The sequence below is a fragment of the Amblyraja radiata genome, chromosome 9 (genome assembly GCF_010909765.2).
Source record: "Amblyraja radiata isolate CabotCenter1 chromosome 9, sAmbRad1.1.pri, whole genome shotgun sequence".
Taxonomy (NCBI): Eukaryota; Metazoa; Chordata; class Chondrichthyes; order Rajiformes; family Rajidae; genus Amblyraja; species Amblyraja radiata.
Window position 1 is genome coordinate 38,614,952 of NC_045964.1, and position 144,179 is coordinate 38,759,130.

Sequence of the window (144,179 nt, forward strand, 5' to 3'; positions counted from 1 at the left end):
TGTTATCACATCCGGTAACATAGAATATAGAACCCAGAACAGTCCATCGCAGGAACAGGCCCCTGTTCCCACAATGTCTTTGCCAAACATGATGTCAAGCCAATCTCTTATGTGCCTGCACTCAATCAATATTCATCCATTCCTTGCATATCCAAAGTATCTTAAATGCCACAATTGTCTCTAACTTCACCACCACCCCCGGCAGTGCGTTCCAGACACTCATCATTCTCTGTGTAAAAAACACTTGCCCCGCACATCTCCTTTAAACTTTGCTCTTCTCACTTTAAAACTAAGCCCTCTAGATTTGACATTTCTACCCTGGAATAAAGGTTATGACTGTCTATGCCTCTCATTATTTTACATAATCTATCAGGTCTCCCCACAACCTCTGGTATTCCAGAGAAAACAATCCAAGTCTGTCCAACCTCTGCCTGTAGCTATTACCCCAATTCCGGACAGCAAGCATCCACATCCTTCCAGTCATGGAGCAACTAGAACTGCAAACAGTACTCCAAATGTGGCCTTAAACAAAGTCCTATAAAGGACTTTTCATTTCTGTACATTCAATAAATATAAATGCAATACATTAGATTGATTCACAAAATTTCAGCAACCATCAATTTTGTGAATGGATTGAGAAATGCAACCAGTGAATGCAAAGAGTAGCAGTTGGGTATTATTGTTATATTATGGAGGAGCCAAATAAAAGTGTAATATTTTAAATTTAAACCATGTAATCATTCTCAAAATGCAGTAAGCTGGAGATGGAGTAAAAGGAAATGTTCAGGTATTTAAAAAAATCTGACAGAAGAAATCCAGGGAGAGCAATGTGTACGTTAGAATTTATTGTTCAGCTCAGAGTGACAGTCAGTGTTTATCTATTGAGGCCAGATGCGATTGTTGGTATCTATCATTTTGAGTTGGCCAAAAAACTCAGGAAGATTAATAACGTAGTTGAAGCAGAGTATGTCTCAAACATGAAGCATGAAGCAAAGGTGAGACTGGAGGGTGACGTCTGATTAACTGACATGATGAAAAGTGCTAGCCGTTCATAATGACTTTTATAATAATAATAATTTATATAAAGAAGAAACAAAATCTCAAACTGACAGGGAAGTGTGGTGTTGGGACATGGAAAAACTATCTTTTTACTTAAAGGGTCTACAGTAGTATGACCAATCCTTCCAGTTTCATTGGGGAACTTCTATGACAAATTGCCTTTGCAACATTGACTTTTCATCACTCTGTGAGAAGGGGATAAGTCTCAGGCCCACTCACAGCCTCATCTCTCTGCCTTCCAGGTTCATGCTGTTATACGATAATTTTCCCGAACAGTCTGTGACCCATAACGCTATAGATAGATAGATAGATAGATCCTTTATTGTCATTCAGACCTTTCGGTCTGAACGAAATTATGTTGCCTGCAGTCATACACAGAATCAATAATAACAAAACATACAATAAACACAAATTAAACATCCACCACAGTGAGTTCACCAAGCACATCCTCACTGTGATGGAGGCAAAGTCTTAATCTCCGTCTCTTCCATCCTTGTTCTCCCTCTGCACTGAGGCGATCGATCCAGGCCGAAGATGCCGCCCTCCAGTCCAGCGGACCTCCGTGGTGTTGTCGCCGCCGCTGAAAGCCGGAACGCCATCTCCGCTCCGAGATGGCCCGCCACAGCATCAGCTCCGGGCCGCCGCCCCAGCTCAGGGCCGCCGCCCCAGCTCCGGGCCGCCGCCCCAGCTCCGGGCCGCCGCCCCAGCTCCAGGCCGCCGCCCCAGCTCCAGGTCCCGCAGTCTCCGCTCCAGGCCGCAGCCCCAGCTCCAGGCCGCCGCCCCAGCTCCAGGTCCCGCAGTCTCCGCTCCAGGCCGCCGCCCCAGCTCCGGGTCCCGCAGTCTCCGCTCCGGGTCCCGCAGTCTCCGCTGCGGGTCCCGCAGTCTCCGCTGCGGGTCCCGCAGTCTCCGCTCCGGGCCGCTGCCCCAGCTCGGGGCCGCCGCCCCAGCTCCGGGTCCCGCAGTCGCTGCTCCAGGTGCCGCAGTCTCCGCTCCGGGCCGCCGCCCCAGCTCCAGGCCGCTGCCCCAGCTCCAGGCCGCTGCCCCAGCTCCGGGTCCCGCAGTCTCCGCTCCGGGCCGCCGCCCCAGCTCCAGGCCGCTGCCCCAGCTCCGGGTCCCGCAGTCTCAGCTCCGAGCCCCGCTGCATCAGCTCCAGGCCGCCGCCGAAAGCCAGAACGCCGCATCAGCAAGTCGGGCCACCGCTGCCTTAGCCCCGAAGACGGCCAACCACTCGTTGGTAGTCCTGGCTGGCTCTGCCTCCGGAGCCTCGGGGTCGGTCGCAGGTTGGAGGCCGCCAGCTCCGCCATTAGGCCTCAGCGCAGACGGAGGCAGAGAAGGGGGATACGACACGAAAAAGTCGCATTCCCCCAAAGGAAGAGACAGAGAACATGTTTCACCCCCTCTAACACAACCCAACAAACTAAAACTTAACCAGAACAAGACAAAAAAAACAACAGAAAAAAGTAAAGACAGACGGACTGCAGGCGAGCCGCAGCTGTTAACAGCGCCGCCACTTCCGGAGCACCATGTTTTAAAGCACTAGCGCTGTGGCCGGTAGCGCTATATTTAAACCCCATATGGCTGCAGCCGATAACACTATATTTAGAACCCATAGCGCTGCAGCCGACAGCTCTTTGTTTAAATTCCCATGCGTTGAGCCGATAGCGCTCTGTTTAAACATTTGCACACCAAACCGGCAGTGCTGTGTGTATTACCTTCATGCGTCATGTCTGTAGCGTTGTGTGTATTGATTTGCGCACCGTCTGTAGCGCTGTGTATTGTCCCCTCCGCTTTCAAAACTGCTGCTGTCACACCAATCTTAAAGAAACCTGGTCTTGATCCCTCCTCTCTCATTAACTACCGCCCAATCTCAAACCTCCCCTTTCTTTCAAAATCCCTGGAGCGTATCGTTGCGTCGCAACTTCATTCCCACCTCCTTGCCTATAACCTACTTGAACCCCTCCAATCTGGCTTTCGCCCCCTCCATAGCACAGAAACTGCTCTCCTCAAAGTCCTCAACGACCTCCTCACCTCTGCTGACGCTGGTTCCCTCAACATCCTCATCCTCCTCGACCTGAGCGCAGCCTTCGATACAGTGAACCATAACATCCTGCTCACCAGACTCAAAGACCTCGGCATTGAAGGCTCTGCACTCAGCTGGCTCCGTTCCTACCTTTCCAACAGATCCCACTTCATCTCTCTCCACAACCACACCTCTGCTACAGCCACAGTCACTCAAGGCATTCCCCAAGGCTCCGTACTCGGCCCCCTCCTCTTCATCATCTACATCCTCCCCCTTGGTCAGATACTCCGCCACTTCAACCTGGACTTCCACTGTTACGCTGATGACACCCAGATCTACCTCGGCAACAAATCCCCCCACAACCCCCCCCCCCTCCCATATCAACTCCTGTTTGTCAGCTATAAAAACCTGGATGCAACATAATTTCCGCAAACTCAACAGCGATAAGACAGAATTCCTCCTCATAGGCTCCAAAGCCACACTCAGCAAAATCAATAACCCCACTCTCACCATCGACGGCACCACTGTCTCCCCATCTCCCCAGGCCCGCAACCTTGGCGTGATCTTTGATTCCACCCTCTCCCTTGAGCCTCACATCCGCCATGTCATTAAAACCTCCTTCTTTCATCTCCGCAACATCACCAAACTCAGACCCTCTCTCACACCTCCCGCTGCTGAAAGACTCATCCATGCCTTCATCTCCTCCCGACTGGACTACTGCAACTCACTTCTCCTTGGCATCAGCTCCACCTACATCAACCGACTCCAACTGGTCCAGAACGCAGCCGCCCGACTCATCACCCACACCAAATCCTGGCATCACATCACTCCAGTCCCCAAACAACTTCACTGGCTTCCCATCTCCCACCGGATCAACTACAAAATCCTGATCCTCACCTACAAAGCCCTCCACCATCTAGCCCCCCCATATCTCACTGACCTCCTCTCCCCCTACCAACCCTCACGGTCCCTCAGATCCACATCAGCCGGTCTCCTCTCCATCCATGTCCAACCTCCGCAGTTTTGGGGACAGAGCCTTCTCCAGGGCAGCTCCCAGGCTCTGGAACTCCCTCCCCCAACTGATCCGCAATTCCGTGTCCCTCACCATCTTCCAGTCCCGCCTCAAGACCCATCTCTTCACCTCTACCTATCCTTAGCCCCACGTCCCCCTCCCTTTTCATCTGTGCATTAATTGCCTCATATTGTGTTTTGTATTGAATTCTGTCTTTACTTTGTGTACTAGTCATGTCTCTACTATTTATTTCATTCCCCTTGCATGTTTTTCCTCTACCTGCTAAATTTTTGTAAGGTGTCCTTGAGACTCTTGAAAGGCACCTATAAATAAAATGTATTATTATTATTATTATTGCTTTACACGCCAGTCTGTGGCTGATAGCGCTGCGGATGGAGGCATAGAGAGAGAGAGAGAGAGATGTGCTGCTGTAAAACGGACCCCGTACATACCAAGACAAGTATCCACATCCTCCCAGTCCCAAAGATGTGCGGGATTGGAGGTTAATCCGTCTGCAGTCCGTCTGTTTGTTTTCTTTCTTTTTGTTCCTTGTCATGTTTTAGTTAATTTTGTTTTATTAAGTTGTGTATGTGTGTGGGTGTGGTGGGAGAAACATGTTTTGGTCTCTTCCTTCAGGGGATGCGACTTTTTTTTCTGTCGTATTCCCCGTCCCCGTCTGCGCCGAGGCCTAATGGCGGAGCTGGCTGCCTCAGAGCTGTGGCGACGGCAGCAGCGGCAGCGGAGACCCGACTCGGCCCCGGTGCTGTAGCGGTGGCGGCAGCAGCAGCGGAGACCCAACTCGGCCCCGAAGCTGTAGCAGCGGCGGCAGCAGCAGCGGAGACCCGACTCGGCCCCGAAGCTGTGGCGGCGGAAGCAGCAACAGCGGAGACCCGACTCTGCCCCGAAGCTGTGGCGGTGGCAGCGGAGACCCGACCCGGCCCGGCCCTGGAGCGGCGGCAGCAGCGGCAGCGGAGACCCGACTCGGCCCCGGTGCTGTAGCGGTGGCGGCAGCAGCAGCGGAGACTCGACTCGGCCCCGAAGCTGTGCCAGCGGCAGCGGAGACCCGACTCGGCCCCGGAGCTGTAGCGGCGGCAGCAGCGGCAGCGGAGACCCGACTCGACCCCGGAGCTGTAGCGGCTAAGGCAGCAACAGTGGAGACCCGACTCGGCCCCGAAGCTGTGGCGGCGGCAGTGGCAGCGGCAGTGGAGACCCGACTCGGCCCCAAAGCTGTGCCAGCGGCAGCGGAGACCCGACTCGGCCCCGGAGCTGTAGCGGCGGCAGCAGCGGCAGCGGAGACCCGACTCGACCCCGGAGCTGTAGCGGCTAAGGCAGCAACAGTGGAGACCCGACTCGGCCCCGAAGCTGTGGCGGCGGCAGTGGCAGTGGCAGCGGAGACCCGACTCGGCCCTGAAGCTGTGGCGGCAGCAGCAGAGACCTGACTCGGCCCCGGAGCTGTGGCGGCGGCAGCGGAGACCCGACCCGGCCCTGGAGCTGTAGCGGCGGTAGCAGCGGCGGCGGCAGCGGAGACCCGACTCGGCCCCGAAGCTGTGGCGGCGGCAGTGGCAGCGGCAGTGGAGTCCCGACTCGGCCCCGGAGCTGTAGCGGCGGCAGCAGCGGCAGCGGAGACCCGACTCGGCCCCGAAGCTGTGGCGGCGGCAGCGGAGACCTGACTCGGCTCCGGAGCTGTGGCGGCGGCAGCGGAGACCCGACCCGGCCCTGGAGCTGTAGCGGCGGTAGCAGCGGCGGCGGCAGCGGAGACCCGACTCGGCCCCGGAGCTGTGGCGGCGGCAGCGGAGACCCGACCCGGCCCCGGGGCTGTAGCAGCGGCGGCGGCAGCGGAGACCCGACTTGGCCCTGGAGCTGTAGCGGTTGGCAGCAGCGGCAGCGGAGACCCGACTCGGCCCCGAAGCTGTGGCAGCGGCAGCGGCAGTGGAGACCCGACTCGGCCCCGAAGCTGTGGCAGCGGCAGCGGCAGTGGAGACCCGACTCGGCCCCGGAGCTGTGGCAGAGTTAGCGGAGACCCGACTTGGCCCCGAAGCTGTGGCGGAGGCAGCGGAGACCCGACTCGGACCCGAAGCTGTGGCGGAGGCAGCGGCAGCGGAGACCCGACTCGGCCTCAGAACTGTGGTGGCGGCGGCGGTCGCAGCAGCGGCGGCAGCGACAACGGAGACCCGACTCGGCCCCGGAACCGTGGAGGCGGCAGCGGAGACCCGACTCGGCCTCGGAGCTGTGGCGGCGGCAGCGACCACCCACGGAGTTTGAACCGTCACCTCGGCGCAGAGGGAGAACAAAGAGGGAAGAGACAGAGACTTTAAGATTTTGCCTTCCACCACAGTGAGGAGGTGTTTGGTGAACTCACTGTGGTGGATGTTAAATTTGTGTTGATTGTGTGTTTTTGTCATTTTTTAATTATATGTATGACTGCAGGGAAACGAAATTTCGTTCAGACCGAAAGGTCTGAATGACAATAAACGAATCTAATCTAATCGGATGCTGTAAATTGCCCCGAGTGTGTAAGAAGTGGATGTGAAAGTGGGATACCATAGAACTAGTGTGAATGGGTGGTTGGCATGGACTCTGTGGACTGAAGGGCCTGTTTCCATGCTGTATTTTCAATCAATTAATAAATCATAAATAAAACAGGAACAATTGTGTGTTTAAAAAAAATTAAAAAAAATACAACTCTTAAGCATTCTTGGACAAACATCTTATGAGGGCATGTTCCCTCTTAGAGAACAGTCTAAGCATCACTGATTGTTTTATGATGCTTTTGGACAGACATTTATCATATGAGTTGTATCCTCTGGTAATGCAGGATTTTGCTTTTTGATGTCATTATCTTAGAAATACCAGTGTCACCAATATTTGTGTTAGATAGTCACCCCAGAGGAAAGAAATATTTATTTTGCTCTTTCCTACGCTTGGAAATGTGCTGTGCCAGATCAGTGGCTGCTATCATTAAGTGTTCACTGTAATGAGGACTATCTACAAAGGCCATTGAGGAATTCATACATTGGACTTGGCTGCTCAGCTGATCCCCAATAACTGTTTGTTCTTTCATTACCGAGCCTTACAGCTGTAGTTCAACCATTTTCCCACTATTAACAGGAGGCGATAACATAGCACTAAAATCTAGCAGATCTCTCCATTCCTTGTCCCTTCCTACAGTGGCCATCTGCTGTTCTGCCAATTTAGTACAGAGGGAAGCTGGAAAGAATGCACAGAACATTTACGAGGATGTTGCCAGGCCTTGAGGGCCTGAGCTACAGGGAGAGGTTGGGCAGGCTAGGACTGTTCCGTGTAGCGCAGGAGGTTGAGGGGTGATCTTATAGCGATGTATAAAATAACGAGGGGAATAGATAGGGTGAAAGCACAGTCTTTTTCCAAGGGTAGAGGAACCAGGATCAAGAGGGCAGAGGTTTAAGGTGAGAGAGGAAAGGAACCTGAGGAACATTTTTTTTTACACAAAACGTGATGGGTAAATGGACCATCCATTCACAATAGTTCTGTGCTATCCCACTTTCACATCCACTCCCTACACAGTGGGGGGCAATTTTTCTACTGAGGCAAATTTACCTACAAACTGGGAAATATTTGGAATGTGTGAAAGATACATTTTCTAGATGCGTGAAAGATACATTTTCTAGATGCGCTGGAATGCATCCTCAGTGATGTGACCTGGGGTCATCGGGTGTTTTGGGTCTCACAACATCCGACACCCTCGTCCAGGCGACCCAGCCGGGGTAGAGCAAGACCCGACTTGCGTCCCAGCAGCAACCGCCCACGGATCAGCCATCTTAATCCTAAACCACTTAGTGGCTTTCTCTGCGGCTTCGCTTGCGGATTGAATGGCCCTCTTCTTTGCCAGCCCCGTAATGCCCAGCTGGTTGAGGACTTTGCAGAGTGAGCTTCCTGCAAAGCCTCCAAACACCACCTCTATGGGCTCATAGTATGTCTTCCAGCCGCTGTCCTGGCACATCTCCACCAGTTCCTAGTACTTTGCGCATTTCCTCTCATTAGCCTCTTCAATACGCTCTTCCCAGGGCACTGTCAGCTCCAGAATGATCAGCTGTTTTGTCACTTTGGAGGTGATGATCATGTCTGGCCAGAGTGATGTTGCTGTGATGTGCTGTGGAAATTTCAGCTGTTTGCCCAGATCGACATGCAGCTGCCAGTCAGTGGCTGTGTAGAGGAGGCCCGTCCTTGTTTTTGGTTGTGGTCGAGGCTTCTCTCCAGCCTTGACAAAAGTGATTGATTTCTTTGGGGTGTGATGGTGTTTGCTGTCACCGATGGCAGTGGCTATGCTCTCAGCAACCACCTTGAGCACCTGGTCATGGCGCCACCGATAGCGACCTTCCCCAAGGGACTTTGGGCAGCTGCTGAGGAGATGTTCTAATGATCCTCTTCCAGAGCAAAGAGAATGTGCAAACTCCACAAAGTCAGGATCGAACCTGGGTCTCTGACTATGTGAGGCAGCAGCTCTACCAGCTGCACCACTGTGTGCCGGGGTGGAAGATTGCAACCTTCACGTGGTCCGCCCTGTTTCGACTAATGCAATCAACTCGACGTGCACAAACGGAAGATCAAATAGAACAAGTTGTCCAACAACTTTAGGCTGTGCACGCCACACGAAAGAAGAAAACTGTGCTGCCATATAAACTATTTTTATGTGCAGATGCTTCATAGAACCCCCTTTACACTAAGGGTTCTCATAATTCTGGAGAACTCTTCTATTTCCACAATGGATGGGACTGAACACTGTCATCGCTTTCCACAAATCTGTGGGGCATCTTTGCAGAGCCTCCACAGCTTCTGATGTTGTGGAAGTAATTGCATTTTCAGGACTTTAGAGATTATTGCATGATCACTCATTGATTTGGGTCTGACAGCTTGTACATAACATCCTTCATCTCCAGAATTTAAAATTTTGGGTAGCTAGTGTGTTGTGAATCACCCTCTTCGACCATCTGTATCACCCCATGTGATTGTTATGACATGAGTTTCACACTGTTTAGTGAAAATTTTGTTACGGTGGGTCACATTTTGCTGTCTGACTCTGATATTGAAAATGTTATTATTGGATTATTCTTCAACAATCTCTTTTTTTCCTTTGGGCTTGTATGATGATATGAATAATGACATATATAACAGGTTTTCCTTCCACTTTCTTCTATTTATTCATGTGGTAGGTAAAGCCTTAAAATATTCTGTCTGAGGCCATTTGCATCTTTCAAAGAAAAAAAAAAACCGCGCTGGTGTTTGCACAATTTGCAGATTAAAATTAGCCCCAAAGTATGTTGCTGCTTATGTATGCATGCATTTTAAAACATGGTTCTGTACGTTCATCATCTGTGATGATCAGAATGGACCACAGGCTTATCTGGTAGGTGGAGCAGTGCTGATGAGGTGCATAAAATAGAATCGATTTAATAGCAAATTTGCCCAGTGATTTGATTTGATTTGGCTTCACTTTGAATAAAAATCCAAGTAAGAAGTTAACCCCAGAGGTGGTTCCACTTCATCTGGAGACAGATACAGAATGCAAAATTAATTTAAACCAGTACAGCTGACCAGCAGTAACTGACAGGTGTACTCCAACCTCCAACCTCCAAATGTAAGTGTAAATTAATAACTTGATGCCTGACTGATGGCTCCTATGTTCCATGCGGGCACATAAAATGAGTTGGAGGCAAAGAAGGTTAATGCTTCTGCGACCTTGATGTGCCGGAACAGCAAGACTGGATTTAAATCCCTCCCTTTTTGTTCGTTGAACCTTTATTTCCAAGTCACGTATTTGTTCATTTGATCCAGGAGTGGTACTTGTGGAATAATTCAGTCTCCTGAAAGTTTCTCTTAAATTGCCCATGCACAATTTTTTCTGCATCAGATTTAGTTGGATAATGTTGTCAGAAATATTTATTTCTGTCGGCGCTGATCTTTTTAACAATTATTTATGGAAAATATGCTTGTTTATTTTTAAACTCATTTCAAGGATGTAGTCGTTACTGGTAAGGACAGCATTTAATAGCTATGCAAACTGTTCTGGTGAAGATGGTGTTGATCCACCTTATTAAATCGCCAAAGCCCATGTGTTGCATTGGAATAGAAGTTTCAAGAATTAATTCAAGGAAAAATGAAGGAGTCTAGATGATATTTTTAAATAAGAACTAGACTAAGTGGGACCCGTTTGGTCCCATGTTCACACGGGAAATATTCCACCTCTCCACCAATTCCAATATTGGTTGCCAGTGGTGGGGGGGGGGGGGGGGGGGTTCTGGAGCGCTAGTATGGGTGTGTAGGCCGAAGGGACTGTTTTTCAGAGGGCTAGTATGTACATTGTGGGCCGAATGGATTATCGGGCTGGCAGCTCAGTCACTCAGGCCTGGTGGGCTGGCAGCTCAGTCACTCAGGCCTGGTGGTCTGGCAGCTAAGTCACTCAAGGCTGGTGGGCTGGCAGCTCAGTCACTCAGGACTGGTGAGCTGGCAGCTCAGTCACTCAGGCCTGGTGGGCTGGCAGCTCAGTCACTCAGGGCTGGTGGGCTGGCAGCTCAGTCACTCAGGGCTGGTGGGCTGGCAACTAAGTCACTCAGGGCTGGTGGGCTGGCAGCTCAGTCGCTCAGGCCTGGTGGGCTGGCAGCTCAGTCACTCGGGGCTGGTGGGCTGGCAGCTCAGTCACTCAGGGCTGCTGGGCTGGCAGATCAGTCACTCAGGGCTGGTGGGCTGGCAGTTCACTCACAGCTATTCCTTGAAATTCCATTTCAAGCAGTGCAGGCCATCAAATTCAATTTCATAGCATTTCTAGCAGAGTCTAGGCCAGCAAATTCAATTTCATAGCATTTCAAGTAGAGTGCAGGCCAGCAAATTCAATTTCATAGCATTTCAAGCAGAGTGTAGGCCAGCAAATTCAATTTCATAGCATTTCAAGCAGAGATGATATCTGACCCGCCTCGGTACTCCAGCACTTTGTGTCTATCTTTTAATTTTGAAATGAAATAATTAAGAGATAAATGTTGGCAACTATTTATCAAAATGGTGTCGAGATCTTTTATGCCAACTGGAGACAGCAGGTGAGACTTCAGTTTAATTTCTCACCCAAAAGACTATTTCTGCTGTAATACTTCTTGTCCGCTCGACTGGAACATCAGCCTAGACTTTTGTGCCGACGCTCTCTCTCTCGAGAGGGACTTGAATCCATGTCTGACTGGGACCATATTACTGCCCTCTGCACTATTATGGACACTGCTGATACAGTAACTTTTACTTTGTGAATATAATTGATATAATTAGTATACTGGCACTCAGAGGGTAGTGGGTGTATGGAACGAGCTGTCAGAGGAGGTAGTTGATGCACACATAATAACATCCAGGTAAATGGATACAAAACGTTAAGTGGGATATGGGCCAGATGTGGGCAAATGTGTCTAGCTTTGGGCAGCACAGTGGCACAATGGTAGCTGCTGCCTTACAGCACCAGAGATCTGTGTTTGATCTTGACTACGGGTGCTGTCTGTAAGGAGTTTGTACATTCTTCCTGTGACCGCGTGGGTTTTCTCTGAGTGCTTCGGTTTTCTCCCACATACAAAGACATAAGTTTGTAGGTTATTTGGCTTTGGTATAACTCTAAATTGTCCCTAGTGTGTAGGATGGTGCTAGTGTACAGGATGATCGCTGGTTGGTATGGACTCAGTAGGCTAAAGGACCTGATTCTGTGCTGAATCTCTAAAGTAAAGTAAAGTAAGCTTACATGGGTTATCTTGGTCAGCATGGATGAGTTGGGCCAAAGGGCCTGTTTCCATGCTGTATGACTCTATGACACTAACTAGATGATGTAGATCTTTATTGCTTAATGGATGGGGAACATTGGTTCAGAATTTGTCAAGTAGGTCCACTGCCCGCACTCACTGCTCAGATTCCCCATTGACCTGTAATCACATCTTTTCTGCAGTGTGGCAACTAGAACTGCACGCAGTACTCCAGCTGTGGCCTAACTGTAGTTAGCTTGCAGATCCTGCACCGGAGGACCAAACCTCCCATCAAAGTAATGAGAGCCATCTTACTTTGCATGCCTGAGAGGCCAAACATGACATAGCTGCTGATGGACAATGTCTCAGCTTCCAATGTACTTCAAGCAGCAACTTGAAGTACATTGGAAGCTGAGACATTCTCCATCAGCAACTATGTCATGTGCCAAATACCAAGTGCTTCATTGGTAGCTTAGAAGCTGTCCTCCAATATCAGATGGCTGGCATCACGGTTGTGCATTAAGACTTGCTGAATGCTATTGGAATTAAGCAATCTGTCATCTCATTAATTATCAACGTTGTTAAGGCAACATTGCTCCGCCCACCTCTGCCATTCCATCCATGGCCTTGCTGTTGATTATCAGCTAAGCATTCCATCTCTGATAATCATGTACGAGCTAACGACAGAAGCAGCAGCTTTCCATCCGACACAACACTCGGTCTGGTGTAACAAGTATAGTAGCATGAGGATATGAGGGTTTTGTTTAAAAAAAATTAGTTAGATTTCATTTATAAATTAGAAGTGTTTATTTTAGACAATAGACAATAGGTGCAGGAGTAGGCCATTCGGCCCTTTGAGCCAGCACCGCCATTCAATATGATCATGGCTGATCACCCCAATCAGTACCCCGTTCCTACCTTCTCCCCATATCCCCTGACTCCGCTATCTTTAAGAACCCTATCTAGCTCTCTCTTGAAAGTATCCAGAGAACCGGCCTCCACTGCCCTCTGAGGCAAATTCCACACTCACAACTCTCTGTGTGAAAATGTGTTTCCTCATCTCCGTTCTAAATGGCTTACTCCTTATTCTTAAACAGTGGCCCCATGGTTCTGGACTCCCCCAACATCGGGAACATGTTTCCTGCCTCTAGCGTGTCCAAACCCTTAATAATCTTATATGTTTCAATAAGATTCCCTCTCATCCTTCTAAACTCCGGAGTATACAAGCCCAGCCGCTCCTTTCTCTCAGCATATGACAGTCCCGCCATCCCGGGAATTAACCTTGTAAACCTACGCTGCATTCCCTCAATGGCAAAATGTCCTTCCTCAAATGAGGGGACCAAAACTGCACACAATATTCCAGGTGTGGTTTCACTATGGCCGTATACAGCTGCAGAAGGACCTCTTTGCTCCTATACTCAACTCCTCTTGTTATGAAGGCGAATATGCCATTCGCTTTCTTCACTGCCTCCTGTACCTGCATGCTTACTTTCATTGACTGATGAACAAGGACCCACAGATTTGAATTTGATTTGATTCCTTTATTGTCATTCAGACCTTTCGGTCTGAACGAAATTACGTTGCCTGCAGTCATACACAGTAACAATAAATAACAAAACATACAATAAACACAAATTAACATCCACCACAGTGAGTTCACCAAGCACCTCCTCACTGTGATGGAGGCAAAAGTCTTAGTCTCTGACTCTTCCCTCCTTGTTCTCCCTCTGCGCTGAGGCGGTCGATCCAGGCCGAAGATGCCGCTCTCCAGTCCAGCGGACCTCCGTGGTGATGTCGCCGCTGCCGAAAGCCGGAACGCCGTCTCCACTCCGAGTCGGCCCACCACAGCCTCAGCTCCGAGTCAGCCCGCCACAGCCTCAGCTCCGAGTCCCGCTGCATCAGCTCCGAGTCCCGCAGCCTCAGCTCCGAGCCCCGCTGCATCAGCTCCGAGTCCCGCTGCCCCAGCTCCGAGTCTCGCAGCCTCAGCTCCGAGTCCCGCTGCCCCAGCTCCGAGTCCCGCTGCAACAGCTCCGAGTCCCGCAGCCCCAGCTCCGAGTCCCGCAGCCCCAGCTCCGAGTCCCGCAGCCCCAGCTCCGGGCCGCTGCATCAGCTCTGAGTCCCGCTGCAACAGCTCTGAGTCCCACTGCAACAGCTCCGAGTCCCGCAGTCTCAGCTCCGGGCCGCTGCCGAAAGCTGGAACGCCGCATCAGCGAGTCGGGCCACCGCTGCCTCGGCCCCGAAGACGGCCAGCCTCGCGTTGGTAAGTCCTGGCTGGCTCTGCCTCCGGAGCCTCGAGGGCGGTCGCAGGTTGGAGACCGCCAGCTCCGCCATTAGGCCTCAGCGCAGGCGGAGGCAGAGAAGGGGGATACGACAAGAAAAAGTCGCATTCCCCCGAAGGGAGAGACAAAAACACATGTTTCACCCCCCCCCCCCCATAACACAACCTAATAAACTAAAACTTAGCCAAAACAAGACAAAAAAAACAACAACAAAAAGTAAAGACAGACAGACTGCAGGCGAACCGCAGCTGTTAACAGCACCGCCACTTCAGGAATGTATCCAGAGTACTTCCCCTTTTCCCAACTTGACACCATTTAGATAATAATCTGTCTTCCTGCTTTTGCTAACAAAGTGGATAACCTCACCTTTATCCACATTAAACTTCATCTGCCATGCATCTGCCCACTCATCCAACCTGTCCAAGTCACCCTGTATTCTCATAGCACCCTCCTCACAGTTCACACTGCCACCCAGCTTTGTGTCATCTGCAAATTTGTTAATGTTCCTTTGTTATGCTTTTCCTTTGCCTTGTGACTAATTGGAGGCTCTGATGGAAAGTTGCAAAAGAAGGGAAGATGTGGGATTGATTTAGACACAAGGAACTGCAGATGCTAGTTTAAACCTCATATTTTGCCTGGTAAACTTACAACCTAAAGATATGAACGTTAAATTATCCAGGTTTAGGAAACTAACCAACAACCCTTTCCCCTTTTCCAGTCCCCTTCTGCCTCTATCCCTTCCTCTGGTTTCATATATCACCTATGTTCACCGAATCTTTCTCTTTATCTCACAGCCTTCATCTCTGGCATTTGTCCAACCATCTCTATCAAACCCTCCTCGCCAGTATCCACCTATCACTTGCCAGGCTTTGTCCCATGCCCACCTCTCTTCCATCTTTCTCCACCCTGTTACAAGTGTCACCTATCCATGTTTCCCAGCGATGCTGCCTGACCGGCTGAGTTACTACGGCACTCTGTGTGGGATTGATTGTTGCTTACTTGGAATTGCATCGGAGTTCCTTCTATCATGCTAGGATGACGTTCTTCAGGGCCATTCTGATTCAGTTATTGCCATTAGGAGTTTTGGATTCAGGAAAGGAGGTGGGATTTCTAATTTCTCAATCTATGTTTAAGAGGAAGGAAGGAACTGCAGATGCTGGTTTACACCGAAGATAGACACAAAATGCTGTAGTTACTCAGCGGGTCAGGCAGCATCTTTGGAGATAAGGAATAGGTGACATTATGGGTCAAGACCCTTCATCAGACTGATTGAATAATCCACTCCTGCTTAAATGGTTTGTGTTCATAAACAGGATAAAAGAAACAGAATATAAGGATCAAATAATTTATCTTATTAAATATTTTCTGTGTTCTAAACTTTAAAACATAAGCACGTAAGATTTCTCAAACTTCCTTGAGTGTGTTTATTCCAACAACGAAAACATAATTGCCCTTATTGTATGAAATAAGACGTTGTGATTAACAGGATGGTACACAATATTCGGTTTCTACAATTTCATTTTAATCTCATAACTTTTGTTTTTGGAGGTCACGTTAGATTATAAAATGGAACCTTGACAGGGAGATAATTGGTTTTCCTTCAACACGGTGCACCAGAATGATGGATGTGAAGAATTTGATAGTCCATTTCTTAATATTTGTGGTTTCTTCATGTTAATGGTTCTTAATATTAAGCATTAATATTATTGCCTGACATCCACAACACAGTAGCAAAGAGTTTAATATTAGGGAATATGTGGTTGTGTTTTTCTTTAATAATTGTAGTCCTGCTAGCAGTCCAGACAATTTTCATTGGCAGGCCAACGCTGGTAGTCCACAAACTAAATAAATGAGCTTCACAATGAATAGGCAGTGTTCTAGTAATGGTTATGAAAGTACTTTCCCCCAAATCCACCCTAACTTCTGCCAGTCCCTGGTTTATATTTTGACATCTTGTCTAGTTTCACAAATGCCTTTAATCGTCAATTAACAGAGAAGACTTAAGCCTCGGAAGATAACGGCTGAGATACTGAATGTTGGCACTGTGGCTGATTTAAATGAATTCCAAACTTGATGAATGATGTTTGGATGGCCTACAGGGCTCTTGTTTATTAAGAGACAAATGAGCCTTCTGCGGCCCACAAATAATCATGCTGATTTTTGAGATATGACAGATGCCTTTGCTGGCAATGTTGACTGGTTAGTTGCTTGCATTAATGTGTGCAATTACACTGCAGCATAGTCTGATGGCACCTGCTTATTCTTCCATCAATCACTGGCAGCAGTATTTACAGAGTGAAAATGTCACAATAGTCCAGACTATGTGGGGAAATGCCATCAGTTCAGCAGACAAGCTGCTGGCACATTCCCCTTTGTAAGTACCAACAAATCTGGGATTCCTGGGCATATGTGAGTTGCGGGAAGTCCTGAATTTCTGGCAGTGGTTCGCCAGGGAATCTCTTGCCATTGCTGCCATCGTGGGAGGTTAGCCTCAGAATGTGGTTGGGAGCATTTCCTAAATATGTCTCGGAGGCATTTAATGCATTTGGCACCTTTGACAGCTGGTTAAGTATGAGAAAATGGCTCAGCTAGCTGTCAAAGATTTTGTCAGCATTTTTGTGGATAGGTACTTTTCCATTTAAGTGGAGAAGCCTCTGCCACTGCGCCTTACCACTTATGATGAACTTATTGTTGACTAACTTGCACATTGGAGAGGTGTAATCTTTTATTTTAGCTTAGTTTAGAGATACAGCATGGGAACAGGCCCTTCAGCCCACCGTGCCCGAGCCATGCATCGATCATCCATTCACATTACTTCTATGTTATCTAATTTTCTCATCCGCTTCCTAAACATTAGGGGCAATTTACAGAGGTCAATTAACCTACAAACTGGCACGTCTTTGGGATATGGGAGGGACAAGGAGTACCCGGAGGTAACCCACGAGGTCACAGGAAGAACGTGCAAACTCCACACATCCAGCAGAAGAGATTAGGATCGAATCCGGGTCTCAGGCACTTGAGGCAACGGTTCTACCAGCTGTGCCACTGTGCCACCCTTACTGTGGGTCAGACATTGGTAGATATTATTTTCTTAACATCTTCTGAAGTATGCCCAGACTACAGTGGTGTAATATATCAGTCTCATTCACTCATCACAATGGATATCTCAGCTGCATTTTTTTTCATTCATTCAACAAGATGAAAATAACAGCTTTTGCTGGCAAACATATACACAATCTTCATTAAGAATGCCTGATCCAAAATATTAATAGATAATTCATCCATGAAATTGTAAGAAAATTGAGCGCTTCTAATATGGTTAATCCAAAAGTCCACATAGTAGAGAAGCATGGCAGGAAAAGAGACTAATGGGCTTGTCCCACTGAGGCGATTTTTCAGGCGACTGCCGGCGACTGTCAAGTCGTAGCAGGCCGCTGAAAAACCAGCGACTGGAATGACAACCGTCAGTGGAGCACACACACACATCGCTTCCTTCACTAGCCAGTTATGCAGGCGGGGGACAGGGCAAGCGGGGGGAGCGCTGTCTGAGTTAAATTCACACGGTGCAAAGCCAATGTGATACAGACACACACCACGATGAACAGGAAGGTTGGCGCTGTAATTAAGATGGTGAAAGCACAGTGTACGGGAAGGGTCACTTAAGTCCTTTAAAAGAGGGGGGAGATGGGGTGGGGAGAAGGAGTGGAGATAACTTTTAAGAAGCCAGAGATACACGGCTGTATAGCTCGACGGACATTAACATTACCGGTCAGTTATCCTTGGTTCTGAAAACTACTGTTTATGGGTTTTTTTCTCCCCAATGAGCCAATGAAATTTACCGGTCAGCACTGGCGACAACCTACGACCTCCTGGCGGCCCACTACCACTGCACCTACTGCATGAGAATTCAGGCTTCTCTCCATGGCGTCAGAATTCTGGTCACCGCTAATTTTTCAACATGTTGATACCTGATCTATTGAACATGTTGAAAAATTAGTGGCGACCAGAATGAAGCCCCGACTAGTTCCGAGAATGAGGGAACTACCCACGACCATGAAGGCGACTCCCCGGCAACCACCTGCGAACATGTGGCGACCATGTGGGGACCACATAGACTCCTGTAGTCGCCTAAAAAATCGCCTAAGTGGGACAGGCCCATAACAGTGAATGCAACTTAAAGGTCATGCTTGGAGAAGCAATAAATAGATTGCAAGGCATGGTTAGCTGGAGTAAAGATAAACATAGGCTTTTGTAAACTAGTCTGAGGGCACTAAAACTGATCCTGAAATAAGTGAGTCAATTTATGATCCCTTTTTAAGAGGACAAATGGGATGGGGAATGATTTCCTAAACAACAAGAAGCAAAGTCCTAGCTGTGAGAAGGTTAGAGGCAACTCTGCTCTGTGTGAAAGCCAGATCAGGGTACAGGTCAAGCACACAATTCCCTCCAACAATCCATAACTTAGATAATTTGAGACTGGCTATATTAGGCTCACCATCGTGAATGAGCAAGTACAATATTTAAATGTTATATCTTGCTCTTCTGAGTTGGTTTGTACATTAGAAATAACAGCATATAGTGTTCTTAGCCATATAGGCATAGCTAATAATCTCAGGTAATAAAAACAGAAAATACTGGAACTGCTCAATAGATCAGGTATCATTTGCGGAAAGAAAAACAGAGTTAACATTCCTTCTTGAAATGTCACCCATCCATTCTGTTTTCAGATGCTGCCTGACCTGCTGAATTCATCCAACACTTTGTGACTTGGCAAACATTCAGTTGATGAATCTTTCATCAGAACTTGAAAAATATGGAAAATAAACATATCTTCAGTTACAGAGACTGGGGAGGGTCAGAGAAAACAAAGGGAATATCAGTTATAGGCTGGAGAGCAAGGAAATAACATAATGAAAGAAACAGACAAGATCCTGTGGGTTTTGACATGGTAAATAACAGAACAGCCTTGACGAAACAAAGTGGTCCACTCTTTCACCCTAGATGTATACATGTATTTTGGCAGGAAATGCTCATCAGATCAGGCAGGATCTGTTGAGAGAGAGGTTCAGGTTGATGACCTTTGTGATGAATGTTCTGAAACATTAACTCTCTGTCTCTCTCCATGAATTATATCTGACCTGAGCAATCTTAGATATAAGTAGAGAATACTAGAGATACTCTGCAGGTCACGTAGCATCTGTGAAAGGAGAAACAAGGAACTGCAGATGCTGGAATCTTGAGCAAAAAGCACAAAGTGCTGGAGTAACTTAGTGGGTCAGGTAATTTCTCTGGAGAACTTAGATGGGTAATGTTTTGAGATGGTGCCCTTCTTCAGCCTAATTGTAGAGGGGGGACGGGGAGGGGGGAGAAAGCTGGAAGAGAAGGGTTGGAACAGGATAAATCCTGGCTAGTGATAGATGTAAACAGGTAAAGGAGGAGGGGTTGATTAGCAGATGGGTGGACTAAAGCCGGAGATGAAAAGGAGACAAAAGGGAGACAAGGAGTGTGACATGTGAGGCCAGAGGAATGGATATAGGTGGAAGGGGGCAGAGGGAAGCAGAAAGGAAGGAAGGAGTGGGGTGGGGTGGGTAGGATAATGGGAGATAAGGATGTGGGGTACAGCAAAGAGAGGGGGGAGAAAAAAGAAGGCGATGGAAGTTTGTTGATTAGTAGTTACCTAAAATTGGAGAATTTAATGTTCATACCATTGGGTTGCAAGCTATCCAAATGTAATATGAGGTGCTGTTCCTCCAGTTTGTGTGTGGCAATTGATGTTTCAGGTTGAAGTCCATTCATCAGCATTGACTTTCCCTGGAGTTTGCCGCTAACTTTCCTCCTTATTCAATGGATCATCATTCACCGTTTCAGATATCTTCAAAACAATTCCATTGCGTGACACACAATTCTTCATTCCAAAAAGACCATTTCCTTTGTCATCCCTTGGTCTGCACCTTTTCCCCACCAAGCATTTCCTTCTCACACCATTTTCCCCATGGAACTCCAGTTTTCCAGAGTCCAAACTTCTCCCTCCCCTCTGCCACTCACATTTTTTCCACAAAAGCTTTACAGGTTGCTAGCCCTTTGGGTATGATCTACTTATAACAGAAGATTCATGCTTAGAAATTAGTGTTGGTGAGTGTCTTATTTCAAAATCTTTGCTTATTTCTTTATTCAAGGAAAAAATGGTTTATGTTTAAAAGAGAGTTCATAAGGAAAATTTCACCAAATTTGAAAGAAGGGGCATTTAATACCTAATTGTCCAGTTTGTAAATAATAAAAACAGTTGCAACACTTTTATATCCTGTTAGCCAGAATGGCATTGGTTAATTAAAAAAATATAGGAGCTCTCTTTAAACCTATCTCCAAGGAGGCTGCGGAGATAAAAGTTTTAGTATTTGTTAGACTGATGAACTATTATGTGTGGGAGATATAAAATTCACACACATCCACTGGGAACACATTGTAAAGGAATACATGGAGAATGAGAATTGAAAACCCAGAGTATGTCAATTTTTATCAATAGAACTTTAAATTGGTGCCAATATATAAGCAATTCTGTTCATCAAGGAGTCAATTTGTAAGTTTTATTTTTCCCCACCCATTTTTGGAGAAAGGGTATTGTGAACAGACTGGGCTTTATTATCAAAATAATATGAAGCTTTCAGCATCACAATTAATTGTGAACAAATTGGATGGCAACTTTTAGTGAACCTAGACGTGCATTGAATGTGGGGAAATTTATGCTCCAATACTGCAGGTGCAGGTTCAACTCATAATAAAAATGTCAAATCAATGCATTTATTTGTGATGGCATGTGCAGATATGACGTACCAGAAAAGTTAAAAATGATATTGATGTACAGTAGCCACGGGCATTGTGTGAACTCTTATATGCATACTGACACATTTTTAAATACAAAAAAGCACTGTGTCAAATCATTCCTACCTACACTTCATGCCGCCTTAGGAAAGCAGCTGACATAATTAAAGTCCTTTTCCACACAGGTCTTTCCCTCATCTTCCCTCTCCTAATGGGCAGAAGATACAAAAGCGTGAAACCACGTGAATATAGAATTGAATGGTTTAGAGCATTTTTTAAATCAGTTCTACATGATTGACAATGCAATATAGATGAGGTTTTCTTGATTGAAAGAAACAGCAGCCATACAGGTCCTTCAGCCCACTAAGTCCACTCCAACCATCGATCACCCGTTCACAATAGTTCTACATTATCCCATTTTTGCATTCACTCCCTACATGCCAGGGGCAATTTACAGAGATCGATTAACCTGCAAAGTTGTACGTCCTTGGGAAGTGGGAAACTGGTGAACCCAGAGGAAACCCATGGGGTCACAGGGAGAATGTGCAAACTCCACATAGACAGGACCTGAAGTCAGAATCAAACCTGGATTTCTGGTACTGTGAGGCAGCAGTTCTACCAGATGTGCCAAAGTACTAACCTCTGTGCCAAGGTGATATATAACAGCAACCATTTTCAGGTCACTTTGTCCAGCCACTTGGTGTGAAACAAGGTGGAGTATGCTCGAAACATTCATCATGTCATGTAGCAGCTCTGGAAAGAGATAGACCTGAAAGGTTATTTCTGTTTCTCTTACCATACCTGCTGCCTGAACTGTTAAATGTTCACCATCATTTCTTCAGCATCTGCATTGTTTTGATTTTCATTCCATGCATGCGGTGTGTCCCAGTGTGTTCAATGCATGTGAAATAGCTCCTGCAACAAGTGTTATATAAGTTAAACCAAGATGCCCAGGCATGGCTCGTGTTGGGACCAAAGTGATGTGCCTCAACTCTGGTGTTATGAGTTGTGAGCTGTCTGATGAGGTCAATATGGGAACCACTGGTTCTTACACAGATGGGGCTGGAGGTGATTGATGGATGGGTGGGTTGATGGTTGTGAGGTGGTGTGCTAGTTCCACTATTTACACAGGGCTTTGTGTGCGCTTCCCATGTGTGGACACTATGTTCCTAATACCACCAGGAACGCTCCTTCCCTACTTTGAACATTGCAGGACAGGGATTTCCAAGAGTCAGTCGGGTGCTGCATTTATTTGAGGAAGTTTTGGGCACATCTTTGAACCTTTCCTCTGTCTAGCTGAAAATCTCTTCCTGTGACAGAGCTCAGAACAAGGTATCTCTTTTGGGAATCAGTCACTAGGCAAATAAAAACTATGTTCAGACCAAATGATATACTGGGGATGTTGGCCTGAGTGAGGGTACTGACATCTGCAGAATTTGGCAGAAGCAATGTTTCTGGTATATTTTCAATGCTATGAAATGTCTGCTCGTACCATATACCCACCACCCTTTGTGTAAATATGTTACCCCTCAGGTTCATTTTAAATCGTTCTCCTCTCACCTTAAACCTATGTCCTCTGGTTCTCGATTCCCCTACTCTGGGCAAACACTTTGTGCATTTACCTGATCTATTCCTCTCATAATTTTGTACACCTTTGCAAGATCACCCCTTATCCTCCTGCGCTCCAAAGAATAAAGTCCCAGTCTGCTCAGCATTTTTCTTTGACTATTTTAACATGCCTTCCTGACTTTTGTACTCAAGGCCTTGACCAATGATGACAATATTATACACCGGCTTTACCACTCTATCCACTTGTGATAGCGCGTTGTTGTGCGTAAAATAGATTAATGATTCAAATCACACTTTGTTTAGAATATCGAACAAAAAAACAGTTCAGCATGGGAATTGAGCCTTCAGCCTACAATGTCCATGCCGAACATGATGCCAAATTAAACTAATCCCATATGACTGCACATGATTCATATCCCTCCATTCTCTGCATATCCATGTGCATATCCAAAAATCTCTTAAAGCCACAATCATATCGGCCTCCACCACCACCCCTAGCAGTGCGTTCCAGGCACCACCACTCTGTTTAAAAAAAAACATATCTATCTGTCTGTCTGTCTGTCTGTCTGTCTGTCTGTCTGTCTGTCTGTCTGTCTGTCTGTCTGTCTGTCTGTCTGTCTGTCTGTCTGCCTGCCTGTCTGTCTGTCTGTCTGTCTGTCTGTCTGTCTGTCTGTCTGTCTCTGTCTGTCTGTCTGTCTGTCTCTGTCTGTCTGTCTGTCTGTCTGTCTGTCTGTTTCTGTCTGTCTGTCTGTCTGTCTATCTATCTATCTTATTATATAAAAGTCTGTGCCTGTCGCCTGCGGTCCGTCCGGCTGCCTTTCTGCCTTTTGATTCGTTTCCATCGTGTGATGTCACAATGCCCAATGCTCGCAGATGTCCAATCACAATGCCCAATGCTCGCAGATGTCCAATCGGAATGGATCCATTTACATGGACGGCTGCCGGCTGCATTTCTTCCTTTGATTCACTGCAACTCCGAAACCAGATGCAATCAAATCCTCCCCCCCCCCCCCCCCCCAATATTTCAAAAATAAACTGGCTTCTCACCCATAGAAGCAGCACCAGCCCCAGCCCCTGGTGAACGATCCATTGTGTGATGTCACAATGCCCAATGCTCAAAGACATTGTTGCCATAGAGGGAGTACAGAGAAGGTTCACCAGACTGATTCCTGGGATGTCAGGACTTTCATATGAATAAAGACTGGATAGACTTGGCTTGTACTCGCTAAATTTTAGAAGATTGAGGGGGTATCTTATAGACTTACAAAATTCTTAAGGGTTTGGACAGACTAGATGTAGGAAGATTGTTCCAGATGTTGGGGAAGTCCAGAACAAGAGATCACAGTTTAAGGATAAGGGGTAAATCTTTTAGGACCGAGATGAGAAAAATATTTTTCACACAGAGAGTGGCGAATCTCTGGAATTCACTGGCACAGAAGGTAGTTGAGGCCAGTTCATTGGCTATATTTAAGAGGGAGTTAGATCTTGTGGCTAAAGGGATCAGGGGGTATGGAGAGAAGGCAGGTACAGGATACTGAGTTGGATGATCAGCCATGATTATATTGAATGCTGGTGCAGGTTCGTAGGGCCGAATGGCCTACTCCTGCACTTAATTTCTATGTTTCCCTCTCCTCACCCCTCTCCCTCTCCCACCCATCCTTCTCTCCCCCACCCCCCTTCCCTCACTACCCCACCCCCTTCCCTCTCTCCCCCCGCCCCCTTCCCCCATACTGTCCCTCTTCCACCACTCCCCCTACCACTCCCTCCCCACTCTTCCACTTCTCTCCCCTTACTCCACCCCTCTTCCTCCTCCACCCCTCTCTCTTCCCTTCCCCCTCTCTCCCCCACCCCTTCCCCTACCGCTCTGTTCCTCTTCCACCACTCCCCCGTCCCTCTTCCACCATTCCCGCTACCGCTCTACCCCTTCCTCCCTCCCCACTCCTCTCCCCCTCCTCATCCCTCCCCCACCCCCCTTCCCTCTCTCCCCCACCCCCCTTCCCTCTCTACCCCACCCGCTTCCCTCTCTCCCCCCGCCCCTTTCCCCTACCCCTCTGTCCCTCTTCCATCACTTCCCCTACCCCTCCTCCTCCCTCCCCACTCTTCCTCTTCTCTCGCCCCTTCCCCCTCCTCTATCCCCACTCCTTCCCCTCTCTCCCCCCATCCCTCTCCCCCTCCCCCTCCCTCCATCCTCCCCTCCCTCCCCATCCCCCCCTCCCCCACGTCTCTCTCCCGATCCCCCTCTCTCACCTCCTACCCCGCTCTCCTTTCCCTCCCAAATCTGTCCCGTTTCCTCCTCCTCCTCCTCTCCCCTCCCTCCCCTCTTCTCACCTCCCCTCCCCCTACCTGTGTGTTTGGGGGGTGGTTAATGTGAGTGTGATGCCGCAGCCCCCCCCTCCCGCAAACGCCGTTAGGGAAACAGACCCAAAGGGTCTGCACTTGGTCTAGTTAATATATAAAACTCTCGTCCCATCCGTCCGGCTGCCGTCCGGATGCCTTTCTGCTTTTTGATTTGTTCCCATCGTGTGATGTCACAATGCCCAATGCTCGCAGATGTCCAATCGCAATGCCCAATGCTCGCAGATGTCCAATCGGAATGGATCCATTTACATGTACGGCTTCCGACTGCATTTCTTCCTTTGATTCACTGCAACTCCGAAACCAGACGCAGAATCGCCGACATCTTTTCCATTTCGGTAGAGATTTCACTTTTCTTTCTAAGTATCCGCCCCTCATTACATTTCGTCGTGTTTAAGTACACGTTTTTAATCAAATCCTTCCCCCCCCCCCCCCAATATTTCAAAAATAAACTGGCTTCTCACCCATAGAAGCAGCACCAGCCCCAGCCCCTGGTGAACGTTCCAACGTGTGATGTCACAATGCCCGATGCTCACAGATGTCCAATCGAAATGGATTCATTTACATATGCCTTTGCAGGAGCACCAGCACCTGGTGAACATTCCATCGTGTGATGTCACAATGCCCAATGCTCAAAGACATCGTTGCCATAGTGGCAGTACAGAGAAGGTTCACCAGACTGATTCCTGGGATGTCAGGATTTTCATACGAAGAAAGACTGGATAGACTCGCCTTGTACTCGCTAGATTTTAGAAGATTGAGGGGGTATCTTATAGAAACGTCTAAAATTCTTAAGGGGTTGGACAGGCTAGATGCAGGAAGATTGTTCCGGATGTTGGGGAAGACCAGAACAAGGGGTCACAGTTTAAGGATAAGGGGGAAATCCTTTAGGACAGAGATGAGAAAAACATTTTTCACAGAGAGTGGTGAATCTCTGGAATTCTCTGCCACAGAAGCTATTTGAGGTCAGTTCATTGGCTATATTTAAGAGGGAGTTAGATGTGGCCCTTGTGGCTAAAGGGATCAGGGGGTAAGGAGAGAAGGCAGGTACAGGATACTGAGTTGGATGACCAGCCATGATCATATTGAATGGTGGTGCAGGTTAGAAGGGCCGAATGGCCTACTCCTGCACTTAATTTCTATCTTTCAATGTTTCCCTCTCTTCACCCCTCTCCCTCTCCCACCCATCCCTCTCTCCCCCACCCCCTTCCCCCTCTCTACCACCACCCCCTTACCCCTCTGTCCCTCTTTCACCACTCCCCCTACCCTCCCTCACCACTCTTCCACTTCTATCCCCTTACCCGACGCCTCTCCCTCCCCCACCCCTCTCTCTTCTGCTTCCTTCCCCTCTCTCCCCCACCCCTTCCCCTACACCTCTGTCCCTCTTCCACCACTCCCCCGTCCCTCTTCTACCACTCCCGCTACCCCTCTACCCCTCCCTCCCTCCCCACTCTTCCACTTCTCTCCCACTCTCTCCTCCCCGTCTACTCACCCCTCTCTCCCCCACCCCCCTTCCCTCTCTACCCCACCCCCTTCCCTCTCTCCCCCCACCCCCTTCCCCCTATCCCTCTGTCCCTCTTCCATCACACCCGCTACCCCTCTCCTCCTCCCTCCCCACTCTTCCACTTCTCTCCCCCTTCCCCTCCACTCTCCCTCCCCACTCTTTCCCCTCTCTCCCCCCACCCCTCTCCCCATCCCTCCCTCCTCCCCTCCCTCCCCATCCCCCCTCCCCCACATCTCTCTCCCCATCTCTCACCCCCTACCCTTCTCTCCTTTCCCTCCAAAATCTATCCCGTTACCTCCTCCTCCTCTCCCCTCTTCTCACCCCCTCCCCCGCAAACGCCGTTGGGGAAACAGACCCAACGGGTCTGCACTTGGTCTAGTTATATATTAAAACTGTGTGCCTGCCACCTGCCACCTGCCGTCCGTCCGTCCGGCTGCCTTTCTTCCTTTTGATTCGTTCCATCATGTGATGTCACAATGCCCAATGTTCACATATGTCCAATCGGAACGGATCCATTTACATATGCCTTTGCAGGAGCCCCAGCCCATGGTGACCGTTCCATTGTGTGATGTCACAATGCCCAATGCTCAAAGACATTCTTGCCATAGAGGGAGTACAGAGAAGGTTCACCAGACTGATTCCTGAGATGTCAGGACTTTCATATGAAGAAAGACTGGATAGACTCGGCTTGTACTCGCTAGATTTTAGAAGATTGAGGGGGGATCTTATAGAAACCGATGTTGGGGAAGTCCAGAACAAGGGGTCACAGTTTAAGGATAAGGGGGAAATCTTCTAGGACCGAGATGAGAAAAACATTTTACACACAGAGAGTGGTGAATCTCTGGAATTCACTGCCACAGAAGGTAGTTGAGGCCTGTTCATTGGCTATATTTAAGAGGGAGTTAGATGTGGCCCTTGTGGCTAAAGGGATCAGGGGGTGTGGAGAGAAGGCAGGTACAGGATACTGAGTTGGATGATCAGCCATAATCATATTGACTGGAGATGCAGGCTCGATGGGCCGAATGGCCTACTCCTGCACCTGATTTCTATGTTTCTAAGTTTCCCTCTTATCACCCCTCTCCCTCTCCCACCCATCCCTCTCTCCCCCACCGCCCTTCACTCTCTACCCTATTCCCTTCCCTCTCTCCCCCGCCCCCTTCCCCCTACCCCTCTGTCCCTCTTCCACCACTCCCCCTACCCCTCCCTCCCCACTCCCTCACTTACCTCCCTCACTTCACCCCTTTCCCTCCCCCACCCCTCTCTCTCCCTCTCCCTTCCCCCTCTCTCCCCTCTCCACCCCCACCCCTTCCCCCTACCCCTCTGACCCTCCCCACTCTTCCACCTCTCCCCAATCCCACTATCCCTCCCCACTCTTTTCCCCCTCTCCCCCCACCTCTCTCCCCCTCCCTCCACACTCTTCCCCCTCCCTCCACACTCTTACCCCTCCCTCCTCCTCTCCGTCCCCATCCCTCCCCCCCACATCTCTCTCCCCTCCCCATCCTTCTCTCCTCCCTCTCTTCCACTTCACTTCTCTCCCCCTTCCCCCTCCACTCTCCCTCCCCACTCTTTCCCCTCTCTCCACCCACCCCTCTCCCCTTCCCTCCCTCCTCCCCTCCCTCCCCACCCCCCCCTCACCCACATCTCTCTCCCCATCCCCCTCTCTCACCCCCTAACCCGCTCTCCTTTCCCTCCCAAATCTGTCCCATTTCCTCCTCCTCCTCTCCCCTCCCTCCCCTTCGAGCCCCAGCCCATGGTGAACGTTCCATTGTGTGATGTCACAATGCCCAATGCTCAAAGACATTATACAGGGGGCGCTGACCTGTGCGCGGCTGCCCAGCCAGCAGCTGTCTGTCTTTTCATCTTTTTTTTATTTTTAGTTAGTTAAAGTGTTTTTGTTTCTGGAGTTCTAGACTTTTTTGTGTGGGGGATGGGGGGGGGAGGGGGAAACTACCTTTCAGGGTCCCTACCTGGTCGGAGAGGCAGCTTTTCTCCGGGCTGCAGTTTCGACCCGTCCTCGCAGCCTACCAGCGGGCCTGGAGCGGAGTTTCCTGTCGGGCACTGCCCAGAACCTCGGCTTCGGCGGCGGCACAGCGCTGGAGCGCTATCGTGGAGCGGGCGATGCCTTGCCTGGGTCGCCGCGCTGGAGCTCCGGTGAGCTGAAGACCGCCGAGTAAAACATCACGGAGCTGCGGGTTTGAGGAGCGGCCGGCTGCGGGCGGCGGCGCCGAACTTTACACCGGGAGCCTGGGATCTCTCGATGAGATCACCAGTTGTGGAGCTCCAACCGGCGCGGCCTTGTTGGCTTCGGAAGCCGCGGCCTCCAGTACGGAAGCGGCCGTTCCAGGTGTCCCAAGCCGCTGCGAGGATTCTCCCGACGCCGGAGCAACATCACCCGGCGAGAACGGCCTGGAACATCGGGCCTCCGTAGAGGCAACTGTGGAGGCCTCAATGGGCCCGACTATGGGTGAACTGGGGTTGGGGACTGGACTTTGTGCCTTCCCTCATAATGGGAACCATTGTGGGGGGATGTTCTTTATGTTTAAACCTCTTATTAATGTTATGTCTGTATTCTTTCTTTATGTGCTGCACTGGCAAGAAGCATTTCACTACACCTAGATGTATGTGACTAATAAATAACCTTTAACCTTTAACCTTTAACATTCTTGCCATAGAGAGAGTACAGAGAAGGTTCACCAGACTGATTCCTGAGATGTCAGGACTTTCATATGAAGAAAGACTGGATAGACTCGGCTTGTACTCGCTAGATTTTAGAAGATTGAGGGGGGATCTTATAGAAACCGATGTTGGGGAAGTCCGGAACAAGGGGTCACAGTTTAAGGATAAGGGGGAAATCTTCTAGGACCGAGATGAGAAAAACATTTTACACACAGAGAGTGGTGAATCTCTGGAATTCACTGCCACAGAAGGTAGTTGAGGCCTGTTCATTGGCTATATTTAAGAGGGAGTTAGACGTGGCCATTGTGGCTAAAGGGATCAGGGTGTGTGGAGAGAAGGCAGGTACAGGATACTGAGTTGGATGATCAGCCATGATCATATTGACTGGAGGTGCAGGCTCGAAGGGCCGAATGGCCTACACCTGCACCTGATTTCTATGTTTCTAAGTTTCCCTCTTATCACCCCTCTCCCTCTCCCACCCATCCCTCTCTCCCCACCCCCCTTCACTCTCTACCCTATCCCCTTCCCTCTCTCCCCCGCCCCCTTCCCCCTACCCCTCTGTCCCTCTTCCACCACTCCCCCTACCCCTCCCTCCCCACTCTTCCACTTATCTCCCTCACCCCACCCCTTTCCCTCCCCCACCCCTCTCTCTCTCCCTCCCCTCTCTCTCCCCCTCCCTTCCCCCTCCCTCCCCTCTCCACCCCCACCCCTTCCCCCTACCCCTCTGACCCTCCCCACTCTTCCACCTCTCCCCCCTCCCACTATCCCTCCCCACTCTTTCCCCCTCTCCCCCCACCTCTCTCCCTCCCCCTCCCTCCACACTCTTCCCTCTCCCTCCACACTCTTACCCCTCCCTCCTCCTCTCCGTCCCCATCCCTCCCCCCCACATCTCTCTCCCCTCCCCATCCCTCTCTCCTCCCTCTCTTCCACTTCACCTCTCCCCCCTTCCCCCTCCACTCTCCCTCCCCACTCTTTCCCCTCTCTCCACCCACCCCTCTCCCCTTCCCTCCCTCCTCCCCTCCCTCCCCATCCCCCCCCTCACCCACATCTCTCTCCCCCATCCCCCTCTCTCACCCCCTACCCCGCTCTCCTTTCCCTCCCAAATCTGTCCCGTTTCCTCCTCCTCCTCCTCCTCTCCCCTCCCTCCCCTCTTCTCACCCCCCCCTCCCCCCACCTGTGTGTTTGGGGGGTGGTTAATGTGAGTGTGATGCCACAACCCCCCCCCCCCCCCCGCAAACGCCGTTGGGGAAACACACCCAACGGGTCTGCACTTGGTCTAGTATACTTTTAAAACTCTGTGTGTGTATGTGTATGTGTGTGTGTGTGTGTGTGTGTGTTTGTTTGTGGGTGTATGTCAGATTAGATTTTTTAGATTTTTGGCCTTTGATTCGTTGGTCCGCCAAAACCACATGCAAACACTCCGAGATTTTTTCCATTTCACTAGCGATTTCACTTTTACATTCGCATATCCACTCCTCATTAAATTTCGTCGTTTTCATGTACACATTTTTAATAAATTGCTAACCCCCCCCCCCTCCCACTCACTATTTTTTTGCCTCCATAATGGCTGCAGCCGGCCGGCTGTCCTCCAAAAACGCCGACATTTTTCAAATTACGCTAGCGATTTTTGCTGCTGCAAACCGGCTCTCTTCCACTCCCCTCCCCCCCGGCCCAGCTCTGTCACGCTGGCGGAAGACACAGATCGGCTGGTCCCCTGCTGCTTTTCGCCGTCCCCGCGGGCTTGCACTGTCCAAAAATCCCACGCGTCAACGGCCTGTCGGCCCGCAGGTGCATTGAGGGCGTACGCAGCGTCTCGACGGGCGTACGCAGCATCTTGACATCGTACGCAGCGTCTTGACGTCGTACGCAGCGTATTGACATCGTACACTGCGTCTTGATGGCGTACGCCTAGCACGTGGCGTTACGCGATGACGTCAGGCCGCCCCCCCCCCTTTGCAACCGCGCATTGCGGGAACAGACCCAACAGGTCTGCACTTGGTCTAGTCTTCTTTAAACTTTGCTCCTCTCAACTTAAAGCTATGCCCTCTTGTCTTCTAAGGGCCTGACCCACTTGGGCGACCTAATCCGCGAGTTCTGGCGAGTTTGCCCTCGACTCATACTCGCAGCATGGTCGACACAAGGTCGTAGGAGGTCTTCGTAACTCTCCTTCATGCTCGAGAGTGGTCTCCACGTACTCGAGGCCTCAGCTAGGTCGCGGCATTTTTTCAATATGTTAAAAAATGCCTGCGAGTGAAAAAAGGTCGCCATGAAAAAAATCAACACTTTTTTTACTGGTAGGTTTAGACGTAATAGGTCGTAGTAGGTTGTAGTAGGTCGTAGGTAATCGAGGGTAGTCGAAGGTAGTCAAATGTAGTCGTAGATTGTCTTCATCATAGTCGAAGCGAGGTCGAAGGAGATCAAAGGAGGTCGTCTTCACTCTGTTTCTATGTTCTATATCTAAACTAAAGCTAAACTATACCAAAATAATGTGCAGGAAGGAACTGCAGATGCTGGGGTCTCAACCTGAAATGTCACCTATTCCTTTTCTACAGAGATGCAGCCTGACCCGCTGAGTTTCTCCAGCATATTGTGTCTCCAGCATATCTTCTTATACTAAAATAACAATGTTTTGGGTAGAAGATAAAAGCAGGAACAAAATACCTGCAATAAATTTAGTTACATTAAATAGCACTGCCAGCTTCAGACATCAAACTACCATTTGAATTGTTATGCACTCTGGCTATCATGTAGCAGTTAGCATATTTGTTCGTGGATAATGAATCTGTCTTTATTTCCAACATGGGAGCCTCAAGGCCTGATAATGTGTGTGCTGTAAATTTGTGCTTTAGTTCAGCTGTGAAAAATTGCTGATATTTTAGAGCGATTGTGAACCATTAATACATTTAGAGTATGGATCTAATCATGTTCCCACTTAAAAGCTTTGATGAGGTATCAAAGATCTGGTAGTTCTTATTGTAACCATAATTCTAACAGCGTAAAATCAATATGGGAGTGCTATTCTATTTAGTTCAAAATTAGAATTCTCTTTTGCAGAGCAACTCTGAGTAGGCTGGTAGAAAAAGAAAATGAACTGTTAATCGGCCCTGGGTCACTTATAGCACTCTTTCCTCTGAGTCAACAGGTTCAAGGCTCAAACCACCCCAGAAAAACACACTAGGGTTAATCGGCTTCTGTATTTTGCCACCAGTACTACTAAACGCACTACCGAGGGTGTCCTGCATGACTTGAGGCTCTAACCTTCAGATATGCTGTTAGAACTTCAGGATGTTTTGGCCCAATTTGGATCAAAATATCCAGTGGGACTATTTCATTGAGGAGCAGGGGAATTATCCTCAGTGATCAGGATAATATTTCCCACAATGACTGCAGTGACCTAGAACTATTCCATTGTGATAGAAATGACATAAACGTCATCAGACTGAAGAAGGGTTTCGGCCCGAAACGTCGCCTATTTCCTTCGCTCCATAGATGCTGCTGCACCCGCTGAGTTTCTCCAGCATTTTTGTGTACCTTCGATCTTCCAGCATCTGCAGTTCCTTCTTGAACAGGTATGTAGGGTAATTGGCTTGATATAATTCTAAATTGTTCCTAGTGTGTGTAGGGTAGTGTTAATACACAGGAATCGCTGGTTGGTGCGGACACAGTGGGCCGAAGGGCCTGTTTTCACACTGTATCTCTAAACTAAACAAACTAAACTAAACTGGCTTGAGATACACTATGCTCCTGGCAGGAACACCCAAGACAGGCAGTTCATGGGGATGTAGGAAGTGGATCTGAAAGCGGAATAACATAAAACTAGAGTGACTGGGTGATCGATGGTCGGTGTGCACATTATGTGCCAAAGGTCTTGTTTCCAATTGTATCTTTCAATCAATTAATTTTTGAGAGTCCTTGTGAGGGATAAGATGATTAAACCACCACCATTGTGAGGGGCCGAGTGATTGTAGTCACCGACCTTGTGATGGGCCGAATAGCTGGAATCACCAACCTTGTGATTCGAACAAACAGTCAGACCTTCAGAGCTGTTGATAACATTGTACTATAACAAGATAAGGTAAGGAATGTAGCAGACAACGCAGAAGCTATTCTTTAGGTCAAAGGCAATTATGTAGGTTAGGGCAACAGATACTGCGCATGCTTAATCAGTTAAATGAATATTAACTTTACGCCCCTCATGACAAAGAACCTAATTTAAATGTACATACGATGTATGCTGTGGGAGGAGAGGGAATGATTGATGACGTACGGAGGGGAGGGTTGGAAGATTGTGAACCTCGGTACCCTGATTGGAAGGGGTCAGAAGGGGAGGCGTCCGATCAATAAAGACTGTATACTGAATTGTATAAAAATAGACGTTTTTCCTTTGCTCGGTGTGTCTCAACTTGGAGAGGCACCCGATTCTGCAGACTCGCAAATAAAGCATTTCTTGTTTCCACGATTTAGTCTCTGAGTAGTGATTGTGAGCACAAACAATATATCTCACATCCTGATTGATAGAAATATTCTTTGAACTTGATAATTTGTAAATATAATAGGCTGCTTCTGACATTGAGCTCATGCCCTTGTGGCTTTAACATGGAACATGGAACAGTGACAGCCTTGGAACAGGCCCTTCAGCCGACAATGTCTGTGACGAACATGTTGCCAAGATAAACTAATCTCATCTGCCTGCACATGATCCATATCCCTAGAATCCACGCATTTCCCTTCACTGCTGAGGCTTAGGCTACCTGTACCAAGAGCTTGCATATGCTTCTACAATTTTTACACGGTCCCCGTGAGCATCAACCACAAGATGCGTAGGTTAGCATTAACTACAAATCAATACTTATAACATTGGCCTTCTCTAAAAATAGCCAAAGAATACGGTGGCTTGTGCTGGCCGGTCATTTTAATAATTAATGTAGGATAAAGTGAACACTCACAATCTTTTTCCCAGGTAGAGGATTCTAAAACTAGAGGACACAGGCTGAAGGTGAGATGGGGGAGATTTAAGAAGGATATCAGGGCGATTCTTTCACTCAGTGTAGTCCGTACCTGGAATGAGCTGTAGCTATAGAGGCGGATATAATAGGAAGCTATAGAGGCGGATATAATTCTGACTTTTAAAATAAATTTAGGTGTATATATGGAAGTCAATATATATAGACTTTTATATATATGCAATTTGTATCTCCAATGGGTGTGTGTGTGTGTGTGTGTGTGTGTGTGTATATATATATATATATATATATATATTATATCATATAATATATATATATATAATATCTATATGTGCATGGATATATATTGTGATAAATATGTGTATATATGTATTATATATATGTGTATATATATGTTGTTGTATATTATGTGTATATATATATGTTGTATATATATATGTGTATATATATGTGTATATCTGATAATATATGTGTGTATATATATGTGTATATATGTGTGTATATATATATGTGTATATATATATGTGTGTGTATATATGTGTGTGTATATATGTGTGTGTATATATGTGTGTGTATATATGTGTGTGTATATATGTGTGTGTATATATGTGTGTGTATATATATATGTGTATATATATGTGTATATATATGTGTGCATATATATGTGTGTGTATATATATATATGTGTGTGCGTGTGTATATATATGTGTGTATATATATATATATATTTGAATATATATATATATATGTGTGTGTGTGTATATATATATATATATGTGTGTGTTTATATATATATATGTGTGTGTTTATATATATATATATACGTGTGTGTTTGTATATATCCAATTTCATACACACACACACACACACACACACACACACACACACACACACACACACACACACACACACACACACACACACACACACACACATTTATAGACGTTTATATATATCCAATTTTTTTCTAAAGTTACTGTTATATCTGTCCATTTGACAGCTCATTGAAAGCATACATACATCTATACTATTACTAAAACTCTCATCTTGTCCTCTTCCGGTTTGTGTATTTTTAGATTTGAGCAAAAACGGTGCCCTAGAGCACTAGGATTTTTTTTGCCACCTTACTCACCGTTCTCCTCTGCTCCAAGCGCATCAAGTTTTGTTCCGATCGGTGGAATATTACAAAAGTTTTGAAGGTTTAGAAAATCATGAGATCAGCAGATTGGTCTTCTCGCCTGTCAGTCACCATTAAAGTAACGCCCCTTCCAGCACCCGCTGTCAATCACCATGGCGAGGAGAATAAAAATCCCAGAGGCAGGGCTGAGTCCACAAGCCGTGCTGATTGAGTCCACAAGCCATGCTGATTGATTTGATTTGATTTGATTTGATTTAATTTATTATCATTGTCTTCAATTAAGGTACAACAAAATTCTCTTTCCCTTAGAGTCATATAAAAAATAAAATTTTAAAAAGCGCAAAAACACAGAACACAATAGTCCACAACACAAACATCCCCACAGTGGCACCAAAGTTCCCCACTGTGAGGGAAGTAACCAAAGTCCAGTCAACCTCCTTGCTGATGTTCCCCAATGTTCACCCGTGGTTGGGGCCTCCCGAGCACCCCGTAGTCGCCGCCACGGGTGGCCCGATGTTCAGGCACTCTCGCCGGGAACGATGGAACCCTGACGTTGAATGGGAGAACATCTTCAGTGGCCTGGACCTCTGAATCGGCCACCTTCCAACTTCCACCGGAGTCCGCGGCTCCCGATGTCCACAGGCCGCGCTGGGTGGAGATTCGCGCTGGTCACCCCCGGCAAAGGTTCCCAGGACTCCGCGATGTTAAAGTCAGTGCCGCCCGCGTTGGGAGCTCCACACCCACAGCTCCGCGATGTTGGAGCAGCAGCCCAACACATCCGGAGCTCCAACGGTGATCCCAGGTAAGGCCTCGCCCGTTCCGCGATGTATCGAGCGCAGCACTGCAGCTGCTGAAGCTCTGATCCGGTCCCGGCAGGAAAGGCCGTGCCAATCCAGTTGGGGGGGGGGGGGGCGAGGACATGACTCGGATAATAGCCGCATCCTCGCCAGGAAGTGACTGAAGGACGGTTCCCCACTTACCCTACCGGCTTTCCCTCCATAAAATATTGAAAAAACTAAAAAAACACACTCTAAACATAACAAAATTAAAAAAGACAATCAGACCGTGGGCGGAAGCAGCTAGCAACAGCGCCACCGGATGTCCGAGGATGTCTGCAAGCCGTGCTGAGTGAGCCCGCAAGAGTGGAGTCGGGGACGCCGCTGTGTGGGGTCGGGGATGCTGCTGTGTGGTGCCGTGTGGTGCCGCGGCTGGTGGCCACTGAGTGGAGTTCCTCCCCCCCACACACCCCCCTCCACACACCCACATCCCCCTTTACCCCTCCCCATTCCTCCCCTCTTCCTCCACCCCTTCACACCACCCCACCCCACCACAACACCCCTCCCCACCCCACACCACCAATCCCCCCCACACCACCCTCACCCCCCACACACCCCTCCCCCACACCACCAATCCCCCCCACACCACCCCCACCCCCCACACACCCCTCCCCCACACCGCCCTCCCCCCCCTCCCCCACACAGGCCCCCCTCCCCCACATACCCCCTCCCACACACACACCCCACCTCCCCCACTCACCCACCCCCCCTCCCCCACACCTCCCTCCCCCACACACCCCCTCCCCCACACCACCCCCTCTCCCCCACATGGAAAGCATGGACCAGGTGTGCCAAGGGGCCTGTTTTCATGCTATACTGCTTTATTACTCTATTACTCTATTACAGGCACTCAAGATCATTATGCTTCTCACTTAGCATTTGTGCTTATTTTGTATCTTGCCATTTCTGTGTGCTATTGGAATTTAGTTGCTACCATCTCACTCTCAGGGACATTTCTACCAAGGCTCTTCCATGCCTGATGCTCCTTGCAAATAATCCATTTGAAATCTTGTGGAATTTTAAAATTATGTTGAACACATTTCGATATCTGCCTAAAAGTCACTGACCTGAAACATAAGCTCTGCCTCAGCCTCCAAAGATTGTCTGTCCTGCTGCGTGCTTTTGTTTTTTTTTGGTTAAACAATTAGCTCTCAATCCTAATTGTTCCCGATGTTGGGGAAGTCCAAAACAAGGGTCACAGTTTAAGGATAAGGGGGAAATCTTTAAGGACCGAGATGAGAAAAACATTTTTCACACAGAGAGTGGTGAATCTCTGGAATTCTCTGCCACAGAAGGTAGTTGAGGCCAGTTCATTGGCTATATTTAAGAGGGAGTTAGATGTGGCCCTTGTGGCTAAAGGGATCAGGGGGTATGGAGAGAAGGCAGGTACAGGATACTGAGTGGGATGATCAGCCATGAGCATATTGAATGGCGGTGCAAGCTCGAAGGGCCGAATGGCCTACTCCTGCACCTATTTTCTATGTTTCTATGTTTCTAATCCTGCAGATCTTTAGCTCAATTAGGCCCGCCTTTGCAACATATCCATTGTTTTTTTTTAGCACATTGTTGACCTTGGGAGATATTCAGTATGCAATCTTTCCATTCAGTCAGATAAAAATATTTTTAAAATTTTGACAACAGATTTTGCATTGCTTCACCTCCTCCAGGGGTTTACATAGGAAAACGCACTGGAGTATTTTTGAGCATTTGTAGCATCAGTTATCAACATAAGGCAAATCTGATGCATTTTGACTGAAAATGTATGGATTTTTGATTGCTTCTGCCTAGGATTGAATTACTATGACAAAGAGGTATGCAATTCTTTCATCAAGGATGATATTGGAGAATTGAATACTTTAATCCACAATGTGAGCTGTTAGCTAGATTCAGATCTCTCCATAGTGTGGAAGAGAGATATTCATTACACTGTTGAAAGCTTTTTCTCTGCCTATGGGAATGACTGCTGCTTGGCTTCCCCTTCTTCTCTGCCCCAAATAATTTTAATAATAACTAGACCAAGTGGGACCTGTTGTGCCCTGTTCCCCCAATGCAATATTGCACCACTCACCCGTTCCCCCAATTCAACCTGTTTCCACCACTCACCCGTTCCCCCAACGCAACCCGTTCCCCACAACACAATATTCCACCACTCACCCATAGCCCCCAACTGAACAGGTGAGGCTCATATCTCCTCATCCCCAACATTCCCTCCCCCTCCTCTTCACCCTCCCTCTTCTCTTCCCTCTCCTCCACTCCCTCCATCACCTCTGCTTTCCCCTACCCTCAGTCACTCCCTACCCTCAGTCACTCCCTCCCTCCCTCCATAACCCCTCTCCCTTCCCTACCCACCTGATCCATTGGGCCCTGTTCCTCCAACGCAATTCCCCCAACAAAATGTGAATCAGAATATGTAAAAATCTTGTGAAAGTTGGCATTTTTATAGCTTTAATCGCGAATAATGTGTCATTGTGACGTCATCATTTGAAGCCGGTGGTTTTAATTTCAGTCTTTTGATGTTTTCAAACTTTAATCGGTAATAAGTCAAGAAATAAAGCATGAAATGTTCAGATAAGGTGATCCCGGCCTTGACGGAAAAAATGTCAACCAGAATATGTAAAAATGTTATCGTTACCGCAAAGATTTTTCGCTAAGATGTAAAGACAACCACATATACACACACATATACACATATACACACTAACAAGATCAGACTTTTAATAAGTACTAGACCAAGTGCAGACCCATTGGGACTGCTCCCCCAACACACCTGTTCCCAACCCATAACTCCCATGGGAGGCGTGGTCCTCCAACTCAAGCCGTTCCTAAACATAAGATTCCCTTTGCCTTCCTCAGCAGTGATCTTTAAATAAAACTAGACTAAGTGGGACCCGTTGCTTCCCAGTCAGACGAGAGGCCTGGTCCCGTCCCCCCCAATGCAACCCATTCCCCAACGCAATATTCCACCACTCACCTGTTCCACCAACGCAACCCATTTCTCCAAAGCAATGTTCCACCATTCTGGGGAGGGTGTGTGGGGGAGGGAAGGGTGTGGGGGAGGGGTGTGTAGAGGGGGGTGGGGGAGAGGGTGTGAGGGTGTGAGGGGGGTGTGGCGAAGGGGGGTGTGGGAGAGGGGGGTGGTTGAGTGGGGGTAAGGGTGGGGGAGGGGTGTGTGGGGAGGGGGATGTGGGGTGGGGGTTAGGGAGGGGGGTCTGTGGGGGAGGGCGGTGTGTGGGAGAGGGGGAACCTTCAAAACCTTCATAACTTTTGTACTATTTCACTGATCGGAACAAAACTTATTTGACTTACAGCAGAAGAGAATGGAGAGCAAAGTGACAAAAATTGTAGTGCTAAGGGGATTGTTTTAGCGCAAATTTAATTACAATGCAGGCAGGAAGTCATCAAGATGAGAGTTTTAGTATAGATTAACATAAACAAAAAGTATATTATGACTAATTAAATAATTTATACCCATATAGTAGATAGTAATAGTACGGGTGCACCTCAAGGCTGCGTGCTCAGCCCCCTGCTTTACTCACTCTATACTCATGACTGCGTAGCCGGACATAGTGCGAACTCCTTCATCAAGTTTGCTGATGACTCCACTGTTGTTGGACGAATCACAGATGGGGATGAGTCAGAGTATAGAAGTGAGATCGACCGACTGACCAAATGGTGCCAGCACAACAACCTGGCTCTCAACATCAGTATGACCAAGGAACTGATTGTGGACTTTGGTAGGGGAAGGATAAGGACCCACAATCCTGTTCACATCAATGGGATGATGGTGGAGAGGGTCAAAATCTTCAAATTCCTGGGCGTGCATATTTTCGAAGATCTTTCCTGGACCCAGCACACTGATGCAATTATAAAGAAAGGCACATCAGCGACTCAACATCCTGAGAAAATTACGGAGATTCGGCATGTCGAAGAGGATTCTGCTAAACTTCTACAGATGCACGGTAGAGAGCATTCTGACTGGTTGCATCTGGGCCTGGTTCGGCAACTTGAACGTCCAGGAGCGGAAAAGACTACAACAAGTTGTGACCACTGCCCAGTCCATTAACTGCTTTGACCTCCCCACAGTCGAAGGGATCTATCGTAGTCGCTGCCTCAATAAGGCTGCCAACATCATCAAAGACCCACACCATCCTGGCCACACATTCATTTCACCATTGCCATCAGGAAGAAGGTACAGGAGCCTGAAAACTGTAACGTCCAGGTTCTGTAACGTTCAGGTTCAGCTTCTTCCCTACAGCCACCAGGCTATTAAACATGACAACAAATAAGCTCTGAGCTCCGAACTGCAAAAGACTATATTATTATTGCACTATATTGGTATTGATTGAACTTTTTTTTCTCTTCCCCCATTATGTACTATGTTTACATATTCACATATTCTGTTGTGCTGCAGCAAGTAAGAATTTCATTGTCCCATCGGGACATATGACAATAAAACACATGACTCTTGACTCTTAATAACAGGAAAACATTTAGCCAATGTTTAGTATGTTTTTGTATAATTGTGTTGAGCAAAAAAAAAGGTTTTTTACTGCACGGTATAACTATTGGCTAATTCTGCTGTGAAGTCAGAGAACTGGTGAGCAGTTAACTGCCGCCATCTCTCCATGATATCATGCAATAAAGCCTCTTGAACCGTACCTCGAAGCCTCCGTTTTTCCTTTAATTTTCCTCTGTCAATTTCCTCGACAGCGGAACATTACTTGTACTGAATTCAACCTAATCTATGGTTACACAATTCAATTACTGAGTCATGGAGTCGCGGAGTTGTACAGCACAGAAACAGCCCCTTCAGCCCACCATGTCCATGCTGACCATCTCCACCAATCCGCATTTGATCTGATTGACATAGAAACATAGAAAATATGTGCAGGAGGAGGCCATTTGGCCATTTGAGCCTCTACCCCAGAACAATGGCGTACCCGGCGTGGGGGGACCGCCGTCAGGGAGGGGGAAGAACAATGGACAATGGGGAGGGAGGGGGGTGAAGGGGAGAACTATGGACAATAGGGACCCAGCGCGAGGTAACCCTAGTGGGGGAGGGGGGAGAACAAAAGAGGAGCCGGCGTACTTTATAACTTTGTCAGCACTTTGGGTGGCTGCTATTTGCATACCTTGGGTATGCAAGCAAAGAAATTCACTGTGCCTTGTCACATGTGACAATAATGTATTCCTTTCCATTCCATATGACTCAGATATTTAATAGAGGTTCATGGCATGTTTTTATGGTTGAAAACTCAACCTCCGATTGCAGTTAGACAAAAATGTAGGAGAAACTCAGCGGGTGATGCAGCATCTATGGAGTGAAGGAAATAGGCAACGTTTCGGGTCGAGACCCTTCTTCAGACTGCAGTAGTGATCTCATATTTTACCTTCCTTAGAAACATCCAACTCTACTCTTTACAAATTTACGTGTTCCATCTTTTGCAGGGACTTCTCTCAGAACCACACCTGAACCATTTTTATTCTCTACTCCAGGAAAATTCAAATTATCTTTCTGTTCTGTGCTCCTCTTAATTGTGTTGTGTGAGCAGAGGTCCTCAAATAGTTGGGTACAAGCCCTGCCTGTGGTTTATATTGCGAGCTTCATGGATTTGTCATAATGTACCACTATTTTCTGTGAAGTTCTAAAAGCTTTTTATCGCACTCTTTAATCAACCACTCACTGGTGGTGTTTCCGTACTCATCTGCTGCTCAGTTTGGCATCTTTAAATCTAATTTGGTGCCTTGGTACAGATGAGGTCTTGCATGGTTTATCCTTGTTTTGGTTTACTATTGTTACGTGCACTGAAATTTAGTGAAAAGTATTTGTTTGTGTGCTATCCAATCAGTTCAGATAACCTATCTATCTATACTATTACTAAAACTCTCATCTTGTCCTCTTCCGGTTTGCGTTGTTTTTAAATTTGCGCAAAAACTGTATAGTATATCGCCAGGATTTTTTTGCCACCTTACTCACCGTTCTCCTCTGCACCAAGTTTTTTTCAGATCGGTCAAATATTACAAAAGTTATGAAGGTTTAAAAATCATGAGATCAGCAGATTGGTCTTCTCGCCTGTCAGTTAGCATGAAGGTACCGCCCCTTCCGGCACCCGCTGTAAATCACCGGGGCTAGGAGAATAAAGCCGTGGAGGCCGGGCTAGTCCATGAGCCATGCTGAGTGAGTCCACAAGTGAGTGAGTGAGCCCACAAGCCATGTTGAGTGAGTGAGTGAGTGAGTTCACAAGCCGTGCTGAGTGAGTCCACAAGCCGTGCTGAGTGAGTCCACAAGCCGTGCTGAGTGAGTGAGTCCAGACGCTGTCCTGAATGAGTGAGTTATGAGGCGGCACGTAGTTGGGGAGCAGCCCGGAGCCTGGCCGACTGCGAGGCCGACTGCTGCAACCTCGAGATCCTGGGGAAGTGAGGGGTGAGTGTGGCCGTGCATTGGCTGGGTTGGGTGCTGACAGGGCCGGGCACTGGCGGTACCGGGCGCTGGCGGGGCACACCACCCCTGCTCACACACCCCTCCTGCCTACAACCCCCCACCAATTTCCCCTCGCACACCCCCCCCCCACGCAGCGGCAGGCCACGGCAGCATGTTTGATATTATTCATATGGAGGAGAAAGTATAATTGCTCTAAAACATACCTTAATTTTGCAATCTCACTAATGATAATCCCCCTTTCCCTCTCTCCCCTCCTCATTCCCCCTCCCTCCCACCACCTCTCTCTCCCTCCCCATCTCTCTCTCCCCTCCCCCTCTCTCTCTCCCCTCCCCTCCCTCTCTCTTCCCCCTCTGTCTCAACCCCCCCTTTCCCCCTCTCACATCCCCCCTCTCTCTCCCTCCCTCCCTCCCTCCCTCCTTCTTTCTCTCCCTCCCACGCAGCGAGGCTCCGACTCCGCACCGCAGACACCGCAGTCCCCCCCCCCCGGCCCGGAGAAACGGGCACTCCCGCAACGCAATATTCCACTACTTACCTAGGATCTTTGGTAGACACGAGGCATCGAGGTGATTGTGTGGAGTGCAAATGGAGATCTGAACCAGCTCGGGCACACTGCGCACCCGTGGAGAGACAGCGTCATTTTGTGTCGCTACTGCGTCACCGGCTTCCCCCAACTGCGCAGGCGCGGAGGGTCGCAATTATTTCCCCAAAACGGAACTGGAATTTCGGGTAATTTCCGTCAAAGTGGAAACGCTGATAGCGCTCCAAATTTTTTTTTCTCTGGGAAAAAAACACCTTGGCCAGAGGCCCCCTAGATTTTGAGGCCCTAGGCTTCAGCCTATGAAGCCTATAGGTAAATCCGGCCCTGCCGATGCCTCCCCTAGATCTTGAGGCCCTAAGCTTAAGCTTGTGAAGTTTATATGTAAATGCAGCCCTGAGTGGATGCTACTGCATGTTTTCTGATGTCTTATCAATGTCTGTTTCTAAATACTTCTTTCAAAATTCTCTTTTTGATTTAAGAGTGTTTGATATGTAATTATCCCAGATATTTCAGTATTTCACTTTATCTTAATTTCACAGGATGTACTATTTGAAGTTTTTTGTTTATTGATTTAGTGTTAATTTTCTCTGCTTCTCCGCTAACCATTGTAACAAGAAAATCGATCAACATTTAAATGCTCATTGTATTGCTTATTTCCAGGAAGGTACAGCAATCTGATGCAAGATTGCCACTGTATGATCTAGTTCTACCATTTGTGACTAACCACCATGGTATGTTGTTTCACAAAGAAAGCTCATCATGACTTCCTAATAAGATTGAGCAGATTTGGTATGTCAACAAATACTCAAACCACATATGTACAGAAGAGAGTACACTGACTGGTTGCATCATGGCCTGGTTTAGCAACGACTGAGAATCCAGAGAGTGGTGGACACTTCCTGGTCCATCTTACGTACTGAGCATTGAAGGGATCTGTAGGAAGCTCTTCCAGGAGCATTGGAACAGTTAATACCAGAAGAAACCATGATTTTTAAGTATATAATAACATTAACTTTTTAATCTGAAGAAGGTGATTTAATATAAAAATATTAGGCTGTAATAAAATCTTTGATGAACAAGTTCTCCCTGACCACTGAGCTGTTTTGCTGTGTGTCTCGGTCAACATTATATAGGCATTATATATAATTCATATATATTAATGAAGAAAATGAACCCTTGGAGGATACTTACTTAAAATAGATTTTAAATGTGACAGTTATAGTTATTATGGGGTCAGGCATTAAAATGAATTATTCTAACAGTGCTTATGCTCAGAATATTGATTATTTTTTATATTCCTAAATGTGAAAAGAGTGGATTTCTGGTTAAATCTCCGTAGTGTCACTGGGCTGGGAAACGTCAATGATTTTGTGCAAGGTCCTAACATTTCTCCATACGGCTGCCACAAATGTAGGGTTTCTGCATTAATCCACTGTCTCAATTCAGTCATAGTCATAAAGTGTGGAAACAGGCCCTTCAGCACTACTCACCTATGTCGACCAAGATCCCCCTTCTGGGCTAGTCCCATTTTCCCGCATTTGACCCATAGCCCGCTATACCTTTCCTATCCCTGTAGCTGTCCAAATGTCTTTTAAATGCTATGCCCACCTCAATTAATTCCTCTGTCAGGTAGGTCAGGCAGCATCTTTAGAAAAGGGATAGGTGACATTTTGGGGTCTGGACCCTTCCTCAGACTCTGAGATTCCCAACCCAAAAAGTACCCTATCCCTGTCCTCCAGAGATGCTGCCTGAACAGCTGAGCTATTCCAGGAATTTGTGTATTTTTTTGTAAACCAGCATCTGCAGTTTCTTGTTTCTACTTGCTCAGTATTGTTCCATATACTCACCACCCTTTAAGTGAAAAAGATGTCCCTCAGATTCCTATTAAATTTATTTTAGAAAAACAAAATAGAAACAGGCCCTTCAGCCCACTGAGTCCACATCAATCATTGATCATCCGTTCACACTGGATCTATGTTATCCTACTTTTGCATTCACTCCCTACTCGCTAGGGACATTTTACAAAGGCCAATTAATCTACAAAATTACATGTTTTGCGGATATAGGAGAAAACTGGAGCACCCAGAGGAAACCCACGTAGTCACAAAGAGAGTGTGCAAACTGTACAAGACAGCTTCTGAGTTCAGGATCAAACCTGGGTCTCTGGTGCTGTGAGGCAGCATGTCTACCAGCTACACTACTGTGTCACCCACAAACTTGCCCGTCTCATCTTAAACTTATGTCCTCTGCCATTTTGCCGATTACACTCTGATATTCTCAGATACACTCCTAATTATTCTAAATGAATTGAAATTCTTAAAATGTCTTTAATTGTTTAAAAGTTTTTAAATGTTTTAAATGTTTAAATAATATGATAATTTCGCAGATTTTTGGGATATTCAGAAATAATCAAAGTTCATGACATATTTGCCTTCAACTAGCAAGGAAGTCTGGATTAGCCAAGTTTCAAGCTATGTTTCAGATGTTTTGGGGCAGGGCTTGTTCTGCCCCTGTTCAATATGACGGCATTACTTTACGCAATATTCTGCAATCAGTTAGAGCAATTCCACTAAGATTGCAATGGCACTTGACAGCTTTTTACATGGGTGGATGTTGAAATTCCAAGTATGTGTAGGAAAGAAGGGTCTCGACCCAAAATGTCAACCATTCCTTCTCTCCAGAGATGCTGCCTGTCTCATTGAGTTACTCCAACATTTTGTGTCTAATTCCAAGTATGTACTTGCCATGTACGTCAGTACCAAGGGTTAATGTTAATGCTGGCTGTTGGCTCTGACTCGATACATTAATAATGGGTTTGCAAATATTGTGAACAATTTATAACTTATTCTGTCTAGATACAGCGGAACAGACCTGATAATTATTAATTCCTGCTGCGTTCCCAATTACTTTTGCTTTATTTCTGCAGATTAGGATCTAGTTTAATGATCTGGATAATGAAGAGGATTTCCAAAGTCTACAGAGTGATTTAGGCCATTTGGAAGAATGGGCTGAAAGATGGCAGATGGAGTTTAATGCTGATAAATGTGAGGTGCTACACCTTGGCAGGACAAATCAAAATAGGACGTACATGGTAAATGGTAGGGAATTGAAGAATACAGTTGAACAGAGGGATCTGGGAATAACCATGTAAGGGGGCGCTGTCCTGTGCGCGGCTGCCCTGCCAGCAGTTGTCTGTCTTTTCACCGTTTTATTTTTATTTTTAGTTAGTTAAAGTGTTTTGTTTGGAGGTCTTGACTTTTTTGTGTGGGGGGTGGGGGGGGGGAGGGGGAAACTGCCTTTCAGGGTCCCTACCTGGTCGGAGAGGCAGCTTTTCTCCAGGCTGCAGCTTCGACCCGTCCTCGCGGCCTACCAGCGGGCCTGGAGTGGCGTTTCCTGTCGGGGACCGCCCAGAACCTCGGCTTCGGTGGCAGCACAGCGCTGGAGCGCTATCGCGGAGCGGGCGATGCCTTGCCAGGGTCACCGCGCTGAGCTGGACCGGCGAAAAAACATCGCGGAGCTGCGGGTCTGAGGAGCGACCAGCTGCGGGCGGCGGCGCTGAACTGTACATCGGGAGCCTGGGATCTCGCGATGAGATTGCCAGTAGTGGAGCTCCAAACGGCGCGGCCTTGTCGGCTTCGGAAGCCGCCAGTACGGAAGCGGCCGTTCCAGGGTTCCCAAGCCGCTGAGAGGACTCTCCCGACGCCGGACCAACATCACCCGGTGAGAACGGCCTGGAACATCGGGCCTCTGTAGAGGCAACTGTGGAGGCCTCAATAGGCCGGACTATGGGTGGACATGGGGATGGGACTGGAATCTGTGCCTTCCCTCATAATGGGAACCATTGTGGGGGGATGTTTTTATGTTTAAATGTCTTTATTACTGTTATGTCTGTATTCTTTCTTTATGTGCTGCATGACAAGAAGCATTTCACTACACCTAGGTGTATGTGACAATAAAATAACCATTGAACCATTGAACCATTGCATAGTTCCTTGAAGGTGGAATCTCATATAGATAGGGTGGTAAAGAAAGCTTTTGGTATGCTAGCCTTTATAAATCAGAGCATTGAGTATAGAAGCTGGGATGTAATGTTAATATTGTTCAAGGCATTGGTGAGACCAAATCTGGAGTATGGTGTACAATTTTGGTCGCCCAATTATAGGAAGGATGTCAACAAAATAGAGAGAGTACAGAGGAGATTTACTAGAATGTTGCCTGGGTTTCAACAACTAAGTTACAGAGAAAGGTTGAATAAGTTAGGTCTTTATTCTCTGGAGCGCAGAAGGTTAACGGGGGACTTGATAGAGGTCTTTAAAATGATGAGAGGGATAGACAGAGTTGATGTGGACAAGCTTTTCCCTTTGAGAATAGGGAAGATTCAAACAAGAGGACATGACTTCAGAATTAAGGGACAGAAGTTTAGGGGTAACATGAGGGGGAACTTCTTTACTCAGAGAGTGGTAGCGGTGTGGAATGAGCTTCCAGTGGAAGTGGTGGAGGCAGGTTCGTTGGTATCATTTAAAAATAAATTGGATAGGCATATGGATGAGAAGGGAATGGAGGGTTATGGTATGAGTGCAGGCAGGTGGGACTAAGGGAAAAAAGTTGTTCGGCACGGACCTGTAGGGCCGAGATGGCCTATTTCCGTGCTGTAATTGTTATATGGTTATATGGTAGTTTAGAGATACAGCATGGAAACAGGCCCTTTGGCCCTCTGATCCAAGCAGGCTTTCGATCACCTATTCACACCAGTTCTATGTTATCTCACTTTCTCATCCATTCACTACATACTTGGGGCAATTTACAGAGGCCAATTAACCTACAAACCCACACGTTTTTAGCATGTGGGAGGAAACTGGAGCACCCGGAGGAAACCCACGCAATCACAGGAAGAACATGCGATCTCCAAACAGTGACAAAGTCACAAAAGACTACAAATGCTGGGATCAGTTAACAAAAAAAAGAGAGCTGCTGGAGGAACTCAGTGAGTCTGGCAGCATCAGTGGTGGAAAATGACATGTTTTAATCTAAAATCATGGAATTTCTCTCTACAGTCCAACCAGTAAAAGCTAGAAATAGATCTCACAGATCAAGTGAGATACTACTGGGATGGGCTGTCAGCCATGGATATAGTTGTACTGTGTATGTGTGTTGTATGGTGATTAGAAACATAGAAAATAGGTGCAGGACTTGGCCATTCGGCCCTTCAAGCCAGCACCACCATTCAATATGATCATGGCTGATCATCCTAAATCAGTACCCAGTTCCTGCTTTCTCCACATTTCTCTAGATTCCTTTAGCCTAAGAGCTGTATCTAACTCTCTCTTGAAAACATCCAGTGAATTGGCCTCCACTGCTTTCTGTGGCAGCAAATTCCATAGATACACAACTATCTGGGTGAAAATTTGCCAGGATAATTTCAAATTGCCAGATTCAAATTGCCAGGTTAATTTCAAGTTCTTAGATGCTTATTTCCTTGATTTCCTTTGTTACAGTTTATATAATTTTCTTTCAATTTTTCTCTGGATGTCATGGTTGCCTAGTGTTACCTGTTCGTTTTGGACGCTGGAAGAGATGAAGCTGTGGCCAATGGCAGGAGCAAGGTCCTCAGTGAATAACAGGTTTAGTGGTAGGAGAAAGTGTGTGCGGTGAGGGAGAGGGGCCAGGGGCTTATTTTCAACACCTAAGATGAACAGATCACGAGCATGTGTGATCCAATTCCAATTCACTTGAACGGAGCTAAGAACGGAATTAAATAAAAATAAATACAGGAGAAGATGCAGACCCTCAAGCTTGGTCTGTGATTTGAAATCTTTATCTTAATTCCATTTTTGTATCTGAATTATTGATAATTTTAGTGCACAGAAATCCATTAATCTCAGTCTTGAATCACTCATGATCAGAGCATATCCACATTCATGTTCAAGGCTAAAGTGCAAGTTACCAAAACCAGGAGATTCGATGGTTAAGCAGTGTGTTACCTACCCCAAGCAAAACACAAAGTGCTGGAGGAACTCTGTGGAGCATCTGTGGAGGGAATAGACAGACAGGGATGGTGGGCTCGCAGGTCCATGTGCCTGGGTTGATGTGCGGTGGAGTGGGCTGCTTGAGGCCCTGCAGCATCCTGCCATTTGATTGGATCGGGTACCCCTCCAAGAGGCCAAGCACATGGATCGGATATGGCCTGCAGTAGCACAGGGCAGCAGAGCAGCGGTGGAGGACACCAACAACATTGTGTGGCCTGGCCGACCCCTTTAACACTGACCCAGTTTTGCTGCCAGGCCAATAAGCCTTTATGGCCAAGTTAAGACTTTACATTTTTAACAACTTTGAACTTAAAGGTACAAAGTGGTGATTCTTGTGTACTGCCTCAGCGTTATCGACTATTCTAACACTCCTGTACTTTAGTATGATTGTGCCTACTACTAAAACTTTTACTGAACTGTATGCAAAGAAGGAAAATGTACCTCGGTACATGTGACAATATAGCACCAATGAACAATTGACATTTACGGTTGGGAGTCTTTTACAGTCTGACTGGATTAGGGGGAACATTCTCTCACTTCTCCCCTTCTGCGATTCCTGTTGCTCTCCTACTGTTTGACCATGTTCTGACCCAGTCTCGCTTCCATGGTCATCTATCTGTTCTCATCCAACGCCCTCCAATCGGTCTGAAGAACGGTCCTGACCAGAAACGTCATCTATCTATTCCCTTCACAGATGCTGCCTGACCTGCAGAGTTCCTTCTGCACTTTGTGTTTGGCTCAAGATTTCAGGATTTGCATTTCCACCTGCCACCTGCCCCCTGCCCCATATTGACCTCAACAACCAACAGCAGTATGTTTGGGAATTTGCAGCTGAGCTTGATGTTCCTCAGAGGTCATTATTTAGATATCAAGGAATGTACACATCATCAATAGGGCACTGGAAAACAAGCACAGCAGAGGAACGGGCCTTTGGCCCACAATGTCTGTACTGAATATGATGCCAAATGATCAGAACAGTTTATTTTTCCATGAATATTTGGCAAGTATTCACTCGCAGAAATAGAAGCATACAACTTGTGTATGAATGAATGATACTTTATTGTCACATGTGGCAGGACACAGTGATATTCTTTATTTTGAATTTCCAAAGTACCTAAACGGCTCTGACAAAGTTACAAAATATTTCCATTTTAACGCATTCCATTAGTGGCCCCCCCTTAGTTCTCGGCGGTTCCCCTGCACCGGGTCCTCCTTTGTATGTACCCACTTTCCTGCATGCCTTCTGAAATATATGACTCTTCCTTACAATGCTTTTTTTCATCCGCAAAAAGCTACCAGCATGCACGAATAATAAACATAGGTGTTTAGTGGCTGCCAAAAAGGAAATAATGATGTCTAACTTCAACATTGCTTCCACTAGTGAGGATGGATGTAGCTAGGCTAGGGTTTTCACTTATGCAAGCAAATTTCATTGTAGATAAAAATATCTTAAAGAGCCTTCATATATATATATATTGTATAACATTGTTCCAAATCTTATATCACTGGTAAACATACAGGAAGATGATAGAATTAATTATTCTATTCTATTCAAATATTCTATTCAAATGGAAAATACTGTTTATGAAGACAATTGCCCTTGAACAAATCAAGTTTATTGATCTTTTTATTTATCTCCCAATTATATATTTTCAAGTTATGCTAACTGAATATGTGTGGTGCAAAAGGAGCAATGTTCAGGGAATATTTTTAAAATATCTATCTATAATTACTGTTGTTTCTTTTCAGTCTCTTTGTTCGAGTGATTGCTTTATTACAATATTGCTGTTATGTCTGAAGAAGGGTTTCGACCCAAAACGTCACCCATTCCTTCTATCCATAGATGCTGCCTGGCCTGCTGAGTTACTCCAGCATTTTGTGTTTATCTTCGGTGTAAACCAGCATCTGCAGTTCCTTTCTACACATTGGTGTTATAGTGACTGGGTTGCTGGTGCTAGCACGTGCCAACGTGTCCTGTCACAGAGACCTAAGTGAATTACAGTATCACAGATTCTATTATTGACAGTCAAGCTTTGGTATGGATTGCTTTCGCAAAACAATTATTGTGCACATTTGATGAGTGTCCTGTGGCTTAGCTCTGCTGTTGTATAAGCAGCGGTGGTGTAGAAATCTCTAATGATATTCAAAAGGAATGTGAAACATTATTTTTATCAAAATGTTTCCACCAAGCAAATTTGTTAGTTTAGTTTAGTTTAGTTTAGAGATACAGCACGGAAGCAGGCTCTTCGGCCCACCGGGTCCGCGCCGACCAGCGTTCCCCGCATATTATCACTATAACACACACTAGAGACAATTTTTACATTTACCAAGCCAATTAACCTGCAAGCCTGTAGGTCTTTGGAGTGTGGGAGGAAACTGAAGATCTCTGAGAACACCCACGTGGTCACAGGGAGTACTTACAAACTCCGTACCGACAGCACACATAGTCGGGATCGAACCCGGGTCTCGGGCGTTGCTAGCACTGTAAGGCAGCAACTCTAAAGGGGTTGCCCTACTGTGGCGACCTAATACGCGAGTTAAGAAGAGTGTCTTTGACCTTCAAGCTCGAGGGCACTCGCCTGGAAAACCTCGAGCTGGATCGAACGTCCGCGTTGAAACCGCGAGCTGGATCGACCGACCGCACACACACACACAAACACATCGCAAAGACGGGGGCCAGGGAAAGCAGGGGAGCGCTGTCTGAAATTCACACCCGCAATGAAGAGGAAGGTAAAAGACGGCTGCACAGTGTACGGTAAGTCCTTTAGAGAGTGGAGGTGGGGGGAGAGAGAGAGGGGGAGAGGGAGAGGGGGAGAGAGAGGGGGAGGGAGAGAGAGGGGGAGAAGGGGAGGAGAAGGGGTTGGAGACACTTTTAAGAAGTATAATAAAGTTTAGTGGGCATTTAACCTACCGGTTGGTTTTCCTTGGTCCTGAAAACTCCAATGAGCCGATCAAAATGCCCGGTCAGCGAAGGAGATTGCCTTCGGCTGCCCTCGACTGCCTGTAACAAATAGCGACCCCACTCCACTGCACTATGAGTTAAATAGAACCACGCCGACCAAATTTTACTTGTGGAAAATCTTTCAACATGCTGAAATTTTTTCCGCGACCTAGCTGAGGCCACGGGTATGTGGGAACTTCCCAGGAGCATGAAGGAGAGTTCCAGTGACCTCATAGGACCTCCTAGGACCACCTAGGACCACGTGTCGACCATGCTGCGAGTTTGAGTCGAGGGCAAACTCTTCTAAACTCGCAGATTAGTTCGCCGCAGTGGGACAGCCTCTTAACCCTGAGCCACCATGCCGGCCACATGCAGTTCTATGCAGTGATTACAATTACCATAAAATAATATTCTGAGTACCCAAGAAATATTCTTTATAAAAAGCTTACTAGCATGTTAAGTTTTTTCTTGTTGTTTTTGCAGCATTACTGAAATCAAGGTTTTGATCTGTGTGTTGACTGTGAACAGGAATGTCTTCACTTAAAAAAGCGCAATCAACGCCCCAAATATAATGGCGATCTTTTCATGCTTTGTGTGGAGCTAACAAGCTACTTAATCAGTATAAATGTGGTAAAATTAATTAATCCTGCCATGGAATGTCCAGTGTTTATGCTAAATATTACAAATTGAGAAAAATCTTCATGTACCCAGGAGACATGAATTTCCAGGTATATACACACTCTCTGCAAAAAGAGCCATTTCTCTCAATGAACACTACGCTGTCTTTAATCCTGTATCCCCTATCGTTGCATTAAACATTGCTGTGCACTCTTCAGTAATGTTGTACTTCCTAAAGAGTCTGAAGAAGTAAAATGCTTTAGAATTATATTGTACATTTAAGGCATTCCCTGCAAATTTCAACTGTACTAATTTAGTGGAGATATTGGTTGCAATATTAAGTCCATTGAGATCATCGTTTGGAACATAAGGAAGGGACATATATATGTCTGAAAACCTCTTAAATGCCCCTATCGTATCTGCCACCACCGCCAACCCTGGCAGCGCATTCCAGGCAACCACTATCCTCTGTGTAAAAATACATACTCCATATATCTCCTTTAGACAATGCCCCTGTCATCTTAGAGCTATGCCCTCTCGTCTTTCACATTTCCACCCTGGGAAAAGGTTCTGACTGTCTCACCTATCTATGCTTCTCTTAACTTTATACACACAGAAACACAAATGTTTGCCTTTACATCCCAGTCTGAAGTCTGCAGAATGTGATTCTACATTAGTGAGTTCATTTCCATATAAAACATAATAGATGTGAGGGCAGCACGGTGGTGCGATGGTAGAGTTGCTGCCCTACAGCAGTACGTAGTTTGAACGTTCTCCCCGTATCTGCGTGGGTTTTCTCCGAGATCTTCGGTTTCCTCCCACACTCCTAGACGTATAGGCTCGTCAGACGTCTCGTATAGGCTCGTCAGTCCAGTCGACAGACGTCTGGACTGACATCTTCAACCTGTCACTTGCCCAAGCAGTTGTCCCCACGTGCCTTAAAACCACCTCCATCGTGCCAGTGCCAAAACACTCCACTGCGGCAAGCCTCAACGACTTCCGCCCAGTTGCACTTACCCCCATCATCACCAAGTGCTTCGAGAGGCTGGTCCTGGCACACCTCAAAAGCTGCCTACCACCCACACTGGATCCCTATCAGTTTGCCTACCGCAAGAACAGGAGTACGGAGGATGCCATCTCAACGGCACTTCACTCCGCCCTCTCCCACCTCGACAACAGAGACACTTACGTAAGAATGCTGTTCATCGATTACAGCTCAGCATTCAACACCATTATACCATCAAAACTGATTACCAAACTCGGTAACCTGGGCATCGACCCCTCCCTCTGCAACTGGATACTGGACGTTCTAACCAACAGACCCCAGTCTGTTAGGTTAGACAAGCACACCTCTTCAACCCTCACCCTGAACACCGGCGTTCCACAGGGCTGTGTGCTGAGCCCCCTCCTCTACTCCCTCTTCACCTATGACTGCACACCTGTACATGGTACTAACACCATCATCAAGTATGCAGATGATACAACGGTGATTGGCCTCATCAGCAACAACGATGAGTCGGCCTACAGGGAGGAGGTCCAGCACTTAGCAGCATGGTGCGCTGACAACAACCTGGCCCTTAACTCCAAGAAGACCAAGGAGCTCATTGTAGACTTCAGGAAGTCCAGGGGCGGCACGCTCACCCCTATCCACATTAACGGGACGGAGGTGGAACGTGTTTCTAGCTTCAGGTTCCTGGGAGTCAACATCTCCGATGACCTCTCTTGGACCCACAATACCTCAACTCTGATCAAGAAGGCTCACCAGCGCCTCTTCTTCCTGAGGAGACTGAAGAAGGTCCATCTGTCTCCTCAGATCCTGGTGAACTTCTACCGCTGCACCATCGAGAGCATCCTTACCAACTGCATCACAGTATGGTATGGCAACTGCTCTGTCTCCGACCGGAAGGCATTGCAGAGGGTGGTGAAAATTGCCCAACGCATCACCGGTTCCTCGCTCCCCTCCATTGAGTCTGTCCAAAGCAAGCGTTGTCTGCGGAGGGCGCTCAGCATCGCCAAGGACTGCTCTCACCCCAACCATGGACTGTTTACCCTCCTACCATCCGGGAGGCGCTACAGGTCTCTCCGTTGCCGAACCAGCAGGTCCAGGAACAGCTTCTTCCCGGCGGCTGTCACTCTACTCAACAACGTACCTCGGTGACTGCCAATCACCCCCCCCCACCCCCCGGACACTTATTATCACTTATTATTATTTATTCAAATCATTTGCTATGTCGCTCTTCCAGGGAGATGCTAAATGCATTTCGTTGTCTCTGTACTGTACACTGACAATGACAATTAAAATTGAATCTGAATCTGAATCTGAATCTGAATCTGAATCGTAGGTTAATTGACTTTGTATAAAAAAGGTAAATTGTCCCTGGTGTGTGCGTAGGATAGTGTTAATATGCAGGAATCGCTGGTTGGCGCGGACTTGGTGGGCTGTTCCGCGTTGTATCTCTAAACTAAACTAAACTAAATATCAAGTAGTATGGTCTGAAGCAAAGCTTCGGCAACCTAGGGTGCTCTGGAGGTTCAATTTGCAATGTGTTTCCAAACCTGTTGCTGCCTGTGTCTCCCTTCTGAACCTGGCACAAGCTCAGTGTCTTTCAGCAGGTGGTGAAAGATAAAGAGATGGCCTGCAAAAGTGTGGACAATAATATTTGATGCCAAAATCATGATGTTCAGTCTTAGCAGAGACAGTGGAACGGAAAGGACAAGTAGTGTGGGAAGTTTAAGTGTTAGGGAGTGTGCGGGAGTGAAAGCCCTGCGTAGTGTATAAAAGGAAGGCAGACACTATTGGGGTGGCCATTTTGGAGTGGCCATTTTTTGGAGTGGCTGTGCCAAAGGGGGAGGGGTGTGATTGAGGGAAAGTTCTTGAGCTCTAAAGGCAGCAGAGGAGTCTGAGCAGAGGGTGAAGGTAACATAAGGTTAGGACTTTTAACTTCAGCTTTTATCTTAATGCAGTCAGGCTGGCAGTTAGGCAGTAGTATGCTCCTCCACCAGATGTGTGAGATCAAGGAATTTAGAAAAATGTTCCTGGTGACCACACTGTGGGTAATGCATCCTGACAAGCCACATGAAAACATTGGAGCTGAAGTTATACGCACTCAGGGATGGCGAAACCATCATAGATTTAAGTTTTAACGAGGTGGTCACATCTAAGATGTAGGCTGGAAGTAGCTGCTTGATCACCAGGATGGATAAAAGGAGTAGGCAGAGATTGCAGGAATCTGCTGTAGTCATTCTCCTTGAAACCCATATAGCATTATGGATACTGTTAGGGGGGATGACCACACAGGAGAAAACAACACCAGCAGCCAGGTCTGTGATCTGTGTGGGAGGAAACTGTAGATCTTGGAGAAAACATGCGTACTCACAGGGAGAACGTACAACTCCGTACAAACAGCACCCATAGTCAGGATCAAACCCGGGACTCTGGCATTGTAAGTGCTAGCAACTCTACCGCTGCACCACTGTGCCACCTATGATTATGTCTCATGAAAATGATTGGGAAAATAACTGAGAAGGTTGATTAGGGCAGAGTAGTAGACATAGACCAAATGAACTTCAGCAAGGCCTTTGGTAAGTAAGCTGTTCTGGAAGGTTAGATCGCATGGGATCCAGAGAGAGCTACCTAAATTGGATACATAATTGGTTTAATGTTAGGAAGCAAAAGTGTGGTGTAAGGCTGATTTTTGGACTGGAGGCCCATGATTTGTGGTGTGCCTCAAGGCTTGGTGCTAGGCCCATTGTTTGTAATCTATATCAGATAAGAAGAGAAGATACGAGACATGATTCATAGGTGTGCAGATGGCACTAATATGGATTTTATCATAGACAGCAAAGTTGGCTATTAGGAATTACAGCAAGATCCTGATCATCTGGGTAAGTGGACGGAGGAATGGCAAAGAGGTTAATTTAGATAAATGTGAGGTATTACATTTTGGGAAATCTAACCAGGGTAGGATTTTCACAGTGAATGATAGGACCTTGGGGAATGTTGTAGAACACAGGGGTTTATTAATGTAAGTACATATTTTCCTGCAAGTGGCATAATTTGGTGGTGAAGGAAGCTTTTGGCATGCTGACCTTCATCATTCAGGGCATTGAGTGTAGAAGTTTGGATGTTATGTTGCAATTGTACAAGATGGTGGTGATGCTACACTTAGACATTGTGTTCTGTTTTGGTCACCCTACTATCGGAAAGATGCAATAACGTTGGAGCGGTGCAGAGATGATTTATGAGAATGTTGCTAGGACTCGTTGGCCTGAGCTATCGGGAGAGGTTGGGCAAGCTAAAACTTTAGTGTAGGACACAGAGAGGTGGATCAAATCATAAGGGAGATAGCATGAATTCACATAGTCTTTTTTCTCTCAAAAGGGAAATCAAGAACAAGAGGGCATAGATATAAGATGAGAGGGGGAAGATTTAATAGGGAACTGAGTGGCAATTTTTTCATAGAGAGGGTTATTGGTACATGGCATGTACTGCCAGAGGAAATAGTTGATGCAGGTATAATAGAATTTTTAAAAATACATTTGGATAGGTGCATGGAAAGGAAAGGTTATCAGCGGACTAATGGTACGGGCTGAGATGGGCAGTTTGGGTGGCATGGTTGAGTTTGGACATATTTTCTGTTTATCCTTTATTGGGTCAGAAAAGTATAGTCTAATCATGCGTCATAATCCCCACACATTATCCAGGACTACTAAATGTATCTTCCATTATCTTGTTTAAAATAGATGAGTTAATCCATGAGCTCATTATGTTAATTGTCAATATCTCTCATTGTAATTTCAAGGCTAATATTCGTTATGAATTGCAGTGTCATAAATACTTTTACTAAGAGTTTCCCTTTAGTTATTATAATTGTCACAGTATGTACTGCATCCGGCTTTATAAGTGATATGTAAGTTTAGATAACTGCTATTGAAAGAACATTGTATGTGCTCTAAATAGTAACTCAACCTATGATGTCAGCAGCATTTTCTAAAATAGGTCATTTTAGTACTTTGAGGACATATATATCACTAATCATGTACCTCATACTGTGTTTCTCATCTACGCAGCCAAAATGAATTTTCAATCCATTTCTCCTGGGTTATATCCAGCATTTAAGGGACATGAAATGAAGATTTAGAAGTGTGACAGAAGAGAATCATATGAAATGCTGATATGAGTGAATAGAAGAGCAGATTAGGCAATGGTCTGTTCAGCAATTATTGGTGGCTATCATGGTGTGTGGGACATAAACATTTTTCAGATCTCACTGCTTGACCATGATACAATATGGTAGGCACCAGTAGTTGGACAAGTGTTTTCCCACAAAGGCTTCTGCATGCTGCTCTGACAAAACAGGGTGTTCGTATGACAAATGTATTCAAATGGAGTTATATTTACCAATGATCGGTCTCACACCAACAGCTCTGTTGGGCATTGTTTACTGTATATGCCTGGTTCTGCCAATTGGCATAGGAATATGTAGCAAAGTAGTAGACTCAGGCTAAGTGATTAATTACTACTAATATTGATTGGGGAGAAAGATAAAACAACACATTGAAAGGACAAGGAGACAAACATAACACGATAAGGGAAGAATTAACAACAGAATTTGTGATGAGAGGGTAAACTGTTGGATGTGTTCTCAGTTACAACTATCTAACAAAAGCTCTGCCATGTTAACATGTACCTTAAACAGTTTTATTGATGTAACCCCATGTATTCTTACTGCTGCCGTTGAAAGCTAAGAAATATTGCAATATTACCAGTCACATTAACACCAAACAGTTGTACTCTAATTTCTAGCTGCTCTCTGAGAGTTCGAGAGAGGAATAAAAATATAGCACTGGACAAAACTGTACATATTGCAAATACTTAACCAATATGCTTACGGCTCCCATTACGATATGATGACCATCCAGATTTTCACATTCAAAATTATACTTGTGGATGGGAAAGAAGTGGGAAAGCTGGCATGAGAAAAGGACAAGAAAGGTTAATAGTACATTCCAGGAATTATACCTATTTTGAAGAAAAACTAAATGAAAGGCACATCAGCAACGTCAAATGAAATAATAATAATTGTGATACCAAAATTATGAGTTAAATATTGTGGGTTTAAACATTAGAATTTTCCAGATTTTTTAAAATGTTAAATGTTAAAAAAAATCCTTTGTTGATAATGAAACTTACCACCTCGGAGTTTACAAAATTGATATTCAATCCATGCATCTTTGAGCCTGGTGGGATGAAAAGAAATACAAGGCACGCACGATATATATAACAGTCTGAGGGAATGAAGAAATGCCTGAATGCACAGATATTTTTTTAAATATCTATAGGATATTAAAAGGGCTTGTGTAGACATTGGTAAGCTTCCAGCAGCTGTCGTTGATGTATAATTTAAAGCACACGGTTTAAAGGATACATGCATTCATGGTGCTGGAGGGGTACAGCTTTTGAGACTAGTGGTAAGCATTGATATATACATAGCCCCTTCATGATTTCTGCCAACATTCTGCTGGAATTCTTATCATCAAGCTCCTCAGGATGCATCTATTGTATAATAACATTGGGAAACTATGTGAACTTTATTCAGAATCAACTTACTAAACCTATTTGTTAATCAAAATCTAAGTGACATTTATGATGAGTGACCTAACTGTTTTGTACATTATTTGTAAATTATCCTTTCAGTGGATATTTAGGTTACCTCGGTGATATATCAATTGTTCAAGCTGAAGGTTGTGAGTGTAGAACACTTGTTATTTATTTGATTGTAATATTGATCATTTTTTGTATCAGGCACTGTTTTCATTGTCAAGTTGCATGTTAATGGGAATGTGCATGCATATTACATGATGTCAAGCCTCTTAAGTAACTCTAAGATAGACACAACTGACTTACAGTACATGCTTCAAAGTCAAGGCTATAAGTGCACTGAATGATCGCAACTTGCCCTTTAGTTTTTTATATAGAGAATTATATCTTCACCCCTCTTTCCCACTTTGATTGAATTGATTGATTGATTGATTGATTGAATACCTTTATTGTCATTCAGACCTTACGGTCTGAACGAAATTTCGTGCCTGCAGTCATACATACAATCATACAATAATAAACACAAATTAACACCACCACAGTGTATCCTCCAAGCACCTCCTCACTGTGGTGGAGGCAAAAATCTTAGGGTTACTGTCTCTTCCCTCCTCTTCTCCCTCTGCGCTGAGGCGATACCCCACCGGGCGATGGTACCAACAGTCCCGCGGCTCACCGAACCCCGCAAACGGGCCGGTTCAAACACCGCGGCCCGGGGGTGGTCGATTCACCCTGAAAATCCCTTCCTACCTATCATTGCAAGGAAGATATAGCTTTAAAAAAAATAAAACATTTTATATAATATTTTTATTAGAAGCAATCACATATTATGGTGAAAACATTTCATGTACATCAGTCGTACATTATTAATATTATCAATTGTGGATTGATTCTGCTTCTAGTTTTTTTTTTATAGATAGAGAGTAAGAAAGAAAGAGAAAAAAACCCCACAAATGTCAAGATAAAAAAAGAATGGAATGATTTGCTAATAATACATCATTGTAGATAGGTTCGTAAATTATAAAGTATAACTTTTCATCTATTCCTGAGTTCAAGCTTCAGTTAGGCTCCCGTGCTGAACAGATCTACCCCTTCAAATAGTCAATGAATGGAGACCATATTCTAACAAAAAGTTCTTGTTTGTCCATTAAGACAAGTCTGATTCTTTCCAGGTGTAGGGTCTCCGACATTTCCATAATCCACATTTTAATTGTGGGGGTTATAGGGCCTTTCCAAAATTTTAATATTAATTTTTTCCCAGTTATTATACTGTAGTCGAGAAAGTTTCTTTGGCTTGTTGTGAGTGTTAGACTTTGTTCTGATATTCCAAGTATTATTAGTTTTGAATCGGGATCCAATTTAGTATTGACAACTTCAGAAATTATTCTAAAAATTTCAATCCAGAAATTTTTGATTTTTATACAATTTACAAAAGTATGTGTTAAGTTAGCTTCTAGATGCTGACATTTTTCACAGATAGAGATATGTGGGAAGATTCTATTTAGTTTTGTTTTAGAGTAATGTAATCTGTGTAATACTTTAAATTGTATTAAAGCATGTCTGGCATTTAACAAGCATTGATGTATATATTGTAGACTTTCATCCCAAATATCTTTCGTTATAGGTTGGCCAGGAAGATATAACTTTTAGGATTAGATTTATTATTGTCATGTGTACCGAGGTATGGTGTAAAGCATTATTTTGCATGCTATCCAATCAGATCAGAAAATACTACACATAAATAACATAGAAATGAATGGAATTTTTATTGCTGAATGTAAATATATATAGCAGGACCTTGACCAATCTTCAGTTTGCCTACTCTTTAGCATTGCATGTGATGAGTCAATGGTAAATTATTTCACTAATTCAATGTGTAGGAAGGAACTGCAGATGCTGGCTTACACCAAAGATAGAAACAAAATGTTGGAGTAACTCAGCAGGCTAGACAGCACCTGATGCCACAATTTGTCTTTACTCTCAGTATTTCCTATGCAAAGTCGCACCCATGAGCTTCTGCATGTGGGGATTGCTCTGATTTGTGTCAGACATTTGTGGACATTATGCACCATAGTTCAATGTCACTCTTGAGAAATATCATTTTTAGTTCTCCTTAAATACTGCATTGTTGGTCTTGCTCATGTTTCCATGGTGGGCTAGAACTTGAAACCTTCTGTCATTGACATGAAAGAGTCACGAATGGCCACAGTCCATGCCTTTCTGTAGGCTGTTGTTTCTGTGCTTGGCCTGAATCTACTTGCTTTGGTCAAGGTCGCAGAGCAGCAAAGCCCAGAAACAGTTTAAAATGCTATTAAAATCAGGCAAATACTTAAAATGCAATAATGTACACACAACATCCCATTATAAGAAACTACTAAAGAAATGTGTGATAAAATACTGCAGTGGCACAGCTGCTAGATCTGTAGAAACAAAGAACTGCTGATGCTGGTTAATACACAAAAGGACCCATAATCAGTCTGAAGAAAGGTCTAGACCTGAAATGCTACCTAGACAATCAATCAATCAAGATGTATTCATCACATACACAATAACAATAAAGTGCAGTGAAATGAACTTGCAAACAGCTGTACAATAAAAAAGAACACACAATACACAATAAAAAGTTAACGCAAACATCCACCACAGCATTCTTCACTGTGGTGGAAGGCACAAAGTATGCACAAGTCAGTCCTCCTCCATTTCCCCCCGTGGTCGGGCCCATAATCTCCGCAGTCGCCGCTGGGGTCGGTCAGATGACAGGCCCTCTCGATGCTTCCCTACCGGAGACCATGGCTTCAGGATGACGTACGCCGCAGGTCCGCGATCGGAGCTCTTCTCCAGGGACTCCCGGCGAGGGATCCCGCTACGGATGGTAAGTCCACGCCGCGCCAGCGGCTAGAAGCCCGCAGTCCGCGACTTCATGGTGTTGTAGGCTGCGGGCCGGCGGGTCGGAGTACATGTATTCCATTGATGCTGCCTGACCCATTGAGTTACACCAACACTTCGTGTCCAGCTGGTAGAGCTGCTGCCTCACAGCACCAGAGACCTGGGCGTTTTCTGTGTATGGAGTTTGCATGTTCTCCCTGTGACGGGATGGGTTTCCTCCAGGTGCTCTGAGTTCATCCCACCTCCCAAAGCTGTGTGGGTATTGTGTAGGTTAATTGGCCTCTTTAAATTGTACCTAGACTGTAGGAAATGGATGTGAAAGTGGAAAAACATAGAACTAGCATGAAAAGGTTGACATGGATTCGATGGGCCAAAGGGACTGTTTCCATGCTGTATCTGTAAACTAAACTAAAATAAACCATGAACTAATACATCCCCTGCACTCTAAGGACTGCAGCCTGACTGTATCCGGAACATTACCCCTATCAAGCCACTTGTATGTACAGCTCCCTTTACTACTTGAATGATTTTGAACATAAGTTATCATGGCATCATTTGGAGGAGTCTGTTCCGAGGTGTACAGGGGATCAACCTTGTCAGCAGCCTTCTCACAATTCACTAAAAATTGCCCTGGACTTTTCTTATTTTTTAATACAAAATAAAATCGCACCCATGGCAATTTGACCGATGCATCCCCACCCCTTTCATTACACCATCTCTATCTTAATCTTGATCGTTGCTGCAAGTCTGTGAAAAGGTTCTTTTTCACTCGTGTCGTGATGAATTTTTCTCTCATCCTCTCATGGGAAGGTCATGCTGTCTGATATTTTGATTTTGCAAAGTTGCTTTGATAGGAAAAGTTCTAGGTTTATCAGCAGGTTGATGAAGGGGTTTAACTGCAGTAATGATTTGAGCATTAAAATGTCCAAAGACTTTTAACGATGAATCAAGATTTGGCAGAATCAAGGTTGTTAATTCACCATGGACAGCCAGAGACTACAAGGGTTCAGATAGGGCAACAGACACTTCATTTCCTTCAGCTCACATGCTGTTTTAAAACTTCATTTGCAGGTGCTTTGGGTCCTTCTGGAATGCTGGAATAGAAATTTTAGTTAATTGTTAATCCGTGCTGGTTTAGATTGAATTAAAAGTGTTTTTGCTACAGAATTGGTTTCAACCTTACTGAGCTCATCATCTCACTGAGCTTTTCCTCAATTCCTCCTTGACATTTCTTTGCCCCTTTTATCAATGGTCTGACAGACCCTCTGGTGGAGACGTCCTTGGAAGTTGTGAAAAGTAACGTTGAACCATCAAGCAGAGTTACCTGGAACTGAACTGCATGAGATGAAGACACAAGGAACTGCAGTTGCTGATTTAGGAAAAAGACACAGAGTGCTGGAGTAACTGAACGGGTCAGGCATCATGTCTGGAGAACATGGATAGGTGACGTTTCGGGTCAGGACCCTTCTTCAGATGGATAGGCAAAGTTTCAGGTCAATGAAATGTCACCTATCCATGTTCTGCCTGTCCTACTGAGTTACTCCAGCATTTTGTGTCTTTTATTGCACATTCCTACACCATTTCTGATCGCTTCATCTACTCTTACGGTATTCAGCTAGATGTTCTATTCAAGGCTGCACTTTCTTTGCAACACCATGGATTTATTGGTGCAAAGTGGTTCAAATACCTGTATACCTCAATGATGTTTCCCTTAAAGCCATTTGCTGTTGTATCTTGCTGTATTGTATTAAATAATCCATTAGAAAATTATGCATTGTTAAAAATAACCCTGTGGTAAAAATATTGACCATCATCTTTAAGAAGTTAGTTAATGACAGAGCAGGTTCCTTTATGTTAAAATGGGGATTCAGTGTCTTTGCAATAATATGTTTTAGCCTTAAGGTTTACAGCAAGATAACAAAGTGATTTCTCATTGCTGAGCAGGAAGAAGCATTGTTGGAAATTAAGATAATCCATTAAAATGTTGCATGTTTTATTTTGAAACTAAAATATATTCGTATATTACATCAAAACAAAAATAAAATCTCATAATGGCTGAACATTTGATGAATTAGGCTATTGTTCAGAAAGGCCATTTCCCCTCTCCATGGGGTACAACACTTTCTTGCATTCCAAATCTATTTCATGTTGCAAATATTTCAGATCTGCGTAAGTGGCAGTTTTTTTTAACCACATCACTTGCTGATAACTGAAACTCCAGAATAGGCAAATTACAATAAAATTCAGTTTTCATTTAACAAAAGGGAATAATGATTTTATCCAAATGTTCTATTACACAGCTCAGCGTTTATGTGTGATGCACAATAGAATTGTGTCAGAAAACCAATCGCTTACACGATCTTGTCGGAATTTGTGAAATTGCTTGCAGGTCTACTGTGTATGTGATTATCAAATATATGCATTGCTGCCCTTGGGGACTCAGTTATGGGCCACTCACGCAAAAGCAGGACTTCAGAACAAGTGCGAGGTCCATTTCAGGTTTAGGTTTAGTTTTATATTGTCACGTGTATGGAGTTTGTACGTTCTCCCTGTGACCATGTGGGTTTTCTCTGGGTGCTCCTGTTTCCTCCCACACTCCAAAAAAGTACAGGTTTATAGGTTAATTGGCTTCGGTAAAATTGTAAATTGTCCCTTGTGTGTAGGATAGTCCTAATGTACGAGATGATCGCTGGTCACCGTGGACTCGGTGGGTCGAAGGGCCTGTTTCCGCGCTGTATCTCTAAGGTCTAAAGTCTGAAGTGTACTGAGGTACAGTGAAAAGCTTTGTTTTGGGTGCTATTGAATCAGATCAGGTTAAATTATACGTCAATACAATCAGAGCAAAGGGGAAAATACAAAGTGTAGAATATATTACTCAGCATTGGTCACACCAGTTCCATAGATAAAGCCTAATGTCCGCAACGGGGTAGAGGCGAATCAGATAGTACTCTGGCTTATGATAACATATCCTTGCAGGGTTGTTCAGAAGCTTGATAACAGAGGGGAAGTCCGGTGGTGTGTGCTTTCAAGATTCTGTTTCTATGGCCCAACAGGAGGGGGAAATAGAAGGAATGACTGGGGTAAGACAAGCCTTTGATTATGTTAGCTGCTTTTCCAAGGCAGCATGAAATGTAGATGGAAATCAATGGTGGGTAGTCTTTTCTGTTTGATAAACTGGGCTACATCTACAACTCTCTGCACTTTTTTGCAGTCTTACGGAGAGCCGTTCCTAAACCAAGCTGTGATGGAACCTGCCAGTATGTTTCCTATGATGCGTCTGTAGCAGCTTTGAGAATTTGTAGAGTTATTGGAGACATGCCGAATTTCCTCATTCTTCACAGGAAGTAGAGGTGTCGGTATGCCTTCTCAGCTGTCACTTCAACGTGGTTGGTCCATGACAGGTCGTGATAATATTAATGTAAAAGCTCTCAACCATTTCCACTTTGTCACCATTGATGCTGATTGAGACATTTACTCCACCATGCTCCCTGAAGTTGATAACTAGCTGCTTTGTCTTGCTGACATTGCGGGAGAGGCTATTGTCCTGTTACCATGTTACTAAGTTCTCTATCTCCTTCCTGTACTCCATCTCGACATTGTTAGCAGTCTGGCAAATTGCAGTGGAGTCGCCTGCAAACAGAATGGAGGTTGATCCGAATTTGGCCGCACACTCGTGAGTGTATATGGAGTATAGTAGGGAACTGAGAACGCATCCTTGTGGGGCTCCTGTGTTGATAATTATTGTGGAGCAAGTGTTGTCACCTGTCCTCACTGATTATGATCTGTGGATCAGAAAGTTGAGGATCCAGTGGTAGATGCAGGTGCTTGTTCCTAGGTCCAGGAGTTTGGAGATGAGATTGGATGAGATTATGGTGTTGAAGGCAGTTTTAGTTGATAAATAGAAGTCTAACATGGATCCTTGTTGTCTAGTTGTTCCAGTGATGTTTAAGGCCAGGGAGATGGCATCTGCTGTGAACCTGTTGTGACAGTAAGCAAACTGGAGTAGATCAAGGTTGTCCGTGTAGCTGGAGTTAATGGGCGCCATCACCAGTCTCTTGAAGCACTTCATGGTCGTGGATGTCATAGTCACTGATAGTGGTCCTCTTGAAGTAGTTGGGGACCTCAGAATGGAGTACAATGTCTGTGAATACCTCTGCCAGCTAACCTGCACAGGTCCTAAGGATGGGGCCTGGGGCTTCCGCTGGGTCAGTTCCTTTTGATAGAGGTGTGCCAGAGCAGGTAGCACTCATGGGGATTGATGCTCAGTACCGGCAGTAAGTAGTTCCCTTAAGCTTACGAACATATCCTTTATCACTGGACTCCCTTGGATCTCTTAATATAACCTGGCTTGACAGTGAGCTCCTGTTCTTCCATAACATTGATCCTGATTCTCTCCACATCGATCATGGCTCTAAACTCCCCATCTTCCCCAGCCCCTTCATTCTTGAGGTTCTGACTCAACAAAACCGCTCCTCCACTGTTCAATGTATTGTCACATATGGTTCAATGTATTGTCACATATACCTAGGTACAGTGAAATTCCTTTTTACATACAGTTCAATAACAATATTGCTATACAGAGGCACAATCATAAGATAGTTGATTACACTGAGGCTGAATTTAGCATTAGCAGATTCCTCACACTGTACCTTGTCTGACTGCCAATAAAAGCCCAGTTAAAATGCTTTTCCAATCGCTGATGAACTCTTTGACCTTTATATCTATATTACTAAAAGTCTGATCTTGACCGCTTTTTGCTCGCTGTGCTGTGATTTCCGAGAGTACGCCGCCACCTATGGCCGTCATTTTTGGCCACCTCGCTCAGAGCCCCCCTCCGCCTGCCTGGACTGGAGGATTTTTCCCATCAATGAAGAATCAGAGAGATATTAATGTTTTAAAAAATGTTGCCATGCTCTCTGCTGCCCCTGCTGGTGGGAGGGGGGAGGGACTATACAACCCGGAAATGGTGTGCCTCACAGTCTCTGCAAGATGGAGGAAGCGAGAGGGTCACGTCTCTCTGAGCTCTGAATAACACTGAACACATGTCTACTCAACTGTGAGTGCCCTTAATGTGGTTTGAAAATGAAAATATGGTTGGTTTGAAGTAAAAAGGCACTGCCTGCAAATGGTTGTTTAGGGGTTTTGGGGTTGAACTAAAAAGGCACTGCAAATGGTTGTTTGGGGGTTTTGGATTGAAGTAAAAAGGCACTGCAAATGGTTGTTTGGGGGGGGGGGGGGGTGGTTTGGGTTGAAGTAAAAAGGCAGTGCAAATGGTTGTTTGGCTAAACTTGACAACTTCCTGTTTCAATACACTGATTTTAGATGAACCTGAATTTTGTGGCCTTGCACCCTGCTTGAAATGGTGGGAAAATTGATTTGAATTTGGTGGCCTTGCACTCTGCTTGAAATGGAATTTCAAGGAATAGCCGTGAGTCAGCTGCCAGCACACCAGCCGTGAGTGAGCTGCCAGCACATCAGGCTTGAGGGACTGAGCTGCCGCACCAATAATCCATTTGGCCCACAATGTCATACTAGCCCTCTAGAGACCAGTAGTCCCTGCAGCCAACAACACCCATACCAGCACTCCAGAAAGCGCCCCCCCTCCCGCTGGCCACCAATATTGGAATTGGTGGAGAGGTGGAATATTGAGTTGGGGGACCAGCCCTCCCGTGTGATGCTGGGACCTACATATTAGGGGTAATTTTACTGAGGCCAATTAATTTTTTTTAAATGGCCCTATTTAAGCAGCAACAATTGCATCATTAAGATAGGTTCATTTAAAAATAAGGCCTGTCTTCTTTACTATGCGCATTAAAAATTGACTCAATTTAGTTTAGGTGATTTCAAACAAAGAGAGATGGGGAACTCGCGAACAGATAGTAAATGTATTGATTTATTTATGAAAAAGATATAAAAATTTTAATTGGCAAGAGCATAGTGCACTCTAAATGCATGCCTTTAAAAAACAGTTTTCAGCTGTAAAGCTGTGGAGCCATGCACTGCAAGATAGTAGTAAAACATACCTTACACCAGAAGAATCATTTTTTATTAATTAATCTCAAAACTCTATTGACAGCAACTGTGGAAAAAAATCCATAGCTGTTCTAACACTCTTAAAGCTTACAGATGGAAAAAAAAACAGGTGACAGGAAATATCAAAGTTTAAGAAGCAAATTGTGTGAACCAAAGTTTTTTCTTATGTGGAAATTATGGGTAAAAATTGGATAGCACTGGGAAAAGGGCCTAATGGTCAGGATGACTGATTGACTTGTGTCCTTTTGGACGTTGCAACCTTTATGATGATGGATGTCAGAGTCATTAGATGGCACATAAAGATAATTCAGCTTATTTTGCTTTGTCACCTGCATGATGGTTTGATGGTGGCCCTCTAGAAGGAGGCGGGGACCTTAGAGTGGAATTGTGAGAGGTTAATGATGCCTGTGAATACCCGCACCAGCTGATCAGCACTGGTCCTGATCACTGGGCCAGGAGTCAGAGTTCTTCAGTGATGGTAGCTGCACTTTTATGTTGAATATTGCAAGTCCAATTTTGGGAGTAACATTTGCCAATTGAATGTGCCTACATTGCTTACAGACTCTCTGCACTTCTCAATGGAGACGTTTTCTGTAGATTAATAAAGGACAGGGGTTATTGTGCACGTGATGCTCAGCAAAGATGCCAGTGAACTGCACTACGATTCTAAAGCACACTACTATCGCTCACCTACCAACACAATTCTGTGGACAGGACGTCGACCCCGTAACATCCCTGTGCTACTCTGCACCTTTGCTGTTGCACATTCAATCCACTTCAAAGCCTACTTTAGTATAGTTTAGTTTTGAGATACAGCATGGAAACAAGCCCTTTGGCCCACCGAGTCAGTGCTGACCAACGATCACCTGTACACTAGTTCTATCCTATATGCTAGGGACAAATTCCAGAAGCCAATTAACCTGCAAACCTGCACGTCTTTGGGAAGTGGGAGGAAACTGGAGTACCCAGAGAAAACCCACGTGATCACAGGGAGAACGAACAAACTCCGTATAGACCAACCCATAATCAGGATCGAACCCGGGTGTCTGGCGCTGTAAGGCAGCAACTCTACTGCTGCGCCACCATGCCGCCCCAATGTAGGGTGTAACTGGTAGAGTTGCTGACTTACGGCACCGGAGACCCGATTTCAATCCTGACCTTGGGTGCTGTCTGTATTGAGTTTGCCCATTCTCCCTGTGCCCATGTGGGTTTCCTCTGGTTGTTCCGGTTTCCTCAAACATCCCAAGGTGACGCAGGTTTGTAGGTTAATTGGCCTCAGTAAAATTACCCCTAATATGTAGGTGGTGGGTGAGAGAATGGGATAACATAAAATTAGTGTGAATGGGTGATCGATGGTCGCCCTGGACATTGTGGGAGGAAGGGCCTGTTTCTATGGTGTTTCTCTGAACTCTAAACATTGTTCCTTGTTCATTCATGACACAGATTATGGGAGGCACTTGACGGACATTTCCCTCCCTTAAAAGACACAACCATTAACATAAGAAACTGGCAAACCAATGGGGGAGATGGTCATGTATTGTTCAAGCAGCTGTACTGCTTGAACAGATGTCAGAGATTATGGGGAGAAGGCAGGCGAATAGGGTTAGGAGGGAGAGATAGATCAGCCATGATTGGATGTCGGAGTTACTTGATGGGCTGAATGGCCTAATTCTACTCCTATTCCTTATGACCTTATGACCTATACTGAAGGTGTGCCCAAATGCATGATGTCGCTCCTTCTAGCATTCCCCTTCTTTGCCATTTAATGTACATTTCTAATCTATATATTGCTGATGACACGTTCATGCACCTCTTAGTTGCCTTTTAGATCAGCCTTAAAGCAGTGCTTGCTCCTGACAGACACTCCAGGAATACCAGGAAAGTGCAAGAATTCACATAATCAATTAATCACCCAGATTCCAGTTCAGGTGCTGAAACTCGGTATAATTTGCAGGCTAGCCCAGTGGATGTCAAGCCACTACTGAGGAGTGATCTGCAGACTGAGCAAAGGGAAAGGTAGCCCGGATTCCAACTCCCTTGAGATTATATTACACACAAGCTATGCTGCAGAAGACCCAGATGATGAATTTGATGAGACAGTGTACTGGAGAATACGCAGGACGTAGAACAGTACAGCACAGGAGCAGGCCCTTCAGCCCGCAATGTCCCCAGTGAAGAAGGTGCCAAATCACACTAACATCTTCTGCCTGTACATGATCCACATGTCTCCTACATGGCCATGTACCTATCTAAACCTTCTTAAGTGTTATTGATTACAATACTGATTATTATGCTGATTTCCAGTAAGTCCTTTTAGCAGTTTTGCCCAATTTGTGTACAGTGTCAATGGCATCCAAAACCTTACACAGAGTTTCCAATATGGAAGTGGTGGGCAGCATGTCATTAACCTGGAAAGAAGATTTATGAGGACGTTAGCAGGACTAACGAAGAGCTCTACGAAGAAGTTAGACAGAGGTTGGACTTCCTTGGAGTGCCGGAGGCTGAAGGGTGATCTTATAGAGGTCTTTAAAATGATGAGGGAAATAGTTAAGGTGGATGCACAGTGAGTAATACAAGATTTAATAGTAACCTGAGGGGCAACTTTTTCACTCAGAGGATAGTGGGTATATGGAACGAGCTGTCAGAGGAGGTAGTTGAGGCAGGTGCTATAACTGCATTTAAAAAACACTTGGACAGATATATGGATAGGAAAGGTTTGGGGGGATATGAGCCAAATGCAGGACAATTAGAGTAGCTTAGATGAAACATCTTGGTCGGCATCAACAAGTCTGGCTGAAGGCCCTGTTTACATGTTGTATGACATTAAACCATTTGCAAAATTGTGGAGATATTGCAGGTGATGGCTCAACCTCAGACCCTGGAGCACAAATCAAGGCAACAGTACCTGTTATCCCTGCTTTGCACAACTGTCCTTAGTGCTACCCTTCAACCAGGCAGTGTAAGCAGCTGAAGAAGGGTCCCAACCCGAAACGTCATCTGTCCATTCTCACCCCAGATGCTGCCTGACCTGAGGAGTTCTACCAGCACTTTGTGCTTTGTTCATACAGCTGTCAGGCTGGGATTTATGAATGCCTTGAGAACTGTTGTAAGTACCCAGAATGGAAGGCAAGGACCTTTGATTTAATCTCCTCTGCCTCTAAGTACCTGTTGGTCTTTGGTTTTGGCCAAGGTCTTCAGTTCTCACCATGAAGCTTTTTCATGGAGAATTGGTGGTTTATTAGCAGTCCCCTTGGACAATGAGGATGTTTTCTTGCAGGACTAGTGGGCCGAGGGTAATGGTTCAGGTCTAGTGCCAATATGGATAGGAAGCAGAAGCACTTCTCTATCAAAAATCTGTCCAAACAAACAAAATTGATACTCCAAGCTTATCATTTCTTAACACAATATTATATAGTATAAAAGGAGATGGTTAATATTTGTGCGGCTGTTAAGCCCAGACGGCACAGTGGCAGCTGGTAGAGAGCTGCTCCCTCTCTGTTAGGTTTTGATGCTGACCCTGGGTGCAGTCTGTGTGGAGTGTGTATGTTCTCCCTGTGACTGTATGACTTTCCTCCAGGTGTTCCGATCTCCACCTACAAACCAATGACGTGAGGGTTTGAAGGTTAATTGGCCTCTATAAATTGCCTCAAGTGTGTGGGAAGTGGAGGCGAAAGCGGGATAACATACTGTAGAACTAGTGTGAATAGATGATCGATGGTCGGCATGAACTCAGAGGGCTGAAGGGCCTGTTTCAATCAATCAAAACCTTGGCCAATACAAAAATCAGATTATCAGTATTTCCAACTGAAAAGTGCCTGAACTTCTACTCAGTGCTCTTGATGAACCCCTTACCGTTGACTCCTCGATGTTAGGAAGCTCAACGGGACTATTTTTTAAAGATGTGTGTGGTTTCTGGAACTAGTCAGAGGAATTCTTTGGAAAACGATTTAGTTCCTGACAAAATAAAATGCAAACTGTTGTTGCCAGAAGGAAAATGAGTTATTTTCTTTACGTGTTATATTATTAATGTTAAATAGCATATTAAAAAGAGAAAAATGCTAAGATAGGAAAACAATAAAATATGATTTCTTTAAATTAGGCAAATTATTTATGTTATTTTTCAGCATTCTACAGGATTATGTTTGGCCACTTTGTGAATCTTAGTGCAATGTAAATGCAAATGCGTGATATTTGACTCAGCACTGAAATTTGACAAACAAGTCAATGCCGTGGTAAAAGCTAGCTTCTTTCAGCTTCGGACGATAGCTAAAATAAAACAATTCCTCCACTTTGATGACCTCGAAAAGATCATCCACACATTTATCTCCTCCCGCCTAGATTACTGCAACTCTCTTTACACTGGCATCAGCCAATCCTCCCTGTCCCGCCTGCAACTGGTCCAAAACGCCGCAGCGAGACTCCTGACGGGCACCCGAAAAAGGGACAACATCACCCCGATCCTGGCCTCTCTCCACTGGCTCCCTGTGCGGTTCTGTATACATTTCAAGACCCTCCTCTATGTCTACAAAGCCCTCAATGGGCTTGCCCCCTCCTACATTAAAAGTCTTCTCACCCACCACTCCACCTCCAGGTCCCTCAGATCGACCGACTTGGGGCTGCTGAATATCCTGCGGTCTAGGCATAAGCTTAGCATCCCCCTTCCCATCAGAACTGCCCCATCCATTGACTCCTTTAAGTTAAGACTAAAATCTTATCTATACTCCCAAGCCTTTCCTGACGTCCACTGAGCGAGGGCTATATGTATATATGTATGTGGTTTGTTTGTTTATACTATTATAACAAATGTAAAGCACTTTGGCCAACGAGAGTTGTTTTTTTATATGTGCTATATAAATAAATGTGACTTGACTTGACTTGACAATACACCTATGAAAATATAATACTGCAGATTTTTTTAAATTGTATGCCCTATCACTGCAAGCATTAAACACAGCTCAATTCATCTTATCCTCTTCATTTAACTGCCAACAATGTCCTTTGAAGGTTTCAAAGATTTTGAAGGTCTTTGATTGTCACGTGTACCACTTAAGGTACGGTGATATTCGATTTTTAGTCAGGATACCCAGAAAACCTAATGTCCGCACACACTTACAGCGGAAAGAGTTTGGGAGTTCAAGAAACAACTCACCATCACCTTCATGAAGGTTATTAGGGTCGGCAATAAATGTCAACAATCCCTTGTCAACCATCTCAACATCTCAAAATTTAATAAGCAGAATAGAAAAATCAAATAGTGATAACTCAGCACCTGTGCTGCAACTGTGGCTGTGGTGTTCAAGATGGAGTATCATAATTTACTCTGGTATTCTATCCTCCATTGCATGACAGCATTACTGAGGTTCTCCCTCATGGAAATATCTTTCACCAGATGAGGCATGAACCCACTACCATTTGTCAGAAGTATAGCATTCATAATTTCCATCAGAGCCATTGCTGTTAAACATGCATACTGAGATGATGCAATCTGTAATCAGGCTGCTTGAGGCCAGAGATGTGTGGGAAGGAACTGCAGATGCTGGTTTAAGTCAAAGCTAGACACCAAATGCTAGATTAACTCAGCGGAACAGGCAGCATCTTTGGAGAATCTGGGGGCCAGAGGTGCTGCCTGTCCCGTTGATTTACTCCAGCATTTTGTGTCTATCTTGGGCCAGAGATGCTTGTTTCCCGCCAAGAATATCTGTGGGCCACTGCAGTGGCAATCAGAATTGTATACTTGACAGAGAAAACATTTAATAATCTGACACGGTCAGGCAAAGTAATGAGATTTTCCATTGAAATCCGCAGACCTAACACCAGCCATTCTATAACCTGTGAACAATTGGCTACTCCATTTCTCCTCCATGTACTTCCACTGCTCAGGTTACTGTCTAGGTGGTGAGAGGTAAACTCGCATGATGCAGATTTTCCAATGTATCAAGCATTTTGTTGAAAGTTCTCATGAGTACCCCAAATGGGAGAGCCACTGTTCATATCTGCTAGTGGTGTGCTGTGTTCTGTTTCTATGGCAACTCACGTTTCATTGCATCCAAGTTATATATTGATTGATTGATTGCAAGATACAGAATGGAAACAAGCCCTTCAGCCCACCTAGTCCACACCGACCAGTTTAATTTACTTTAGTTTAGAGACACAGCACGGAAACAGGCCCTTCGGCCCACCTAGACCTCACCGACCAGCGATCCCCACAAATTAACACAATCCCACACACACTACGGATAATTTACACATTCACCAAGTCAATTAACCTACATACCTGTACATCTTTGGGAGGGAACCGAAGATCTCGGAAAAAAACCCATGCGGTCACGTGGAGAACGTACAAACTCCGTACAGACAGCAGCCGTAGTTGGGATCGAACCCAGTTCTCCAGCGCTGCAAACGCTGTAAGGCAGCAACTCTACCTCTGCTCCACCGTGGCCGCCCTTGTTCACACTAGTGTTGACACTAGTTCTATGTTCTTTGGCATCCACTTTCGCATCCACTTCCTACACACTAGGAACAATTTGAACAGACACTAATTTACCAACAAACCTGCATGTCTTTGAGATGTAGGAGGACATTGGAGCAGCCCACAAGGTCACAGGCAGAACATGCAAATTCCACAGAGACAAGAGCCGAGATCAGGTTCAAACCTTATAGCATTGTGAGGCAGCAAGTCTATCAGCTTCCCCACTGTGCCACCCACGTGCGTGTATGGGTTGTACCCTGGAGTCACCAGCTTTGTTTAGTTTAGAAGGATGAGGGAGTTTAGAAGGATGAGAGGGAATCTTATAGAAACATATAAAATTATAAAAGGACTGGGAAAGGTAGATGCAGGAAACATGTTCCCTATGTTGGGCGAGCCCAGAACCAGGGGCCACAGTCTTAGAATAAGGGGGAGGCCATTTAAGACTGAGGTGAGAAAAAAACGTTTTCACCCAGAGAGTTGTGAATTTGTGGAATTCCCTACCACAGAGGGCAGTGGAGGCCAAGTCACTGGATGGATTTAAGAGAGAGTTAGATAGAGCTCTAGGGGCTAGTGTAATCCAGGGATATGGGGAGAAGGCAGGCACAGGTTATTGTTTGGGGACGATCAGCTATGATCACAATGAATTGCGGTGCTGGCTTGAAGGGCCGAATGGCCTCCTCCTGCACCTATTTTCTACGTTTCTATGTTTCTATGTCATCAGAGGATAGGTATCCTGAGCCTCAGAATAAAGGTATCATTGATCTGCTTCATTTTCTGCCTAGGTTTCCACCGTCAGTGGAATCCCTCAAATCCAGTAATTTCCCTGGCATTGGACAATGGTAGCGAGAGTTTGGTGCAGCTTGTGACTCACTGCACCATTGTACCTACAGTCCTAATGGAGCCATGTGTTCTTTTTGCTGGCTGTCCTCTGGGTAGTCCCGATTCCAGTTCCTTCAAGGCGATATCGCACCCAAGCTTTGCTGCAGAAAAAAACAGGTGAGGAATTTGATGGAACAGGGTATTAGAGAATATATGGGACATAGAATGGTACAGCACCTGAACAGGCCCTTCAGCCCACAGTGTCTATGCCGAGCATGATGTCAAATTAAACTAATCTCCTCTGCCTGCACGTAATCCATATCTCTCCATTCCCTGCTTGTCCATGTGCCTATCCAAAAACCTCTTAAAATCCCACTGAATTGAATTGAAAGATATAACATGTAAACAGGCCCTTCGTCCCATCAAGTCCATGCCGACCATCTATCACCTGTGTCACCCTAGTTCTGTGTTAGCTCATAGCATCATTGGTTAAGTCCTTGAGTAATTGACTGATTATAACTGATTACAAGCCACAGAATAAAGGTATCATTGATCTGTATCAATTGCTACCTACATTCACTGGTGGCTGAGGGGGTGGAATCTCTCAAGTTTAGTGGTTATCCTGCAGTTGAGCAACAAGGACAAGTGATTGCACAGATTGTGACCATTGTATCTACAATCCTTGTGAGGCCACGTGCTCTCTCTGCCTGCTGATCTTTGTCGTAAGGGAATTAAATGTTTTCCGTACTTTTTGTGCAAAGTGGCCTTTTGGGTCACAGTTACAGACTGCATATCATGACCTAATTCCAATATCTTATAAAATCATAAGTGATAGGAGCAGAATTAGGCCATTCGGCCCATCAAGTCTACTCTGCCATTCAATCGTGGCTGATCTATCTCTCCTCCTAACCCCATTCTCCTGCCTTCTCCCCATAACCTCTGACACCCATACTAATCAAGAATCTATCTATCTCTGACTTAAATATATCCACTGACTTTGCCTCCACAGCCTTCTGTGGTAAAGAATTCCACAGATTCACCACCCTCTGACTTAAGAAATTCCTCCTCATCTCCTTCCTAAAAGAACATCCTTTAATTCGGTGGCTATGACCTCTGGTCCTAGATTCTCCCTCTAGTCGAAACATCTTCTGTCCCTGGCTGGAGAAAACCAAGAGAAGTTGTCATTTTCCAAACTCACTGGCTCACCCGGTGACATCCTCCTGATGTCCTCACTGTGCCAGCTCAGGACTCCTCTTTATCTCTCAGGGTATTGAGCAGTAAATTGGCAATTTAAAGTTATGTTGAGATATTTGGCAGCAAAAACGAACCATATTTTTTATCTGTACAGACATTAACTGTTCCACAGGTGGCAGTCCAGCTCTATATCTGCAAAGATTGTACTTTTATAGTGAATGTTATATTTATCTTGATCTTTAAAGGGTTACTTAAGTGTTCCTACATAATGGTTGTAAGATGTAGAAGGAAGGAACTGCAGATGCTGGTCTAAACCGAAGATAGACACAAAAACCTGGAGTAGCTCTGTGGGTCAGACAGCATCTCTGGAGAAAAGGAATAGGCGACGTTTTGGGTTAAGACCCTTCAGAATGAGAGTCAGGGGAAAGGGAAACAAGAGACATAGATGGCGATGTAGAGGGATTGAGAACAAATGAATGAAAAATGTGCAAAAAAGTAATGATGATGAAGGAAACAGGCCATTGTTAGCTGTGGGCTAGGTGAAAATGGCTTACAAACAATGAAACTCACCAGGACCAGAGTGGAACTAGTACTACTGGGGTTTAAATATATGGTTTCTGGAATACAGCTGCTTCTATAATCAAATCTCCCCATTATTGCCTGCTGTACACAGGTTGAAATCTCCTGGTGTTATTTATTCTACAGTAAACATGTTAGTGAAGTTTGGCTTTAATTCTCAAAGAATTATACAGCAAGGAAACAGGCCCTTTTAACGCAATATGTCCATTCTGACCAAGATTCCACATCTCAGCTGGTTCAATTTTCCCGTGTCCCCATCACTCTAAACCTTTCCTATCAATGTACCTGTCCAATGTACCTGTTTAAATGTTATTATTGCACCTGCCTCAACTCTTTCCTCTGGCAAATTCCGTTAGAACATATGGAGAAATCTGCAAGAGCATAACGCTGGTCAAGTCAAGTCAAGTCAAGTTTATTCGTCACATACACATACGAGATGTGCAGTGAAATGAAAAGTGGCAATGCTCGCGGACTTTGTGCAAAAAGACAAACAAACAAACAACCAAACAAACTACAAACGGAATGTAACAGAATCACATATTCTTTTCCATATTAATTATTGTGGGCGGAAGGAAAAAGGGAAAAAAACAGCAATTAAAAAAAAAAGCAGTTGAGTGGTTCAGTAAAGTTAGTCCCTGGTGAGATAGGAGTTTACAATCCTAATGGCCTCTGGGAAGAAGCTTCTTCTCAACCTCTCCGTTCTCACAACATGGCAACGGAGGCGTTTGCCTGACCGTAGTAGCTGGAACAGTCCGTTGCAGAGGCGGAAGGGGTCTCCCATGATCTTATTGGCTCTGGAGTTGCACCTCCTGATGTATAGTTCCTGCAGGGGGGCGAGTGAAGTTCCCATAGTGAGTTTGGCCGAACGCACTACTCTCTGCAGAACCTTCTTGTCCTGGGCAGAGCAATTCCCAAACCAGATTGTAACATTTCCAGACAAGATGCTTTCCACAGCCGCTGAGTAGAAGCACTGGAGGATCCTCGGAGACACTCTGAATTTCCTCAATTGCCTGAGGTGGTAAAGGCGCTGCCTTGCCTTACTCACGAGTGCTGCGGAGTGTGATGTCCATGTCATATCGTCAGAGATGTGGACTCCCAGGTATTTAAAGCAGCTCACCCTATCCATAGTATCCCCATTTATCCTCAATGGTGTGTACGTCCTCGGATGATGTGCCCTCCTAAAGTCCACGATCAGCTCTTCGTTTTTTTGATGTTCAAGAGGAGCTGTTGTCCTGACACCAGAGTGCCAGATCAGCCACCTCCTCCCGGTAGGCCTTCTCATCGTTGTCTGAGATTAGGCCCACCACCACAGTGTCATCAGCAAACTTGATTATTGAGTTGGAGCTGAACCTGAACCGAGCCACACAGTCATGTGTGTACAGGGAGTACAATATGGGGCTGAGGACGCAACCCTGGGGCGATCCTGTGCTCAGGGTGAGGGACTTTGATGTATTCCCTCCCATCTTGACTACCTGGGGCCTGGTGGTGAGAAAGTCCAGGGCCCAGGCACACAGGGGGGTGTTGAGCCCTAATTCCAGTAGCTTCTCGGCCAGTCTGATGGGGACTATCGTGTTGAAGGCTGAACTGAAGTCTATGAACAGCATCCTCACGTAGCCCCCCTTCTGGCTGTCAAGATGAGAGAGAGCGGTGTGCAAAACCTGGGAGACCGCATCGTCCGTGGATCTGTTCGGACGGTATGCAAATTGTAATGGGTCCATGTTGCGAGGGAGGAAGGCACAGATGTGTTTCTTCACCAGCCTCTCAAAGCATTTCATGACTACCGAGGTGAGGGCCACCGGACGGTAGTCATTCAGACAGGCTGGGGAGGCATTGTACCTACACCGGTACAATGATGGATTTTTTGAAGCAGGCAGGGACCACGGACTTGTCCAGGAAGAGATTGAATATTGTAGTGAGCACCGGAGCTAGCTGCGTAGGACAGGACTTGAGTACTCGCCCCGAGATGCCATCAGGGCCTCCAGCTTTCCTCGTGTTCACCCGTGTCAGAGTCCTCCTCACATCGTGCTCGGACAGCGCGAATGTGTGCACATTCCTCCCTTCAGCTTCGTTTGCCAGCCCGCTGGCGGTATTGTCGATAGTCAGCAGACCTGGGGTGGTGTTGCCCATCTCGAAACGAGCGTAAAAGGAGTTCAGGTCATCGGCTAGGGAGGTCTGATATGAATGTAAATGACTGATGGAGGTGTTATTTTGGGTGGGGCTGCCTGTAGATTCGAGCAGTGTAGAGCAGTAAACACAGGCAAATTGGACTAGCTTAGATAAGGCATCTTAGTTGGCATCGGCGCGTTTTGAGTTTGTGAGGTGTAGAGGATATAGTGTGGTTGGAATTGTGATTTGAGGCTGAGAATTGAGATAGACACAATGAACTGCAGGTGCTGGAATCTTGTGTTGAACACAAAGAGCAGGAGTAACAATGGTTCAGGCAGCATTTCTAAAGGACACGGATAAGGAACGTTTTGCGTCGGGACTTTCTTCAGGTAGGTGGTGTTGGCTATATTGTTGGAAGAATCAAAAGGCGCCAGTGTGGGAAGTGTCTGGGGGCTCCAAATTATCTTTTCTACTTGTTGACAAGGATGTTTAACTGTAGTAATGCCTCACCAAAGGATCCCTTGTAACCAGGTATTGTTGGGTTTATCGAAATAATGGCTGGATAAGAAGGCAAACATAATTTTCCTGGTTCCTCTGATGAGATTTGCTGTGTGAGAGTATTCCCATAGATATTGGGAGGGAATAGTCTGTGGGCACTTCTGTGGCTATCAGAACTGTATCCCAAATCCAGAAAATGTTTATCAATCTGACAAGGTGTCATGTGCACCGAGATACAGTGAAAATATTTTGTTTGCGTGCTATCCAAACTAAACAGATAATACTACACATGAATATGTGTAATACGCCAAACACAGCGAAGAGAAAGATAAAGTAGTAGGGTGAAGATGTGGCCTTCCCTTACATCAATTTTCATTTGGGACTGAATATAGTGTGGACCCATTGATTAAGACCATGAATTACATGCCATTACTAAGCAAATGCAAAATGGAGACCACGTTTTTGTGGGCACCAAATTTATACAATATACAATACAATACAATTCAATTTATTGTCATTTGGACCCCTTGAGGTCCAAACGAAATGTCGTTTCTGCAGCCATACATTACAAAACAAAAAGACCCGAGACACAACACAGTTTACACAAACATCCATCACATCGATGGAAGGCAAAAAAAAACTTATCTCTCCACTGCACTCTCCCCCCCATGTCAGAGTCAGAGTCAGAGTCAAAGTCAAAGCCCCCGGCTGGCGATGGCAATGTCCCGCGGCCATTAAAGTCACGCCGGGTGATGCAAGGTCTCGCACCGGGTCTAGTTGTTAGAGCCCCCGGCATGCGGGGCGGTGCTGTAAGGCCCCGCTCCAGGTGCTTTTCAATCCCGCAACTCGGGCGGGAGAAGTGGCCGTTGCGGAAGCCCCAAAAAGCGGTCACCCAGCAGGGACCCGCGGGCTCCCGGTGCCGCCGTCCGCCAAACCCGCAGTTGCAGCCTCCGAAACTCCGGAGGTCGGGTGGCAGCAGCGCTCCACCACAGCTCCACCCGCTCCGGACTCGGCCAGCCCCGTGACGGTGAGTAGTCGGCTGCTCCGCAGCTGGAACCCCAGGTCGTTCCTGTTGGAGGCCGCTCCACGTTGCAGCCCCAACGACAACGGAGACCCGACAAAGAAAAGGTCGGGTCTCCCGTGCAGGGGAAAGATTTTAAAGTTACCCCCTCCCCCCCACCCCCCCACACACATACCCCAACAAAAAAAATAACAAAAACTACATAAAAATGAGACAAAAAATAATAAAACACAGACGGACTGCAGAGGCCGCTGCTGACGAGAGTCGCGCCACCCACCGAAATTTAAGCTGGATATTGCCCAATCTTCCTCAGCTAGAGGAGTCAAGGGCTTTTGTGAGGCTATGGATAGTGGTTGATGCTTCTCTCTGTACTTTAGACTTTAGACTTTTTAATTTATTGAGTTTTTTTTGTTCATATGTTACCTATGTGTACAGTGTTTACCGACCTCTTACGCTTCTGCAAATAAGAATTTCAGTGTTCCATTTTTGCTACTTATGACAATTAAATACTTGACGCTTCACTCTCTACTCTCTTGACTATTAAGGTTGTGAAAGATACTATATGGATGGGGATTTGTTTTCTTTCAGTGATGTTCCAGTTGATGGTGGTAGTCATTGTTCAGTAATTTTCTGTGTGTCCCAGTTGAGTGCTGACCATGGCAGCACAGGATATTCCTTGCCACCTCAAAGCCAGCATGCCTGTTGCATTACGTTTCAGGATCTCAAAACTGGAAGAATGTATCATTATGAATGCATAATGCAGCTCCCTGGGTAGAAGGTGTTATCTCAGCCTTCTGATACGTCCCCTAGAACTTTCCACCTCTCATTTTTTCTTGCAAAAGAAAATAATCTTTCCTTCGAGTGCATAGAAGCTCGGCAATCTTATGCTTGAATGCACAATAGGATAGCAATACAGGGCTGATATCACGTGGCAGCTGGGAAGTTTTCAGTGGCATAAACATTATGCAAGTCAAGCTGTGACCTTGGACGAGAAAATGTGATTCTGGTTGTGCTGTGAAATCTTCCTTAAACAAAGCTGTCGCTTTTGAACCTTGGCAAGGTGGGATTTGCTTATGAACCGCAGAGACCATTCCTTCCGCAACCCCCATGGTTAACTCATCCCTTCCAACCAAACCACCCCTTCCCTGGTACCATCCCCAGCAACCGCAGAAGATGCAGCACCTGTCACTATACTTCCTCCCTCGACTCTGTCCAGGGACCCCGACAGTCCTTTCAGGTTAGGCAGAGGTTCACCTGCATCTCCTCCAACCTCATCTAGTGTATTAATTGTTCAAGATGTGGACTCTTATATATCGGTGAGACCAAACGGAAACTGGACGATCATTTCGCCGGACACCTTCACTCAGCCCGCCTGAACCAACCTGATCTCCCGGTTGCTGGACACTTTAAATCTCCTTCCCATTCCTACACAGACCTTTCTGTCCTAGGTCTCCTCCATTGTCAGAGTGAGTCTAAATGCAAATTGGAGGAACAGTATCTCATATTTTGCTTGGGCAGATAGCCCAGTGGTATGAATTGCCACAGGCAATGATGGTCCAATTCTACATGGCCATTGTAGAGTCTATTCTCACCTTCTCCATCATGGTCTGGTTTGGCTCAGCCATCAAGCATGACACCTGGAGGCTGCAGCGAATCGTCCGATCAGCAGAGAACCCTTGTTGCAACCTTCCCTCCATTGATGATCTGTACACTGCAAGGGCCAGGAAGCGAGTGGGCAAGATCATCTCTGACCCCTCTCATCCTGGCCACAAACTCTTTGAATCACTTCCCTCTGGAAGGTGACTCCGGATTATCAAAGCTGCCACAGCCAGACATAAAAACAGTTTTTATCCACGAGTAGTTGCTCTACTCAACAGCCAAAAATCTGTAGCCTCCCTTTGATCTGGTATTTAGTTGGTTCACATGCTTGATCAATGGTGTTTTATCATTAATATTTTATTATTATTAATGTTTAGTGTTTTCCGAGTCATTCGTAACTGTCACTGTATGTCATGTTGTTACTTGTGGGCAGAGCACCAAGGCAAATTCCTTGTAGGTGAATACTTGGCCAATAAACTTACTTACTTAATTACTTGTATTGATTTCTCTCACTTCGGTAGCCTGGCATTCCCTCTCTCTCTATCCCTCCCCCATCCAAGTCGCACTAGCTTCTCATTTTCACCCTACAAATAACTAACCCTGTTTCCTTTATAATCTTTACTTTTTTGCATATCTTTCATTCATTGTTTTTTATCTCTCTATATCACCACCAATATCTCTCATTTCCCTTATCCCTAACCAGTCTGAACAAGGATCTCGACCTGAAATGTCAGCCATTCCTTCTCCCCAGAGATGCTGCCTGTCCCGGTGAGTTACTCCAGCTTTTTGAGTCTATCTTTGCTTATGAACTGTTCTTAGGTTTTGATTTATTGTCACGTGAATCAAGGGACAATGAAAAGCTTTGTATTGCATACTACCCAATCAGATCATATAATGCAATATATTAATAAAATCAAGCTAAACTCAAGCACAATAGGTAGAGCGAAGGGTAAGATACGGTGTACAAACTATAGTTCTCAGCATTGTAGTGTAGTAGTGTAATGTAGTGGTAATGTCTGCAATGGGGTAGAGGATAATCAGACTATACCCTTGGCCTACAGAAGAACTGACAACAGAGGGGAAGAAGCTATTCCTGAGTCTAGTGGTGCGCGTTATCAAGCTTCTGTCCGTTCCGCTGATGAGAGCAGAGAGCAGAAGGAATGACCAGTGTGGTATACTACCTGCTGGATACCTTGATTAGAATGGTCACCTACACTCTCTGGGCAATTGCCCCTCCCGTGCATCGCTCCTCTGGCAGTTGTTGCTGATCTGCCTGGCCTTGCCAACTCTCCCCATTTATTTTCCAGACAGACCCTCAGAAATCAAGGCGATCACCTCCGTTTGGAGCCACATGAGACGGGCAAGATCCTCAACGAGTATTTCTCCGTATTTTTCATGGAGAAAGACATGATAACTGTGGCACTTGGTGCAGTTAATGCAGATGTCTTGAGGACAGTCCACATTGCGGTTGAGGAGGTGTTGGATGTCCTAAGGCACATAAAGGTGGATAAATCTCCAGGGCCTGAGCATATATATCCGAGGACATTGTCGGAGCTAGAAATTACAGGAGCCTTGGCTGAGATATGAATCATCATTAGGCACTGGTGAGGTGCCGGAGGACTGGAGGGTGGCTAATGTTATGCCACTAATTAGGGAGGTCTGCAAGAAAAGGCTTATGAATTATAGACCATTGAGCCTACCATCTGTGGTGGGCAGGTTACTGGAGCGGATTCCGATGGATAAGATATATATTGAGCAATTATGTATATCAAGATCGAGCAACTGTCCATATGATGCCAGCACAATTACCTGGCCCTCAACACCAGCAAAACCAAGGAACTGATTGTGGACTTTGGAAGGAGTAGGATGGGGACCCACAGTCCCGTTTATATCAACGGGTCGATGGTTGAAAGGGTCAAGAGCTTCAAATTCTTGGGCGTGCACATCTCTGAAGATCTTTCCTGGTCTGGGAACACTGATGCAATTATTAAGAAAGCACATCAGCGCCTCTACTTCCTGAGAAGATTACGGAGAGTCGGTTTGTCAAGGAGGACTCAGACAGGTGCATAGTAGAGAGCACTTGGTTCGACAACTTGAGCGCCCTGGAGAGGAAAAGACTACAAAAAGTAGTAAACACTGCCCAGTCCATCATCGGCTCTGACCTCCCTTCCATCGAGGGGATCTATCGCAGTCGCTGCCTCAAAAAGAATGGCAGTATCAACAAGGACCCACACCATCCTGGCCACACACTCATCTCCTTGCTACCTTCAGGTAGAAGGTACAGGAGCCTGAAGACTGCAAAGACCAGGTTCAGGAATAGCTACTTCCCCACAGCCATCAGGCTATTAAACTTGGCTCGGACAAAACTCTGAACATTAATAGCCCATTATCTGTTATTTGCACTTTATCAGTTTATTTATTCGTGTATATATTTATATAATGGTAGGTAGACAAAGGTGCTGGAGAAACTCAGCGGGTGCAGCAGCATCTATGGAGCGAAGGAAATAGGTAACGATTCGCGCCAAAACCCTTCTTCAGACTGATATAATGGACACACTGATCTGTTTTGTAGTCAATGCCTACTATGTTCTGTTGTGTTGAAGCAAAGCAAGAATTTCATTGTCCTATCAGGGACACATGACAATAAACTCACTTGAACTTGAACTTGAACTTGTATTTGGATGGGCAGAGGCTCACTCGCAATAGTCAACAGGGTTTTGTATGTGGGAGGTTGTGTCTTACAAATCTGATTGAGTTGTTTGAAGAAGTAACCATAAAGGTTGTGTACATGGACTTCAGCAAGGCATTTTATAATATTTCAAATGTTAGGCTGATCCGGAAGGTTAGATCGCATGACATTCAGGTAGACTGGGTAGAGAGTTAGTTTCACGGAAAGAAGCAGAGGGTGATGGTGGAATGATGTTTTACAGACAGGACACCTATGACTAGTGGTGTGCCTCACGGATCAGTGCTGGGCCCATTGCTGTTTGTGGTTTATATCAATGATTTGGATAAGAATGTATTAGACATGATGAGTACGTTTGCAGTGACACTAAAGTGGGTGGTACCGTAGATAGCGAAGATGGTTATCCAAGATTACAGCAGGATCTTGATTAGCTAGGCAAGTGGTTAAGGGAATTTAATGCAAATAAGTACGAGGTGTTGCATTTTTGGAAGTCAAACCAGCGCAGATTATTCACTGTGAATAGCGGGGCCCTGGAGATTTGTAGAGCAATAGTGGCATCAAAGGTAGATAGGGTGGTCAAGAAGGCTTTTGGTATATTGGCCTTCATCAGTCTGAGTATTATATGGAAGTTGAGATGTTATGTTACAGTTGTACAAAACATTAGTGAGGCTGCATTTGGGGTATTGTGTTCAGTTTTGGTCACCCTCCTCCTATAGGAAGGATGTTGTTAAGCTGGAAAAAGTGCAGAGAAGATTTACAAGGGTTGCTGGAGTTGAAGGTCTGATCTATAACGAGAGGTTGAGCAGGCTTTATTCCTTGGGGCGCAGGAGGCTGAGTGGTTATCTTATAGAGGTGCATAAAATCATGAGGGAAATAGATGAGTGGTGAGCCCAGTGACAGCTTGTGACAGGGTTGTTTCGGTGATCCAGTCAATGGTAGCATTTAGATGGAGAAAAAAATTGGAACAAATGCTATGAAATAAACAGCATACATGGAGTGTGAAATGGTGTGACATGCTGGGCTGTAGAACATGCCCAGCAGTTCAGACTCTTCAAAAGGAGAGAGATAAACCGAGACATTATCACAGGTGGATGATTTACAGTAAAAATGGCCAATCTGATACACACATAGAAAATGCTGTAGAATTCACTATTAAGTGCAGAAGGCTGTAGTGTTCCCAGATAGAAAGTGAAGTGCTGTACCTCAAGCCTACATTGGGCATTCTTATACCAGCACAGCAGGCTTTGGACAGAGAGGTCAAAGTGGGAGCTGGATGAATTGAATTGAATCCTTTATTTGTCATTCAGACCTTTCGGTCTGAACGAAATGCTGTTGCCTGCAGCCATACATGTAATAATAACAAAACACAATAAACACAAATTAACATCCACCACAGTGAGTTCACCAAACACCTCCTCACTGTGATGGAGGCAAAAGTCTTAGAGTTACTGTCTCTTCCCTCCTCTTCTCCCTCTGCGCCGAGGCGATACCCCACCGGGCGATTGCATCAGTCCCGCGGTTCAAGCTCCGCGGCCCGGGGGTGGTCGAAGCTGCCCGCAGCTGTTGCAACGGGTGCTCCGGAAAACAGGCACCAGCCTGTGACCTGCGAGCTCCCGACATTGTCCTCCACTGGCCCGCGGCCGAGCCCCGGATCCAGGTCGCCGCCGCCAGAACGCCGCCTCAGCCGCCGTAGCACCGTCTCCGCCCCGCACCGGGCCGCCCACAAGGCAGCGTCTCAGCCCCGCACCGGGCTGCCCCCATGAGAGCACCTTCCAGCCGGGAGCCGGTCCGCCCACACGGCAGTGTCTCAGCTCCGCGCCGTCCGCCCCCACCGGAGCGCCGAGTCGTGCCGCTACCCGGACGTCGCCACAGCTCGAAGACGGCCAGCCTCGCGTTGGTGAGTCCTGGCTGGCTCTACCTCCGGACCCTCGAGGTCGGTCGCAGGTTGGAGGCCGCCAGCTCCGCCATTAGGCCTCAGCGCAGACGGGGGAAGAGAAGGGGGATACGACAAAAAGTCGCATTCCCCCGAAGGGAGAGACAGAAAGCTCTGTTTCACCCTCCCCCCACACACATAACACCACCTAATAACCAAAAAAATTACTAAACTAGACAAAAAAAACAACACAAAAAGTAAAAACAGACAGACTGCAGGCGAGCCGCAGCTGTATCACAGCGCCGCCACTTCCGGTGGAGAATTAATGTGGGACATAAAGGGAACTCTGTGCTGTTCCTATTGACTGAAAGTAAATGCTTTACAAATCAGTCGCATTTAGGTTCTCCAGAGTAGAATAGATCACTTTATGAACACTGATCGCAGAATGTTCAATTGGAAAAAGTTCAAATGTGACGACTAAAAGGACTGGTTGAAGCGTTGGATGGTGGGAAGGAAAGGGATTGCATGTGAGCTCCCCACTCTGCACTGGACCACTTGGACAATAAGAACACAAATGCCAGGCAGTTAGAATGTAGAACAGTACAGCTCAGGAATGGACCCTTGCACCCACAATGTTTGTGCCAAACAAGATGCTAAGACCAATGTTTATCTGCCTGCACATAATCCATCTTTCTCATTGACTGCAGCTCAGTGTTCAACACCATGATCATTTATCAGCAAATTCGGGGAACTGGATCGTTGCTCATCCCTTGGTAACTGGATCCTTGACTTCTCCGTTGGCAGACCACAATCAGTACGATGTGGCAATAATAAATCTCCTCGATAACCATCAACACTGGAGCATCTTGAGGTTATGTGCTCAGCTCACTGCTCTACTCTCTCTATACCCATGAATATGTCGCCAGACACCGTTCCAACTATCTTTAAATTAAATTTTAATTACAATTAAACACTTTTGATTCTTGGGTTTGTGTGGAGCGTGGGTTTGTAGGTTCATTGGGCTCCGTAAATTGCCTCTAATTTGTGGGGAATGGATGAGAAAGTGATATAACATAGAGTGAATGGGTGATCGATGGTCAGTGTGGGCTCATGGGCCGAAGGGCCTGTTTCCTTGTTGCATCTTTCAATCAATAAATCATTTTTCTGGATCCTTGTTTTGATGTGTCTCGCAAATTCTTTACCTGGATAATGTCCTCGTTTGGTCCATATCCCTCCAAACCTGTCCTATCCATGTACCTGTCTAACTGTTTCTTAAATGTTGGAATAGTCCCAGCCTCAACTACCTCCTCTGGCAGCTTGTTCCATTCCCCCACCACCCTTTGTGTGAAAATGTTACCCCTCCAATTCCTATTAAATCTTTTCTCCATCACCTTAAACCTATGTCCTCTAGGCTTCAATTCACCTAATCTGGGCAAGAGACTGTGCATCTACCCAATCTATTCCTCTCATGATTTATTGAGATTATATTCCCAGGGCTTCCAGCTCCCCTTTCTGAGCTGTCTGGCCAGGATGGTGCAAGAGAGGTTTGGGACTTCCATGTATGTGCACTCATATGGAGGGTTGGAAGCAATTGGTTGAAAGACACAGCTGGCAACAGACCCTATGGCTCACAGGGTCGACACCAACCATCGATCAATGATTAGTTCAATGTTATTCCACTTTCGCAGAAACTCCCTTCACATGAAGGGTAATATATAGAGATAATAATGGCTAACATTAAATTTTCTTCCAAATTACTTGCTGCATTTGAACTTTCAGTACCTGGACACATTAAGTTTAGTTTAGTTTAGTTTAGTTTAGTTTAGTTAAGACACGCAGCATGGAAACCAGCCCTTCGGCCCCCTGTTTCCACTCCGACCATCGATCCCCGGTTCACATTAGTTCCATGCTATTCCTACTTTTGCAATCGCTCCCTACGCACTAGGGGCAATTTGCAACGTGCAATTAACCTACTTATCTGCACATCTTCGGGGATGTGGGAGGAAACCGGGCCACCTGGATGAAACCCACATGGTCACAGGGAGAACATACAAACTCCACGCAGGCCAGTGCCTGAGGTCAGGATCGAACCCTGCTGGTATCCACGCGGTCAGATGTTGGCAGTTCTGTGAAGACTGCTGACATTCCTTACAAAACTGACAGCTTTATAACCATGGAAACTGTGAAAGGATTCAGGGCATGCAGACAAAAGCTGAAAGATTTTTTTCTCTCGTAAATCAATCACTGCTTCCAGTGAATGCAATCTGAGAGTGTGTCGTGTTTAAATTCCTGATTGAAACAGGTTTTTAGAACTTTGTATGAGAAGCACATGAGGTTGAAGTGATTAAAAAAAGTGAAGAATGGCGTCTAATGCACTTTAGCAATAGACCAGTGATATGGTAGATGTACTACATGATTTAGACTAGGTCTCACTGGGTTTGTGTCACACTTCAGTTGACAGCTTTTTTCACTGCTTGGAGCAACCTATCAAAGAGTCACTGGAATGTGCCAAATTGTTTTCACTGACAACACTAAATGTGATAAATTACAATTTCTAAAACAAAAATAAACACTTTCAGCTCAAAATGAAGGAGATTTGTTTGGTCCTAATGGTTTAAGATTATGTACAAAACCAGATTGCAAACTAATATACAGCAACTTTGTTTAGTTGAATATAGTTTAGAGATACAACAAGGAAACAGGCCCCTGAGACCGAGTCCAGGACGACCATCAATCACTTGTTCACATTTTATCTGACTTTCTCATCCACTCCCTATACACCTGGGGCAATTTTACAAAGGCTACTCAGCCATTAAACCTGCACACCTTAGGGATGTGGGAGGAAACCGGTGCACCCAACGGAAGCGATGCATTTACAGTGAGACCATGCAAACTCCACACAGACAGCACCTGAGGTCAGGATTGAACTTAGGCAATGTGAGGAGCAGCTTTACCAGCTGCATCACTGTGCTGCCCATTATACATTATAAAGTTATACACTAAATGTGTGTTCTTGTGTACCGGCTCATATTTTCAGGCAGGTTGTTGAAAATGCAATAAGTTTGTGAGGTAGTTGGTTAAAAGGAAACTAAATGTAACAATGAGGGTGTCCAACATGTTGAAATTTAGAATAAGAAGATTAAATTTCAGTAAAGACTTAGAACATTAGTTTTTTTATATTAGATTTATTTCTAATTCTTCACATCAAAGCCAGAATTACTCTTGCATTTTTCATCCATGATTTTTGTAGCCTCTCTGGTAATATATATATGTTCTATCTATGTTCCATTAATGATGTTATTAATTTTGTAACAAATGTTTCATACAGCTGAAGTTAGAATGCAAAATGTGTTCATCATCAGACCTGTTAATTAATCAAATTAACAAATTGGTGGGGAGATGATAAATCAAATCAAAAAAAGAAATAGTACATTCATGAGAGACTTTCATTTTCATATTGTGTGGTCATATCACATTGGCCAAAGCAGTTTGAAGTGAATACATTCTGCTGAGTTTTCCAGTGCAATATGTGTGTGAACTTCTTTGAGAATAGTCTCTATATATTACTTAGCACATATTATGTAATGGCACAGGATTAATTAGTACTCTCGTGGTAAGGGATTCTTTAAGGCAAGGTGGACATAGTGTGGTTAAAATCTAGTGCTTTGCAGATTAACAGAAAGTTATGTGGAAATGAGAGCGGAATGTATCAAATAGATTGGCAAACAATACAAACATTTTGAAGAAACAAGGAACAGCAGATGCTGGTTTACAAAAAAAAAGACACAAAGTACTGGAGTAACTCAGCGGGTCAGGCAGCATGTGTGGAGAATATGGATAAACTAAAACAAAAATGTTGACAGAGAATAAACAGTGACAAACATTTGATGAAATATTTCATGATGCATTGAGAAATTAAACAAAACCACAGGAAAATGTGAATGAATAAATGAATGAATGAATGAATGAATGAATGCTTTATTGTCCCAAGGTATGCATATAGTTGCCACATAAAGGGCGCATACAATGGGCCTGAAATTGGCATGAAAATCTCGGATAATATTAAAGGAAGAGAATGGGATTATAATGCTGCCAAAAAGCATCGAAAATCTACATTCTGAGATGTATTACAGGGAGCATAATATATGATACAAAAATAGGCAAAGGGGAAGACGATAAACTGTAGACATAAATTAACAGAAATGATACATAGATTGTAAGTCTTTCTGCAACTATGTTAAAAGAAATACCATGCCATAAATAAAAGTGGATCATGTAGAGACAAAGGCAGAAGAATGACAGTGGGGAAATAAGAAATACACAAGGCTTTAAAAAAATATTTTTTGTTTGTCTTCACCCTATAAGGCACAATAAGTACAGCAGAATTAATGGGTAACTAAGCGTTTAATGACACCAAAGACTTAAAAAAACATTTAAATTCCTAAAGAGTACTGGAGCAAATAAAAATACTTTGTGGATCTAATTGAATAGGCAGATCTGATTAAATTGCATCTGTGCACTCTTACGGCTGGGTGCGGAATGAATGGTTGAGTATAGAGGATCTTCTAATCCTTAGTCTCCGAACCACTCCTGTCAGTTTACAAGGTGGCAAACATTTCCAAGCTTCTCAGAGTTTAACACAAATTTATTTTTCAACTTTTCCCACCAATTTTTAATTAATGAGAAAATAGCTGAAGTTAGTGTCAGAGGGATCTTGGAGCACCAGTTCATGGCACACAGAAAGTCGACATACAGGTACTGCAAGTGATTAATAAGCGGTATGTTGGAATTATTGAATTGTGTTGGAGCATGAAGTAGAGAGGCAGGTCTTTTTTGAGCCCACAGTCGGCATACTTTGACCTCCATATCTAATAAAAGATAGCACAGAAATCCTAGTATATGTGTTGATTCATTTCACAGCTAATTACATGAACATGAGTTTTAGAGCAAAATACAGTTCTGTTCATTTACAGATGATTCATGCTACTCTAGAAATCCAATCGTATTTTAGATTGTGAATCCATTTCAAGCAGATTACACCTACTTTGCACCAGATGTGCACCAGATACATTGCCTGCCTAACCTAGTGTGGAGTTTTCCCAGGGAAATTAGCTCATGTTGTTCTGTGTCTCATCTGTTATTAGGCATTTTGATTCCATGCATTCTTCTCTCAATTTGTCCAGCTCCAACTGCAACTATTTGATCCCTATTTGGACCTCCATAATCAACTATAAATGGGATGGGACAACATTTTGGCAATGACTCTACCTGTTTAACGAAGATGGATTACTCTTAAGGGCCTGTCCCACAAGCATGCGACTCCATGCGGCAAGCGCGACCCAAAGGGCCGGTCCCACCAGCATGCGCCTGCATGCGGCAAGCGCGACCAAACCAGAAGCGGGGGCTGCGCGGAGGTCGAGTGAGTGACACGAAGTTCGAGCGAAGTCCGCGGGAAGTTCGCGCGTGACGTACGGCGTCGAGATGGCTGCGGGCCGTCAGGCCGTTGCCGCACAGAATTTTAGAACACGGTCAGTTTTTCAGAGCCCCATGCGATGTCGGGACCAGCTCCGCACAACTCCATACGGCTCCGGCGATCGAAGTGGGACCGGCCCCGCGAGGCCGTACGGCTCAAGCGACCACGCAGGCGCATGCTGGTGGGACCGGCCCTTTAGGTCGCGCTTGCCACATGGAGTCGCATGCTCGTGGGACAGGCCCTTTAGGCTTTGATGCAGATGCGATAGGCTTTTGGAAAGGCAAATGGATTTCAAGAGAGAGTTAGATTTAACTCTCATGGCTAAGGGAATCAAGGGATATGGGGAAAAAGCCAGAACGGGGTACTGATTTTGGATGATCAGCCATAATCATATTGAATGGTGGTGCCGAATGGCACTCCTGCACCTATTTTCTATGTTTCTATGATATGCAGGAAATGAATGGATGTGGATCACGTTCATGCAGATGGAATTAGTTTAGCTTGGCATCATGTTTGGCACAGACATTATGGACTGAAGGGCATGTGCTGTGCCTATGGTGGTCTTGCTTTGTACTTTAGCATGATCATGTCCGCCTTGCTATGGATATCACTTTTTATCTAGCTGTTCGCTGCCAGTTGGATTTGTTCCACCTGATTTAGACTAACTACACCCCGTGTGAATCACCATCTACATTTTTGTTTACCTATAAAAAATAGATTTCGAGAATTATCATTCTGATAACTCCTATATGACTGATATAGCTAGATTGCTGTTAGCTTTACAGTTCCAAACTAAATTTCCTCATGCAGAGCCTCCTCTTGCTTCTAATACTTCGTAATGACTGCTGCCTTGGGTCTCGCTAGTTGTCTAGTTATACTATCTGCATGTCATCTACTTCACTCTGATTTTTTTTTACTCGTAGGTTTAGTCGAAGTAGGTCATAGTAGGTCGGCATGTTATTCGTAGGTGGTCGTGGGTAATCGAAGGTAGTCTAAGGTAGTCGTAGATAGTCTTCAACATAGTCAGTGAGGTCGAAGGAGATCGAAGGAGGTCATCTTCACTCTCCACTATTCAGTGTCCAATTTTCCCGAAGCTAGTCGAAGCTAGTCTTCAACATAGTCGAAGGAGGTCGAAGGGGGTCTTCTACATAGTCGAAGGAGGTATTCAACATGACACATTTTCAATCTCTCCTAAACTCTTCTAAACTCACAGTGGGACAGCTCCTTAAGACATGATGAATGCTTTCGGGGCTTCTGTATCTTTTGCTTGACGGGAGCAGGAAGATGAAACATGACAGGGGTAGGACAATTGTCTTTGCTGCTTTTCCAAAGTAGCATGAAGTGTAGATGAAGTCAATGGTGGGGAGTTTGGTCTGTGTGAATGACTGGGCTACATCTACAACTCTCTGCAATTTGCTATATGTTTGTTTCTGCAAGCTGGTGCAGATGCTTAATTTTACTGCACATAACAGCAAGCTTTTAGCGAGATTTCTGGCATTGGTACCTAAGTCCCTTTTCTTTTGAAATCATCTGTGTTGTTCCCTCATCTCAGAGATATGTGGTTAGCTCGTCTCCTACTGAAAGCACCATTTAACTCCCATGTCACCAGGTCTGAATGGAGAAGATACAGCAGTAGGCTCCTACTGACCCTAGACCTTATCTCAATAACCTCACAGCTACGCCTTGAGCTAAATTTAGCTCTTTTATGTTTGTCAGTACAATATTCATTAACGCTGTTTACCTGAGTAAGGTCTTGAATGTGAATGAGGTTGGCTTTTATTCTCTTCCCATACATGAATCTATCTCACATGGCATTTTTTGAATTTGGTATCCCAATCCATGCTGGGTGATCCATCTTGTTTTGTCTTTTGGTTTCCCACACATCGCCTGTATCAATGACGTATTAAGTCTTCTGTATCAACCATCCAGCTCGAAATTATTTCGTCAAGCAGTACACACTCCAGAGGTTCTCCCAATGGTCGATTGAAAAGTAGCCTGAAATTTCACCTCATTGCACGCATCCTTAAACCTAACTATACTAATACCTGTTTGCACTATCCAAATGCCTAACTCTTGAAAACCTGTGAAGGTACTGGGTTAAAAAGTTCTCTTAGAATTTTTCACTATCCCCACAACAAATGGTATCCATGTTTAATGACATTGGTAAACTTACAGCATTTTGCTTCTCTAATCCTTTTGCCAGTAACAATATTGCCTTTGTCTTTACACATATGGCTTTGTTTCTGTGTTTCGTTCCCTCTCAGGACGTCAGTGATATCGTTCTCTCTCAAGAACATCTGCACCAACCGCATGTTAAGGTGAAATGGCTGACACCTCTTCTATTTCTCAAGCTTGCTGAGGCATTTTGTACACTCTGTCATCAGTTCAACCTAGAAAATCATATTCTCAATTACCTCACACTTGATTACTGCCTGCTAAATCCCTTTGGCAGCAAAATCACAAACTCATTGACAAATGTGGTGTCAATATGTTTACTCTGTGTTGTTGTTCACCAAGGCAAGTAATAAGGACAAAATTGTCGATATCCACCCTTCACTGAAGGTTGTCAATGTTCAACCAACTGCTAACAGTGTATCAAAAGATGCGTAAAATAATGAAAGATACACTCACTTTCATGCAGAGGACATTTCCTTACGCTGTTGCTGCTGTTATTTATAATAGAATATTAATTTTTATTATATTTAAAATTCTCACATATCATTTTTTCATTATTTTAACAGGTAATATTCCAAACTAAATTGCATTTTCCATATGAATTACTAGATAAAATAAATATAAATAAGGCAGATAAATACAAATATAATCAGCCAGGTAGCAGGCAATGAAAGTTGTCAAGCTAACTTAAGGAGACCAGTGTATTTCTCAACGTTTAATTATGTGCAGGTTGGATGTTTCTATTTTCAGTTTTTGTAAAAAATGAGATCACATTCAAAGGAAATAAAAGAGTAAACTCTGCAATTTTTCCAAACATCAGTGACTGAAGCAAAGGACCTATAGTGCCAGAGAGACATCATTTCATTATTTGATTTCATCAGCTTTGCTTAGTTTTGTTTCTGTCCTATCTATCAGTCTTCTGTCAGAACTATCAATAACACTGCGTGCAGCTTATACCATAGGGAGGTGGGCACGACATTTTCTGGAGCACGCAATACAGTATCTTATATTATATAAGGCATTAAATCATTTGGCAACAAACCTCAATGATAAACTACCAAATGGGACTTTAATCATATATACAATCATATTCATGCTTTACTGCTGAGGAACATTTCTCTTCTTGGATGCTAATCAGTCAGTAATAGTGAAGCTAATGGGGCAATCCTTGGTCTGATGTTATGTTTGATGTCCACGATGTAATCATATAATTCGTAGCAGATGAATTTGAATTCGGAAAGGGATGGTGCAATTGAATTGTACTTTCAAGTCTGGTGATGCAAGGTCAGATAAGAAATCCAGGTATGACCTCGATAAGGGCATCTAGAAAGCAAAGAGACACATTTGATTTAAACTGAAGAATCAGACAGATGTTTGGCTGCTGTGGCAAGGCTTGCACAGTGGAACTAGGCAGTGGCTCAAGTGACGGGAAGACATCAATCCCGAGTGAGCTCCACACACTCTATGCTTGCTTCAAAATGGAGAACATCGATGTACCTGCTCAGGCCCGCATAGTATCAAACATAATCTTAGTCACTGAGGCTGATGTCAGAAGATCCTTCCCAAAGGTGAACCCTCAGAAAAATTGTCTGCCCTCGATGCTGTACTTAGCCACATTCTTAAAACCCGTGTGGCCCAAATGGCTGGAAGTCTCACAGACATCATCAACCTCTCACTATTGAGATCCAAGATCCACACCTGCTTTTAAAGGACATCCGTAATACAGGTGCCCAGGAAGAGCGAGACATGCCTCTGTGACTACCGACCAGTGGCGCTAACATCCGTGGTGTAGTTGTGCTTTGACAGGTTGGTTATAATGCACAAGAACCTCTGCCATAGTCAGAATCTGGACCCACTACTAATCGCTGGCCATCACAACAGAACGATAGGGGATGTGATCTCGTTGGCTCTCCACTGCACTGGACCACTAGAACAAATTAGAACACCCATGTCAGGCTGTTGTTCATTGATTCCAGCTTGGTGTTCAACGTCACCATTCCCCCAAAACATATCATCAAACTCAGAGACTGGGTCCTCATCCTTATACAATTTGATCCCTCCACCAACGCAGGAGCACCTCAAAGCTGTGTGGTCATTTCCCTGCTCTACTCTCTCTGTATCCATGACTGTGTAGTGTGACAGCGCCTTCTCCCTTTGGGAGTCAGTCTGATCCCTTTAACTGGCTGGCAGGCTAGGAGAGGCCAATTCCCAGTATAATTGCTATTGGTTCAACACTTGAGCCTTGAGCCTACTCTCTATAAAACCCAGGCATTCAAGCCAGAGGAGAAGCAGAAGATGAAGTAAGGGGAAGGAGGAAGGTGGTGGGAGGAGGTTGGAGGGAGGAGGGAGAAAGGTAGAGAGGAAGTGAGCCAAAGTGGGATGCCTCTCTTCTAGTTGTCATAGGTACAAGGTAGACTGAGCCACTGGGACAGACCTGAGACCACCAGCGCTGCTGCGTGGTCAAGACTGGATGGCTGGGAAAAAAACATAGACAGCCAGCACCTCTACCTGAGGCTAAGACTGAATGGCCGGGGCAAGCCTGAGATGCCAGAACCTCTTTCTGGTCCAGACATCAAGGGACTGCGCCCACACACGCACACACAGAGGCACAGAATCAGCTACTCCTCTCGAGGCAAGGGTGAACTGCAGGAAGAAGCTTGAGATTGCCACAACTCCTCCTTTGAAGACCAATGCTAAGCTGCTGGTGCAAGCCTGAGATCGCCAAAGTCATCGCACATGCACTCTGATGGTGAGGGACAGCACCCCCATGCGGTCCTGGACTTTCTTACCACAGTAAGTAGAATAATCCATGTGAGTTCACCCAATTGCAAGTGTCAGTGTGGTCATTGTCAAATGGCGGTGTTGTCCCAACACCATGCTAGCCAGGTACAGTTCCACAGCCTTCTTTAAATTCATCGACAATATCACCATTGTTGGACGAATAACTGGTAATGATGAGTTAGAGTAAAGGAGGGATATTGATAATACGACTAAGTGGCGTCAGAACACCAACTTTCCTCTCAATATTAGCAAGACTTAGAACTAATTGTTGACTTCTGCAGGAGAAAGACGAGGATCCATAAACTTGGCTTCATCGACAGTAGAGTCAACAGCTTCAGGTTCCTGGGCACAGGTCATTGATACAATCACAAACAAAGTTAATCAATACCTCTACTTCTGGAGAAGATTGTGGAGATTTGGTATGTCGCCGAACACTATGACATTTCTCCAGGTGTACGGTGGAGAACCCACTGACTGGTTGCACCATGATTGGTTCGGTAACTTGAGTGCCCAGAAATGAAGGAGGCTGTCGAAAGTGTTAGCCTCTGCGGTGTCCATCAACTCCCCACCATCGAAGAGAGCTACAGGAGACACTGCTTCAGTTAATATCATCAAAGACCCACACCTCACTGGTCACATTCTCATTTTGCCCCTACCATTGGCAAGAACATACAGGAGTCTGAAAACCGTGATCTCCAGGTTCAAGAACAGCTTCTTCCCAATGAAAAAGTTCACTTAAAAGATAGACAAAGTACAAATTCTTAAGACCATACAAAGCTTTAATTTAACGTTTGACGGGTGTGGATTGAGAGACTCAGAGGCAACAGTTTCACGTCTGAATCTCCAGCAGCACACACACAAAGAAATACCAGAACACGCAAGTTTATATATGTACTGAAATAAAATCAAATGCATGATGTAATGTACAAAAACCATTGTCCACCTCCAAATATGGAGTTGTTTTTCACTCTTTGCCAAAAGCCAGTCTTCTTGTTGAAACGAGAAAATTAAGTTGGAAATAAAACCCATTACAGCATTTTCCTTCTACCATAAACTTCACAATGATAGGCAGGTATTTCTTTGTGTGTGTGCTGCTGGAGATTCAGACGTGAAACTGTTGCCTCTGGACTTTGTGCCTTCCCCCATAATGGGAACCATTGTGGGGGGATGTTTTTATGTTAAAGCTATTTATTATTGTTATGTTTGTATTCTTTCTTATGTGCTGCATTGGCAAAAGGAATTTCACTACATCTAGGTGTATGTGACAATAAATCAACCTTTGAACCTTTGAACCTTTGAGCAGGGTAGGATGTTCCAATTCCCTGTCGGTCAGGATCCTGGACGCTGTGATTGGACATGATCCAAATCGTGATTGGTCAGATTTCCCGTCACTCAAAGTCTGGCCACACCCACTGAAGTGGCGACCAATCAGACTCCCTTTTACCAACAGCTATCAAGCACTTGAACTACGCAATGCTAGCCCCAATCCTGCCTTCGCAAACCATGATCTACTATGGTCTTTGTTTTGGTTGGACTATATATTTCATTTTTGCACTATTATGGTCTGGTTACCCAGTATAAGTGACTATTAATTTATTGTAATACTGATTATTACATTTATTTATCTATTTATTAATTTATTTATATACCAGTTTAGTTTAGTTTAGTTTAGAGATACAGGGTGGAAAAAGGCCCTTCGGCCCACTGAGTCCGCGCCGACTAGCTATCCCCGCACATCCTAAATACACTAGGGACAATTTAAATTATACCAAGCCAATTAACCTACAAAACTGTCCATCTTTGTAGTGTGGGTGAAACTGGGGATCTCGGAGAAAACCCACGCAGGTCATGGGGAGAACGTATAAACTCCATACAGACAGCACCTGTAGTCAGGATTGAACCTGGGTCTCTGGCGTTGTAAGGCAGCAACTCCGGTGCCGCCCACTGTGTTTGTGCTTTATTGCCCAATGGGCCTGGAAATCTGCAGCAAGTAAAGGGCCTGCCCACTTAGGCTATTTTTAGGTGACTGCCGGCGACTGTCATAGTCGTAGCAGGTCGCCGAAAAACCGACGACTGGATCCCCCTCGACATAAAATTTGAAATAGAATCACTACTTTAACAAAAAAACGGTCAGCACCGGCGACGACCTACGTCACCTGGCGATAACCTACGTTAACCTGGCGACATACAGACAGCACCTACGTCAGGAGAAGTCAAGCTACGCTCATTGGCATCAAACCCACTGTCGCCGACTATCTCCGAAAAATGTTCATTGTTGAAAATCCAGCGGTGACCAGAAAGACGCTACGACTCTTTGGGCGACTGAGGAGACTACACACGACCATACAGGTGACACCCCGGTGACAATGTGGCGACAGCCTAGTCGCCTGTAGTCGCCTAAAAAATATCCTAAGTGGGACAGGCCCCTAAGAGTTTAATTTTTCCTTTACTGATACATGTGACCTGTAATGTTTGGAGATTGTAGAATATCCAGAATACTTTCATTGCCAACCTCAGATAATCCTGTGGTTGAACTAATCATGTGGAACAGGTGTCTCCAAACTATGGCCCGTGGGCCACATCCGGCCCGCCATGAGATTTTATCCGGCCCGCAGCAAGCTCTTAACACGTTCCGTGCAGCGGGCTATTTAGTGGGTTCTGAGCTACTGAGATAAAACAGCGCCTCCACTTGCCCCGCCCGTCTTTACTTGAATGGCGTCAAAATATTTCCTTCCCCCCCCCCCCCCCCCCTCAGGGACCCGACAGCTCCACGGGTAAGTTTCCTTTTCTGCCCCCACCCCCCCTCCCAGGCCAGGCCATCACCGCCCTGCATCGGGTGGGGGCGGAGACAGAGAGACAGAGAGAGAGACAGAGAGAGAGACAGAGAGATACAAAGAGAGAGACAGAGAGAGAGAGAGGGAGAGAGACAGACAGAGAGAGAGACAGAGAGAGAGAGAGAGAGAGAGACTTTAAATTTATAAAACTGACATTTCTTTATTTTTTCCTATGGCCCGCAAAAATGTGCCAAATATATAATGTGGCCCTCATACTGAAAGGTTTGGAGGCCCCTGATATAGAAGATGGAATTGATTTTTTTGCAACTTGTATGAAGAATATCTTCTCCAGCTCTCTCCAAAGCTGAAAGCTATGAATGATGCAGTTATGTAAAGAATAATTTAACTTTGATTGTATAAAGATTGTATACAAAATCCATTTCAATGAGCGTTAACATGTTGTAGCTTTGTGGAGGGGATAACACTTTGATTTGTCTACTTTGCAAAAGAATCGGCTGAATATTTGATGTAGGAAAGGAAGGAATATTATGGAGACAATATGGATGAAGGTTATCAAATACATTTTGGAACATAGTCCACGTTCCAGAATCAAGGTTGATCCATATGATTAATGCCACTGGTCAAGGTTGAAAGTTGTATCTTCAGATTGATATTGCGGTGTTTGTTCAAAGGTCAGGAAGAAATGTCACTGAGCTTTATCTTCTTGAATGTTTCACCTGTGATTATTCACTTGCGCAGCGGAGCGAGCCCCCCGACCAAGTCAGAGCAGCATTTTCACAATGATGGGAACAGCGTGAAGGTTAGCAACTTTTTGTTTGTCCTTATGTTCCTATGAAAAGTAAGGATTGTTTAAAGTACAAACTTGAAATAATCTGAATATATATTGTCGAGGCAAATTATTTGATAGGAAGCAAGGGTTATATATACTTTATTATGTGAAATGCATAATCAGGGATATCAAGATAGAAATCAAAGTGCACAGCACTGTTGTATATCAGCATTACATAGAACGTAGAACAGTACAGCACAGGAACTGGTCCTGGGTAAACGATTTCGGCTGTCTACCCTATCAATGCCTCTATCAATTACAAGACTGAATGTGGGCCCTTGGTGGGTGCCAGAGGCTGGTTGAGAACACGCCGCCAAGTGAACAAAGAGGAGTCTGATGTGGGGGCACTGCTGGGACTAAAGAGGGGCCCGGCGTGGGGGTAGGGGGCAACCGAGAGAACAGAGATGAACCCTGGCGGGGAGGGGCACCCAGAACAAAGAGAGACCCGGCATGGGGGGACTGCCGAGAACAAAGTGGGACCATTGGGACTACATTGAACACTTTGTCAACACCCTATATGTGGCAACTCTCTGCATACATAGAAACATAGAAAATAGGTGCAGGAGTAGGCCATTCGGCCCTTCGAGCCTGCACTGCCATTCAATATGATCATGGCTGATCATCCAACTCAGTGTCCTGTACCTGCCTTCTCTCCATACCCCCTGATCCCTTTAGCCACAAGGGCCACATCTAACTCCCTCTTAAATATAGCCAATGAACTGGCCTCAACTATCTTCTGTGGCAGAGAGTTCCAGAGATTCACCACTCTCTGTGTGAAAAATGTTTTTCTCTTCTCGGTCCTAAAAGATTTCCCCCTTATCCTTAAACTGTGCCCCCTTGTTCTGGATTTCCCCAACATCGGGAACAATCTTCCTGCATCTAGCCTGTCCAACCCCTTAAGAATTTTGTAAGTTTCTATAAGATCCCCCCTCAATCTTCTAAATTCTAGCGAGTACAAGCCGAGTCTATCCAATCTTTCTTCATATGAAAGTCCTGACATCCCAGGAATCAGTCTGGTGAACCTTCTCTGTACTCCCTCTATGGCAAGAATGTCTTTCTTCAGATTAGGAGACCAAAACTGTACGCAATACTCCAGGTGTGGTCTCACCAAGACCCTGTACAACTGCAGTAGAACCTCCATGCTCCTATACTCAAATCCTTTTGCTATGAATGCTAACATACCATTCGCTTTCTTCACTGCCTGCTGCACCTGCATGCCTACTTTCAATGACTGGTGTACCATGACACCCAGGTCTCGTTGCATCTCCCCTTTTCCTAATTGGCCACCATTCAGATAATAGTCTACTTTCCTGTTTTTGCCACCAAAGTGGATAACCTCACATTTATCCACATTATACTGCATCTGCCATGCATTTGGCCACTCACCCAGCCTATCCATGTCACCTTGCAGTCTCCTAGCATCCTCCTCACAGCAAACACTGCCCCCCAGCTTCGTGTCATCCGCAAACTTGGAGATGTTGCATTCTATTCCTTCGTCCAAATCATTAATATATATTGTAAATAGCTGGGGTCCCAGCACTGAGCCTTGCGGTACCCCACTAGTCACTGCCTGCCATTGTGAAAAGGACCCGTTTACTCCTACTCTTTGCTTCCTGTTTGCCAGCCAGTTCTCTATCCACATCAATACTGAACCCCCAATACCGTGTGCTTTAAGTTTGTATACTAATCTCTTATGTGGGACCTTGTCGAAAGCCTTCTGAAAGTCCAGATATAACACATCCACTGGTTCTCCTTTATCCACTCTACTAGTTACATCCTCGAAAAGTTCTATAAAATTCATCAGACATGATTTACCTTTCATAAATCCATGCTGACTTTGACCAATGATTTCACCACTTTCCAAATGTGCTGCTATCCCATCTTTAATAACTGATTCTAGCAGTTTCCCCACTACCGATGTTAGACTAACTGGTCTGTAATTCCCCGTTTTCTCTCTCCCTCCCTTTTTAAAAAGTGGGGTTACATTAGCTACCCTCCAATCATATAACCATATAACCATATAACAATTACAGCACGGAAACAGGCCATCTCGACCCTTCTAGTCCGTGCCGACCACGTATTCTCCCCTAGTCCCATATACCTGCGCTCAGACCATTACCCTCCATTCCTTTCCCGTCCATATAACTATCCAATTTATTTTTAAATGATAAAAACAAACCTGCCTCCACCACCTTCACTGGAAGCTCATTCCACACAGCCACCACTCTCTGAGTAAAGAAGTTCCCCCTCATGTTACCCCTAAACTTCAGTCCCTTAATTCTCGTCATGTCCCCTTGTTTGAATCTTCCCTACTCTCAGTGGGAAAAGCTTATCCACATCAACTCTGTCTATCCCTCTCATCATTTTAAAGACCCCTATCAAGTCCCCCCTTAACCTTCTGCGCTCCAAAGAATAAAGCCCTAATGGGGCTTTTTCACGGGGCGAGTTGACACAAGATGTCACCAGAGTGAAGTGGTCGTGGTCCAGCACGAGTCTCGCATGATATAACGGGGGGGTAGATAAAGAGTTCCCACGGTACTCGGCATTTCTGTTATTTGTGCGAGTGACTTGTCCGTCTCCCGAGCTTTCGCGTTAAATCTTGAATGAACATCCTGAACTACACGTGACACAAATTATGTAACTTTTTTTTTCACACACTATAAATGTCCTCCCTTGGTTGAATTGGCTCATTTGGAGACATGTTTTACTGTGTATGTGGGAGACACAGATGGACTGAGCACAGTACCTCGGTCTTACTGTGTGTGGGAGAGGGGGAGAAAGAGACGTACACTCACAGAGGCAGAGTCTCTCAGCCTGTGTAAGAGGGAGGGAGAGAGAGAGAGAGGCACACACAAGGTGGATGTGAAATCTCACCTGCCTGTTTCAGTGGCAGACACCCGCCGCCAGTAAATGAAGACACCCCCATCTGTCTCCCCCTCCTCTCCCTCGACTCCCCCACCTTTCCCTCCCAACTCCAGTCCCGTCCCGACCCCCTGGGAAACTGAATAGAGCAACAATATAGATATAGAAACTGAAACAATATAGAAACTGAATAGAGCAACATGGCAAAAACATCTCTGACACGCTTTACCCCCTTTCTTTGAGATTTTCTGGGAGCCATCTCTGCAAGTGTTCCTGTTAAAAAGATTATCCAACAATGACAATTAGGTGGGACGTCCTCGAAGGACACATGTTCCCTTGTCGATATTGAGACCACCTTTTTTACTCACCTTCTGTCCCCTCTGTCCAGCTTCCGGGTTTACCGTTCGCAGGAGTTCCCACGCGCTATATCTCTAAAATCTGAAGTTAGGTAATGTCTAAAGGAACTGCAGACGCTGGTTAATGCTGGTTAATACGCACAGAAGGACACAAAATGTTGGTGTAACTCAGCAGGTAAGTCGGATCTGGGAAGAAAAACATAAAAAGCTGGAGTAAGTCAGCGGGTCAGGCAGCATCTCTGGAGAAAAATAATAGGTGGCGATTCGAATCGGAACTTTTCTTCAGACAGCCTAATCGGAATTGAGTCTGAAGATGTGTCTCATCCCAAAACATCAGCTATTTTTCTCCAGAGATGCTGCTTGACTCGCTGAGTTACTCCAGCTTTTTGTGTCTGTCTTCCGTTTAAACCAGCATGTGCAGTTCACTCCTTACACGGGTCTCTGTACAACATTGATTGGTAGCGTTCCGGACCCTGCTTTGGAAAGGCATCGATCGCTAGTCGGCGAGGACTCCGACCTGTATCTCTCAAAGAAGTACATGTGAAAAATTTCTCACGGACCATAAAAATGCGTAACCTTTCAGTAAAGTCCCTTTTAAAGTCCCTTTTAAAGATTATAGTTATTTTCTTGAATCTCATTAACATAACTCATGAATAAGTTGATGTCCATATGCGGATGCAAATCTTTATTTTTATTTATTTTTTAAATTCAATCCCACAGAAGACAATTTTTACTCACCTTCTGTCCCCTCTGTCCAGCTTCCGGGTTCACCGTTCGCAGGAGTTCCCACGGTACCCGCAAGAGTTATTACGGATATCGCACTGGCCACTACGTCCATATAATGTTGCAATGCTCAACCACAAGTGTACAAGTATTGTATTTATTTACCTTTCCTGGACATCAGTGGAGCTGCACACTAAATCTCGTTGCACTGACGTGCAATGACAATAAAAGATATATTATTATTATTATTATTACAAGTCACTCTTGGAGAAATTCAAACTTTCTTGAATTTTCCCCCGAGTGACCAAGGTACACGATTACCTGCCGTTAGCGCTACGGTGGTCCACGGTGGTCCACGAATGCCGTACTGTTATCGCACGAGGTTCCCACGATGTTAAACTCTGGTTAACTCTTGCGTCAAGTCGCCCCGTGAAAAGGCCGCTTAACTTGTTCAACCTTTCTCTGTAACTTAGTTGCTGAAACCCAGGCAACATTCTAGTAAATCTCCTCTGTACTCTCTCTATTTTGTTGACATCCTTCCTATAATTAGGCGACCAAAATTGTACACCATACTCCAGAATTGGCCTCACCAATGCCTTGTACAAATTTAACATTACATCCCAAATCCTCAGGAACTACTCCAGAATCTAAAGAGTTTTGAAAAATTATCACTAATGCATCCACTATTTCTGCGGCTACTTCCTTAAGTACTCTGGGATGCAGCCTATCTGGCCCTGGGGATTTATCGGCCTTTAATCCATTCAATTTACCTAACACCACTTCCCGGCTAACCTGGATTTCACTCAGTTCCTCCATCTCATTTAACCCCCGGTCCCCTGCTATTTCCGGCAGATTATTTATGTCTTCCTTAGTGAAGACAGAACCAAAGTAGTTATTCAATTGGTCTGCCATGTCTTTGATGCCCATGATCAATTCACCTATTTCTGACTGCAGTGGACCTACATTTGTTTTAACTAATCTTTTTCTCTTCACATATCTATAAAAACCTTTGCAGTCAGTTTTTATGTTCCCTGCCAGTTTTCTTTCATAATCTATTTTCCCTTTCCTAATTAAGCCATTTGTCCTCCTCTGCTGGACTCTGAATTACTCCCAGTCCTCTGTTAGGCTGCTTTTTCTGGCTAATTTGTATGCTTCATCTTTTGTTTTGATACTATCCCTGATTTCCCTTGTTATCCACGGATGCACCACCTTCCCTGATTTATTCTTTTGCCAAACTGTGATGAACAATTGTTGTAGTTCATCCATGCAGTCTTTAAATGCCTTCCATTGCATATCCACCGTCAACCCTTTAAGAATCAATTGCCAGTCTATCTTGGCCAATTCACGTCTCATACCCTCAAAGTTACCTTTCTTTAAGTTCAGGACCCTTGTTTCTGAATTAACAATGTCACTCTCCATCCTAATGAAGAACTCAACCATATTATGGTCACTCTTGCCCAAGGGGCCACGCACAACAAGACTGCTAACTAACCCTTCCTCATTACTCAATACCCAGTCTAGAATAGCCTGCTTTCTCGTTGGTTCCTCTACATGTTGGTTTAGAAAACTATCCCGCATACATTCCAAGAAATCCTCTTCCTCAGCACCCTTGCCAATTTGATTCACCCAATCTATATGTAGATTGAAGTCACCCATTATAACTTTGTGCATGGTCTGCAAAACAAAGGATTTCACCATGAAATGTCACATGTGATAATACAGTGTCAATCAGTAAATGTTTTGCAAATAACCAGCGTCACTCCCGAGACATGTGTAGGAAGAGATTGCAGATGCTGGTTTAAACCGACGATAGACGCAAAAAGCTGGAGTAACTCAGCGGGACAGGCAGCATCTCTGGAGAAAAGGAATTGGTGACATTTCTGGTCGAGATCGGGTCTGAAGAGATCCCGCTGAGTAACTCCAGCTTTTTGTGTCTTTTGTCACTCCTGAGACAATTGTGTTCTTATTGTGCTGCACCAGGCTGCGACCCTGATAAGTCCAGTACTTGACCTTTGGAACCCGCACGTCCCACCATAGTACAGACCTCCTCCATCTCCGAGTGGTGGCGCCATCGAATGTGGCTGCCTCGCCTGCAGCTGTCTGTCCTTTCATTCTTTTTGTTATTTTTAGTCTGTTTTAAAGTTTGTTTTTGGAGGTCTTTTAGTCTTTTTTTATGTGGGGGGAAGGGGGAAACTGTTTTCTTAGTCACTTCCTGGTCGAGGTTGCGACTATTCTCCGAGCTGCATCTTCACCCCCTCCTCGTGCCCTACCATCTGGATTGGCGCGGCCTTTCCTGCCGGAGACCGGCCAGAGCTTCGGCTTCAGCAGCGGCGCAGCCTTGGATTTCATCGCGGAGCCTGAGATGCCTTACCGGGAATTGTTGTGTTGGAGCTCCGGAGTGCTGGGACTTTGCTGCCGACTTTGAACACCGTGGAGCTGTGGTCTGTGGAACTTCCAGCCGCTGGCGGTGCTGACTTTGACTTTGCGGAGCCTGGGATCTCTCGCCGAGGTCGCCAGCGTTGAATCTCCACCCAGATCGGCCTGTGGACTTCGGAAGCCGCGGTCTCCGGTAGGAAGCGGCCGATTCGGAGGCTTCGGGCCGCTGAGAGTGTTCTTCCGTTCGAGGGCCTAAAACATCAGGGACTGCAGAGGCCTCAATAGGCCCCGACAACGGGTGAACGAAGGAAGGGGACTGAACTTTGGTGCCTTCTCTCACTGTGGGAAATGTTGATTCCACTGTGGGGGGATGTTTTTTTAATGTTTTTTTGTTAAATTCTAAAGTGTTGTGTTTATCTTATTTGTGTGCTGCATGCTAACTCAAATTTCACTGCACCAGTTGGTGTATGTGACAATAAATGTCCTTTGTCCTTCATCCATCTTACCGCATTAAAGCTCTGTGAGCACAGATGAATGCTGTTTTGTCCACCTTTAAATCGTTGATATTAATATTTTCTAAATATCCTCAGAGCTCACAAATCAGCAAGATTACTAAAAAGACTAACACGGTAAGGATATAAGTATTCCATAGTTGATAATGGACTATTGTTTGATAATAGGTACACAAAAATGCTGGGGAAACTCAGTGGGTGCAGCAGCATCTATGGAGCGAAGGAAATAGGCAACGTTTCGGGCCGAAACCCTTCTTCAGACTGAGTTGTTTGATAATGGTGGGTGGCATAGGGGCTGGTCGAGTTGCTGCCTCACAGTGTCGCGGACCCAGGTTCGATCCTGACCTCTGATGCCGTCTGCGTGGAGTTTGCACATTCCCTCTGTGACTGTGTGGGTTTCCTCTGGGTGCTTTGATTTCCTCCCACATTCAAAAGACGTGCAGGATTGTAGGTTAATTGGCATCTATAAATGACCCCTAATGTGTAGGGAGTGGATGCAAAAGTGGAAAAACATAGAACAAGTGCATGAATGACCAATGAATGATCAATGGCCAGCGTGGACTCGGTGGGCTGAAGGGCCTGTTTCAATGTTGTACCTCGAAACTAAACTAAACAATATATTTCATTATTCACTGGTGCGCTGTGCTGAGTGAGTTGGTATTTATCTAATTTAGTCCATGCTTGCACTAAACCAAAAATAAAACAAGACAAAAGAAATGTTGGTGAAACATCCATAAGAAGGCTCTGAAGGCTATGAATCAATGTCTAATACTAATCAACTGTTCAATATGTCTTTTGGAAACATTATTTCATTTGCTTGATTATACCAATGTGGAATACATTTCTGCTGCCATTATTCTTCATGATACATCTGGGGCATGACTTTTAAAAATGCCTATAATCAAACACAATATCAATAGATAGAAAAGCGGTAAAAACCTTACCTGCCAGTAATTTTATTGACTGCATTCTTTGAAGTCGCTGATACAGTTTATGTCTAAAATACTGATTACAGAATGTCACCGCGAAGAACATGAAATGCACCATGGAAATTTCAGCACACGTTTTGCATTGAAAGAACTCTTAGCCACTTGGCCTTTCCCTGGCTTTGTCAGCATTAATGTTTCTTAGACCAATAAATCTTGTCAATGCTTATTGATCTATGGCTGCAGATTTAGCAGTTGGATTTAGGTTGATAGTTAAAAGAAATGAAGCGCTAATGCTGATCTGGGTCTGACGGAAACAAATAATATCATGGGAGAGATATTAATTTGAATATTCACCAATGGATTATTGTTATCACTATAGCGCGTTTGTCAAGGCAGTGAGTTACTTTCCAACTCATTCTTAACCTACGTAGATGCAGGATGCAGCTGTGTTGCTGTTGTTTTTCTTGTAAAGTCACACATTGATTAAGCGATGCTAGAGCAACTTCAGAGTTACTTAATTTAGTTTAGTTTATTATTGTTAAATGTACCAAGGTACAGTGAAAAGCTTTTATTTGCATGCTATCCAGTCAAATAAAAGACTATACATGAATACTATCAAGCTGTTTACAGTGCACAGATCAAAGATAAAGGGTACAACATTTAGTGCAAAGATACACGATTAGAGATACAGCATGGGAACAGGCACTTCGGCCCACTGTGTCCACACCAACCTATTCACACTTGTTCTATGTTATCCCACTTTCCCAACCACTGCCCCACACACTAGGGGCAATTTACAGAGTCCAGTTAACCTACAAACCTGTGTTCAAGAAGGAACTGCAGATGCTGGAAGATCGAAGGTACACAAAATTGCTGGAGAAACTCAGCGGGTGCAGCAGCATCTATGGAACGAAGGAAATAGGCGACGTTTCGGGCCGAAACCCTTCTTCAGACTGATGGGGGGTGGGGGGGAGAAGGAAGGAAAAAGGGGAGGAGGAGGAGCCCGAGGGCGGGCGGATGGGAGGGTGGGAGGAGACAGCTAGAGGGTTAAGGAAGGGGAGGAGACAGCAAGGACTAGCAAAATTGGGAGAATTCAATGTTAATGCCATCCGGACGCAAGGTCCCCAGGCGGAATATGAGGTGCTGTTCCTCCAATTTCCGCTGTTGCTCACTCTGGCAATGGAGGAGACCCAGGACAGAGAGGTCGGAATGGGAATGGGAGGGGGAGTTGAAGTGCTGAGCCACCGGGAGGTCAGGTTGGTTATTGCGGACTGAGCGGAGGTGTTCGGCGAAACGATCGCCCAACCTCCGCTTAGTCTCCCCGAACCTAAATCAAACCTGCTGTCTTCGCAATGTGGGAGGAAACTGGAGCACCCAAAGGAAACCCACGTATTCACAGGGAAACCGTACAAACTCCACACAGACAGTATCCGTGGTCAGGATCAAACCCGGGTCCCTAGTGCTGTGAGGCTGCTGCTCTACCAGCTGCCCACAGTATTGCCCCTATTTTCTGTGAGTTTTATTAATGTATGCAGTTGTTTTGTAATTGGTTTTTGTAAGTTTACAAATGTAAAGCTCTCTGTAGGTCCTGGAACATTGATTTGCAGTCAAGTGTCATAAATCTGTTTTTGTCACAAATCTGTTCAAGTCAGGCTGAAGTCGATTGTGTAATTCCCAGTCTTGAACCAGTAGCTACAACATACCTGTAAATCTAGTCTAATACTCACGATGCTAAATAGCATCCAAAAATACATGACGGGAAGCAAATTAGTTGCTTTCCCTATCCAAATAAATGCTGATTGTATCACTAACTATAATAGATCTTGGCTCTGATGAGATAGGTCTGATATTCCCTGCCCAAATCACAACCAAAGTGATAACAAAATGGAGACACAAGGAACTACACAAGGAATCTTGAGCAAAATAAAATACTGGAGGAACTCAGTGGGTCTGGCAACATCTGTGGAGGGAATGGAGTGGCAGTTAGAGTCAGGACATTATGAGATAACAATATGGGTGTGTGTAGGTCAAGAAAGTTGGGAGTACCTTATTGTGATATTTCCACGTTTGCTAGTTTGAACTGTGAATTCAGAGTAACTGGAAGTGCTCTACTAGGTGAAAATCACTGTTCTTTTTTATTATATTGTGCTAGCTGTGGTTCTTTTGCTTCAGAATACAGCAGCGGTGCTGCCTCGCATCTCCAGTGACCTCGGTTCCATCCTGACCTCCTCTGCTGCATGTGTGGAGTTTGCATGTTCTCTCTGTGACTGCATGTATTTCCCTCCTGGTATTCTTTCACAACCTAGTAGGTTAACTGACCAGAGCTTTGCTACGTGAGTTGGCATTCAACCAAGGCTCCTTCAATATCTTTAGGGAAAAATTGAAGGTTTAAGTAACTCTCTAGTGCTGTACTGAGGGATCACTAAACCATCAGAGCTGCAGAAGATACTTAAATCGAACACCCTGTATAAACTTTCATTTGAATACAAAAGATTCTACAAAATCAAGGCAGCATACAAACTTAGTTGATTAGTTACCTAAAATTGGAGTATCCAGTGTTCATGTCATTGGGTTGTAAGTTACCCAAGTGGAATATGAGGTGCTATTCATCCAGCATGTGGACTGACTCTGGAAGTGGAGGAGGCTCAGGACAGAAAGGTCCAGGCCCAGGAGACCCATTCTCCCCAAACCACTCCCCTCCCCCACCACCACCATCCTGTTCTAATTAAATCCCTTTCTTTGGCTTCATATTTTACGCACTTTCTCTCCTTATCTCACAGCCTTTTGTCTGCTGTTCATCTATGTCTCTGTCATCATCTGCTATTTAAACACCCCTCCCCCTTGTCACCTGTATCCACCTATCACTTGCAAGGCTATGCCACCCTCACCTCAATTCCAGCCTTCTCCACCCCCCCCCCTCAACTACAATCAGCCTGAAGAAGGTTCCTGGCCTGTAACGTTGCCTATTCATGACCTCCAGTGATGCTTTAGATAGACACAAAACACTGGAGTAACTCAGCGGTCCGGGCAGCATCTCTGGAGAGAAGGAATGGGTGACGTTTTGAGTCAAGACCCTTCTTCAGACTGAAGACTTCCAGTGATGCTGCTCGACCTGCTGAATTACTCCAACACTTTGTTTTTTTTTGCTCAAGAATCCAGCTACTGCACTTCTCATTAAAATCATTTGATCCATTTGTCACAGTCCCGGCCAATGTAATAGAAAAAGGAAGTACAGAATATTAGGAAGAGGGAAAAAACAGAGCATGTGTTTCCTTGTGACTCGTGGTTCCGATGGTTGAGGTACTTGATCAGAGGTATTTCAACATTTTTATTTATCAGAGCTACAGTGAACAGGAGACCCCGGCTACTGTTCAAATTAGTTAGACAAAAATACTGGAGAAACTCAGCGGGTGAGGCAGCATCTATGGAGTGAAGGAAATAGGCAATGTTTTGGATCGAAACCCTTCTTCAGATTAGTTATATGTTAATGCAATCATAATATCATCTTAGTCATGTTGATAGCAGCTGTGGGTGAAATATGATTATTTTCGTATTTATACACCTCAGCATCTTTCCCTTGTGACTATTAATTAATTTGTTTCATGTCAGAGAAACATTCCATGCATGTACTTGTAGTTGATGGAGAAGATAGGTCCCCCGAAGGAACTGGTTTATTTGAATGACAATAAATTGCATTCTATTCTATTTGAGTGGGCACCATCACAAGACATGTTCTCGCAAATGCACCAGCCTATGCTTTTGTGACTCAGAGAGTCTGCAGGAGCTGATAGTTGGATTATTCACCATGCGACTTACATTTCACAAGTGAACAAGAGCAGATGGCGGCAGTGAATAATCTGTGCCAGGTGCCACATTCCTTCTCCGTACCCTTGACATAACCGCAGGCCTTTGATGAAAGTGATAATCATTGACCAGCAGCAGGAAATGTATGATGCACTGAGTGGCGTTCCATGTGCATCCATCATGAGTGCAGAGAGATGGCGGAGCTGGCCTCCAGTGTGCCTGTGATATCATTGATTGCATGTCAACCAGCTACATCCCATTTATTGTTGCGATGATGTTTGCGAAGGCAATGATGAAAGATGTTTTCTTTCATCATTGGCCAAGCCTGATTTGGGTATCCGTTGCCTTCTGCCAACCAAGTACGCTTTCAACACCAAAGTCAGGATAAAAAAGTTGACTTTGAATGCGGGAGAATGACAGCAGTCAGGTGGTCTCCTCCCAGCAGTGTGCTGGTACAGGAAAGGGCTATGATATGATAAGCTGTGCCTCCTGAAGCAATGTTGTTTGCACGTGTCAAGGAAATGCAATGTTTACCTCTTGACGCTGTGTCATAAAGTGCCTCCTGAGAGCTCGCTCCTCTGCTCTTTAGCTGCAGCTTTGTATGCTGATGGTCTTGCGTACCTGACTTGCAATCTAAGTTCACCATTCCATCCTGGGCCTCCCTTACCAGAGTGAGTCCACATGCCAACTGAAGGAACAGCACCTCATATTCCACTTTGGTAGTTTACAACCCAACGGTATGAACATTGAATTCTTCAATTTTGGATAACTACTGCCATCCAACCCCCCCCCCCCCCCTCCACCCTTATGCGCCTATCTCTCCACCCCCCTTCTATCTACATTCCTTCCTCTAGCTTCACAATTAGCGACTCATCAATCCTTTTGTCTGACCGCTTCTGCCTTCTCATCTCTGGCCTTTGTCCAACCATCTTCCCATCAAAATTCCCCTTCACCTGTATCCACCCATTACTTGCCAGACTTTGTCCTGCCTCTCCTCTCTTCCAGCTTTCTCCAACCCCCTCCCCACCACAATCATTCTGAAGAAGGGTGCCAACCTGAAACATCACCTAGCCATGTTCTCCAGAGATGTTGCCTGAGCTGCTGTCACACAAACACTTTGTGTCCTTTTTTGTAAACCAGCATTTACAGTTCCGTGTGTCTACACCCACTCCTCCTAATGTGATTCGGAAACTTCTAATGCGAGAAAGTAGGCACTCAACTTACATTCCCTTTTGCAGGCAAGATGGATGCCGTGAACCAGGAGCATTTTTGCAGGATTTTCGTGACATCTAAGTAGCCGTTGTTCGAATCTTTCCTTACTGATCTACTGCAAGAACAGGTTTACCAGAATGCTGCTTGGATTTGAAAGAGAAGTTGCACAAACTTGGATTGTATTTTCTGGAGCACTGGAAGCCAAGGGGAGACCTGATAGAAGTATCTAAAAATTATGAAAGGCTGAAACAATAATGGCATTTAAAATACTTTTGGATAGGCTTAATAACATGCAGTGAATGGAGAGATACGGAAAATATGCGGGCAGATATGAGTTGGTCTTGGCATCATGTTCTGCAAAAACATTGTAGGCCGAAGGGCCTGTTCTTGTGCTGTACTGTTCTGTGTTCTACATTCTATGAACCCAAGTCTCTGACACTGTGATGTTGTAGCTTTACCAGCTGCGACACTGCTATCCTGCTGGTTGTGGTACAAAGCCATATAATATGGAGGAATCAAAGCTTAATTCATGATTCTTTTGTCGTTGGAGTCAGTGAAAGGTTTGAGGACTATAATATGACTTGAGCAAACAACAAAACAACTTAAGCTCGGACTTAAGAAAACAACAACATTCTGGGAGGACTCAACGGGTCAGGTCAGGGCAGCATGGTGACGCAGCAGTAGATTTGCTGCCTTACTGCGCTTACAGCACCTGGGACCCGGGTGCGATCCCGAATGCGGGTGCTGTCTGTACGGAGTTTGTACGTTCTCCCTGTGACCTACATGGGCTTTCTCCGGATTCCTCCCACACACCAAAGACGTACTACACATATGTAGGTAAATTTATTTTGGTAAATGTTAAAACAAATTGTCGGTGGTGCGTGTAGGATAGTGTTAATACGTCTTTGGAGTACTTACCCATCCTGAAATATATCAGTGCCTCGTCATAAGAGAATGGTCCCTGTAATTTGAAATATTTTTCAAAATGCATTCTGGTGTGGATGTTAAATCAGTTCATGTGGTCTTGTCGTGATATTTCATTCTGTCTCAGGCAGGGGACAACCAATTAATTGGAAAGATTTTCCTCTAAGTTTAGTCGGATATATATGAGTTATAAAATAAGGAAAATTAAAGACAGTTTAACATTGAGAATTTTAATAATTAAGACATAAAGGGGTTAGCACGCTCATGTACATCTTTGCTTTAGAAGACGTCAAGTTAAATATGTTTCAATGTATGTTTTTAAGGGGCAAGAGTCAAGAGTAATTTATGTCATGAAGCAGAAGAATGAAATTCTTACTGCGACAGAACAGACATATAAATGTAATACTCTGCAAACACCTTCACAAACAACAACAAAATTCAGTATGTCAAAAAACAAACAAGTAATAATAGTACAAAGACAAAAACAATGCTCCCCAAGTCTATGTCTTGAGCTTAGTTGGAGTTTGCAGTGTTTAATAGCTTGATGGTTGTTGGGTCGAAGCTGACTGTTTTGTTATAGTAATCAGGCTCTACCTTTTTTCCGATGGCAGGAGTGAAATGAGAGCGTAGCCAGGGTGATATGGGCTACTAATATGATATGGGTTATCGCAGCGGTAATGTTGCACCCTTACAGTGAATGTAGTGCCAGAGACCCGGGTTCGATTCCGACTATGGGTGCAGTCTGTACGGAATTTGTACGTTCTCCCTGTGACCTGTGTGGGTTTTCTCTGACATCTTCGGTTTCCTCCCACACTCCAAAGCCATACAGGTTTGTAGGTTAATTGGCTTGGTAAATGTAAAAATTGTGAAATTATAAAAATGTAAAAAATGTAAAGGTTTGTAGGTTAATTGGCTTGGTAAATGTAAAAATTGTCCCTAGTGTTAATGTGCGAGGATCGCTGGTTGACACGGACCCGGTGGGCCGAAGGGCCTGTTTCCGCACTGTATCTAAACTAGTGATGTTGTCTGCCTTTTTGAGGCAGTGACTCCTGTAGATCCCTTTGAGTGAGCAGGTCTATAACTAAAAGAATAATTTGTGGCTGCCACTTCCTAGTGTGATATGAGAAACCAAGCTTCAGCAATCTAACACACATATTCATACTGAGAGACTTTCCCTCATTGATCGCCAAAGATTCTAGAGGATGAGGATCGGGAACTATGTGCTGGAAAGTGGAATAAAGGGTGGGTGAAAGGATAAGAAGGGGGTCATTGGAGAACATTGCTGTGGTGCTGAGGGACAGGGTGGACGGGATGGGAAGATCCAGAGGTAAGGTGTTGGTGGCTGTGGAATGCAGTGCTGTGATACTAACCACCTTTGTCCTTTCAATATCCCAAATTCCTGAAGTTTCTCCCAGTAGATTATCTTTTTTTTCTGTTGGCTGCATTCTTTTTCTCCCCCATCAATAGAAATCACTGTATGGATAGAAAATTGGATATTCTTGATTAGTACAGGTGTCAGAGGTTATGGGGAGAATGCAGGAGAATGGGGTTAGGCGGGAGAGATAGATTAGCTACTATTGAATGGCGGAGTAGACGATGTGCTGAATGGCCTAATTCTACTCCTGTTCCTTAAGACATTCTAAACTACCATTTACAAAAGGGACCTGACCCAAAATGTGGCCTATCCATGTCCGATGCTGCCTGACCTGTTGAGTTACTCCAGCACTTTGTGTTCTATGCAAGATTCCAGCATCAACAGGTCCTTGTGTTTACCCTGTACAAATAATTCTCTTTGTCATGGGAGCATGTTGGTTTACACAATGGTGTTCTAGATCATAATAACCGCTTTGAAAACTGCCTGGCTGTCTTGCAGAAGTGTAGAATTAGGTAAATATGGGTTACTTCAGGGTGAAATATTCATCATTCTCCTTTGTCCCATCAATTTCCCTTAACTTAAGCCTGTACTTACCCCAGCCAAATCAGAACCTGCACAATGCCGAAACGACCCGAAACGTCACCCATTCCTTCTCTCCCGAGATGCTGCCTGTCCCACTGAGTTACTCCAGCATTTTGTGTCTACCTGCACAATGCAAATTCCATTGACTCGGCTCCAAATAAATTGTATTTTAACTATATGCAATCATCAGATTAATGTTCCAATTGGTCTCTTTTGGCAGATCTTAGAGTACCAGAGGCTAACAATTAATTTCCCTTCTTAGAGCACAGCATGTTGGTGATTTGACTATTTAACAGATCCTAACTGTGTGGTTGTTGATGTATTTATTGCAATTTGCTTTTCATCTGGTAACCCATGGATGCTTTAATGGGCCACATTTTAAGTGATACACACTAGGCTTCATTAAGCAATAATGTGTGTTGATTTTAATGTATGAGATACAGCGATGTCTGATAATTCCAGTCAGGATTCATCAGTGACAAAAGTGAATCTGCTCCATGCAGTTCCTTTCTGAAATAAAGAGAGACACAAGGAATTGCTGATGCTGGAAACTTTAGAAAAACACAAAGTGCCACGGGAACAGGGTGCAGCTGGTGGAGCTACTGCCTCACAGTGCCGCAGTCCCAGGTTTGATCTGACCTGGGGTGCTATCAGTGTGGAGTTTGCTTATTCTCCCTGTGACCATGTGGCTTTCCTCTGGGCATTCCAGCTTCCTTCCACATCCCAGACAGATGTCAATTGGCCTCTGTAAATTGCTCCAGTGTGTAAGGAGTAGATGCGAAGTGGGATAACATAGAACTTGTGTGAATGGTTGATTGATGGTCAGCATGGACTTGGTGGACCAAAAGGCCTATTTCCATGCTGTATCCCTAAAAGTTAAAAAAAACTAAAACTCAGCATGTCAGGCAGCATCTGTGGAGGGAATGGACAGGAGAAGTTTTGGGTTGAAGATCTTCTTCAGAATTTTGTGATGTATTTTGTTCAGTAAAATTAACACTGATTACCAGGTGGACTGAGTAAATGATTGAAGGACATTGTCAAAGTGTCCTTGACAAAGTATACAGTATCTATTCCACAGGCTTGTGGGAATCCCTGGCTCACAACAGCTCAAAACGTAAATGTAGTGTCAGGATAGCACAGTGAAATCGTAAGTCTCTCCATCCAGAATACACAAGGGCAATATACAGAGGCCAACATTGGTTAATTAGCCTACAAATCCACATGTCTTTGGGATGTGGGAGGAAGAAGGAGCACCCGGAGGAAGCCCATGTGATCATGGGGAGAACATGCAAACTCCACACAGGCAGTAATGAGGCCAGGATTGAACAAGGGTCTCTGGCGATGGCTCTCTGCTGAGTGGGAGACTGTAGCAATACATTTCACTGGGATAATGACTAGGGGTCCACAAAGTTGCTGGATGAAATAGGTGAATGGGAGGAAGTGGAAGAGAGGCAACAATTCAGACTAAGCTTTCCCCTTCCACTACTCAGGGCCATATCAGTAACAGGTTCCCATGCCATGTTTTTATATGACATACATAGTGCCGGTATCAAACCTGATGACTATGAGTGTGTAACTGAATGATTCCAACACACTATGCTTACAGTTACTATGCTCTGAGAGCAGATGTGTTCCTTAGATAGATAGATAGAATTTATCTATTACCACACAACCAGGGTTGGTGGAATTTGGGTTATCAGCAGCGGTACAATAATAAAGAACACACAACCACAATAAAAATGTAACATAAACATCCACCACAGCATTCATCACTGTGGTGGAAGGCACAAAATTTGGCCAGTCCTCCTCCATTTCCCCCCCGTGGACAGGACCAGAGTCCAGAGTCAGTCCAGGATCGGCTCTTCCTCACCGGAGACCGCGGCTTTAAGTTGTTGTAGGCCGCAGGCCGGCGGTCGAGATTTAAAGTTTCCGCCGCAGCCAGAAGCACCGTAGACTGCAGGGCCGGCGGTCGAAGCTCCCCTCCTTCAATACCCGAGAGAGGAAAAGCAGCTTGAGTAGTTTATGAGGGAGGAGAGTGGAGAACTGAGGAGGGAGGATGAGGCAGGTGAGGGGAAAAGCGTGGGAGAATGAGGAGCTTGGAGAGACGAAGGAAGTGAGGGGAATGAGAAGAGTGTAGGGATGAGCAGGGTGAAGGGGATGAAGAGAGTGAAGGGTGAGGAGAGTGAAGAGGAAGAGGAGGGTGAGGGGTGAGCAGGGCGAGAGAGTGAGGGGAGTTAAGAGGGTAAAGGAGATGAGGAGGGTGAGGGATGAGAGAGTGAGGGGAGTGAGGAGGGTGAGAGGGATGATGAGAGTGAGGGGAATGGGGTTCAATCAATCGATCAATAGTTCATTCAATGGTTCTTTATTGTCACGCATGCACAGCACAGTGAAATTATTTTGCACAACCCACAAATGCACAATCGTCAGATTTTGGTACCGTTTGCAAAGGAAAACTCCAAATTTCAAAGTCCAATGTCCAGTCCACGTTCTCAAAGTACTGGAGCGTCCCCGATCCAGGTGAGCCCAGGTAACCCCAGGCTGCTGCAGGCATGCGACCCGACGTCCCTCTCCTCACCCGACCGCCTTTGTGTCCCAGGAGCGTCACCTACAGCCGACCTTGAAGGCCTTCTTCACTGCGGTGAACCAAGCCTGTAACTGCACGTGGCCTGCTGGATCTTCGTTCTCGGTGGGTGCAGGACCGTCCTCGTTCTTGGCGGCTGGCGGTTCTTTGGTCCGCCCTTGCACATCTCCATGGTGCCGGAGTCATAGAGTGATACAGTGTGGAAACAGTCCGGTCGGCCGAACTTGCCTCCACCGGCCAACATGTCCCAGCGACACTGGTCCCACCTGCCTGTGTTTGGTCCATAATGCTCCAAACCAGTCATATCCATGTACCTGTCTAACTGTTTCTGAAACGTTGGGATAGTCCCTGCCTCAACGACCTCCTCTGGCAGCTCGTTCCATACACCCACCACACTTTATATGAAAGGGTGAAGGGAGCGTGAATGGTGAGGGGAATTAGGAGAATGGATGGGATGAGGAGGTGAGAGGAATGCATGAAGCATGTTCATGTGATATGCATCTAGAAGTCAGAAGAGTTTGAGGAAGATGTGGTAGGGACAATTAGTCATGTGGATATTATTGCCTGGATTATGGGCAGGCTGTATCCTAAATGAGAAGTAGCAACATTTGGAGAATTGAAATACTGATCATATGTCGAGAATATGAGAAGCAGGCAGTTGATCATTGTATTACGTGTGTAGAATTGAAAAAGGATAACACCATCAGATTTTATCCAACCAGTCAATTGTGCTTTTCATCAAATTGTTGTGGAAGTAGTCAATGTTAACGCTGGATTCTGTTTACCATCCCATCCCCTTAATTCCTTCACTTTAAATACACACTTTTGAGGCTCAGTTGATCCTCAGAGTTAGGGAATCATAGATCAGAGGCAAAGAATAAGAGAGACCAGGTAAGGTTTACTAACGTAATCTTTACTAACACTCGAGTAACTTAAACTGCATGCAAACAATTGACTTCTAATAACTTCTCATTTACTTTACTATTTCAACTTATCACTTCTTAAACTAAATCACAAAACTCATGACTTAGAGTCAGGTATTACCTGTATGAATGAATTGGCCAGATTCGCTCTGTTGGTAGGGGGTAGTCTTCTCTGAGCTTCGAACTCAGGTCCATTCTTCTTGCCATAGTTGTTCCCTTGTTGTCGCCCCCCCCCCCCCCCCCCCCCCGATGTCTCGGACCGCCCTTCTTTTATACTAATTTTCCTTCATGTGTGAAAGGAAACCTTTGTTCTAACTCAAGTCTCTCATGATGTTAAAGTCAATTATTTCAAGTTGTCACTCCTCCAAGGGCTGAATAAACAAAACACATATTTGTTCTTTATCAGGCTAGAGAGTTCTTATGTTGCTTATTCATATTTCCTTCTCATTATAGTTATTTTGCAATATGTCCATTCCAGGCACCTTATCTTCTCGAGGTTGTATTGCCCCAGCCGTGAAGTTACCTTGAGCTCTGCTCCCACCAGATGTCAATGACGTGACTGTTTTCACTGCGCTCCTTTATTCTCCTGGCTCCAGCATTTTGCTCTGTCTGTCTCTAGCTAGTAGCATCCTTCCAAAGCCTGTCAGGATACTTGACATCCAGTCCCTGGCTATATATCCCCCCTTGATCCATTGAGCGTTTAGCGAATTGGATCACACTGAACCTTGGCCATATTTCACCTCATAAATGTAAATATCTAATATTATGCAAATAGCAATTAAGATTATTATGCTACTCTTAAAGCATAATTTCCCTCATCCTTTACCTTAATGCCCCTGTCCAACTTAGGAAACCTGAACGGAAACGTCTGGAGACTTTGCGCCCCACCCAAGGTTTCCGTCCGGTTCCCGGAGGTTCCCGGAGATTTTTGTCAGTCTCCCTACCTGCTTCCACTACCTGCAACCTCCGGGAACCGCACGGAAACCTTGGGTGGGGTGCAAAGACTCCAGAGGTTTCCGGTCAGGTTTCCTAAGTGGGACAGGGGCATAATTATACATGTTTGACCCTGCTTGTTGCCTCTATAATTTATCAGTTCACAACACTTGACGCTTCTGATCTTTGATCATGCATTTGAATGAACAGTTTGAAGTTTAGCTTTCTCTCCATTCCCACCTTCCAGTGTTTCAACATCGTCAATACATACATTTGATATATTACAATTAAAACCATCACAATGATAGCAATGTTGGAGACAATATTCACCCACGAATGAATTTGTACATTTGTACCCCAGTTCCAAATATCATCCCACCAGCTAGTTTCCTTCATTTTTTAATATTTATCTCAATTTATTGTCTGCAATCTCCGGAAGTGGCGGCGCTGTGAAACGGCTGCAGCTCGCCTGCAGTCTGCCTTTTTACTTTTTTGTGTTGTTTTTTTTGTCTAGTTCAGTTAAATTTTTGGTTATTAGGTGGTGTTATGTGTGTGTGGGGGGGGGGGGGGGGGGGGGGGGGGGGGGTGAAACAGGGCTTTCTGTCTCTCCCTTCGGGGGAATGCGACTTTTTTTGTCGTATCCCCCTTCTCTTACCCCGCCTGAGCTGAGGCCTAATGGCGGAGCTGGCGGCCTCCAACCTGCGACCAACCTCGAGGATCCGGAGGTAGAGCCAGCGAGGCTGGCCGTCTTCGAGCTGCGGCGACGTTCGGGCAGCGGCACGACTCGGCGCTCCGGCGAGGGCGGACGGCACGGGGCTGAGACACTCCCGTGCGGTCGGCGCGGCTAACGGCTGGAAGGCGCTCCCGTGTGGGCGGACCGGCTCCCGGCTGGAAGGTGCTCCCGTGTGGGCGGACCGGCTCCCGGCTGGAAGGTGCTCCCGTGGGGGCAGCCCGGTGTGGGGCTGAGACGCTCCCGTGTGGGCGGCCCGGTGCGGGGCGGAGACGGTGCTCCGGTGGCTGAGGCGGCGTTCTGGCGGCAGCGACCTGAATCCGGGGCTTGACCGCGGGCCAGTGGACGACATAGTCGGGAGCTCGCAGGGCACAGGCTGGTGCCTGTTTCCGGAGCTCCCGTGGCAACAGCTGCGTCGCTGGACTGGAGGGCGGCAGCTTCGACCACCCCCGGGCCGCGGAGCTTGAACCGCGGGACTGACTTACCATCGCCCGGTGGGGTATCGCCTCAGCGCAGAGGGAGAAGAGGAGGGAAGAGACAGTAACTCTAAGACTTTTGCCTCCATCACAGTGAGGAGGTGCTTGGTGAACTCACTGTGGTGGATGTTAATTTGTGTTTATTGTGTGTTGTTTATTATTACATGTATGGCTGCAGGCAACAACATTTCGTTCAGACCGAAAGGTCTGAATGACAAATAAAGGATTCAATTCAATTCAATTCAATTCAATTTCCCCAGTGTGCTGGATGACCTTAATGAACGTACTGTGGGCATTAATTAGCTGTTTCTTAATCCATAGTAAATTCTCAGGCAAGAGCCTAACTTCAGTAATATATTATTGGAAATATTTGCGTAAATCTTCTTTTATTCCTTTAGTTACTTCCATCGTGATTTCATTACGTTTATGTATATCAATCAACTCGATTTTACCAATTCTGGCGGGTATTTGCGGGCTAATACAGATGGTCGTATTGGTAATAGGCAATGTCTGAACACCATACTGATATTCCTTTAAAGAAGTGGCTATGCATATATAGGGTATGGACAGACAACAATCCTGTCAGTGTTATGGCATTTAGTCAGGGCTGTACCTGCCAATCCTGTCTTTTCTATGGCATAATGCAGGACTTCATGTCCTAGCCATATCCCTTCGCTAATAATGCCTATATTTTCTACCCGGTAAACTTCCAGCCCACGTTTATCTGGAGGGATGATTGGGAGACCCAGTATCATTCCTAAAGCTTTAGTGGTAGCCCCCATCCCCCACCCCCACATTCTTCCTTGAACCAGACTTTACTTAATCGGTGGAATTGACTCCCTGGTATTCTTGGATGTAGTTCTCTGTTGGTTAAATTCCTCAATTGTTCATCACTAATACAAGAGGGAACGTCTCCTTGACTGACTGCACTCAAGATTTCTCAGTTGTTCTCGCATCTAATTCCTATAGATACTACACAGGGTCCTGTTTTGTGGGAGCTCGGCTTATCTTTTGTCATTTACTTTATGATCTGATTCAGTTGTTTTTACATGGCTTTCCAGAACTTTGACCACTCGTTCCAGTGTATTTATACCAGAATATGCTAGCATGGTCCAATCTCTGAGGCACAACGCCTCAGTAAGGTTATATATCAGTCCGACATCTTGAGCAGTTTCATCACTGATCGTATCCCCTCTGTTGTCACTGCAATCAACAATTTCACTTTGCAGAACATCAATTATCTGCAAAACACAAGTAATATCTGCTCTTATTTACAGTTCTTGGTACAGGCTAATAAGTCGGCATTTTAATACGTCTTGACTTTATTTTTTTGCTTGCAATGGATGGGAGTCAGAGACAATGTCTCACATGCATCCACCAGGATGTGGTGCTGGTGGTTCACTGAATGATTTTAATTGATTGACATGATACCATCCATTTCACATGGAATCGTTCTGTTGGTCAGTTTTCTGAATCATGGTTTCATGGGTTCTATTCATTCTTTCAATTATACCATTTGACTGTGGATGGTATGCTAGGTGGAGTTTCTGGTTTATTCCCAATAAGGACATTACATTCTGCATGACCTGGGCAGTAAAATAGTGTTTTATGTCGTTATCCATACTTGGCCACCAGCACAAGATTTTAATTCATCCAGTGCAACCCTGTTGTCAATTGTTTTAGTTCATTGTCTGTGGTCTGAGCCCGTATCAGATCTTCAATCTTATTCTGATTGATTGCGACTGCATCTAACTGTTCACCTTTTGGAGGTTGCCATACTTCTCCTTCTTGGACACGTATCTTTGCCAATTCATCTGCTCGTATGTTCCCTGCAGGGGGAAATTTATGGTGTACTTTTATTTTAATTATACCATATTCTCCTCCTTGAACTTCCTGAATGATGTATTTGAAGAAAGAGACACAGATGGTAAAGGTTTACTGTCCGCTGACACAAAACCCCTCGCTTCCCATAGTGGCAAAAATCAGTTACGCTGTTACATACATACATGGTGTCTGAGTATATGTTGCCTGTTGGAGAAACATGTCAGGGTGGCTGACCATGTAGGCTACTGCTATTAGCTCAGCATTCATTCTATCTGGTAGTTTTAAAGCTATTTCTGCTGGTGGTATGTCTTGGTCATGCCACATCCTGTCTTCCTGATTCCTGACTATCCTAGAAAATCCATCAACAAAAATGTTCAAAAAATAGTCCTTCCAGTGATAAATGATGCCTAGCCCCTTCTCTCATGCACTCAAGTGAGATGCTCGACTGTCTCTAATCCCTCTCGACCACAAATGTAACACTGACTCTGTTAACTCGGACCCTCATTCCAATCAGCTCTCTGATTTTGGTTTCGTTCCCTCCCTGCCAGGGATCTGTATTGTGATGGCGAACCCCAGTAACCATTGCCACCTCTTTCTCTATCACTTCCCTCATTTTCCCATACTGGACCTCTGTTTTAATAGGATTCATTCTTCCCTCCTTGTTCATTTTAAACTTTGCAGCTTCTCTAACCTCCTTTCCCCAAGCCCGTTGAACCTCCACTGTTTAAAGGGGTTAGTTCGTTTACGAAAATGAAGATCGAGGGAAGTCGCAGCGTGATCTGATATCACGATACTATGATACTCGCTGGATTTGATTTTGGAGAGCAGTCTGTTATCTAAGAGGAAGAAGTCTATACGGGTATAGGTACGGTGCACGTGGGAAAAAAATGAAAATAATTTAGTCGTGGGAAATGTATGTCTCCATGGGTCAGTGAGCCCAAGTTGTTTGGTAAAAGCATGCAAAGTCCTACCTGATTTAGTTAAAGTGGAGGCTTTGTTCGAAGATCTGTCCAGTATAGGGTCTTGGACCAGATTAAAATCTCGACCCACAATGATGTGGTAATTTTCAATGTTTGGGAGAGATGTAAAAAATTTGGTTACAAATGAGCTGTCATCCCAGTTGGGACCGTAAATACTGGCCAATATGACAGGTGTGTCTTGCAGTTTGCCAGAGACCATGACAAAGCGGCCAGCAGGGTCTTCCACCATTTTCTGTGGTTCGAACATAACGTTTTTACGAATCAGGATAGCAGTACCCCTAGCCCTATAATTAAATTTTGAATGAAATAAGTGGCTAATCCAGCCTCTCTTAAGCCGTGTTACCTCTCTGTTGCGAAGGTGTGTCTCTTGAATAAAAAATATATCGCCCTTAAGGTATTGCAAGTGGGCCAAGATCTTATCAGTCTTAGTAGGACCCCCCACTCCCCTCACGTTCCACGAGACAAATCTAAGAGTGTCGTTTGTGTTGGCCATATTTAGCTATATCCAAACGAGTGGGCAGAGCGCTGTAATACTGCAGATTGAAATGGAAGAGCGCATCGAAACCAGCTGCTGAGAGTGGGGGTGTGGGTGGTAAAAGGGGAAAAGAAAAAAAACAAAACAAAAAAAAATACATACATACGTATACACACAACAAACGGTCGTGACACATATCACTTAACCATCTTTCAAACCTGAGTCCCCGGACCTGAGGTCCCCAATGTCCCAACCGAACCTTGAGTGCCCATTGCACCAAGGTACATTGTCCTCGCATCCGCATGGAGTAGTCCGATCTTAACTCCCAATATTTCCACATCCCAAAGCAGCAAAGTCGCTCAATATCAGTAAAGTAACATAAAATGAAATAACTATAATAATGATAACAATGATAATAATAATTTGAGAAATAGACAATAGAAAATAGAAATAGAAATAGAAATAAAGTGAAGTAAACCTAAATGAATAGATACAAAGTTAAAATAATAGCCTTGGTAGTTGTACTACCAATGACATTGCTAACACTAATGGTAATAATAGTAGTGATGATAGTAATAATACAACAAGACAAATTAACAAAATTAACAAAATAGTGATACTAAATAAGTAAGCCAACGTATAAGTGAAACAGGAATAGCTTCCTTTGGTAAAACATAGTATAACTTAAAGTTGGTAAGGTATAAAGAAAGAGTTAGCATTAGAGAGATTAACAAGTGGCAAACTGGATTCTTGGATTAAGGTGCAGGGCAGAAGAACATCAATTAAGTTTTGTTAAACAAAAACGTTGTAAGAGTTAATTGGTGTAACGCAGATGCAGATGGTAAAGGTTTACCGTCTGCTGACACAAACCCCCTCGCTTCCCATAGTGGCAAAAATCAGTTAGGCTGTTACATACATACTCTGAGTATATGTTGACTGTTGGAGAAACTTGTCAAGGTGGCTGACCATATAGGCTACTGCTGTTAGCTCAGCATTCTAAGAACTCTAAGAACTCATTCTAGCTGGTAGTTTTAAAGCTATTTCTGCTAGCAGTGTGCCTTGGTCATGCCACATCCTATCTTCCTGATTCCCTCCACTATCCTAGAAAATCCATCAACAAAAATGTTCAAAAAATAGTCCTTCCAGTGATAAATGATGCCTAGCCCCTTCTCTCATGCATTCAAGTGAGATGCTCGACTGTCTCTAATCCCTCTCGACCACAATTGTAACACTGACTCTGTTAACTCGGACCCTCATTCCAATCAGCTCTCTGATTTTGGTTTCGTTCCCTCCCTGCCAGGGATCTGTATTGTGATGGCGAACCCCAGTAACCATTGCCACCTCTTTCTCTATCACTTTCCCTCATTTTCCCATACTGGACTCTCTGTTTTAATAGGATTCATTCTTCCCTCCTTGTTCATTTTAAACTTTGCAGCTTCTCTAACCTCCTTTCCCCAAGCCCGTACCAAACGTCTCAATACCCATGCGTCTGTGTGAGTTGGGTCACTTGGCTCAAAGCTTTCACATGCTTGTTTACTACCGTCTGCGGAGTGTGTTACCAGGGTCCTGGTCCATCTGTTATCATAAGTGTCGCCGGTCCAGACCTGGCCCGTATACTTAATTAAAATCTACCCAGAATCGGCTGGCATAAACTGTAGGGTGTTCCCCTTCTTTCTGTCTACATTTATTCAAACCCTCCACTGGATCTGTTCTATCACTGACAGAATGGCTTCTTTCATGACCTGCAGGCTACCTCCTCCAGTGTTCTGAGGCTCGGGTAATGCCGACTGGATGATAGGACTGAGACATGCAAGTAGGAGTTTTTACTCTTCCTCATCATCTAGCCCATGCAGATCTTTTTGCTGGTGGACACGATCAAATAACTCATGAGGGTCAGCAGAAGGTTTGAATGCTTTTTGTTATTTCAGACAGTTGTGCTACTGTTAGTGATGTGCTAGTTGTTATTTCCCTGTGATCTGCCTGTGCCTGAGGATCTGTCCGGCGTGTGGTAAATGGATTCATAAGGGTTGGATGGACGGTGTCATGCCCTGACCTTCATTACAGTAGGGCTGAGGTCCCAAGTCCCACTCTGGCTCTCCAAATCCCTCTCCATATCTCCGGGCTATCCCATCCAACTCTCCCCAATCTAGTTCACTTTCCTTTTCAACTTCTTCCGCAGTTCCGAAGGTGCGCATCATACCTCTAAGGACTAAGAGCTGCGCCTTTAACTTGCCAATTTTATGTTGGCACTTGGCATGATCAGCTGGTTTATACATATCCGCTCTTCCTACCTGGTGGAGGGCTTTTATTGCTACCTGCAGATTTGTGCATTTTTCTGCTGCTGCTGCAGTCTCCTGGTTAGCACTCTCACACATTCTGACTGTTCTCCCCTTTTCCTGATAAACCTGATCAAACACTGTTTGAAATTGATTCTGGTGCATCAGATGCAGCTGATTCTTCTCTTCCTCCTCTGCTACCTTCTCACGTAACTTACTCACTTGTTGTTTTACAGCTAATTCCTGCTTTAACTGGAGCTAATTATTTTGTGCTCCTATTTCCTGCTTTACCTGGAGCTGATTCTCTTGTGCTTCTTGATTTATGATTTCTAATTCTTTCTTTAACTTTGAATTCTCAATTTCTTTTCCCCATAACTCACTCTTACCACTGGCTATTGCTGTAGCCTTACAAAGCTTTGAGGCTTGTTTTGCTTGATTTTCCTGGCTTCTTCCCAATACTTCTGTCCTACGGGTCACGGACCCTCTAATATTTTATCTGCAAACTCAACCCACATGGGCCATTTATGATCTAGTTACTCCCGGAGCACTTGTTCCCAATCTGGGCACTCGCCCATTATTGTATTGTTTCTCGATCCTATCCAAAGAGCCAGGGAGGCGACTGGGGCAAGGGTCTGCTGATTCTGATGTGTAGTCAGGAAGGCGTATGGACGACCTTTGAAACCTTAGTGACCGTCTTCCCTGCTGCATCCCGCCCAGTCCCTCTATTGTTGTTCGGCTGTGATTCGGGCACAGTGGGATCACATAAATTGACCACTCAACCGTGCCCACCCAGGGACGCCAAAATATTGACCCTATTACCTCTATAGGGTATCAACTGACATGTCGAACAAAAGACTCTAAACCAAGGTTTAGTACAACTTAATCTTTATTAACACTTGAGTAACTTAAACATGCATGCAAACAATTGACTTCTAATAACTTCTCATTTACTTTACTATTTCAACTTATCGCTTCTTATACTAAATCACACAACTCACGACAGAGTCAGGTATTACCCGTATGAATGAATTGGCCAGATTCACTCTGTTGGTAGGGGGTAGTCTTCTCTGAGCTTCAAACTCGGGTCCCTTCTTCTTGCCATGGTTGTTCACTCGTTGTCGCCCCCCGATGTCTCGGACCACCCTTCTTTTATACAAATTTTCCTTCAATGTTTGAAAGGAAACCTTTGTTCTAACCCAAGGCTCTCATGTTGTTAAAGTCAATAATTTCAAGTTGTCACACATCTTTGTTCTTTATCAGGCTAGAGAGTTCTTAATCATGTGTTCAAGAAGGAACTGCAGATGCTGGAAAATCGAAGGTACACAAAAATGCTGGAGAAACTCAGCGGGTGCAGCAGCATCTATGGAGCGAAGGAAATAGGTGACGTTTTGGGCCGAAACCCTTCTTCAGACTGATAGGGGGTGGGGGGGGAGAAGGAATGAAAAAAGGGAGGAGGAGGAGCCCGAGGGCAGGGGGATGGGAGGAGACAGCTCGAGGGTTAAGGAAGGGGAGGAGACAGCAAGGGCTAGCAAAATTGGGAGAATTCAATGTTCATGCCCGCCGGCCGCAGACTACCCAGGCGGAATATGAGGTGCTGTTCCTCCAATTTCTGGTGTTGCTCACTCTGGCAATGGAGGAGACCCAGGACAGAGAGGTCGGATTGGGAATGGGAGGGGGAGTTGAAGTGCTGAGCCACCGGGAGTTCAGGTAGGTTCTTGCGGACTGAGCGGAGGTGTTCGGCGAAACGATCACCCAACCTCCGCTTAGTCTCACCGATGTAAATCAGCTGGCATCTAGAGCAGCGGATGCAGTAGATGAGGTTGGAGGAGATACAGGTGAACCTTTGTCGCACCTGGAACGACTGCTTGGGTCCTTGAATGGAGTCGAGGGGGGAGGTAAAGGGACAGGTGTTGCATTTCTTGCGGTTGCAACGGAAAGTGCCCGGGGAGGGGGTGGTACGGGAGGGAAGGGAAGAATTGACAAGGGAGTTGCGGAGGGAGCGGTCTTTGCGGAAGGCAGACATGGGGGGAGATGGGAAGATGTGGCGAGTGGTGGGGTCACGTTGGAGGTGGCGAAAATGGCGGAGGATGATTTGTTGTATTTGCCGGCTGGTGGGGTGAAAGGTGAGGACTAGGGGGACTCTGCCCTTGTTGCGAGTGCGGGGATGGGGAGAGAGAGCAGTGTTGCGGGGTATGGACGAGACCCTGGTGCGAGCCTCATCTATGGTGGAGGAGGGGAATCCCCGTTCCCTGAAGAGCGAGGACATTTCCGATGCCCTGGTGTGGAACGTCTCATCCTGGGAGCAGATGCGGCGTAGACGGAGGAATTGGGAGTAGGGGATGGAGTCCTTACAGGGGGCAGGGTGGGAAGACGTGTAGTCCAGATAGCCATGTGAGTCAGTGGGTTTGTAGTGTATGTCGGTCAGAAGTCTATCCCCTGCGATGGAGATGGTGAGGTCAAGGAATGGTAGGGAAGTGTCGGAAATGGTCCAGGTGTATTTGAGTGCCGGATGGAAGTTGGTGGTGAAGTGGATGAAGTCAGTCAGTTGTGTGTGGGTGCAGGAGGTGGCCCCAAAGCAGTCGTCAATGTAACGGAGGTAGAGGTCGGGGATGGGGCCCTGGTACGTATTGAACAAGGATTGTTCGACGTACCCGACAAAGAGGCAGGCGTAGCTGGGGCCCATGCGTGTGCCAATAGCTACGCCTTGTGTTTGGAGGAAATGGGAGGAGTCAAACGTAAAGTTGTTGCGGGTGAGTACCAACTCCGCTAGGCGGAGGAGAGTGTCAGTGGCTGGGTATAGGTTGCTCTTAATCATGTTGCTTGTTCATATCTCCATCTCATTGTAATTATTTTGCAATATGTCCATTCCTGGCGCCTTATATTCTCAAGGCCATATTGCCTTAGCCGTGAAGTTACCTTCAGCTCTGCTCCCACCAGATGTCAATGACGTGACCGTTTTCACTGCACTCCTTTGTTCCCCTGGCTCCAGCATTTTGTTCTCTCTGTCTCTAGCTAGTAGCATCCTTTCGGCCCGAAACGTTACCTATTTCCTTCGCTCCATAGATGCTGCTGCACCTGCTGAGTTTCTCCAGCATTTTTGTGTACCTTAGCATCCTCCCAAAGCCTGTCGGGATACTTGACATCCAGTCCCAGGCTATACTATCCTCTGAATGTGTTCCCATTTGGGAATATAAGGAACCCAATAACTCTCGAGCTTGTACTGAAGACCAGATCAGATGTGTAGTTCTGAGGCAGATACCAGGAAACGAGGTGGTGGCGTTGAACATTGATGAAAGGCTAGCCTAGAATACAATACGCAGCACAGAGACACAGCTGGTAGAGCTGCTGCCTCACAACTCCACAGACCCGGGTTCAATTCTGGCCTTGGTGCTGAAGGTGTGCAGTTTGTATGTTCTTCCTGTGACTGTGAGGATTTCTTCCAGGTGCTCTGATTTCTTCCAACATGTGAAGATGTTAAGAGGTGAAGATTTTAACACAAGACGTGAAGATTTAAAAGTTAATTTGCTTCTATAATTTCCCCGTGTATTTAAGGAGTGGATGAGAACTTCTTTACGCAATGTAATGTCGGTGACATCTGCGCTAGAGTTGTTTGGGTACCAATGAGATACCCACTCATTAATTCATCAGTGTGGACATTATTCACAAATTAGTGTCATTGAGTCAGAGTCATACAGTGTGCAAACTGGCCCTTCAACCCAACTTGCCCACACCACAATCTACAATAGTCCCACTTGCCTGCGTTTGGCCCATGTCCATCTAAACCTGTCCTATCCATGTACCTGCCTGGTTGCCTCTTAAACATAGTCCCTGCCTCAACCACATCCACCGGCAGCTCATTCCATACACCCACCACCCTTTGCATGCAAATGTTACCCCCCAGATTCCTAAAAAAACTTTCCCCCTTCACCTTAAACCTCTTGTTCTTGATTCCCCACACTGGGCAAAAGACTTAGTGTGTCTATTCCTCTCATGATTTCATTCACCTCTGTGAGATGACCCCTCATCCTCCTGCGCTCCAGGGAATAGAGTCCCAGCTTTATCTATGGCTCAGGACCATGCGTCCTGGCAACAATTTCCTGAGATGCAGATGTTCAATCATGTTTGATTTAGGCATCCCATCATGGGAACAGAATCATGCAAAACTCACAATCCAGCTGGAATAGTGCAATGCAGCCAGAAATTAATGTACAAGTTTTTTTGCTGTCACATACTTATACCAATCATAAATCATTTTCTTCAGTCCTCGACACAAATTGACCTCATTAAATCTGTCAGAAAGATAAAAGGAATTTCTGGTGTAATGAGAAAGAATCCCTCTGGCAGTCAAGCCTGTTTGAGAAATGAGCCTGTTCTTTGCAATATTCTAATTTTGAGCTTAGAATTGCAGTGGTAATTTTGACACTTAGATGTTTCGCACAAAAGTTTGTATTCAAAGCCGAGCCAATGTCATGGGACCACCATCACATTGATCCCGGTGGCTCTTGGAATGCATGGGGGTGGGCAGGAGGCGTTAGCTTCACTAATGTATGAGATCTCACAGGAGCTCTTTCAGTTATAATGCCAAGCATGCAACGAGTCTATCGACCGAGGGTATGAGGTTGAACAGAAAGGCAGAGGAGGCGTAATATTGTTGGCGACCTTGTAGGTTGCGTAGAATTAAAAGAATACTAGACAAGTTGCGGACCCGTTGGGCTCATCCCTAAGGTAATATTCCAAAACAGACCCATAGCTCCCAACTTGCGCAGCTGAGGTGTTCCCGTTGTGACGCCAGAGATCCTCGTTGTGACGCGAGTCACGGCAACCCTCCCCCAAGTGCGCCTCGCCATCCCTCTTCCTACCCCTATCCTTCTCCATTCCCCCTCATCTCCTAACACTCCCTCCCCCTCCTCTTCACCCTCCCTTTACTTTCCCTTCTCCTCCTCCCCTCCCCCACTCCCTCCCTCACCTCTCCCTCCCTCTCCTTTCCCCTACCCTCAGTCACTCCCTCCCTCTCTCCATAACCCCTCTCCCCTCCATACCACCCTCCTCTCCCTCTACCTCCCTGCTCCTCCTCTCCTCACCTCCCCCCTATCCCACTCCTGACTCTCACTCCTCACCTCCCCCACTGCCCTCCTCTCCCTCTATCCTCCACTCTCTACCTCCCCCACTCCCCCCTCCTCCCCCACTCTCCCTCCTCACCTCCCCTACTTTCCCCTCTCCCCTCCCTACCCCTTCCTCTCCCTCTATCCCCCTGCTCCCCCACTCCTCACCTCCCTACTATCCCACCCCCCCACAATGAAAATTGTGATGTTTTTTTGAAAAACCTAAACACAATGTTAGCTGTTAATGAAAACGGAAGAATTTGAATAAAACTGATTTTTTTTTTAATCGCGATTTTTTTTAATGTAAATGAGATTTGGGATCGCAGTGTTACATCATTGTGAATTAAAATGGAAGAATTTGGTTAAAACTGATTTTTTTTTGAAAATCACTATTTTTTATGTAAATGAGATTCAGGATCCCATTGTGGCGTCATTGTGACGTTGAACTCGGCTGACAGGCAGGGCAAGTGGAAAAGAGGTTTGAAAAGTGTTTTTTGTAAAATTTAAAATGTTAATAACTTGTAAAATATACTGTAAAGAGCTCAAACTCACACGGGTTGAAACACAAGCATCTTTTTTGTTCAGGTCATTAACTACACAGCAGGTCATCACACGTTCACACTGCTACTCAGACTGGCAGATAGTGGGCAGGATCTTATACTATGAATGTTACAATTAGGCGGGGTTATAATAACTAAGCATTCTAATTGGCTAACATGCTATAGCCAATGCTACATTTCTTCGTCTATAAATGAAAAGTAGATACAGCGTTATCACTATGATGAGTAAATAAATTGTTAAATGCAAAACACTACATCTAAGAATAATGCAGTTAAACATATTCGCCGTATCGATCAGGCGGCTTACTAACCCACCCGGTCCGCGTACGGAAGTCAGCTGCCTCATCAACCTTTTCCTCGGAAAAGTTAAGGGCACGTGTGGGTGAAGCAACAGGGCTCTGAGGGGACAACATAGGGGAAGACAGTCGTGGGGGTACCGGTGAACTGGGTACAAGGGCGGGTGAGGGTGTAAACCGACGCGGGGGTGGCACTTGCACGCACTGGTGCGACTGGAACAGCGATCACTTTAAAGTTCAGCGGAGGAGCGTCAGGACCCTAGAACGCTGGACGTCGTTCCTTTACTGGAAGAATATGTTGACGGTTGCGTCTATAGATGGTGCCGCCGACATCGACAAGGTAGGATTGTGGTTCTTTCGCGGGGCCATGGATGAGCCCCAGTTTGGTATGTCCTTTGTTTGTCTGTAAACGAACCACTTAGCCGTGGATTAATGGCTTAAGTGGCTTGCTGGTTTTGTCATAGGCACGTTTCTGCGCATCTCGTTTGGATTGTACGTGCGTTTGAATTACAGCGGGGCAGAGAACTTTAGGCTTTAGGTGATCCTGAGTCACGGGCAGTAGGGGTCATGTCTGCCGGGACATCAGTCGTTGGGCTGGAGAGCCTAAAACACCGTCTCTGGCAATATTTCTCAGAATCAGCAGGTCTAGGTGGACATTAGATTTTGCCAGGAATTAACGTTCCATAAGTTGTTTAACGCTGTGAGCAGCGCGTTCAGCAAGTCCGTTGGATTGTGGGTACTCTGGGCTGCTGGTGACATGTTTAAAGTTCCAGCATTTGGCAAAGCCTTTGAACATTTGGCTGGAGAATTGTGTCCCATTGTTAGTCTGAAGGCGAGCTGGAATGCCATATACGGAGAAGTGCTGACTAAGTTTCAGGATGACTAATTCAGAGGAGATGTTTGGTAGAGAATCAATTTCAAACTAATTTGAGTACGAATCCACCAACACGAGATAGTGTTTCCCGTGCCATTCGAAAATATCGGTGGCCACTGACGACCATGGTAGGGGTGGAGCCGGTTGGGACAGCAACGGTTGTTTTTGCTGGTATGGCGCTTGCCTACTGCAGATCCCGCACGACTACGTTTTTTCCCAAATGTACCTGGTCATTCCAGGCTAGTAAATCATTTCTTTGACATGTTGTAGGGTGGCCTCAACACCAGGGTGGCCACCGTGGATCTCCTCTGTCTAGTGGTCACCGTGGATCTCCTCTGTTTAGTGGTCCCTCTGTCAAACACAGTTTGTGAACAGCAAGCCCAAAGTAGACCAAACCCAGGTCATGGCGCGCATCGATGCCTAGAACTTGGCTGAACGATGTAAAATAATAAGTCCTTGGTCTGTTCATTGATGGTACATTTGAGATCGGCTTTGCCCAGTGGGTGTGAAGAATTTCCCCTCTGTAAGCATGTAAAGTGGAGGAGTCCTTTCTCATGCGCTCAGTGGTTCCTATCTTGTTGAACACTTTGTGCGACATGATGTTCACGCACGATTAGCAAAGTGGTTGGGTTTTTTGCAATTATGACATACTTTCCCATGAGCTATGCAAAATTTGCGCCCCTTGGGTTGGAAATAGTTATAGTTTGTGCATCTCATGTTAGGCATGTTCTGAACCTTGCTGGATGCATTAAGAAATCTTTTTTTTATTTTTTTTAAATATTTTTATTAGAAGCATATACATATCATGAGCAAAACACGATTTGTTTACCAGTTTCGTATTAACACAGCTTCTGTTTATTTTTTTATAGATTTTTTTGAAAGATAGAGCTATAGAAAGAAGAGGGAGAAAAAAGAAAAAAAGAAAATAAATAACCAATAACACAATTTTGGAGATAGGTCCGTAGATTATAAAGTGTAATTATTCATCCAATCCTGGATTCAAGTTTCAGTCAAGCTTCCGTGCTGGACCAATTTATCCTTTCAGAAAATCAATAAATGGAGACCATATTCTAGCAAATAATTCTGATTTGTCAATTAAGACAAGTCTATTTTTTTCCAAATGTAAGGTCTCAGACATTTCCATAAACCACATTTTAATTGTGGGGGTTGTTGGGCTTTTCCAAAATTTTAATATTAATTTTTTCCCAATTATTATACTATAATCAAGGACATTTCTTTGGTTTATGTAAGTTTTAAGCTTTGTTCTGATATTCCTAATATTATTAGTTTTGGATCAGGATCCAATTGGATATTAACAACTTCAGAAATCATTTAAAAAATATCTATCCAGAAATTTTAAATTTTAGGACAGTTTACAAAAGTATGAGTTAAATTAGCTTCTAAATATTGACATTTGTCACAGATAGGAGAAATATTTGGAAAAATTCTTTTTAATTTTGTTTTAGAATAGTGCAGTCTATGTAGTACTTTAAATTGTATTAAAGAGTGTCTGGCATTTAACGAGCATTGATGTATATGTTGTAAACTTTCATCCCATATACCTTTCATTATGGGTTGAGCTAATTCATTTTCCTATGCTTGTCTATATGGTTCTGTCGACGGGACCTCGCTATCTAAAAGAATATTATAAATGTGAGATATTAATTTATCTGTGTTAGGATGTTTATTCAAACATTCGTCAAGGATCTCTGGCTCCCTAGATCTATATTCTTGTGTATGTGATTTAACATAATCTCTAAGTTGTAAATATCTAAAAAAATGACATTTCATAATTCTGTTGTAACTCCTGAAATGAAAGAAAAAAACCTTTTCTATAAAGATGTCCCACCTTTTAATTCCATAATTTTTCCATTGTACAAAACCTTTATCCAACACAGAAGGTTTAAATGAAGGATTATTTACAATGGGGAGAAGGAGTGATAAATTATCCAATAATTAAAGTCAATATTAATTGTTTCCAAGTTCGTATACCACTATATATTATCGGATTTTCACTATAAGATTTTTAATTCAATTTTGTGGGGGTTAACAAGATCGAGCCAATTTCAAAAGGTAAACAATCTTTCTTTTTCATCTTTAACCAATCTGGTTTAACCCCCAACGCAACCCGTTTCCAACACTCACCCATTCCCCCAACATAACCCATTGGGGGTTATATTGTGCAATATTCCATCGCTCACCCATAGCCCTGAACTGCCCACACCCTATCCCACACATGTGTGTATATGTGTCTGTGTGTGTGTGTGTGTGTGTGTGTGTGTGTGTGTGTGTGTCTCTCTTTGTAAACACCATGCTAAACAACAAAAGCAGATTAGTATGTAACATATAATAACAACCCAAAGACAAAAACAATGCTCATAAGTCTACGTAATTCAGTGCTTATTCGGAGGTTGTAGTGTTTAATAGCCTGATGGTTGTAGGGAAGAATCTGCTCCTGAACTTGGATGTTACAGTTTTCAGGCTATTATACATTCTTCCCCATGGCAGGAGTGAAATGAGAATGTGGTCAGGGTGGTGTGGATCTCTGATGATGCTGGCTGTCTTTTTGAGGCAGCGGCTCCTGTAGATTCCCTTGATGGTGGGGAGGTCAGTACCCGTGATGGACTGGGCATCGTTCACCACTTTTTGCAATCTTCTTTGTTCCTGGATGTTCAAGTTGCCGAATGCAGGTCATGATGTAACCAGTAAATATGCTCTCCACTATACACCTGTAGAAGTTCAAGAGAGTATTCATTCACATTCTGAATCGCCTCTTCTTTTAAGGAAGTAGATGGGCTTTCTTTATGAATGCATCAATGCACTGGGTCTATGACAGATCTTCGGAGATATGCACGTCCAGGAATTATTTTTTTTTTACTCAATCCACCGTTGATGAAGACAGGTTTGTGGATCATCGACTTTCCTCTTCCAAAGTTAACAATCAGTTCCTTGGTTCTAATGACGTTGAGAACAAGGTTATTGTTCTGGCACTCATCGTCTTCTGAAATTCTTCCAACAACGGTGGTGTCATCGGTGAATTTGAAGATGGAGTTGGAACTGTGTCCAGCTACACAGTTAGGAATATAGAGTGAGTTTGAGCAGGTGTGTGAGCACGCTGCCTTGTGAAGGAAGTGTTGCTGCCAATTCTACAGATTGTGGTCTGTTGATGAGGAAGTCAAGGATCCAGTTGCGGAGGGATGCGCAGAGACCCAGTTCCCTGAGCTTGGTAACCAGTTTGGAGGGGATGATGGTGTTGACTGCCAAGCTGTTGTCTATGAACAATAACCTAACGTATGTGTTTTTATTGTCCAAGTGGTCCAGTGCACAGTGGAGAGCCAGTGGAGAGCCAGCCATCACCACAAACATAAGTCATGGAGACATATCACCTTACTCTTCTTGGGTATTATTGAAACCTTTTTAAATCAGATGAGACCTCAGAGTTCAGTAATGAGAGGTTGAAAATGTCTGCTAAAACTCCAGACAGTTGGCTTGCGCTGGTTAAGAACATGACCAGGTATATCATCAGGTCCAGATGCTTTCTGAGGGTTCACCCTGATGAAGGATCTTCTGATGTCGGTCTCTGTGACTGAGATTGTAATACCATCGGGGGCCATGGGGATCATGAACTGCCCCCTGGTTTCACCATGTAGGAAGTGAAGGCATACAAGCCCTGCCACAGCTGCTAAACGTTCGCCTCCAGTTTAGAGCGAAAGTCCCTTTTAGCCTTTTAGATGGCCTTATCATGGTCGTATATGGATATCTTGTATGATGCTGCATCACCAGAATTGAATGTCCGAGCTCTGGCCCTAAGAAGAATGTGGACCTCCAGGTTCATTCAAGGCTTCTGGTTGGGGAACTCTCAGATGGTTTTTGTGGGAACACACTTTTGAAACTTATCAAATTTCCTTTTGAAGTTGGTAACAACTGTGGCACATTCATTCATTCATTCATTCATTCATTCATTCATTCAACCATTCATTCATTCAATAATCAATTAATTAATCAATTAATGAATCAATTAATCAACTAATTAATCAACCAATTAATTAATTAATTAATTATTGATTCATTCATTCATGTGGTGTATTCATTCAGGTTAATTTGCCTCCATAAATTGCCTCTAGTGTATAGGGAGTGATTGTGAAAGTGTGATAGAAGTAATGTGGAACATAGAATTAATGTGGACTGATTGTAGTAAGGGAGAGAAAGATGAAAGGGAGGTGGGGGTAGACAAAGCCTGGTAAGTGATAGGTGGATCCAGGTGAAGGGTGGGGGGGGGGGGGGGGGGGGGTTGATAGGCCGATGGTTCGACGAAGGCCAGAGATGAAAAGACAAAAGGCTGTGAGAAAAGGAGATAAGGATAGAAGGAATGTGAACTGTGAAGTCAGAGGAAGGGATATTGGTGAAATAAGACCTAGGTTGGGTCCAGGATTGTGGGAAAAATCAGTGTGCATTCAAGTGAAGAGCAGGGTCTAGAGGGGCAGAAAAAGCAGGGAGGTGGGGGGTGTTTGTGGATTAATTACCAAAAATTGAAGAATTCACTGTTCATTCCATTGCGTTGTCAACTACCTAAGCGTAATGGTTCTGTAAATTAGGTTCTAATCTTCTTCTTCTTCTTTCGTGTGGCATGCACAGCCTAAAGTTGTAGGACAACTTGTTCTATTTGATCTTCTGTTTGTGCACGTCGAGTTGATTGCATTAGTCGAAACAGGGCAGACCACGTGAAGGTTGCAATCTTCCACCCCATTAGGTTCTAATACTCACGGGGTATGACATTTTGTCAAATATGTATGAAATATTGGATGTCACAGTTTTAAGATGGCCCATGTGCAAAGATCTCAGTTTACAATTTGAATTTAATAATGAAATTTGCTTAATCCTACAGATGGCATTGCTTAAACTAGGTCACATTTTGGAGTTTTTATAGGAGGCAAAGCTATGTATATTCATTGCCTTTCCTTGCGATTGAATGTTTAATTCAAATTTTGATTCAATTTGTTCATCCAAGCATGTGCTTGAAAGAACCACAACATCACGTGTGCAGATTTTATTTACAGTTTTAAGTGAGCCATCAACAAGTATAATTATTGTGATACTGATGAATATAAACCAAAATAATGCATTGTAGATGTCTTTTTGGAGAGAAAACAATCTTACATTGGCAGAATGCAACCTTATGCCATCAGATAACATGTATTTAACTAACAGCTTGGGAGATTCTGGTGTAAATTTGAAGATGTTGAGTGTTAAGCTGACGATTTATAAAAATCAATGAACAGCCAGATGTTGCCATGTCAAAGCCTTTAAATCAGATTATAAACATTAAAACTGCAGAACTCATTTTTATTAGAGTCCAATATTAAACGGATGTAGTAGATGTAGCAAATTTTATATATTGCACAAATAGATAGTGTCCCTCATTCTCACAGTTCTCCAGGCAATAACAGTTAATATTTTGGGCACCATATATTTTTATTCAGATATGCTCAGTTTAACTTTTTCATCTTGAACAGCCGGCACTGTAGAATTGGCTCCCCTGTCTCTAATTTTGGATATCTCACTTTAGAATGCAAGGATTTCAAAAAACAATTGAAGCAACATTTACAGCACTTTATTAATGCAAAATATACAGTTCAGACTGCAGTTCATTAGCAGTTTCACACTCTCTAGTTACCCCAGATGTACCCAATTAACATTGTATAAGAATATTAGAAGCTCATGTTTATGGTTAGTATGTTTCTAAACTTGCTTTCATGCAGAACTATAACCAATGAACCATAACTAAAATTAGCAACCATTAAACTAGTGGGATCCCGTTGGAGGTGGCGGAGACTTGATCTCACAGTCTCCATTACAAGAAATAGACTATTGACTGACGTATATTACAAACCCACTGACTCCCTCAACTACCTTGATTACACTTCTTCCCATCCTGCTTCCTGCAAAGACTATCCCCTACTCCCAATTTCTCCATCTACGCTGCATCTGCACCCAAGATGAGGTGTTCCGTACTAGAACATCCAAAATGTCTTCATTCTTTAGGGTACGGGGGTTCCCCTCTCCCATCATAGATGAGGCCCCCACTCGTGGTCTCCTCGGTACCCCGCAGCTCCGCCCTTGCTCCCCCTCCCCCTCATCGCAAAAGAGACAGAGCCCCCTAGTTCTCACCTTCCACACCATCAGCCGTCGCATGCAACACATAATATTCCGAAATTTCCGCTTCATTCAACGGGATCCCACCACTAGCCACATTTTCACATCTCCACCCCTTTCCGCCTTCCCTCCACAACTCCCTGGTTAACTCATCCCTTCCCACCTTTCCCACCCCTCCCCAGGTACCTTCCCCTGCAACCAGAAGATGCAACACCTGTTGCTATACATCCTCCCTCGAGTCTGTCCATGGACATCGACAGTCCTTTCAGGTTAGGCAGAGGTTCTTTGCACCTCCTCCAACCTCATCTACTGTATCCGTTGTTCAAGATGTGGTCTCTTATACATTGACGAGACCAACCGCAGACTGGCCGATTGTTTCGCAGAACACCTTCGCTCAGCCCGCCTGAACCAACCTGATCTCCCGGTTGCTGGACACTTTAATACTGTTTCCCATTCCCACACAGACCTTTCTGTCCTCGGTCTCCTCCATTGTCAGAGTGAGGCTAAACGCAAATTGGAGGTCCAGCATCTCATATTTCGCTTGGGCAGCTTACAGCCCAGTGGTATGAATGTTGACTTCTCTCACTTCAGGTAGCCCCGGCATTCCCTCTCTCTCTATCCCTCCCCTACCCAAGGTGCATCTCATTTTCACCCTACAAACAGCTTACAATGGCCTGTTTCTTTTATCATCATTACTTTTTGCATATCTTTCATTCATTGGTCTTTATATCTCCACATCACCGTCTATATCTCTCGTTTCCCTTATCCCTAACCAGTCTAAAGAAGGGTCTCGACCAGAAACGTCACCCATTCCTTCTCACCAGGGATGCTGCCTGTCCCGCTGAGTTATTCCAGCTTTTTATGTCTATCTTCAGTTTAAACCAGCATTTGCAGTTCCTTCTTACACAAACTAAAAACAGAAATATGTATAATAAGAAAAGTAATACAATTGTTTAATTGGTCATGTATATGTGTCAAGAATCTTGGAGCTGATTTACTTTTCAGCATTTCATAAGTTTAAGAAATACTTATTAAATTCCAATACATCTACAAAGATCATCTGAATATCCTGTTTGATCTATTTACCCACTTTTTTCAGGATCGTCTATATAAAGTTGATTTAAGTGGTAATTTTGTATTCTTATTAAAATGTGTATGAAGATTTCTGACCGTATTAAGTTATCACAGCGAATTCACCACAATTTGTTTCTATTTAATCTGCCTCAGCTATATTTATGCACTCTCTGCTCCAAGGGCACTCTGAAGAAAGGAAATGAATGGGTTCGGGAAAATAATTGCAGAGTATTTCTATTTTAAATTATTTTTTCAGTTCTTGCTTTATATTTGGTGAAGTTTAGTTTAGAGATACAGCGCAGAAATAGGCCCTTTGGCCCACTGAGTCCGTGCCGACCAGTGATCCCTACACACTAACACTATCCTACAGGCTAGGGACAATTTACAATCTTTACAAAAACTAATTAGGTCTTTGTAGTGTGGGAGGAATCCGGATATCCCGGAGAAAACCCACGCCATCACGGGGGGAACGTACAAATTCCTTACAGACAGCACTCATTGTCAGGATTGAACCCGGGTCTCTGGAGCTGTAAGGCAGCAACTCTACCACTGTGCCATCGTATACACGGGCTGCAGATAGAAATGAATACTTGAGATGGACTGTTTATTCAGTCAAGTTGGTGATGATGTTTGAAGTTCTAATCACATTCACCCAAACAGTAACATAGCCTTTTATTCCCTTTCCTTTCATCCAGCTGGCAACAGTACAAGCATGTTGCTTCCATGACATTCCTCTCACATCCCCCTCATTATAGCAACACAAAGTACCAATGTGCTCCACTGAGAGCAATCATCCTTTGTGAAATTGATCCTACCTTTATCTCACAATCTTATCTCTCCAGTTACATGGTAATATATTCTTCACCACAGGTTTGAAATTATCTGGATTTTCTTTGCCTTCTGCATAAATAGGAATGACTGGAGTCTCTCCAGGCCTTTCATAAATATTCTGCTCAATGAAGCCTTGCAGTATAATTTCCAGGTCCTTTGGAACGCTTCCCATTCAGAAGTGGTGTTAATCATACAGTGATACAGTATGGAAACAGGCCCTTTGGCGCAACTTGCCCACACCGGCCAACATGTCCCAGCTACACTAGTCCCACCTGTAGGACCATATACCTCAAAAACCTGTCCTTATCCATGTATCGTGTTCTATCTTCAGTGTAACCATCTCATTTAAATTTCTATTTTAATTTTGCTTGTCATCAAGTCAAGTCAAGTCAATTTTATTTCTATAGCACATTTAAAAACAACTCTTGTTGACCAAAGTGCTTTACATTGGTGCAGGTACTAACGTGCTACAAACAGTGGTACATAGATCAACAATAGTTACATAGATACATACATACAGCGCTCCCTCAGAGGACCTCCAGAAAGGCTTGAGAGTAGAAATAAGTTTTAAGTCTAGACTTAAAAGAATCGATGGAGGGGGCAGTTCTGCTTGCCCTCCACTATTTGAGGGTTCATTTTCACTACCATATCTATTTATTTGTTCAAGACCACTCTAATGTTATTTTAATCAGTAATTGGCAGTGCTTTGCATTCCTTTTTCTAGTTCTCTTTTTGCTGGATAATCTGATATAAAATAATGTATTGTTACTTTGTTTATCGTTTATTTTTTTGTTGCACACTGCCTCTAATGTTTTCTTATCATTCTTAACCTTTTGCTATTTTTCTCATCTTTTCTTTATATATATTATATAGGCCTATGAGGCCTTCACTTTTCTCTGCTTTAATAAGAGAAAAATTAAGTAATAGTTGTGAGTAAGTCAATCAACCTCTTGAACCAGCTTCACCATTCGCTTGGTAATCTATTAGCTCACAGCACCAGAAACGCATGTACAATCCTGCTCTCAGATGCTGTCAGTGTGGAGTTTGCACGTTTTTACTGTTACTTATCATATGATGCCTGGATTCACGAGACTCTTCCTGAACAAACATACAGATCTTGACATTAAATTTGTAAACTGCTGAACAGATTAATTTGATATTTCCTTGCCAACATTACAAAGGAAGAGTAATTAGATAGGGAGAGAGAATGGGGGGGACAGGGTGGACATTTGGATATTGAAATATCAATAGATAGGGAGAAAGAGAGAAAAGGAGGAGGGGGAGTGGGCAAAAATATGGATTTTGATAGATTAATAGATAGGGAGCTAAGAAGAGAGAGAAAGGGAGAGCATAGAAATATGGATATTAATAGCTCAATGTCCATAGATCTAGATGATAGGGAGCGAGAGAGTTACGTATATTATTATCATCATGTGCACCGTCAGATAATACTATACATAAATACAATCAAGTTAAACTCAAGT